This window comes from Rhinopithecus bieti, unplaced genomic scaffold (genome assembly GCF_001698545.2).
Source record: "Rhinopithecus bieti isolate Rb0 unplaced genomic scaffold, ASM169854v2 scaffold_62793, whole genome shotgun sequence".
Lineage (NCBI taxonomy): Eukaryota > Metazoa > Chordata > Mammalia > Primates > Cercopithecidae > Rhinopithecus > Rhinopithecus bieti.
Window position 1 is genome coordinate 800364 of NW_016824412.1, and position 124459 is coordinate 924822.

Genomic DNA, 124459 nt, shown 5'->3' on the forward strand with positions numbered 1-124459 from the left:
CTCTGCATCGGTAAGCTGACTTTCAAGTCATTGACTGGGTTTTGAGTGCCACTAATGCCTGCAATTGCTGTCTTGTGAAAGCAGTTTTTTCCACTTTGTTCATTGGTACTTTTTCCCATCTCTTTTTTTCATAGTCATGTTAAAATAACTTGCAATTTTATTTTTTTTCAGTAAAAAACAGGTTTGAAAGGGTGAAATCAGTATCCTAAGGCATAAAAGTCTCCTCATTGTCCTTGTCTTAAATGAGCCTCCTTACTTTATAATCATTAAGTGATCAGATTTGCTGGCATTCTCTTACTCTGCCAGTGAAGCAGCAGACTTGACTTAAGGAAAATAGCATCTGAGTTTGGGCAGACATGGTTTAAATTCCAGTAGCTTTAGGCAGGTTATTTAACTCCTCTGAGGTTCAGCTATCTTCATCTTCAAATGGGGCTAATCCTTTCAAGGGCAGCTTTGAGGATTTAATGAAGTAAAAGAATCTGTCACAGTGCGTAGTGTTGAGAGAAGAGCTAAGCAATGGTTTCTTACTTCATTATTTGCCTTGTCTCCAAAGGCTAAAGATGAACCAAGTGATCTAGCTTGCTTAAGCAGGATTTTAGAAAATGTATTGTTTCATGATATTCCATTTTATAGATAACAATTTGTGTGTCCCTCTGTCCCTCAGTTGATGGATAGCTGAGTTGTTTCTAGTGTTTGGCTTTTCGGAGTCAACCTGCTGTAAATATTTGCAAATAAGTCTTTGTAAGGACATATGTTTCCATTAATCTCAGGCATATATATACCCAAGAATGGGATTGCTGCTTTTGTAAAATTTAATTTTTAATTGACAAATAATTGTATATATTTATGGGGTACAGTGTGATGTTTTGATGCATGTATTAATTGCAGGATGATTAAATCAAACTAACAAATCTATCACCTTACATACATATTTGCTATGAAAACATTTACAATTTACTCTTTTGGGAACTTTGAAATATACACTGTATTATAGTCACCATTCTGTGCAGTAGATCACTAAAGCTTATTCCTCCTAACTGAAACTTTGTACTCTTTGATCAACATTGCCTATTTTCCTATCTGCTCCTTTCTTCCTTTAAGTTTCACGTTTTTCCCTCATGGTGTTTTGAACCTGCCGCTTGAGAAACTACCACATCTTACTCTTTTCTAGTTGGCATGCTAATTCAGAGGAATTATCTTCTGTGCTTGAATTTAGGTTTTCTAGATTCCCTAACTTACATTTGTTACACTGTTAAGTGTGTGCCCTTTGCTTTATTACTTTTTATATGTTTATATGGAATGCATTTTTTTTTTTTTTTTTTTTTTGCCTTTTGTGTGAATAAACTGCAGAGGAACAGAAAGATGTAATATACCTGTCTAAAGAATGTTTAAGAGGGAAGGGCAAATGGAAACAATTGAAATCTGATGATAGATACAAAGCTGCTGCTACTTTGGGATTGGTAAAGTGATCATTGAGTACCAGTAAAACATCTTTGGGTATTTAAGGCAATCTGAACATTTTGACATACCAAATTCATTTTGTATCTTCTCAATAGCTTCTGTTTTTGTGGGTGCCTTTGGCAGTTAATAACAATGTCAGCAACTAATAAATTATTCATTTTCAATCTACATTATTATTAGTAGCATTATGATAAGCACTTTATATCTGTTATTTAACAACCAAAGGGGTACTGTTTGAAACTGGTGAGACAGCTTCATGAGAACAAAATTTTTTTAAGTAATGAAGGCATTTTCAAATAAATTCATAAAAGCTAATTCTATTTGTATAAATGCAGCTTGATGTACTTTGATCATTAGATGGTAATCTTTTTGTGCTTTTTCTCCTTAAGGTACAAGCAGTGGTACCATGGCTTGTTGGGACATGAGGTTCCAGTTGCCAATTTCAAGTCACTGTCATCCTTCCAGGGCTCGAATCAGGCGCCTCTCAATGCACCCTCTGTATCAGTCCTGGGTGATTGCAGGTAAGATGGAGGGCTAGCTTTCATGTGTTGGGAGATTTTCTTGGAAAGTACATAATAACCTGCTGCCAAAACTCACGTTTTTAGTTTCATTTTACATATGAACTGAATGCTTGATTCTCTTCTGATTATGGAGGTTGCCACTACTGATACCTCACTGTCATCTAATATTTATTATGTTCAAAAATGATCTCATCAGTCACCATCATTACTCTCCTCTCCATTCTTAACTGTCCACCACCATCTCCTATCCTTTTTTTCTTCCTCCTGTGTCCCCTATTTTTGTTACAGCTGCCACCATCTTCCTAGAGAGCTAAGTTAGGAACCTTGACTCATCCTTCTCTGTTGCAGTTTCTTGTTGCTCTGCTTCCTTTGTGTTGCTTGAAAGCTTCCCTTCCCTTCCCTCATTAGGCACTCAAATTTTCTTGTATGGCTCCTGGGTGTGACACTTGGGCAATTCTTGAAACTGATTTTCCTCATCTTTAATATGTAGTTAAAAATACTTGCTTTGTAGAGTTATAGGGAATTGAGATAAAACATGCAAAGTACATACTCTACCACACAATTAATGCTTGGTAAATAATAGCTCTTAATATTCTTATGTTTTCCCCTCAGCCCTCTTGCCTCTAGGCTCTTTGTGGTCCTTTCTTGTACATATAGTCCATCGCATACACTGCTGCTATCAAAGTCACCATGTTGCCAAGTTCTGTGGTTATTGTGAGCCCTTTTCTTATTTGACTTACCATTTGAACAGTTGATTTCTATTGTTTTCAGATGCTTTCCTTACCTGGTTTCAAGGACATTTCTCTTGGTTCTACAACTTCTTGATCTGCTGGTTCCTTCTTATCTTCCTGGCATTTAATTTGTGGCCTGCCTTAGGACCCATTCTTTGGTCTCAACCACTTCCTCTACACTGGCTGTGTGTGTGATCTCATGCAATCTCATGCTTTAACTATCATTCAGACTCATATCTATTTTTCTTAAGATGTCTAATAGCCATTTTGTAAACTCAACATGTCTAACTAAACTGAATGCTTGATTTCCTCTCTACTAAGTGTCTCCACCACTGCCTCCTACCCCGCTCTTCCTATGGTATTCTCTCAGTAAATGGCAGCTAGGTGCTCAGAAGCCTGGAATTATCCTCACTTGTTCTTTTTCTCATTCCGCTTCCAGTCCATTAACCAGTCCTGTAAGTTTTATTTTAAAGTATATCCAGAATTTGATCACTCTTTACTACCTCCATCACTATCTCCCTAGTCCAAACCACTATAATCTCTTTTCCCTATTAATGTAATATCTTCACAGCCTGCTTCTGTCTGTACTTTTTAAGACCATTTTGTTTCTTCTGCTCAGTACCTTCCCATTGGCTTCTTGGTCCAAAAGACTTTATGGGACCTGCCTTCTTGCCACCTCCCTGACCTTTATCAGTCAGAATTCTAACAGGAAACAGTAGCACACTCAAGATAGGATAATTTAAGAATTTATTTTCAAATAAAATTGTTTACAAAGGTTTTGGTGTAGGGGTATTACAAAAGATAGCACAGTAATATGGGCTGGTAACAGCAGAGTAGCAGTAGAAGGCTTGAGGGGAGGAGGGCATGGTTACTGAATTTGGAAAGGAATAGAGAAGGCCGCCTTGAAAGGAGCAGTGACTTTGAGATGAGGGATATAACCAGCTTGATGTGAATGACTTGACTTTCTTCCCTCTCTCCCTTTGATCTCCTGCTGCGGTTTCCCATAGGCATGTATTAGTTTCCTATTACACCACAACTTATTTTTTTAATAATTCTAGAGGCCAGAAGTCTGAAATGGGTTTTGTGGACCAGAATCAAGGTAGCAGCAGACCTGTATTCCCTCTGGAGGCACTAGAGGAACATCTATTTCCTTGCCTTTTCCTGCTTCTAGAACTAAATTCCTTGGCTAATGGCTCCTTCTTTCATCTTCAGAGCCAGCAACATAGCATCTTCATTGTTACGTTGCTTTCTGTTCTTGCTGCCAAATCTGCCTCCCTCGTCTAAGATTTATGATTGCATGTGGGGCCCCCTGAGTAATCCAGAATAATCTGTCTCAAGGTCCTTAATTTCATCACATCTGCAAAGTCACTTTGCCATATAAGGTACCATTCACAGGTTCCAGGGGATAGGACTTGGATACTTTTGGGGCCATTATTTAGCCTATCACAGGCTGGCAAACCCAGCCAGAGGGGGTACAGGAGCTTGTTGATGTGGTTCATTCAGGTCAGATTTAGAGCAGCAAATGGAAAATGACCAGCACTACTGCCCTTTCTCCTACTTATCTCCCATTCTCAGTTCCTGCCACACTGACTTGTTCTTTCAACTAAGCACACTCCTGCTTCAGAAAGGCCTTTGCATTTTTGTCTATTGTCCCCACTAGAATGAAGTTCCATGAAACTGGAAATTTTTCTGCTTTGCCATCTTTTCTTCAGTGCCTAGCGCAATGACCAGCCCATAGTAAAAATATTTACTGGCTCAATAAATATTAATAAATGAATAAAGCCTCTTATATTGTCTCTCCTCCTGAAAGAAAGAGATTTGTCTTTCTCTCAGGACTGCAGTTTGTTTTGTTGTAATCTTCCCCAACTCTTTTTGTCTGAGTCTAGATTCTGGCCTTTGTCTCTTTTAGCTGTTCAGGGCAACAATGAAGTGTCCATGTGGGACATGGAGACTGGTGACAGAAGATTTACTCTCTGGGCCAGCAGTGCACCACCACTTTCTGAATTACAGGTTTGACTTCAGTTTTACAGTTTTACTGTAAAGGATGATATTATTCCCTACATCCTAAGTACTTTCAGGCTTTTTAATCAAACCTAGTATCTGTTGGGCTTTTGGGTTATGTTTAAATTTGGGTTTTTAATAACATCAAGTATCATGTGGCCATTGCTACATGAGTGTTTCCTTGCTAGTGTTCTGCATTAGTGGGTAAATAAGTTGCTAGCCCATAAAGCTTGTGATGTCTCTTTGGAACCCCAATGAGATCTAGCTTAATTAGGAAAAGCCCAGATTGAGGTAGATAGGGCATACATAACTGGTCTCTCATTTCTTCAGGTAACCAGGTGCTTGTAAAGCTACTGACAGTTAACTTGCCTCTAGAAATAGCACCATCATTTATGGAATACACGGATGTCTTTTATTTGACTCCACATTTATTTCTTTTAAGCCTTCTCCTCATAGCGTCCATGGTATCTACTGTAGTCCTGCAGATGGAAATCCTATCCTGCTAACAGCTGGCTCAGATATGAAAATAAGGTACACGATCTCAACAAATACTTAAAGAATAAAATGGATACTTTTACAAGACGTTATTACAGATACTGATGGCACTGTAATGTTTAAAAATCATCTTATAAGGACAGCTGTTAATACTTTATTTGTAACCAATGGTATGCTGTTCTATAAAACCTCTTTTCTAATGCAAAAGAAAACAATGCATTGATGAAGATAAGCCAATGATTATTAGTTCCTCTCATTGTCCTATAAAGATTGTCATTTATTTCCTCTTCCCTAGGTTTTGGGACTTGGCTTACCCAGAAAGGTCCTATGTTGTTGCAGGAAGTACTAGTTCCCCATCTGTGTCCTACTACAGAAAAATAATTGAAGGCACTGAAGTTGTCCAGGTAATGTAGTCTTTTCATTCAACTTCTGTAAGCACAAACATGGCTTTTGTAAACAGAATTAAAATAAATGACCAAGCGAGGAGTACTCTGAATTTAGGAAATTTATTTTTTCTTGAATTTAAAAAAATTAACTTTTATTAAGGTAAAATAAGCATAAAGAAAGTACATATAAGTAATAGCTCAAATGACCAGTATGTACTTTATAACATCGTAAGGAGGCACTTTTATTATCCTCTTACAAATGAAAAAGGTACAGTGAAGTTAAGTAACTTGTTCAAGGTCACACAGCTAGTAAACAGAAAGCTGGGATTCAAACCTGGCTTTAGGACTGTAAAGTTTGTATTCTTGACTCAGGCAAAAACTTCAAGTGAGAGAATATACCCTTAGTACCTGGGCCAAAGTAGGTGTTCCATAAATAAAAGTGTGCTTCCTTCGTGACAAATATTAATGAGCTTTAGAAGTGCTAGAACATCTGCTATGTATTTTTTATATTCTGGTCATGTATACCTTTTTTTTTGAGACGGAGTCTCGCTCTGTTGCCAGGCTGGAGTGCAGTGGCACGATCTCTGCTCACTGCAACCTCTGCCTCCCAGGTTCAAGCGATTCTTCTGCCTCAGCCTCCTGAGGAGCTGGGACTACAGGTGTGTGCCACCACACCCGGCTAAGTTTTGTATTTTTAGTAGAGACGGGGGTTTCATCATGTTGGCCAGGATGGTCTCGATCTCCTGACCTTGTGACTTGGGAGACCTTGGCCTCCCAAAGTGCTGGGATTATAGGTATGACCCAGCATGCCTGGCTGTACCTCTTTTGATTATATTCTATCCCTTTTTTCTTTTGATGTTGGCAAAAGTTAATATGCACAGAATATTGACCTAAAATAAGTTTTCCGTATCTGTAAGTGGCTACTCATGAAATCCAATGACTAGGACCCTGTGAATGTCATTTTTGGCTCGTCTACTCCTTTTGCTCAGTGTATTTGTGAAAGCATGACTACTTTACAAAAGTTGTTAACTTAAATACAACAGTATCTCAGAAGCAAGACTATTGACGAGAGGAAGAATATGGTACAGACTTTTAACTTCTGGCTTGCTCCCTGACAGGAAATTCAGAATAAGCAGAAAGTAGGACCAAGTGATGACACCCCTCGAAGGGGCCCAGAGTCCCTGCCCGTGGGACATCATGACATCATCACTGATGTCGCCACATTCCAGACAACACAGGGCTTCATCGTAACTGCTTCTAGAGATGGGATTGTGAAGGTGTGGAAATAAAAACCTACTGATTTGTATAAATTGTAATAAAGTTATAAATATACTACTATAACTCAAGAGAAAAGGCCTTTCTAGAGAACAGATTCATTTGCTTAATTTTCAGAATTATGTCTGTATATTACTGTTTCATGACTGACTAAATGAAACCCAAAATGGTTAGGATGTACTTGACTAGTTTACTTACGCATCTCTTTGCAAGAATCAGCCAGCCAACAATGTCTGGGATTTTTATTGTATATGTTATAGAGGTGAGAAATATAAAATATGAAAATGAATGTTTATTTTGTATTGAAAAAGATGGTTGAAAAGATGGTTGTAAGCTATTATAAGTATAAACACATTTTGCTATTAAAATGCTATTCAAAGCAGTTAAACTGTATTCATGCATCCTAAGTGTTTGTTTTGGTGGTGGTTTTAAATGGTAAATTTAAGCAGAGGAATAATCTCTTCAGCAGCATTTGTTCTAAGGTGAAGAAATGGACTCGATGTCACAAGGAATCAGTGACAGAACCAGGCGTTAGGTCCAAATCTCTGGACTCTAGTGTGCTCTTTCTGCTCTAATATTTCTTGTGTGTTTTACAGTCTGCCTTATTAGTTATTTAACATTATAGAATTGATTTCCTGCATATTAGTTATACAAGTGTGCCTCCTCTTGGCCATCATTATTTTTTATGGGCTGTACCATAAATTCTGACACTTGACCCAACAGGTTGCTTTTATCCAGTATAGACTATTGAATGCATGAAAAGAAAATAAAGTTAAAAGTACACCAAAATAACATTTTTAAAGGGCCAAAATTGGTCTTTTCCACTAAGATAAAACCCTTCAAGGTTATGGATTACTATTTGCATACAGACTGTCTCCATATTTAGTTCTCATCCACTTGCAGAAGGTTTTATGGTATTCAGAATATTTTAGTTTAAAATGAGTTACATGAGTCTATAAAAATCTCAGCCAAGGGAAAAGCCTACTTGCTTAGAAATACGCTAAGAATTTTCTCTATTTTTATAATTATATAATTAAGTTACAGTACATGTAGTTTACAAAGCATACATCTAGTTTCATTGATTCAATACAATCATCCCTAGGTATCTCTGGGGCATTGGTTCCAGGATCTCCCAAGGATAACAAAAGCCACAGATGCTCTAGTCTCTTACATAAAATGAAGTTGTATTTGCAGATAATCTACACACATCTTCTCATATACTTTAAAATTTCTACATCACTTGTGATACAATACACTATAAATGCTATATAAACAGTTGTTATACTGTATTGTTTAGAGAATGAAAAGAAAAACGTCTGTACATGTTCAGTACAGACACAAACATCTTTCTTTTCTGAATACTTTTATCCATGGTTGAATTCATGGATGTGGAGCACTCACAGATACAGAGCCAGCTGCACTTAGTTTTTAGACAGGTAAACAACAAAACTGTCAGAAAATGCCAGTCATTCAGAAACATCAAAGTTAGGAATGATGGACTAACTAGGCCTGATAGCTTCAAATTTGGCATTGTCATGTTGCCTTGCCTTTGTTTCCCTTAATGTCTGCCAAGACCGTATTTACAGGGTTTCTAGCTACTAAGTCAGATTTAGAGTCTGCAGAGGGTTGGAGAAAATTTTTTTTTGATATAGAAACTGTAATCCTGAGATTGGACTTCAGCCTGGAGCCATTAGATAAGCTGTAAGACTGATAAATGTGGGAAATGCTAAGAAAAAAAAAATGGAGTGGGCTGACAGAGATATGATCCTTTTCTCCCCTTATCTCCTGCTACCACCCATTCTTCTCTGTCCCCTTGCCCCACAGAAAAGCCCCCGTTTTGGAAAAAAAGTTATTTGGTTGAATTCTAAGTATTACAATCTGATGCCATGTTAAGTTGCATCTCCTTTTGACCTCTACTTAAAAAAAAAAAAAGTTTGACTCATAGCTCAGTGCAGAGAAAATGGGAGGCAGTTCCTTTACAGTCGATTAATTCACATTTGTAAACCAAGAAGCATCCTGCTTGTGTGATTCTTGGGTTAAATATAGCTTTATTAAATTTATATTCAACTTAATTTTTGCTGTTTCCACTTTTAGGAGAAAGAGGTAAATCAGGGAAAATACTAATGTTAGGCATTTTTAAAAAGGAACTTCTATTTGCAGCATGCTTCAGAGCTCTCACCTATTAGTGATTCAAAAGATGGCCCAAAATGCTAAAAATAATCTGTCACCAAGGGAATATTTGTTTGGTGTTCTTTACTTGCCAATGCAGAAAAACAGACAAATACATCTTAATGGTATTTCCAACAGTTAACAAAAGAAAGGAGTTTGTGCTTAACTCAGAGTTAACTAGAAAAATCCCTTATATTAAAATACATCGTAAATATTGCTCATTAATTTCCTATACTTGAGACATTTTTCCTGAACCTCTAAGCACCACTTAGGATAGATGAAGCAAACCTGATGTGTTTTATTCTTCTCTGCTACCTGAGTATGAATGTGACATTTAACTCCTTGAACTTCCGTCTCTTCTGAAGACATTAGGTGCTATCTCTGGATTTACCTAAGTAAGAATGGCAGAAGTGGTTTTTAAAAAATACTGCAGATAGTTTTTCTTTCCAAGTTTTATGAAAATAGGTATAGGAAAGAAAATCTGAATGTCCTTGGTGTCAGTATCCATCTGCTCCATGCATCCAAGCAGGGCTTCTTTCCATTCCCAAAGAGGGGGACAGTCTGCCTAACAGGGCCATTGCTACCAGCTGTGGAGCCAGCTCTTAGACTGAGGTAAGGTCTGAACACTGTGTTTAAATTAAATAATGCTATAATACTTTGGGTGTTCAGTTGTTGAAAATATCAGCCCTATCATAAAAATAAAAATTAAATGCAGATGAGGACATAGCCATCAGAGCATGCTACTAGAGACTAGGTACTTCTACTAAAACCTTTCATACTTTTACTCAGATCTCTTTTGCATCTCTGCAACTGCATATGAATTTGTAGATTAAAACAATGGTTTTCTTACATTTTTCTAAACTCAGCATGATTTAAGGCTGTTTTTAAGAGCTCTGCCAGTCCTGTTTTGGTGCTGTTTATTATTGACTAAACAGCTACCTGATGGGTAAAAGTAACTGAGCTTCATCTATGACAAGTTGTGTCTTGACTCTCCTTGTCTAAAGCATATATGAATTAGTGAAAATTAATAAATGACCATAACAGGAAAGACAGACTAGAAGTCCATCAAAATGGCTTCAAGCTCCATCAAAATGGCAGTAAGCTTCCTAATGAAGAGAAGACTTCCAGCTCAAAAGCAGTAATTTATGTTCTGTGGGAATTAATGAATTTTTCAGTGAGTTTAGGAGGATTTAGATAGAGATGGAGAAAATTACCCTCTTCTCATCAGTCCAAGCAAACAACTCCCACAGTGGTGTGTTTAAATGGAATAGAAGGTCAAATTTTAAAAATATGACTATAAACAGCATCCATTTCTAGGGTAAATTCTGGAGTAGCTTAAAACATTTAAAAATAACTGATTAAATAGATGAGCGTTAGACATTACTAAATTAGGAAAGGAGGATAGGTTTGCAGGAAATGAACTGGACAGAGATAAAAGAATTAACATTGACTCATGTACACATATGCATACATCATATAAATTTTACCTTCAATTTATATCTCCATTAGACTTTTCAAAACACTTCTTTCATTCTTCTGTCTTCTAATGAAACAGTTCTTGGACGTATCAGTTGTAGAGTGCTGGAATTGTCAGGAGTGGTCAAATAAATGAACAAGATATATCTTAATACCAATGAATGCAGGGGGTCAAGTCTCCTGATAACCGACAAACTGTTGCTTGAGTTCTGGCAGCAGATTTAGTTACTATTTAAGTCCAGAGTCTTACTATGCTTCCTAAGGCTAAGTTGTTCAAGCATTTTTTTTTTTAACACGTCATTTGGGAGCACTTTTTGTCACCCTTCTTCCATTCATAAAGGTATGGGAGGTGTTTCTGATAAAATTTTGAATAGCATCATCTCTGCCACTTCTTGCTACTCTTGAAAGATATTTTTTATCTTGAAAGAATTTTGCCTTCTGTAATACATCTTCTTTGAGAGTAGCTTTATATGGTCCAGGAACAAAGCTATACAACAAAAGAGAACATCATAGAAGATAAATGCCATTTCAACTTTAATAGACTACATATTAATCTATCTTACTAAATTAATTGTTTCACCCATTTCCTTGTTGCAGCCTTCCTCCAGGGTAATTTTAAAATTATTAAACTGGGTACTTACATTGGCTCATATATCAGAAGCTGACAAATGATACATCTCATCAAAGTATGCAAAAGTATTATTTCAGCAGCAAAGTTTCCTCATGGAATATGTACCACTCAGATCTACCAAGGATGGCCCTTCTGATTATTTAGATTTGGGTTCATAATGTTACCTCATCACAGACCACCATATCTATAGTTTTCCTAGATCCACTCCTACTTCCAGTGCCTCAGCACATCATGCTATTTTCTTTATAACACTTGGCACTATCTGAACTTTTATTTACCTGTAAACTTCTTTGTGATCTGTTCCCCACTTTTCCACCCAACCAGACAGAAGGTTCATGAGATCTTGTCTGTTCACTATAGTAATCCCAGGAACCTAAAAGTGCTTAACACATAGCAGTCACTCAATAAGTATTTGTCTAATGAAAGCATGAATGTATGCCACTCCCTTCTTTCGTCTCTTCCTTTCTTCCATAGGTCCATCTATCCATCCATATGTTTACTATCTGCTTAATAGAAGGCATGGTGTTAGGTACAATGGGGGACATAGAAATAGAGCCCAGTCTGGCAGGCACATCAAGAGCCTGGCTAGGAGTCATGAGTAACCCAACAGTAAAGAGGAACTGGAGTCAGGTAGGACTCGCAGGACAGGTTGAGAAATCAGGGAATCATAGAAGCCAAGTGCTAACTAGAACTTAGAGCCTGTCTGAAAAAACCTGTGCTGACAGAAGTGTCTGAGAATCTGTACTGCCTATATGGCAGCCATGAGCCACATGGGGCTTTTGAGTACTTGAAATGTAGTTAGTGTGACTGAGGAACTGAGATTTAATTTTAATAACCACATATAGCTAGTGGCTACTGTATCAGCCAGTACAAAAAGGGAGCCATTTCAGACAATCCTATATACAGGGATGTTGTGGAAAGAGCTTTGGGTTCAGACACATTCTTAAATTCTTATATTCTGGCCCCTAGCTGAACAGCTCTGGGCAAATCATTTAACTAGAGTGACTCTTGTTTCTTCAAGTGTAAAATGGGAATGAAAAATGATTTCTGTTGTGAGCAACAACTGAAGTCCCCTAGACTAGTTACCATGGTCCTCTGTTGGTTACAGATGAGGAAACTGAAGTGCATTGAGGTGAAGGTCAATGGCAGAGCTGGAACTATAACCCAACTGTTCTGAGACCGAGTTCAATGTTACTGCCATTGAACTGGGTTTTTATTCAGGACACTATGGAAAACTATTAACATATTTGGAGTAAGAAAGTGAGATAAATTTCATACTACCAGAAACACCTGGAAATGGGAGTAGAACTATAGGAACACAGATGGCTTGGGGCAGGCTAGACAGCTAAGATATGAGAGCTTGCACAGCAGGCTCTTCATAAATATTTGTAGGATGAATTCGTGAAAACTGATGGTATGAAGAGAGTGAGAGAGGCTTCTTAATACTGATAAACTTCAGCAATTAGCTGAATTACAGTCAAGGGAGGTGATATGATTTGGATGTCCCCTCCAAATCTCATGTTGAAATGTGACTTCCAGTGTTAGAGGTGGGCCTAGTAGGAGGTGTTTGAGTCATGGGGGTGGATCCCTCATGAACAGCTTGGTGCTGTTTTTGTGGTAATGAGTGAATTCTCGCTCTTAGTTCATGTGAGAGCTGGTTGTTTAAAAAGAGCCTGGAACCTTCTCTCTCTTGCTTGCTCTCTTGCCATGTGATATGCCTGCTCTCCTTTCATCTTCCACCATGAGTAAAAGCTTCCTGAGGCCTCACTAGATGCTGAGCAGATGCTGGTGCCATGTTTGTATGGTCTGCAGAAACGTGAGCCAAATAAATGTCTTTTCTTTATAAATCACCCAGTCTCAGCTATTCCTTTATAGCAATGCAAAGACTAATACAGGAGGACTGAAGAGAACTTCAAAACATTGAAACCAAAACAGTGGTAATATTCATTGTGATCCGTTTCTTATTTTTCTGTTTTTACCAGCTATAAAATCTGACCTCTCAAAAAAATCAGTATTTAGAAAATGAGTATAGTGAAAGATACAGAACATTTAAAATTAAAGATATTTCACTTCTCTCACATAGAAACACACACTTTTTCTTCCACCTATAAACAGAGTTAAGCAGAAAGGAAACATTCAAACAACAAAAAACACCATGCCAATTCATGTTACATAGACCCCAAAGCCTCCATGCATTGTATACTACATGTCTAGGCTTCTGAAACTCAAATTCCAACGTGTATCTCAGTTCACTTCCATCAGTGTTATCAGAGATGTAATAAGTTGATCAACAAACATCTACCAAGAACAGCAGCCATGGCTAAATTTCACTGCAAATACAAATTTCTCACATCTCCCTTCATGTTGCTCTTCCCAGTATGTGTGTATATATATAATATATATTATATATAATATACAAATATAATGTATAATATACATAATATACAAATATATTATTAACATCTACCAAGAATAGCAGCCATGGCTAAATTTCACTGCAAATACAAATTTCTCACATCTCCCTTCATTTTGCTCTTCCCAGTGTGTGTGTATGTGTGTGTGTGTGTGTGTGTGTGTGTGTATATAATATATATAATATACAAATATAATGTATAATATACATAATATACAAATATATTATTAACATCTACCAAGAACAGCAGCCATGGCTAAATTTCACTGCAAATACAATTTTCTCACATCTCCCTTCATTTTTGCTCTTCCCAGTGTGTGTGTGTATATACATACATATTATATATAACATACAAATATAATGTTATATGTATTTATTTGAGGCAGGGTCTCACTCTGTCATCCAGGCTGGAGTGCAGTGTTGCCATCATAGCTCACTGCAGTCCAGATCTCCTAGGCTCAAGTGATCTTCCTGCCTCAGCCTCCCGAATGGCTGGGACTACAGGTGCGTGCCTCCACACCTGGCCAATTGTTTTATTTTTGGAGAGCTGAGGTCTCACTATGTTGCCCAGGCTGGTCTTGAACTCCTGGGGTCAAGCAGTCTTCTTGCCTTGGCCTCCCAAAGTGCTGGGATTACAGTAGTGAGCCACCCATGTGCTATCCCAGCATTTCCTTATTATCTTCCAGACTGAAAGTTATAAAATTCCCCAAAGTGACAATTGTATGCATAGAACATGGCTCCACTGATCATGGGAAGGGCATTATTTTGAGTCTGAAGCACATTGTTTTCATGGTCTTATCTTTACTGGACTCTTCCCCAGCCCCTTCATGCTGCCCCACCCCGGCCCCGCCCCTTTTCCATTAGGTCCTTTGTTTTCTTTTATGGCAGGTTTAGTTATGTTATCTTCCTCCCCATCTTTAAGAAAAAATTGTTAAATTAGTAAGTGCTTGTATAGCATGATATTGCTATCTTTTTTCCCCTCTCAAATATTTTTATTCTCAAAAGGTTGAACATTAATACCATATCTTTGAATTTCCATTTTTCACTGTGTTACATGTAGGAGTTAGTACTCGTTTTTTTTGTTGTTGTTGTTGTTTTTTTTTTTTGAGATGGAGTCTCACTCTGTCACCCAGGCTGGAGTGCAGTGGCGTGATCTCGGCTCACTGCAACCTCCACCTCCTGGGTTCAAGTGATTCTCCTGCCTCAGCCTCCTGAGTAGCTGGGATTACAGGTGCCTGCCACCATGCCTAATTTTTTTTTTAAATTATTTTATTTTATTTTATTTTTCTGGGGGACAGTCTCGCTCTGTTGCCAGGCTGGAGTGCAGTGGCGCAATCCTGGCTCACTGCAACCCTAGGCTCCCAGATTCAGGTAATTCTCCTGTCTCAGCCTCCTGAGTAGCCTCCTGAGTAGCTGGGACTACTCAGAAAAAGCTTCTGTGATCTCTCCATCTACCATGGAGGTTTCTATTTGTCATTCAAAAGGCTTTGCCCATCCCCTTTACTTGGTGTGTGGCCAGCTGTTGAGTTCCTTTTCCCAACAGCCAGAATTCGAGCCAGACATCTCGCCCCTTCCCTTGGCTGGCCATCCCAACCTGCGGCAGAGGGGTGATCCTCTACAGCAGGGGTGTCCAGTCTCTTGGCTTCCCTGGGCGACACTGGAAGAAGAACTGTCTTGGGTCACACATAAAATACACGAACGCTAACAATAGCTGATAAGCTTAAAAAAAAAGTCACAATCTCATGTTTTAAAAAAGTTTGCAAATTTGTGTTAGGCCACATTCAAAGCTGTCTGTGCAGCCTGTGGGCCACAGATTCGACAAGCTTGCTGTACAGTGTTGCAGCCTCTTTGCTGGGACGTGCTGGGTGCCTAAATATAAGTGGGCAAAAGACAAATGCAGTGTGGCACTGCCAGCTTGGGGTGGATGGCTGCTGCTTCCCTGTCCCAAGACTGTGGGAGCATAACTGACCCTAAGTCTCCCAGTCTAGGGGAGGGTGGGGCAGGGGAACCCCAGGGAGCTGGGAGATACACAGTGGGCTGTGAGAACCAGTTCTGGGGAAGTGGAGGGAGATGGACTGGCAAGTGAACCAAGGCTCCAGGTCCTGACTCCCCAGCACATGCTTTATTATCCCATTGGACTTCACTATAAAACTCAAATTCAAAAATAACATTAATAGTGACTGCAGAGCACTAAACCCCAAGTGCTGTGCCCTACTGAGCACCCAGGCCCTGTGCAAGCTAACCAGCTTGTAACACTTAGCCTGACTCGGTGAAAACACTGCTTTAGCACCAGCTTTAATGTACCCTCCATGCCAAAGACGCTGGCCTCGGCAAGAGTCACATGCACGGCATCTTGTCTATATCCCTTTTCCAAGCTGCCAGACACCTGCAGCATGGGGGAGCCCTGCTCTTCTCGGACTTACTTCACAGGCCTGTTTTAGGCTTGACTTCAGGAATTATTTGCTGCTGGACAGTTCCCCTGGACAGCTCATCTGTCAAGGTAAGCAAGAGATTCCAGGTGGTGGCTTCTCAGAGGTGACAGAGCTGGGGCTTCTGCATTAGGAGTGCCTCCCTGGCCTTGATCACCATGCAGAAATGCACACATCACACAATAAAAGTAGGCACGTCACCAAAGGTATTTGCCTAAGTGTGGGTCCAGGTGCTGGTACACATTTGATTGTGGTTGGTGGCTGAGTAATGTATATGTGTGTTTGTACAGAATAATTTACCACAGAAATAAAGACACTCCCATTTGATTTCACTTATTTCTAATTTTTAAAAAGTAATATTCATATGTGCTAAAGATACAATATATATGCACATTCTTATGTTTTGAAAGAACTGACTTGCCTTTGTTGACACTCTTTTATATGTTAATTTTAAAAAAAAGTCTACTCATTATATTCATTTTTTTGGATATAGTCTGTTTTTTCAAATATATAACATCTTCAGATCAATGCTTAGCTCATTAGCTTTTTGAATTTAAAAAACTTTCCTCACATGAGAATTAAAATTTCCTAAATCATGACTTTGATGGATCCTACAAAGTTTTTACATATAGCATTTTGATTGTTATACAGTTCTAAGTATTTTTAAGTTTTCACTATAATTTTTTGTCCCATTATTGAGAAAGGTGATTTAAAAATGTATAGGCTTTTAAAACATTATTATATATATATGTGTGTGTGTATATATATTTTTTTTATATTTATTTATTTATTTATTTTGAGACAGAGTCTCACTTTGTTGCCCAGGCTAGAGTGCGGTGATGTGATCTTGGCTCACTGCAACCTCTGCCTCCTGAGTTGGAGTAACCCTCCTTCTTCAGTCTCTCAAGTAGCTGGGATTACAGATGTGTGCCATCACACCCGGCTAATTTTTGTATTTTTCGTAGAGATGGGGTTTCGCCATGTTGGCCAGGTTGGCCTTGAACTCCTGACCTCAGGTGATTCACCCACCTCAGCCTCCCAGAGTGCTGGGATTAGAGGCGTGAACACCGCACCTGGCCTAAAATATTGTTATTAATTTCTAACTTAATTGCATTGTGGTCAGACAATGTGGACTGTATGACACCAGTTCTCAGAGATTTGTTGACACTTGCTTTATAAGTTAGAAGTTGCACAAGGAACACTTGTAAACACTCCACCTTGATTTAACAGTTGTTAATATCCATATGTTCTTTAGAAGAATGTCTAATTTTTCTGTTCAGGGTTCTGCATGTATCTGCTAAATGGTTTATTACTTATGTTTAAATCTTTTATATCATTACTAATTTTTGTCTACTTGACCTATCAATATTCAAACTAGTGTAATGAAATCTCAAATTTTGATGATGGTTCACTGACAATTTCTCCTTGTGGTTTTTCAGTTTCTCTTTTGTATATTTTAAGATTTTACGACCCTCTTATCGATTTAAAATTGTTTTATCTTCCTCATAAATTTAACACTTTGTCATCATGTAGTCATCCTCTTTATCCCTATGAAATGGTTTTATTTAAAAGTATATATTATCTGATATAAATATAGCTATTCTACCTTTATTTTTGATATATTTGCCCGGTATGTTTTTTCCATCATTTTACTTTCTGCCTCTCCATTTCCTTATATTGTGGATGTGTGTCTTGAAAGCAGTAGAAGCTGGATTTTATTTTATTATTTATTTATTTATTTTTTGAGACAGAGTTTTGCTCGTCCTCAAGATTGGAGTGCAATGGTGCAATCTTGGCTCACTGCAACCTCTGTTCCCCGGGTTCAAGTGATTCTCCTGCCTCAGCCTCGTGAGTAGCTGGGATTACACATGCCTGCCACTACGCCGGCTAATTTCTTGTATTTTTAGTAGAGATGAAGTTTCACCATGTTGGCCAGGCTGGTCTCGAACTGAAGACCTCAGGTGATCCACCTGCCTCAGCCTCCCAAAGTGCTGGGATTATAGGCATGAGCCACTGTGCCCGGGCAAAGCTGGATTTTATTTTGTTTTTAAAATCAAATCCATCAATCGCTGATTGTAACTGGCATGTTCATGTTTTTTTTCTTTTTTTTTTTTTGTGATTACTCACATATTTAAATGGACTTGATTCTGCTGTTATTGTGCCTTCTACTTGTCTTTTTTTTTTTTTGGCCTTTTTAAAGACACTTTTTTTTTCTTGGCTTTTATTTAAAAAAATATTTATTACATTCTTGTTTTCTATCCTATTTTCCCTCACTAGATTTTGTTAGTTAGCTAATTTCTATTTTCTTTTCATGTGTGCCCTTAAAATTTGTAATGCATTTTAAGCATCTCAAGTTTTTCAATAGCCTAACCCCCGGCCCAAATGATACAAGCTCCTAGAATCTTTTAACTCCATTTATCTCCCTGTGACTTACATTATTAATATCCTCTTTTTTTAGTATCACCTTTCTTTCCTTAAAGTCCAAGGCTTCATTTTTTAATAATACAAGATTATTTTTGTTTGATGTCTTTTCTCATATTTAAATAAATCAAAAATATTTATTAATAGTCTTAGAACTTTTTCTGTTCAAATCACCAGGTGAAATGTTTTATTTTCATAGTGTTAACAAGTACAGCTTTTTTGTAATCCCAAAAGTTAGATATATTACTTAAAAATACATTTGTTTAGGCCAGGTATGGTGTCTGACGCCTGTAATCCTAGCACTTTGGGAGGCTGAGGTGGGTGGATCACCTGAGGCCAGGAGTTCAAGACCAGCCTGGCCAACATGGTGAAATCCCATCTATCCTAAAAAATACAAAAAAAAAAAATTAGCCAGGCGTGGCTAAAATTAGCCAGGCATAGTGGTGCATGCCTATAATCCCAGCTACTCAGGAGGCTGAGGCAGGAGTATTGCTTGAACCTCGGAGGTGGAGTTTGCAGTGAGCTGAGATCATGCCACTGCACGCCAGCCTCGGCAACAGAGTGAAACTCTGTCTTACAAACAAAAACAAATTTGTTTAGATTTAAGTCAATACTGACAAATTTTATCACTTACTATTGCCTCTTGCATCTCATTCCCTTCTTCTGTGGTTATTTTTTATTTTTCTTGAAGTACCTACTTTAGAAGTTTTAGTAAAGACTTCTTTGTAGTAAACTATTTTTTTAAGTCTAAATTGTCTTGACAGTTTTTCTAAGTTGACAAAATTTTCTTCCACTAAAGTTATTCAATAGTTTGGTGGTTTCCACTGTTACAATTGATAAATCACCTACCAGCCTAATTATAATTTATTTGTAGATGATCTGACTTTTCTTTTTGGCTGCTTTTAAGTTTTGTCTTGGTGTCCTGCATTTCCCCATACTATGTCCAACTGTTGCTTTCTATTTATCTTGCCTGTTATATCTTGTTTTTTCTTCATCTGTGAATTCATGTCATTCATAAGTTCTAGAAAATGATCATCTCTTTATGTCTTTGAATATTGGCTCTCATTATTTCTATTTCATCTTTCTAGAATTCCAATTAGATATAGATTAGATCTTCCCATTTCATTTTGTCTCTAAAATTCTTGATCATCTCTGCATTCTATTTCAGCATTTTCTATAGTTCATTAAGCTTCTCTTCGGACACATTTATTACTGTTGACTCTTTCACTAAGTTTTACAAGTTTTTAATTGTGAAATTCACAGAAAATTAGAATGAACAGAATCATAAATAATCTGTATATCTTTCACCTATATTCTCCAACAGTTACTATCTTGCTACTCTCTATATGTATATATGTATATAATGTACACATATATTCATTCACACACACACCCTATCCTACTTCCCTTTAGGAAAACCATCTGAAGGTAGGCTGCAGCCATCATATATGTTAGATGAAGGAGAAAGAAAAGCAAGAAGAGGAGGAGGAGGAAACTAGAGAGAAGAAAGGCGGGGGGCATTCTCGTTTATCAAGTAACACCAAGCAGACAATACCTTCGGAAATGTCGCAGGGGCTGCCTTGGATCTGCAGAGTTAAGTCTATTGCACTTTATTTTTAAGTTTATTGGTGGATATTTGTTGATTGCACCTAGAAGAGAAAAGCCTGTGATGAGTCTTGTATTCATGACTGTTAACATTACTGCAATCTCCTCTATACACAAAGTGCCACTTTACTGTTTTAAATAGCCATCAAGAAAAATACCAACTAAGGTGGTCACATGAAATGAAAGCAGATTTCTCAGGGGAATCTTTAAAACTGACTTTAGAAAACACATCCCTTCTGAATTTATAGGTGAATTCAACTAACTTTTCAGTAAGATCCTCTTAGCTGCTAAAGCAGGTCAACCAGTAGAGGAGATACCATGAGCCAGTTCTAATGGTCTGGCTTTTAATTGATATAAACTAACAAGAGTATTTATTTATTTGCTTCTTAGAAATATCAAAATGCAAAGGGAAAACAACATTTTCTTTATGGTCTTTGAATCGGTAACAACAGCGACAACAGCACTAACATCTTGGGTTCAGTTCATTAGTGGCTCATTTCATTTGGAAGTGTATTAATTTTCATAACAATGAAGCATGCCTCTTTTATACCATGTAAAGATTTAAAAGCCATTTTTGATGGGAATTCTTAAAAATGTATTATATATTTCTTTGAAGCATTAAATCAAATAGATTTGCTAAACACAACTAGATCTCTTCCTGATCACCCAGGGTCATGATAAGTAGCAAGTTGGTCCTGGACTGTGATCCAACACTGTCTCCAGAGCTGCTGTTGTAGGTAGGATTGTGTGCTCTGGACTGAATGGCCTAAGACTGTGAGACTACTGTTACTGAGCACCTGAATTTTAATTTCTTTTTACCTGTGTTAAGTATCAGATGGTTTGTCAACAGTTTTGTTTCTCTTAGAAAATGTGTTGATTGATGTGGACTGCTTGACAGTCAACTCTACTATAACAGTATATTTAAGTAAGAGCCACAAAGCAAGGGAGCTAGACCAGAAGACCAGTCAGTAACCAGGACTGTTTTGGTCACTCCTTGATACCCAGCATCAGAACAGTGAGTGGCTCAGAGAAGTTCCCCAATAAATATATGTTAATGTTGAGTGCGTTAGTGCAAGTCTGTGGGCCTGCTATGGAATTAAGCATGTAGACTTGAACATGATTATGCAAAGTCTTTCTTGACTTGTACTTTTATAGTTACATTTTAAAGATTGCAAATTTATAGATCTAAGTTCCAGAAGAATGGTATATAATTTCATCATGGTTATAGTTTTCCCAAAGCACTTTATGTATCTTTCACGTACCCAAAGTACTTTTTTCTTAAAACATCTTTTTACCTTTCCTCAGCTGGGGGCAGGGGGTGGTGCTATTTATCTAATAAAATTTGGCTAATAACCCATAAAACACTACCAAGAATTTTGGGGGAGTGGGGAAGGAAATTTCATCATAAGACTTCTTTCAACTTCTTGGCAAACTCTTGATGAGAGTTTCTTTACAAGTTTATCAGTCTTGAGAGGTATACTTTTTTTACCCTTACAAGTGCCTTATGATTCTTTTCTTCAGAATGACCCCATCCCCATTTTTTTTCCTTTTATCCTTAGCTTTTCTTTCTGGCTTCTATTCCTGAATATATCCACATAAATTTCATTCTGGGAGCTTATTGTTCCTATCCAAGTGTTTCTCAAACCATAATATACGTATGAGTCACCTGGGGATCTTTATAATATGCAGATTCTGGTTCAGAATGACTGCATTGGGTCCTAAGATTCTATGTTTCTAATAGGCTCCCAAGTGACACTGGTACTACTGGTCCTAGAGTCAGTTTGAATCATAGAGGATATACTATCAGCCCCAACAAACAAAGGCTTCTTTAGACCTCACCCTACACTGATTGATAAGTCTATGTCTCTACAGCTTTAACTGGGCTTGCCATGTAATATCACAGGCACATTTGAGACACAATTAGGACTTCAGTTGAGCCACACTGGGTACTCTTTTGCCTGTGTGTTCATTTTTCTGCATCTGGACTGCAAGGGATCATTTACCATGAAAACATTTGCAAATCCTACCAAGTGCTTTTCACCCTTCAGAATCATATTAGGATACAGCTTATTTTTATCCATCCTGTTGCATTCAAAATGGATTGCATATTTTCAAGGCAAACTTACTCTAAGAAATGCAGCCCATGTTTCTTTTAATGGGCACCAGTTACACTAATTACTGGCATCATAAAAGAGCCATTAACAAGGCTAAGAAAGTTTTGCAAGCCTGTATTTTTCATTCTGACAGGTAAAATGGTATCTCCTAACACTTCAAACTCTGCCTCAGGAACTTGTGAAAGCAAAGCCAAGAACTGTTTAATTTTTCTTTGGCTCTCTTTTTTGGTGCCTTAACAGATAAAACTTTCCATCAAAGGGCAGTATGCTAAGGTTACATGGCAAGGATTTCTACTTTGTAGCTAAAGTCCAGGCTGTGACTTCACACCCCCGGACTGCACTGCTCCATGAAGACAGATGTTCACAGCTGCTTGTTATGCTTGCTTCTCCATAGGAACCAGAGACATAAAAAAAATGAGCCAGAAAACTAAATGTGTAGGAACCAGAGGTTTCCTCCCTTCTACCATCCGTCATTATATATTTTCCTTTCTGACCCTGAAGTGCCCTTGAAGACAGACAAGAGGTTTCCAAGTATCCATGTTAGCTCATCAACCTTTTTTTAGTGATACAATGTATATTCTTAATGTGCAAAGAAGAACAGATTTTATGACTTACGCCTGATTGAGTTTATAAAGGTCTTCACAAACTTCACACCATAACTGTGGTCAGGTTTATGAATTCGGCCAAGCTGGACCAGGTGGTGATCCAAAGGGTGGCTAGCGAGATCCTCCAGTTCCTTGTCATCCCAAGTAGGGCCAAGGGAAAACACAAATAGGGCATACCCTTGACATTTGGCTCGCAAAGATTCCTTCTTTAAGATTTCCCCATCTAAGTGGCTGGTTTCCCCAGCAGATATCACAAATATGACTTTGTTTCTTCTCAGATTGGGTGCAGTTAAAAAGATATTGTCCAGAGTCCACTGTAAGGCATGACCAATAAAAGCATCTCCATTTAGTTGTTTAACTGACTCATCCACATGCCTCTTCATGAGGCGCTTACTGCTATAGGTGGTAAGATTGAACTCAGCTCTAACTGGACTCTTCTGAGTGTTGGGTAGGAAGTCGGGGGGAGCATGGCTCAATAGGGCCACCCGGTCTCCAGTGACAGAAGTCTCCGGCTCTGGGGTGATTTCAAAGTGATCTAATAGTGCTCCCAGGAAAGCTCTTATGTCTTCAAATTCAGCACTTCCCACGTTCCGGGAGCCATCCAGAAGGAAAGCAGCATCCATGTAAGATTGCACAGGGGGTGGTCTGGCTTGGTCACAAGAAGCATCTGGCTTGCATACATCTGTGAACCAAAAGTCATTCTGTGTTACTAAGTAGAAATAGAAAAGGGAAGATAGCATGTCAAATATTTTGACATTTAGAAACTGCATAGTCTTTGATGTTAAAATAGTGACTAAATACTTTAATAGTAACAGGAAGATTTCCTAGTACATGGTTTGCATCTGTCTCCCAAAAGTACAGATTTTATATCCAGCCTGTGTCTTTGACTCCATTTACTAAAGCTATCAGACTTTTAAAGGTTAGGCTGTTTTCAACAGAAGTTTAATCTTGGCTGTGTTTCCAGTTTATGTCATTTGAAGTGGACAGTTTGTCTCATGCATGCAAGGGTATACTGTATCACAACATAACAGTGACTGATCGCTCCAGAATGACAGTATTATCGCTATGCTCATATTGTTCTACTATGAAGAAGTGCTTACAAAGTAAAAGTGAAAAAAGCAATGTATCTTTTATTTCAATTTAAATAAGTTTATAACTCAGTGTCTACCTATGAGTGATCCTTAAGGACAAAACTCATCTGTGCATTTCCATAGTGCTTATTAGCTGAAAACTGAATACATGTTTGTTAAATGAATATTGGATATTAATGGACTTTCCTAAATGAGGTCATTTTATAAATATGCATATCTCATTTAATAAAAGAATGCATAGTACTAAAAACAGACAGGATTTTACTGAATATGACCACAATGAATATTCAGAGGAATAAAAAAATGGAAATGGAAGGATCTTAGAGGTCATTTAATCTTGTAATTTTACAGAAGAGACTGTGGCCAGGATAGTAAAATAATTTTGCCAAAGGACACACCAGTATTTCTAGAAGTTTCTATATACGAAGTCAGCATTTTATTGTTAGAGATGAGGCCAGGTGGTATAGTAGTGGGGAGGTCCCTTGGCCTGAGAGCTGGGATGCTTGGGTTCTGGTCTCATTTCAGTAACAAGCTGTGTGCCCCTAGCCAGCTACCACTGGGCCTCAGTTCAGCATAGTTCTACAAAATTAGGTGGTAGGACCAGACCCACCTACAGACCCCTTTCAGGACTGACATTTCATAATCCAAGGTTATCAATACTAATTGATGGTTGAGAATGAAAATAGTCTCTTTAATAACCAAAGATAAGAAAGAAACATGGAGTAACATGAGTATGGACAGCTGGTACTAGATATATAGGCATGGGCCACAAATAAAAACTTAGATGAAAGATTAATAACCAGAGTGCTGATCCTAGGGGATGTAACAAAATTCTCACTACAGTCTTGTTCATAGGCTCAATAAAGATGTGACTTTGGATAAGTTATGGTTCCCTTACTGAAATTTGCTAAAATTTTATGGTCCTGTATAATGGTCAGATGATAGAACAGTCACCTGTGTGCAAAGCAGTTTCTAAAATCAGGGACAGTAGGCTGCCCATTTGCTCAGTTTTGTAGGATTTTTAATTGCAGGAAACGACAGCCAAAATCTTTTATTATACGCCTAAGAGACAAAACAAGGTTTTAAGCCAAGAAATGAAGCCAAAATCTATCCCCAGTCACACATGTGCAACTTCTGACTATGCAACATACCATCATACTGTTGTAACTGATATGTTTGAAAAAGCAACTGAGAATACATGGGGTGGAATATACCTCCCCACAGTATGTAAAGCACTTCAACTGTTTTGAGTAAGACTGCCAGTGCCTAAACCAATTCTGTGCAGTCAAGAGAAAGAGAGGGAAAGAGGGAAATTTACTATAGGGGAGCAGAGGGAAGACAGAAAGAAGAGGGGTTATTAGAAGACCAGAAACTCTACTTCTCCCTCAGAATTACTACCTTCTTCATTTAGGTCATTTATATGGCAGCCTTTTTCACCTCACTGATACATGTGAAGGAGAAAAATCAAGCATTTTCTACAGGCTCAAATGGAGAGATTTAGGGAGCAGAAGAATGAGACCTCTGTTTTTCATAAACTGCAAATGGTTTAGAGTTAGCCGCCTTGGGTTTGATATGGCTGTGAAGCCCTGAGCAAATTATTATCTCTAAGCTTCATTTTCCTCATCTGTAAAATGGAACTAATAGTAGTTCGAATGTTTTAGGGTGATTTTAAAGACCGAATGACATAATTCATTTAAAGGTATTAAAACAGTGCTTGGAATATAAACACAATAGTTTAACTGTCATTATCACCATCATTGATATTACATGAATTAGAACAGTGCATGGCCGATAGAAAATGCTTTATATCTCTTAGCTATTACAGCCACCAATGATTCCAGTGGCTCCACTTTGTAGTTATTAGAACACTCAAATGGAAGATTAGAGTCCAGTTTTCTAGTTAGACCTATACATTATGTATAAAACACTACAAATAAATCAACACTGAAAATCTTTCTGATGCTTAATATTCGGGAGACTTTTTTCAATGAGAAATGTATGAATTTTGCTATTTTCCACTTTGACTGTACTAAAAAATATTCCCAAGCAGGTAGGAGGGTGCTGAATTGCTTTCAAGCATTTCTTTCTGGCTGTGAACATTTGAGATTTAGAAAACACATAAATATACTTTATAGCATAAAAACTTGGCAATGAAGTAGGCTAAGTTGTTCTAAAAATCATTACTGTTTCCTGTAAGCTGCACTATGTAGAAAGGCCTGGAATGTAACTCTTTTGCTGGGATATATAGGAAGAGACCATGTTTGCTGAGCTGAGAGGATTCATCTGTGGAAGATGAAGTGTGACAGGGTGCATCCAGAACCCCAGAGAAGTCCTCCCAAGGCCATGAGTATCCCTGCTGCCAAGTTCCAGTTGCCCCTGCCAATGGTGACTCAACTTGCTTAATAGGCCTGATCAAATTATCTTCTCTCTGTGGGTCTTACCGTAGCAGAAAGTGCACTGCTGGAGTCTCTCTAATGCTGGTATGTAGTCGGCTCCAGAGGGAACCACTATTACTTGAAATGTGCCAGTGTCGTCAATCTAAAAGAAGCAGAAGCAACAGAAAGAAGAACTTAGTGGGTAGGGCTGCAAGAACCTCTTAAGACTACATACAGAACTGACATCTGGAGAGAGTAACACTGCTCCTAAGAAGGTACTGGGGAGGCACAGCATGTGAGCATGGCTAAGAGCTCTGCCTGGGTTTAAACCTTGACTCTCAATTTAGCTAAATGAAAACTTATTTTCCATGTTTCTTCATCTGTAAAATGAGTATACTACTACTACCTCCTAATAGGACTACTGTGAGCATTAAATGAGTTCGTATTTGTAAAGCACTTACTGACACAGAGTGGGTACAATGTGGGTAATGACCACAAAACATTTTCATATCTATTACTGCAGCAGTACAGTGAGTTCTTATGCTCATCATCCCAATTTTACAGATGGGGAAACTGAAGCTCAATGAAAGGTTAAAAGGATCGATCAAAAGACACTGAAGCCATTTAAGGAAGAGTATCAGAGACCTCCTCTCCCCCACCTGAGTCTCAGAGACCCATGCAAAATCATGGGATGCCCTTTATAAACAATCTTTAGGTTTCTACTATAAACTAGGCATTGAAGCTGTCTTTGAAATACACTCAGATGTATGTCCGTCCATGCAGCTCTCTGAACAACTCCCAACCCTTTCCCAACATGGCCCCATTGTTAGTAACCCATGTGGGGAGTTTGAGGGTAGAGAACAGGGGGAAGATAAGGAGGCTCCAAACAAGAATTATGAGCTTCGCTAATCGACCCAGAGATCATTGATAATTAAAGAAAAACTGTAGACATGACCCTAATGCCTAAGAGATGAGTCAGATGATATTTTAGTTTTTCCCTGTGATTCTCCTGTCCTAAGCTAATGACTACTCTCTTGCTCTGGGAAGATGCCCTGCCACCATAATTAATCCACAGAGGTAGAACTTCAGCAGTTGTTTATATGGAGTAACTCAGTCTTCAACCAGAGCTGACTGGACGAGATATGGTGTTAAAGTAAATTTGGTCTGAGGACACCTCTGTACTTCGAGTCCTCATGTAACCAACTGCAACCTTAGTACGTACTAACTGAAAACCTGTCTTAGGAGTTATTTTTTTTTTTTACAAATAGTGGAGTCTTAGCCAATCATAGCAGCTGTGCTTCAGTTAGTCACAAGTGGCCAACTGATTAGACGATGTTCAAATGAGGCAAAGGCCAAGCTGTAATCAGTCAAGCTGTTTCTGTACTTCCATTTTCATCTATAAACACTGCCTGCCACATTGTGAAGAGCAGCTCTCTGAAACTCCTCTGGTTCTGAGGGCTACTCAATTTGATGGCAGCGGCAGCCCATCTGGAGTGGCCACTGCCACGATGCTGGCTGCAGTCGGGCCCACTAGGCTTGTTCCACTCATTCAGCCTGGCAGACTGTGCTTGGCTCATGCTACCTGAGTGCAGTCGGGGCTGCACACTCCATGGAACCCTGGGAGCTGGGAACAGGTGGAAGCCTCACCCACTTCCGAGTTGGCAGGGTGAGAGCTCCTGCTCCTTGAACGCAGCTGCAGCCATCCAGCTGTGGCTCCAGACCCAGGCATCTTTGTGCTCTTGGGGGCTGGGAGTGGACAGGGGCCCTGCCCTCTTAGGAGCAGTTGCAGCTGCCTGGCCCTAGCTGTGGGCCCACACATTTCTGCACTCTTGGAGACCCAGGAAACCCTTGCCCCTACCAGCTCAGAAGTGCCTGCTCCCGCTACCTAGCTTCTCCCTGCTCCGGCACCTGCTCTGATCTTGGAGCAAAGTTGAGACTGAGCCCAGGCACTGTTGCAACCCGGCCAAGTGTGCACACACTAGGGGCACTGCTGACATGCCAGCTTCACTGCCTCAGCCCCCTCCCGAATTTGGGTGCTAATGAGCACGAGGGAGGCCAAGGGGGGTGCTCAGGGCAGCTTGGTGCTGGCCTGCAGGCACCCCTCAGTGCAAACCGCCTGGGCTCCAGTGGATGACAGAAGGAGACAAGCCGGCCTCTGCGTGGAAAGGGGTAGGTAGGTCCTCAGTGAAACCCCACCTTCAAGCCAGGGGTGGCCCAAAGCCTGGGGGCTGGGCTGACAGACAAAAATGGGAACTTACTGTGCTTTTTCTGGCCTGTCCATGGCCTCCCATGAATCAATCAGCACACACTTCCTCCCCTCTGAAACCCATAAAAACCCCGGACTCGGACAGACTCAAGGAGGCCACCAGATGACCAGCTGCAGAGAGGAGCTACCCACCCCAGGGCCTCCTCTCTGCTGAGAGACAGACACTCTTCAGGAGACCCTGCCTGCAGAGAGGAGCTACCCACTGCAGGTCTCCTCTGAGCTGCTCTGTCACTAAATAAAGCTCTTCACCTTGTTCAACCTCCACTTGTCTGCGTACCTCATTCTTCCAGGATGCAGGACAAGAACTCAGGACGCACTGAATGGTGGAGCTAAAAGAGCTGTAACACAGACAGGGCTGAAACATGCCCCTTGTTCACCATGTTGTGGGTGACAACAAGATGAAGAGAGGAGAGAAGAGCTGCAACCCTTTGGAGCCCAGACCTAGGAGCTTGCCAAGTCAGGGCTGTGACACCCTCTCTGGGACTCTGCAGTTCCTGGCATCTCCAAGCTTCCAGGTGCCACCATGTTCTCCGGTGCCATCTGTGGAAGCTGCTTGGGGTACACCTGGTCCAGCCACAGCCTCGCGGGGAGCTGCCCACCCTGCCACACCACACTCACTTGCTCACACACCCCTTGCTGCTCCACGCCTGGCTTGCCCTTGGTGGGTTTGAGATTCAGGCTGGTAGCGTGAGTCAAGCACAGCCTGCCAGGGTGAATGGGTGGAACGAGCCTAGTGGGCCTGAGTAAAAACTTGGGCAAAGGCACCACTGGCCACAGAGGTTTCCAGCTGACGAAGCAACACCCCAAGGATCCAATGATAGATTTACAAATTGCTTTTAGTGCAAATAAACTCTGCAAAATTTAACTTGCCTAAAGTTTTTAACACTTTGGTATCAAAAATGGGATCCAAAGTGGACTTCCAGTGACTCCCAGGAGCACCAAGTGACCAGGTAAATATACCTGCCTGGTCCATTGTGATCACTGATCTCTCACAGCAACTGGGGTCATGGGTGAGTTCTCTTTGATTCAAGCTCCACGAACTTGTGTTTTGAGCTCAAGTTTATTTGAGTAATTTTTATATTGGCTGGGTCCAAGATCAGACTGGATCCTATAATTAATAGGATTGCATCCAATTAGAGGCCTCAGATGTCTGACTGGGTCAGGCAGAAGCTGGACTGGGTCCAGTAGGTTGGTAAGATTAAGGAAGACAGAGAAGAGTGGGTCCATCTGGATTCAACGAGTCTTCTATCTTGGAACCTATTCTCTTCTAGAGAAATGGGTGAACCTTACCAAAAATAAGAGTTATAATGGCCGCCGTGGGAAAGATTTAACTCAAACAAAATTGCTTATCTATGAGGCACTTTGGAGGTTAAGAAGGGGATCCTGGACAACTCAGGACCAACGGGCTATATTATCCATTACTAGCCATTATTCTGGAGCTCGCAAGATATGCACTTTTCCCAATTACTCCTACAGAGAACATCACTACTGTAGAACAGAAGATTGGCTCTTTGAGATGTCTTTTCAGGTTGTTTTGCATTTCTAATAATAATGGCTCCACCTGAATCCACCAACCACTCTTGTGGCCCCACCCAGAATTGACTCAGAGTGTCTGAGGACCATTTTCCACACCCCTATGATTGCACTTCCAACCAATCAGCAGCAAGCACCATTGCCTAACCACTGCCCACTTCCCCCAAACTATCCGTGAAAAGCCCTATCCTCCGAATTCTCAGGGAGACTGATTTGAATAATAAAAAAACCCCAGTCTCTTGTTCAGCTGGCTCTGCATTAATTAAGCTCTTTCTCTACTGCAATTCCCCAGCATGCTAAATCAGCTCTATGTGGGCAGCAGGCAAAATGAACCTACTGGGAGGTTACACGAGCACAGGGCAAAAGCAAAGGCTAGTTATCTGGACTCAGGACCAGAGGACACCTTGGCTCCAGATACTTATAATAAATTCTACTTAGGATATGTGTATATGGGTATACCTAAGCTAGCTTAAATTGGTTTTTGTGATCTGTAAACAAAGTAGTCTTGACTACACACCAGGAGAAAGAGTCTGCATTATTATTATTATTATTATTTTTTTGAGACGGAGTCTCGCTCTGTTGCCCGGGCTGGAGTGCAGTGGCCGGTTCTCAGCTCACTGCAAGCTCCGCCTCCCGGGTTTACGCCATTCTCTTGCCTCAGCCTCCCGAGTAGCTGGGACTACAGGCGCCCGCCACCTCGCCCGGCTAGTTTTTTGTATTTTTTAGTAGAGACGGGATTTCACCGGGTTAGCCAGGATAGAGTCTGCATTATTAATAGCTACTAAGAGGTATCTCTATGCAATGTTTTAAGTGAATCATGCCTTCACTCCATCTGGATTGTGGTAAATGACTAGAAACAAAACCCAGTGTCAGTTCAGACAGCATAGCTCAGTCTAGCTGGGAAGGGCCAAGAGCTTTCTTATTGCCGACTATCAGGATCCAGGGGAAGAAAAACCAATCACAGAACATTTGATCCCGAAGAAATCAGGAATCATGTCACCTATTCTCACCATTTTAAAGATGAGCCAAGTGAGCCCCAGAAGGGGTGGATTATGGAAGGCTCCAATTTAAGTTTTGCTCTCCCCAAACAAGGGCTACCTTCCATCTTCTGTATGAGCTACCTTTATGATTAGAGTTTTGTATCAGTGGGTCTCTAACTTAATTTAGAGCAGTGTTTCTCAAGACATTGCCCAAACATTGCTGCTATTTGCTAACTAGTCTTGTGTTCTACACATTCTACATGACTACAGTGTGACCACTTCCATATTTCTGGTATTGGTCCTTGTTAGTTTAGGCTCACATTTAATCACATATCAACACATTGGTGTCAACTTAGAGTGACATCAACCTTCTCATTGATTCTAGTGAGCTGTTTTATGGTGAGAGTCCACAGAGGGTCTGCACTCTCACCCAATACCTCCCCACTTCCCCCAACCTTTTCCCCCTTAACCAAGTAATCTTTCAGTCAGTAAAGTCTGGAAGATGTAGTTTTAGAGTTCATTCATCCTACCACGTACCAATCGAGTAAGTATAGTAAGCATATTACAGAAAAATTCCTTAAAGTGAATGTGGGCTAGAGATTTAAAATAAAAGAGACCTATTATTTATGTCTCTTATTTCTCACTTCTTGTGGATTCAAAGAAGCACCAGCTTGAATGAAAGCACAGCTATTACACTCAAAGATGGGAGGTTTGGGGCATTTAGCAAATGGTTCTGAATGATACCCCACTCTTTCCTCTCTAAACATCATGTGGCATCTCTAAACATCTAAGAAAAAAATACAATGAATATTATGAATAATTTTCTTTTAGACAATTATATATAAACAAATAAAAATTATCTTCAAAATAAAAAGGTTGGGTGCCAAAATGCTTATTTTCCATTAGAAGTCTCCCCCCATTTCAACTCTGTCTCCAATCACGAGAATCATCTATAATGTTAAAGACTACACTTAGTTTTCCTCTTACCAGCAATGCCACACAGCAGTGTAAAATAAAAAGCCAGGCTAGCTAAAAGACATATTTCTTATAAAAATATTGGAAAGGGAGAGTCACCCTAGATTAGAAGCCTCAATGTGCAGCAAGTAAAATTTTATCAGAAGAGGCAATTGCTAAACAAATCTAAAGGCAAATTCCTAGGGACAAAACAAGCAAACAAACAAAAAACATGTTTTTCCATTAAAAAATGGTCCTCCATTTGTGAAGGGAGGCACAACTTGCCACTCAACTTCATACTATCATGAAAAACTTCCAAGATGGTGATCACAGTCCATTTGCTAAAACACAGGGAAATCAGTACATGCTGTCAGAGTGGGTGCTTCTGAGGCCCAACACACATGGCTGCACAGGTACCAAATTTCCCGCTGGACTACTTAACTCCCAGATGGATCAAGATTTAGAAAAGCCTTGGTAGGTATGAAACAAACTAGGGTTTTAAAATGTGGACCCACAATGAAAATGCATTGTGTCATGAGACTTTCAAGTTCTGTTCTTAAAAAATAATAGACAATAGGCCGGGCCGCGGTGGCTCAAGCCTGTAAATCCCAGCACTTTGGGAAGGCCGAGACGGCGCGGAATCACGAGGTCAGGAGATTGAGCACCCATCCCTGGCTAACACGGTGAAACCCCATCTCTACAAAAAATACAAAAACTAGCCTGGGTGAGGTGGCGGGCGCCTGTAGTCCCAGGCTAGCTGCCGGGAGGCTGAGGCCAGGAGAATGGCATAAATCCGGGAGGCAGTGCTTGCAGTGAGCCCCTGAGATCCGGGCCCACTGCAACTCCAGCCCTGGGGGCGACAGAGCGAGACTCCGTCTCCAAAAAAAAAAAAAAAAAATTAAAAAAAAAAAAAATAGACAACAGTTTGAACGTAGGTAAAGCACGATGGAAGAGAATGGATAAAATAAAGAAAAAGGTGGCAAACAGAGGTAGTAATGTAATTTCTCTTCTGTAATGTCAGACACTGGGTTCTAACCAAGTTGCATATATGGCTCTGTTTTGAACCCTTCCAGACAACCCTGCTTGGTTTCATCTTCCAATGTCAAGCTGGGCCTTTGGTTTTCCAGTTTGCTCCTGTATTCTCAGACCGTAGGACAGTACCTGGTATATAAAATGAGGCATTCACTAAACATCTGTTGGATGAAACTTGGGAGCAATTCTGACTTCATCTCTAACTCCATAGCAAGTCTGAGTTCCTGAGCTTGTTATAAAGCAACATGGTCCTTGTTGTGTTTATTATCACTGAATCTGACCTGCTGATACCCAAATGAAAAGAGGTACCTCTCCAAGAGAAACGCATCACTGGGGTTTTCTTTTACCAACCTACATCCCAGCATTAGGCATCTCACACATTATTAAACTTTTGTTCTTTCTATACCTGTTGCAAAGAACTGCTCTTTGTTGAGCTTTTTCATTCATTCAACATTGGTTCAATATCTGATATATGACAGGGACCAGTAACCTAGAAGATCAGCAGATACTGTTCCTATTGCCACACACCATACATTAGGAAAAATAAACATGAATCCGATAATCACACTTCAGTTGGGAGTGTTGGGGGCCAATGCGGCTTACATTAATGGGGTCATTATCAAGAACTTACACCTTCACTGGTGCTCTTTTGAGGTGAACTTCTTCAAAAAAGGAGTAAAGAGTTTCTAGAAGATTTAAGTAGAATCAAGAAACCAGATTCATCAATTTCTAGGTGAGACTGAGCAGTCAAAAGTTTAAAACACAAAGTACATTTTCAGAAGTTAAATGTTGTGCACACACCTTTGAGTGGGTGAGCGGAATTGTGTCAGTTTAAGCTTACATCACAATTTGCATCAGGAGAGAAAGTTATCTCCTTTTATGACTAAATAAAACCAAGGGATGAGGGAATTACAAGGACTGTGTAACCAAAATCACTTATAGAATTTTGTAGCTACTGCTACTTCTCATAGCAGCTATATTTGCATAGCCCAGCCCCACCCTTTTCTACTTTATTGCATTTCCGTATCTGAACCTGATCCATCAGCCTTTCATCTGCATCATTCTAAGATTAGTTCAACGATGCTACTATTAATAATAGCAGTTTCAACTCCTTTACAATCTAGATTTTATTATTATTAAACAAATTTTAGTTCAGGATCAAGCAACTGAATGCTAATTAGAGCAAAAGCTATCTTTTCTTTTTTTCTTTTTTTTTTTTGAGACCGAGTCACACTCTGTCACCCACGCTGGCATACAGTGGTGTGATCTCGGCTCACTGCAACCTCTGCCTGCTGGGTTCATGCCATTCTCCTGCCTTTGCCTCCCGAGTAGCTGGGACTACAGGCACACGCCACCACGCCTGGCTAATTTTAGTACTTTTAGGAGAGACAGGGTTTCATCATGTTGGCCAGGATGGTCTTGATATCTTGACCTCGTGATCTGCCCACCTCAGCCTCCCAAAGTGCTGGGATTACAGGCGTGAACCACCACGCCCAGCCAAAAGCTGTCATCCTTGAGTGACACTAGGCACTAATGCAGTGTTGCATCAATTAATCTTCACACCAACTCTAGGAACCAGGTACTTTCTGCTTCCGATATTTTACAGATGAGAAATGTATTCCAACTCTGTTATGCTTATTTCAACACTTTCACAGCAAATTTAGAGCAGTGGAAAGGGCCTCAAAAGGCCACCTTTAGCTTCTAATCTAGGAAAACCAGAAGTCACCCTCCACAGGTGAGTGACCGCCCCTATAAAAGACGTGCAGAAAAAGGTAACATCTTGTCTAGCAGCATTAATCCATGCCCAGTAAATCAACATTGCCTTTCAAAAGTTCTCTTTTAAAACCTAAAGTTTCCTACTGCTGTCACCCCTAGTATAAGAGATTTTGCAAATTTGGAATTCAGCTGGCTTATTTTCTCCAGTAATACTTTTTCATATGCTTGAAGACAGTGATTGTTTTCTTGTATGTCTTCTTTTCTCGAAATAAATTTTCAAATGGCTGGCCTTTTTTTTTTTTTTTTTTGAGAGACAGAGTCTCACTCTGTCACCCAGACTGGAGTGCAGTGGCACGATCTTGGCTCTGCTGCCCGGGTTCAAGAGATTCTCCTGTCTCAGCCTCCCGAGTAGCTGGGAGTACAGGTGCCTGCCATCGCGCCCGACTAATTTTTGTATTTTTAGTAGAAACGGGGTTTCACCGTGTTAGCCAGGATAGTCTCGATCTCCTGACCTCGTGATCCGCCCACCTCGACCTCCCAAAGTGTTGGCATTACAGGTGTGAGCCACCGCGCCCGGCCCTGTACTTTTTATTTAAGTTAAATTTTCCAGTGCCTCTTTGCTGCTCCCTGGGCCCCATTCATGGCCTCCACATGGAGAACAGAACATCGTGTGGTGCCAAGAGGCCAACTGGAATGACCCTTTGCTGGCCCAACAGGTCCCCAGTGATGAAGCCCTGCCACTGAGCCACTATTAACGGGATATTTTAAAGTTATCCTCAGTCGTCTTAATCCCAGGTGATTTATTTAGGAATGCAATACATTTCAGATTTTACTCCACAAGCTAAGAAGCTATAACTGGAATGGCTTTTCCTTTATAAATTGCAGGTCGTTACGTAATTAGCGAAGTTATAAAATCAGCCAATTGGCTTTCATCACACAGCAACAATTACTACCCTGACTAAGTGACATGTATGTTTACTGGCCTTCTGATTCAGTATCTTTAGATTCAGAGGCAACTCAAAGAGTAGCTCAGGGAAGCACTAGAACAGCAAACTTGAAGTGCTGACATTGCCATTTCTTAGCTGTGGGAACCGGGAAAAGTGGCTTAACTTCTGCATGCTCAGCTTCTCATCATCTATTTTATACACACTACTTGTGAAAATTAAACAGGTTAATGCAAAGACATTATCCCATTTAATAGAATGAGCTTAACATGTTCCCAGTACACAGTAAGAAATACTTATTCTACTCTGCCGATCCAGAATTTTTTAAACTTCCTAACAAATGACCCTGATTTTGAAGGCAAGGTAGTATAGGAGCTTCTGAACACAGGCAAGATAAATAAGAATTGTTGTGTGAAAGGTTTCACCCTCATACCGCAAATGCACGCCTGACCGAAGGCACGTTGCTGAAAGTGATCACCACGGGAATGATTTCAAGCGCGCTGAACTCCATGGCAGCCGTAGTGATGGACTGGGAATCCGCAGACTGACCGCTGCTGAAAAATGTGGCAATTCTTCTCGTGTGCACCCCCGGAAGCGTCCGCTTGAAGACATTCCTGGAAATAAACCGCATTGCTCTGCCAATCTCCCGGCTGGAAGAGGATCTCTCATAAGGAATAGCTTCAATTTCCCTGAGAAGTTGATTCTTCTTGTAGGCATCTGAGAAGCGCACGAGGTGCCTGGCGTGGGAGTTATAGGAGAGGATGGCTACGCGCGCTCCCACGGGGCAGCTGTTCTCCCGGACTTTAATGTCTTTCACCAGGAAAGCCATCATCTCCTTCATCCGCTCGAATTCCCGCTCAGTGACATCCCGGGACTGGTCCAGGGCAAACACTAACTCAGTTGGGTGCACTGGGCATTCGGTTTTTCCTAAAAGACCATATCCCTTATCACACATAGCATCCTTATTTATTTATTTATTTGAAAAAAAAAAGACACATAGAAGGCAAAGTAATTTTAAATGTTAACTATTCAAATACTTAAAGACAGTAAGTAATTTAAGTACTAAAACAAACGTGTAAAATATTATATATTTAAATCTTGAATAATTATAGATGTTATTCTAAAAGCTGAGTCTGCTCTTTTGAATCAGGCCCAAAAGGAAAACATCTGGAATTCAGTTTTATCTTATATGAAATGTTAAAGTTGATTATCAAATTCCTTCTAAACAATAGAGAGCTCCTGGAAATACCCTTCACCTACAGAGACTGGATTAAAAGTATCAAGTTTTATTGGTGAAAGTTTACTCAGTTAAACACATTTCTTCTTTTACTTAATAAGGAAATGTAATAAGAGTTAAAAAGGAATGGCTGTGAAAGCTCTGCTGATAATTTTAGAAAAATTGGAAGAAAACTGACATAGTTCACAGAGCAAAGCATGAGATGTAAAGAGAGTAGGCAATACAGGGTCGAGTTTGGTGCCCTTGGCCCAATCACTAACCAGCCATGTGACCCTGTCCGAATTACTCATCCTGTCTGTGCCTCAGTTTCTTCATCTGTAAAATGTGAGTCATAACATCGCCTGCTACATAGGTCTGAGGTGAGCATTAAATGAATCAGCACAGGTAAAGTACTCAGAATAACAGAACTTGGCACATAGAAGGTGCTCAATAAATGTCAACCATTGCTGTTATAATTATCATTCCAGACTTTTTCACTGTGAGAAATACATCACTAAAAGGAGACTGAGGAAAGCTTTAACAGATACTTTTTTGTTTAACAGTTACAAATGCAAGTATACTCAATAAATATGCCTTATTACTTAGAGAAACTGACTATGGTTGGTAAGCTCCCCTGTAAGTGTTAAATGCATATTTATGCATCTGTACTCATTGGTTCCAATTCATTCTAATCTCAGTACCTTGTCCTTGTCACAGCTGACAACTTATTTTTGATTATCTGATTAATGTTCATTTCTGCTAGTTTATGATGTATGGATAGGAACAGTATTTGCTGATCTTTTAAGTTATTAGTCCCTGCCATGTATCAGATATCTAACAAATGCTGAATGAATGAAAAAGAGCTCAGAAAAGAGCAGTTATTTGCAACAGGTATAGAAATAATGAAAGTTTAATAACATATGAGATGCCTAGTGCTGGAATTTGATTGGTAAAAGGACACCCCAGTGATGTGTTTCTCTTGGAGAGGTGCCTCCTCTCATTCAGATATCAGCAAGTCAGATTCAGAGATAATAAACACAGCAAAGACCATCTTGCTTTACAACAAGCTCAGGAACAGACTTGCTGGGGCTCACGTAGGCTGGCAAGGAGACATCCTTCTGCCATGGGCCAACTGGGCCTTGCCTACCTTAGTGCTAAACTATGACCTCCTCCTATCCTTGACTCCATGTCCTTCAAAGGCAAAAGAAGTACCAGTGAGAATAAATGTTCAAACCCAAATCAAACTGTTCATCTCGATGGAGACAGGAAATCATTTATTAGTCTCCAAGTCTAAATTACTGGGCTGAACAGATTTTTATAAACTGAGGTGTCGCTTTTAGAGTTTAAAAAAGTAAGTAGAATTAAACATGAAAGTGGTTCTGCTGACTTTTTTGGGGGTGGTTATTTGCATATGGAAACAAAACCAACAAAAATGCTTCAGATACAACTTAGAGATAAGGGTGGGGGAAGGTTCACAGCACTGGCAGAAGATATGAAAAAAAATTCAAGTTTTAGGGGAAAAATCTAAGGAATAATTCAGCTTCCAAAACACAAGCCCTAAAACCCAGCAAGCTGCCAGGAGTCCCAAGGATTCTGAAGAAGCCTAGGCTGGATTGCAGTGGTACCTAAGAGGCCCTCCTCAAGAAGGGAGGGCTACTGCCACATGCGGTTCCCCAACTAACATGGCTCTGTCACCACACACTATGTACTGAGGACTGCTACTTGCCACAGAGGAGGTGAAAGAAAGGACAGGGAGGCAAGGATCAGCCCAAACTACTGCCATGTAACCTAAACACAACACTGATGGTCCTTGTCCAGGTCACCATCCTATTTGCCTGAATACTACAACCCTGTCTAAACTAGGCCTTTGGCTTTGACATTTCCCACCCTTCACCCTTGCCACAATCCACTCTCCCCATAGCAGCCCAAGTAATATTTTAAAATCAGATCATGTTCCTCCCCTACGTACTTTCAACAAACTCTTTAATACCCTTCCCATCACCATTCAAATAAAATCCAGCCTCCTTATAATGTGCAAAGCTCAGCTTGCTCTGGCCTCTGCCTATTCCCCATGTTTTTATGTGCTACTCTCCCCCTCCCTGTATCTCAACCTTGTTGGGCTCCATCAGTTCCTAGGAAATGCCTACCTAGGTCTGCTCTGTTTCATGGCCTTTGCAAAGATGGCTCCTTTGGTTTTTTTTTTTTTTTTTTTGAGACAGAGTCTCACACTATCACCCAGGCTGGAGTGCAGTGGCACGATCTCGGCTCACTGCAACCTCTGCCTCCCAGGTTCAAGTGATTCTCCTGCCTCAGCCTCCCAAGTAGCTGGGGTTACAGGCGTGTGCCACCATGCCCAGCTAATTTTTTGTATTTTTAGTAGAGACAGGGTTTCACCATGTTGACCAGGCTGGTCTCCAACTCCTGACCTCGTGATCCACTGCCTTGGGCTCCCAAGTGGTGGGATTACAGGTGTGAGCCACTGCGCCCAGCTGAAAGATGGCTCCTTTGTGTTCTTCAGTCTAAACTTTAATTTCACTGCCCCCAGAAAGAGCCCTCTGTCCAAAAACATCTCCCCCCTTACATTATCCCAGGACACAGCATCCTATGCTTTATCTCTTTCAAACAGCACCTAATGTGCTGGGCTTCCCTTTATTTGCTTGTGATCTGGATCCTCCATAAGAATGGAAGTTTCTGAGCACAGGAAGCAGGTTCATTGTTCAACTCTGTATCCCTAATGCCTACTATAGATACTGGCACTTACTAGGCTTTCAACAAATATTCTTAAATGTGTGGATAAGCAATCAGAGGACAAGGGTCGGTGGGCTTATACAAAAGGTAAAAGTGTATAAATGTTTAAGAGGGTGACAAGTTTACCCAAAAACATCATGTAAGCATTTGTAAGATACCTGAAAACTAGCACTGAAAAATATGAAGCCGACTTGATAATTAACATCAGGCATGAGCTCCATGGATTTTGGCATTATCTGAGTTGCACATTCCACTTACTTGCTATCTGATCATCCCCACGTTTATTCTGCCTTCTGCATCTTAATACCTAATGAACCACTGGATGACAGAGATGATATGACAGAGCGAGAAAATGAAGGGAGTAAGAAATACTATTTTTGGCCAGGCACGGTGGCTCACACCTGTAATCCCAGCACTTTGAGACTCCAAAGCAGGTGGATCACTTGAGCCCAGGAGTTCAGGACCAGCCTGGGCAATGTGGCAAAACCCTGCCTTTACAAAAAATACAAAAATTAGTCAAGCATGATGGCATGTGCCTGTAGTCCCAGCTACTCGGGAGGTTGGAGTGAAAGGATCACTTGAGCCCAGAAGGTCAAGGCTGCAATGAACAGTGATCAGCCTGTGTGACAGAGCAAGACCCTGTCTAAAAAAAAAACCCAACATATTTCTAAAACCTTTAAAAGGTGAATGGTGATGTTAGTCATTCAGATATTAATATCTTAATGATTTTTTATTAATATTAATAAAAAACAAATTGCTTGGTTGAGAAATAGCTGTGAAGCTCAGCTAAAACTGAGTGATTTATTGGAGGCGAGACTCTGCTACCGGTATGAGGCAGTGGCAAAGAAAGCCCAGATAAAATTTGTATCATTTGGAAGCCAATACATTGCTCTAACTCATCTTTTCCAGATGTATGACATTTTAGAGCTTGATTAAAGCATGCTGTAAATAAAGATTACTCACCACGTCTGCCAGCTGGGGAAGAAGAACAAAGGAGATTGGATTATTATTTGGTAGGAGAAGAGAGTTCTGTATCGTGCAGAAAAGAAAGGTTCTATCCTGTCTGCTTTTTGTAGATGACTCAAAAATCAAGGCAACAGAGTTTGGAGAAAATGCAGAGTCTAACGTCTTGGTAAAAGCACTATTCCTTCCAAAGGGAAGAAGATGTGAGAAATGGGACAACATACAGCCATAAATCAGTGGCCTGCAGCCGGCTGTCAAGAGACAAAGAATCTTTGCCTGGGAGGGAACATGACATTGCAGGGAGGTGTGCTGAATTTGGAAAGCTGAAAGGTCCAACCTCTCTTTCCTCTAAATTTTCCCCATGTAGATATCTATAACTATCATTTATATATATATAGATAAATATATATACACATATACACAAATGTATCTATACCTATGTATAGTATATATGTATATACTATATATTATATGCATATTTATATGTTATATAAATATCAGAGGTGGATTTACTCTGAATTAAATGAACACTTGCCTTAGACCTGTACTGTTCAACATGGCAACCACAAGCCACATGCAGCTACTAAAATTAATTAAATAAAAATTCAGCTTCTCAGTTGCACTAGCCACATATGAAATGCTCAAAGTCACATGTGTCTTGTGGCTACTGAATTGGACATCACAGGGAACACTTCCATCACTGCAGAAACTTCTATTGGACAACACTGCTTTAGACTTCTCTCTTGCAGGGGCCCCTTGCAATGCCCTTCTTGGGAGGAACCCTAGCCATGTTGTTCACACAATCACGTACTCTTATAAAATAAAATATGCAAAAGTTAATGGTTATGATTTCTCTTTTTTGTTCTAAATAACACTTACTTTTGAAATACCTTTACCCCCACTTTTAGATTCGTGATTTTGTATTGAGTCCCTTAAATTTTAAAAGATCAGGTCTCAACATACTTGGATTTGCCCTTGAGTCATTATGATTTACATGGTTCCTATGTCATAAAACCTACTGCGCTAATTGAGCCCTAAAACAACCCATCTTCATGACTCAACGTATATGTGTTTTGGTTCCCATCATGGTTCTATTCTGCTACAAAAAGACAGAGTTCCAATAGACACTGCATTCAACGCTTTTAAATGTCTGTCTTTGAGACCAATATTCTCTACAGAAATAGGCTCTAATTTATTTTTCTTCCCCAAAATATCTAGAGGAAACTTTTGGCTCCTCCTTTCTGTCATATTGTTATTTGGAAAGTCATTATGCATTTGTAGATGAACACTGAAGAGTCAACTCTCTCCTAATCTTGCACATGAAATTTTTTTTGATGGTATCAACACATATTTTGATACAACAGGCTGCCAGAAGGGTTTAAAACAAATTCAGATGAGCATTTGCCAAACCAAAATATCATTTTGATTTTAAAATTTTGAGAAAGATAAAAAAATACTGGCAGAATGAGTATTACTATGAATTTTTAAAGCAAATCAATCAGTCCAACAAAAAATAATCAAACATCTCTTTCTGGGAAAGGAATAACAAACAACAAACCAAAGTCAGGACTCCCACCCACCAGGACACCCTATTATCACAGCTGCTTCTTTCACATCAGGTGAATTCAACTCTGTCAGTTACTGTCAGGCATTCATAATCATCTTTTAAAAAGTTCCATCTGACTCTCAAGTGACTGATTTCACTATTAGGTGAATTCAGACATCAAATCTCAATTTTCTTTAGATTAAAAGCACTCAATCGATTATTTCTTACTGCTTGACATGGGTTTCAATAGACATGATAGCAGCCAGAGAGGGAGTTAAAAGTCACCAGTCTATGCTGACTCAAAAATACATGCAGTGACATCTCTAATTTTAAAGAAATTGGCTGGTGAACTGTTTCAGTTCTGAGTGTAGAGTTCTCTGTTCTTCTTGTATGAATGCTGACAACTTGGGTGATCATTTTAAGCAGGGTACTTACGACTGCGGTCTCGCACATACTGAATGAGCTCACATGTCTGCAGTTCAAAAATAAAACAGAAACAATTAAACAACAAACTACTGGGCCCTGAAGTTTAAAAATAAGTAAATTTAACGGAGCACCCAGAGCACTCTGTTGTAGTCGGGAGATACGTACAGAAAATGAAGCCAAGCCTTTGGCTCCTTTCACACCCTAGGAAAACAAACGAAACACTGTTTTAATGACTCTAGATATACACATCAGTAGCCAGTGTGCACCAACATCGCCCTCAGAAAGTGAAAACTTTCAGAAGTTTTATTTTCATTAAATTGTTAAGAGGGAAAAAAGAATGCAGGTAGATACTCATTGCCTAATTAACAGTAACATTCTGGAAAGAACAAACTTTAAGCAGCAAGCTTGGTGCACACAAGCCTTGAGAGGCCACTTTCCTCCGGGTCCATCTCTGGATAACAAGGGTTGTCCAGAATTACAAGGATGGAGCTGACAACCTGAAACTTACCGCAGAGCTCTGGAGCACACCTACGCCTCAGGACTAGCTAAAGTGAGCCACACAGGTGCAGTTGCCCTCTTTCACAGAAGTTTCAAGGTCTTCAACCCCCTTTCTTTGAGCCACTGAACAACAGCCAGAGCTGAACCTTAATCTGTTCCCATCATTGATTAGCTGACAAAAGGATCGGACTCAATTTGAACATCTGGAAAGGTTATCTCAACTACCTTCCCAAAACTATACACACGCACACACACACACACACATATGTAACTCTGTCAGAGTTTGGGATAGAAAGAACAAATGAAACTGGTTTTAATTTCATGTGTTCAATCCCATCTTCAGAAGAGGAAGAGTCTGGCTTCTTTCAAAGAGAGACACCCAAGGAAAAAAATGCAACAGAGTCCCACCCGAACTCCTGAAGCAAGTTAAGTTCCATGTGAATGCAGCACTGATCACAGTCACTATTTATTTCCTTTCACTTCCATTCATTCAATGATCATTTATTACTTGTAGAAAGACTGCACAGATACAGAATATAATTGAGAACTACCATTTTAGTCTAAATACTTTTGATTTCCTCCTTCAATTTCCCCTCTCTCTCAAGAGATGTATTTAATCAGTATGTTTTCTCCTCTAAATATTTAATCAGTATTTTCTCACCCATAAAGGTGGGAAAATAGTGGCCAAGAAGCAGAGACAGAAGGCATGCACATTTGGACAATGAAGATTTCATGCACTGACTTTTTTTTAGTGGAAAAGGACCTGATGTGGTTTATAGTTTTTCTACTTACCTTACGTCCAGGAGGTCCTGGTTCCCCAGGGGATCCCATCTCTCCTGGAAGCCCAGCAGATATCTCAAAGGAGAATTTAATTATTTAAAAATTATATTTATACGTGTGTGTATGTGTGTGTGTAAATTCAAATGTAAAAAAAATTAAAATTCAAAGGTGAAAATTTGAAAGTGAAAATTTCACTTTTTAGAAAATTGAGAGTTTTCCAAAAAACATAAAGAAGGAAAAAATATTCCCAGCAATCCCTTCTTCCCCAAATGATCCGCATTAACGTTTTGAGGTCTTTTCTTGTTTTTTGATGGTATTAAGACATATATTCCTTTTTAAAACTCATTTGAATCATACTTTTCTCTGTTACCTTTTAAACCAAATTTATCTCTGGACATTTTCAGTTACTAAATATTATTTGGCAAAATCATTTTTCACAGCTGCATACTATCCCATCACATGGTTGTACCATAATTTAGTTAGTCCCTTACTGTTTGTTGTTGTAATAGGCAATGCTATTACAAAGTTATATGCATCACTCTGATTATTTCCTTAGGGAAGATTGCTAGGACTAGAATTGCCGGTCAGAGGAAAACTTTTTATCTAAATGGAGTGGTAGGTAACTAAACTGAAAAAACAAACAAAAGCAAAATGTCTAGAAAAACAAAATTGAAATACAAAAACTTTTAAAAGAACAGAAACACAACCATTAGTTGGAAATATTGTAATGAAATGGGGAATAACAGCAATAAAAACAACAGTTGTTATCTGCTTACTAGATGCCAGAAATATTTTCACGTACTTTCAACAATACGTTTATCATAAGGCTAGGATTTAGTTTAAAAACTGGAATATTTCTTTCTTCATTCAAAATGCCACGAGATTTACAACTTTTACAGGAATAAAAAATGAAGTTTAAAATCAACTTAATTTGTAAAAGCATTACCTGTAAAACAGTAAATAATGATTGATATCCTTTGGGCATTCCAATGATATTGACAGTGTGCTTGGTTGAGTGAAAAATGAAGTATTTTTATTTAGAAGATAAAGGTTAACCTCCAAGGAGAAAACAGCAGATTGAGCACACGTATTTACTTTCATTCCTTTCCAGTATCTTACTAAAATGACAGTAAGTAGATTATTTTAAAGGCAAAAAACAATGGTGGGGAGAAGGAGAAAGGAGATGACAGCCATAAAATGTGAGGCTGGAAAGCAAATGTGTAAGTGTTAAATGACTGAATAGACCTGAGAAAGTTGAATCCTAAGCCAGCAGCAGGGAAAGCCAAGAACCAATGTGTTTTATATCATACGTCCCAGAAGGCCGAGGATTTGGCCGCACCGGGAACCTCCAGAAGTGGAGGTGAGGGAGAGAGGTGAAGTAAAGGTGTTTAGGTGAAAATCATTTTAGGAATCCCCAAATCTCCTCTCTATTCTCAAGGATTGGGTGAATATCCCTTTTCACACCCTAGCAACAAACAGAGGTAAAACCGAGGTGGGACTCCAGGCTGAGTTGAGAACATACAGTATCCGAAACAAGGAGAGTAAATGAGGGTATGTATAGTAAATGTGAGAGTCTCCAGCTCTCTTTTTCTATATGGCTCCTAGAAAGCTGGCAGCCAGACCTTTACTCTCCAGGTAGGAAATTTTAAGAAGTTTTTTCAGGAGAACTTCACTAGACAAAGAAGAAAGACCAAAAGGTATTGATTTCAGAGGTTTGCTAAAGAAAGATTTTAGCTAGATCACTCTCTTTGGAAAACTGGTAGTTGACAAGCCCCACTCATGCTCTCAGAGCTTCCAATCAGTGGCTTTTTTTTTTTTTTTTTTTTTGAGACAGGGTCTCAGTCTCACACAGGCTCGAATGCAGTGGTACAATCTCAGCTCAATGCAGCCAAGACTTCCTGGGCTCAGGTGATCCTCACGCCTCAGCTTCCCTGGTAGCTGGGGCTACAGGCACATGCCACCACACCTCGCTAATTCTTGTATTTTTTGTAGAGACGGGGTTTCACCATGTTGCCCAGGCTGGTCTCAAACTGCTGGGCTGAAGCAATCTGCCTGCTTAGGCCTCCCAGATTACAGGGATGACAGGCGTGAGCCACCGTGCCTGACCCCAGTCAGTCTTTTTGTCTTCAATTCTTAACTATGAAGAAATAGCTCATTCCTGAAACATCTGAGTAATAGAGATCAAAACAGAAAGGAAAATAAAATGCAGGAAACGACTATGTTGGGTAAAAAAGACAAAAATATTTATATTCTCGGAAAGGTAAGAGAAGATATTTTAATCATGAAACAAAAAAAGTACGCTATAAAAAGGAACATTCAGAGAACACACACAAGCTCTTGAAAATTCAAGTGTGAAACACTGTAAGGAAACTCAACAAACTCTCCCAGAAAGTAGAGCAAAAAGACAAAAAAACTGGAAGATAGAACAGAAAAAATAAGAAAATTAAAGGACTATACGAATACACCAAATAACAGATATTTTATAAATAGGGAATAGAGAATATAGAGGGCAAGACATCATCAAAATAATTGACCAACACTTCTTTGGAGGACACATATTTCCAGGCTCCTAGTGCCTATGAAGGACCCACCTAATGCCCAGGAAAATGGATAAAAATGGACATCAACTCACAAAACCCAGGAAATAGCAAAACACTGCAGAGAAATTACGCAATAAGGTGCCAGAGAGAGAACACTGGCCACATAAGGAATCAGAATGGCTTTGGACTTCCCCAAGCAACAAAAGAAGCTAGAAATAATGGAGGAATGACTGCCTTCCAAATTCCAAGAAATTAATTCCATCCCAGAACTATATACCAGCCAAAATATCCAATCACATCCTAAGGTAGTACAAATTCCTTTCCGATGGTGGCTGTTTCCAAAACTACACCTTTCATTCACCCCTTCTTAGCAGGCTACTGGATGAGTTTTCCATGAAACAAGGGAGAAATCCAACAGGAGGAGTCTGAGAATAAGAATGAGAAGCAGAGATCCAGTGCAGAAGAGAGACAAAGGGAAGGGTAAAGGTGAAGGATGATTGCAGTATGGCAGCTGGGCACCAGCCACAGACGAATCTCCATCAGGTGGGTCAGGTTGGAAGGCTCTGGGTCGGGACTAAGTTGGAGAGAATACTTGCCTCATCTAAATGTTTTCAGACAGGATTTAGATAAAGTGAAAATCAAGAAAGGTACATCAGCAACTTTTATAGCAGGAGGAAATCAGTTCATAATGCTTAAAATTTATAAATCAAAAAAGTAAGAATGTAAGTATGACATTTAGAGACATATTGTCAATTCTGAGACAAATCAGTTCAGAAGTGAAAGCTGTTGTTTCTGGGCAGAAGGAAATGGGAGTGAGTGAGGGGGTGAAGGATTTTTTTTTTTTTTTAATATAATAAACTTTGTTATTTGACTCTTTAAACCAGTGGTTCTTAGCAAAGGAGAATTTTGCCTCCTTTTCTTTCCCCTGGGACATATGGCAATGTCTGAAGGTGGTTTTGATTGTCATAACCTGGGGTGTGGGGAGGACAGACGGTAGTTGATGCTGGAATCTAGTGGGTAGGTGCCAAGGATGTGGAGAAACATTCTACAATGCGTAAGACAGCCCCTCAACAGAGCCTTATCCAGCCCAAAATGTCAATAGCGCTGAGATGGAGAAACCCTGCTTTAAACTATGTGCATGCTTTTAAAGGTGGTAAAAAGAAAAACAAAATGCATACAAACATACATGTATACACAAAATAAAACAGGTTAAAAATCATGGCAAAATTTAAAAAATGTTTTTTGAGGAAAAAAAAACCCAAAGTGAAGATTTAGAGAATTTAAACGAGGAGTATCATCATTCAAAGAGAACTGAAGAAGCATTCAGAATTTAAGCTGAAGTTTTACCAAAATCTTCCAATAGAAACTTCAGCTCTTTCAGAGAGAAAACCTGGATTTTTTCAGTGTCTAAACTTCAACTTCAAATCCAAAAACATTAATGTAAATGTGGAAAAAGTAGCTGGGTGGGTGGAAAGAGCAAGTTACAAACAGTGATAAATTGTTCAATGTGGAGAACAAAAAAAAAATTTTCAAATATTTTCAAAGGCCAGCAGAAAAAGTTTGTTTCCCATTCGTTTATTGTCTTTAAAAATGATTAATGTGCCTTTGTGGGGAGGAATCCAACCATGAACTTCTTAGCATGCTTCTGATGTTCAAGGTTAAACTTGTTCATTAATAAGCCAAGGGAAATAAATGATCCAGAGATACTTCAATGCAGATGACATCTGGATTAATTTGAAAGTCTTTTCCAATTATTTTTCTAATTATATCTGTCTTCATCTTTTTTTAGAGCATAATGTTAATGGATAGCCGTCCAAAAACATGTATGAGGACAAGCATTATAGCTGGGAAGCAGTTCTCGTGGGGGGAGGAGGAAGAAGAGTAGGGGGAGGAGGAGGAGGAAGAAGAGTAGGAGAGGAGGAAGAGGAAGGGGAGGAGGAAGGGGAGGAGGAAGGGGAGGGGAGGGGAGGAGGAGGAAGAAGAAGAGTTTCCTGATTTTGTACCCCTAAAGCCTACACAAGTAATATCTATACATAAAGATCGTATAGTTTGTAGAAACAAAAATAGATCAGAGCAAAATGAGCTATGAAGACAAAACTGGAAAACCATTTCAAGTATACATTTTTATCAGACTTTTAAAATTCTTGCTAATTGACATGATGAATTAAGACCAGGCTGCCTGATCAGTGCTGTTCTGAAGAAAAAAGATAATTGCTGTATCAAGAGACAATTATCTTAGGATTGTCTTTTAAAAAACTAAAACAGCATTCTCACTTATACACAGTCTAATATATATAGAGAGTCAGCAAATGCAAGAAACCCATTCTTAATCCACAGGAACCCAAGGCAAGCCTACGAGATGAACTGTACTGGAGACCTTTGTTTATTCCAAGTGACTCAAACCACTAGACAATATCTAAGCCCCTCTACAGAATATAGACCTACTCAGTTACATAGCAAACAAACTTTCTCACAAAGCTCAAGAGATAACCTCCTTGAGCTAAATGGGAAGATGATCTTTCTGCATATATCTCTATGCAGAATTTATATCTAAAAGTAGATTAACAAAACCTGAATAGTGAAGACAAGATGCCAGTGGGCATTAGGTTGCAGTAAACCTGCCAGTGAGACAGGATTAAATTAACTACATTTTGGCAGTGCAAAAACTGTTTTGAATCACGAGGATTTCTTTTAAAAAATCGTATCACCAGTGTTAAGTATGGTACCCTGGCAGCTAGAACAGGTGAACTTGCTCACTAAAAGCAAACAGTTCATGGTTTTTGCACTGGCATTGAGAGATGAATGTCCATTCCCCCTTCCCCAAGTTTGCCTTAATAGAAAAACATGCATTTTGCAAGTCACTGGTAACAAAAGACAACTCAAATTACTGTAAATGCATGAAGGAGGACTTCCCAATGTAGTGAGGTTGTCAGCAATTGGAATCTAAGGAGCTTACCGTTTTGCCTCTAGCTCCCTTCAGCCCAGTCTCTCCTGGACCACCAGGGTCCCCAGTCTCACCCTAAATACATTCATTAAAGTAAAATAGTTATTAAAATCAAACATATACATACTTAATATATGTGCATCTTTAAACTGATTCTAACATGAAGACATTTTTCATATGCATTTTTAACAGTCTTCTTTGAAGTGTGTGAGTGTGTGTGTTTCCATTTGTGTAACCCTCTACATAGCACACCGCATCAGCATTGTTTCACTTTGCTGTCTGCCCAACGAGAACACTGGTTCTTTGGAGAAATGAACTTTGTTCTTTATTTTATCCTCCGACTCTATTACAGGACCTGACATTTTCTGAGTTCAGTAAGGGTTTCTAGAAAAAGTGGTATCTCCAAGGTAGAAGATGTCATTGCTAACTAGTTATTTAAGATGATTTATAAACATAGTGGGAAAATTGAGACAGGTGAAATCAAGTAACTTTTTCTTTACATTATACTTTTATTTTTTTGGAGACAGAGTCTTGCTCTGTCACTCAAGCTGGAGTGCAGTGGAGCGATCTCTGCTTACTACAACCTCTAATTTTGGAATGCTTCTGTCTCCTGGGTTCAAGTGATCCTCCCACTTCAGGTTCCTGAGTAGCTAGGACTACAGGCATGCACCACCATGCCCAGCTAATTTTTGTATTTTAGTAGAGATGGGGTTTTGCCATGTTGGCCAGGCTGGTCTTGAACCCCTGACCTCAAGTGATCCACCTGCCTCGGCCTCCCAAAGTGTGGGATTACAGGCATAAGCCACCGTCCCCGGCCTTACATTATACTTTTCTTTGAGTAAATAAGAAAATATATATGATATATATGATAGAGGGAAGGAGTAAATTTAAGGAAAAAAAGGATAAGTTTTCTATCTTCTCATATTAATTAAAAAACTAGAAATACTTTTTAAGTCTTATACTCCTAAACAAATGCATAATCTTAAAAATTGAAAAAATATTGGTCTATTTCCTTCTTCCCTCCTTCTCCCCACAAAGGCAGGAAATTTATTTGTCATTAGCTGTTCTTCTACTGGCCTAGGATACATTACATAACCTCCAGAAGTATTTCTGACTGATCTCTAGTTACTAGGAAGCATACGGTACCTTAGGTCCACTTTCTCCAGGGAATCCTCCTTGTCCCTGTAATGGACAGGAGGGAAGATTAATACAGGCACACATCACCCAATGAAGTTTACACTGACTTTCATTTTCCCTGCGGCCCTCTGTAGTTTTGGTACCTCTGAATTAAGGAAGGGCCAAAACAGTTGAAATCTGGAAGTGAAATAGCAGTATTTGAGAAACAAACTCTGATTTATAAGTTAAAGTATTTAAGGGTTTCATCAATATATCATAACTACCTAGCTGGTTAAAAGTATACATCTGAAAAGTTACAACTCGGCTTTCCTTCTTTTGTAACGGCACAGGTGGTCACTTGGCCATGTGTCTCTGAGAAGACCTTAAAACGGATTTCCATGGAGAAATTTGGAAAACCTATGGAGAGTCTAAACTTGATCATTCATTTTAGGGTCCTCTGCTTACCTTACTTCATTCAAAGACTATAATTGAAGAGATTTAATAATCCCTATTGGATAAAAAAAACCTATACAATTAATTTAAAATAAAGTTCATTTCCTGATTATAATAAATCCTCAAACATGTATAAAATCAAAAAAATAGAAAGAAGAAAAATCACCAAAATCTTACTGCCCAGAGTGATTATATACATTTTGTTGTCATTTCCTTTTAACTTTTAAAATACAATGTAACACAATTGGGATGAATGTTTTTTCTGAGTATATTCTAAATTTTTACTTGAAATTGTCACAAAAATTTCTTCACATAATTATAAATTTCATATACATTCATTTTATAGGGTGGCTAATGTTCCAATGCCACAGGCTACTTAATATTTCCCTTCCTGTAAGATATTAAGGGATTATACTATGGAATATTAACTGTTCTCTGTTCTAATGAACATTTCACTGGAAATCTCTCATTCATTAGTTTTATTTTTCAAATTGTTCTAGTTTTTGGTTCTTTATTCTTCCAGATGGCCTCTTGCATTATTCCCATTGGGATTTCACTTGGAATTATGTTCATCCTTCAATATTTGAAACTTTCCAACAAGATCTTGGAATGCCTTTTCATTTATCGAATTCTTTTTTCTGTCTCAGCAATTCACTGTCATAGGTCTCAAACATTTTGCAGACATGATATCCTTAACTGTATTATGTTTTCTGTATTTTGTAATTATGGTGGGATCTTTTTCATTCTGACTTCTTAGTGGTAATTCTTAGTATACAGAAATCACTGGTCTTGGTAAACTTCTCTCTCACTTCCAGCCACCTAAATATTCAGTGACAATATCAACTTACTATTCTGATGTACAGTTTTATTTTTAAGTTATTGCTTGGCCCAGTACATTTAGAAAACTCCTGCACAACCTCTCACTACTGGCTAAATCAAACATCATAAGAAGAGGACTAATTTTGGAATGCTTCCCTGAGTAAACTTGAGTCTAGAGCAGCTAAGATTACATGCACTGTTCAGGCTGGAACAAGTCAGACCAGGGCCACACATCACCGCAAAAAAACAGAAAATTTATTTTCAAGTTTCAATTGTTGCCTGCACCTTAAACCATCACATTCTTTTCTACCACATTCCTCACGGAATATCAGCAAATAAATTATCAAAATATATTTCTAACTGTCCAAGATTGCCTTATTCCCTGCTTCCCTTTTTCTCTTAAATGTGGCAAACAAAACCAGCAACAAAAAATAAATGGAAACATCCAGCTTCCAGCAGATGTGACTTACCTTTGCTCCTTTGCGTCCAACACTACCATAACCTGGACTGCCATCATCGCCCTGTAAACAGAGCAACTGATTACCAACATCCCAGACTACAGATAGAGACAGGCTTATTCCTCAACAGGACAAGATTGCCAGCTTTTTGGTTTGATAAAGGAAAACCAGGACACAGGATTCTACTTCTGGGGCTGACCACCAACATTTTATGATAGTAGTACTAACGGCAATTGTTAGTGACAGATACAGACAATGCACTGTCCCTAGGTATTCCCATCTGTAAGCTGGGAATAATAATTATACCTACTCATATGTTGTTATGAGGATTACATGAACAAAAAATCAGGCATATAATAATCTTTCAGTAAGGGGAGATAGTAGTATTACCTCTCCCCAATACCACTTGGATTTTAATACCATTTTCGCTTTGCTAGACAAAAACAAGAAGTAAATGCCCCGGTATTGGCTACTGTCTGACCCTTGTAGAAACCCTGAGCAATGGGGGAAGGATGGAATGGATTTCTGATGAAGAGGCTCTGATAAAAGGAAAGGCAGGGAAAAGGGTTATGGGATTGCTGAAGACAAGTTTTGTTCATTTTACTATTTGGCTTCAAGAGCATTCTGGCCATGATGTTTGGCACCTGGGGAATTGCCACGTTGGGAAAGCTGGCCAAGGAACTAAGATGAGGACAATATCCCTCTTAATTTCTAGAAAACTATAAAACTTCATCAGGATGGTATCCTTAAAACTCTCTTCAGAGAACCACGCCAGATATCTACTGAACTAAAAGATTCCAAGAACCAGATGAAAACTAGTGACAAAATACAAACCTGCAAGCCACGAGGACCAGGAAAGCCAATAGCTCCTTTTTCTCCCAGATCTCCAGGTTCACCCTGTTAAACAGAGATTGTTTTTAGGTTGGAAATTAGAATAGAAATGATAGCACTAATTCAGTTCACCTGTGTGGATCACGCACAATGGGTTTGTGCCCAGAACTGTGTGTTGTGCAAGTGATACAAGAGGAAATGCTGTTGGCCAGGGAGGTGTCCTCCATTGATTAGTGAAGCCTCAGCAAGCATGATTTATTGTTTAGTGCAAGTTGCCATCTTAGCAGCTCAATGCCATGAAGATGAGTCAAGAGAAAAGCTCTGTACTGTTTTTAAAAAAATAACAAAATCGTTTCCAGGATGATTCATGCAAATCATCTGGCCCCTGCAAAGATGGCAGATTGATTAATCTAGTTTTAATATTCTGAGGGAGAATCAAGTTAACCAAGGGACCATGATATCCTGGCAATAGTTGCTAACTTCTGACTAGTAGAACATTTACTGTGGGTTATTAATCAATCTCAGTATTATGTTGAGGGAAGTTCAGCTACATGGGAAATCAACACAGGTTTACAGAGGAAGGTTAACTCCTTTTTATTAAAAGGTAACAATTTTAATTTTGGAATAGTTTTAAATTTACAGAAATGTTGTGAACATAATAAAGTTCCTATATATCCACATCAATTTGCCCCTGTTTTTAACATTACATTACACTAGTTGTATTTGTAGGGTACATTTGTCACCACTGAATCAATACTGATTTATTATTATTAACTAAAGCCCATACTTTATTCAGATTTTTTCTTTTTTTTTCTTTTTTAACCTGATATTCCTTTCCTATTCCAGGATCCCATCCAGGATCCGCATGGTATGTCTCCTTCGGCTCCTTTAAACTGGGACTGTTTCTCCACCCTTTTTGATAACCTCGACCATTTTGAGAAGTATTGGCCAGGCATTCTGTAGAATGTTCCCCATTGCTGTTTTTCTGATTAGACTGGGCTTATGGGTTTGGGGGAGGAAGATTACACAGGTAAAAGGCCATTCTCATCACATTATATTAAGGGTATATATAATCAACATGACATCACTGTTGATGTTAACCTTGATCTTCTGGTTGAGATAATGGCAGTCAAGTTTCCCTAATGCCAAGCTACTCTCCGTCTCCCTCCCCTTCTATACTGTACTCTTTGGAAGACAGAGTGTGCAAGTGTGTGCAACCTACACTTAAAAGATGCGGAATTAATAAATCTTTTTTAGGGACAGAAAAGCAACATAAGGGAAAATGGACAAGTGACCACCAGCACTGCTCTGGGGGCGACGAAGAATAGGATTCTATGAAAGGGAAGCAGGAGATCATCTGCCTTGATGCCTTTTAGTACAGTGGTTCTCAAAGTGAGATGTGGGGACCACCTGCTGCATCCAGGGTTCATGTGTCAAGAAAATTCTCGGATCCCATTGGATTAGACTCTGGTAAGTGGAACCCAAAATATGTGCTTTTACATAAGCTTCTCAGCTGATTCACATGCACACTAAAATTTCAGAACATCTGCCTTACGATAAGGAAACAAGGAAAGTCATATGGTTTGTCTAGGGCCACATGGTTGGTTATTGGTAGAGACAAGTGTTGAGCCCAGGATTAACTGCCAGGTTACTTGCCTCCTGGAAATCTGAACTTACTGGAGTAAGGTAGGGGTAAGTGTTTGAGGTTTATCTCAGTGAATCATGAGTCCAGAGTGCCCAGTCCACCCTAGGGCAGTACAGAGGATTTGGGTTTTCTTTGGGGCACTTGCCATCTAAATTCTTGACTACCCGCCCCCCGGACCCCCCCACCAAGTCTTTTGTATTAATAATGATCTTCTAAGGCACAACTTCCCTCCTCCTGTTTATCTACTTCCCCATGGTCACCTCCATCCTACTCTAGGGTCCCTTTATCTATGTCTACCCCTGGTAAGAGAAACTTTATTTTTACCGGTGACACCACTTCCCCTAGAGCCTTCTTCAGGGGCAAGAAGGCAGCATTGTCTTTGTTCCAAACTTTGATTTCCTGATTACACACCATATATTGCTACACTACATGCCATAGAAGTCCCTTCCTTTTGCAGTTGATTGTTCTTGTCATCCACTTATCTTGTTACATCCTCCAATTAACTGTCTCTGCAACACTCAACTGCTGGACTCCATCATATCAGCCTTGAACAATTCTTCAGTACAAAGTTAACCCCTTTTCTTATGCCCTCAAGCTCGTCCTCTTTGCCAAATTTCTCTGTTAATCATCTACTCTGTCTACTCTTTCTTACATTTTCAATCTCCTCTTTTCTCCCTGGCTTTCTCCTCTGATTATAAACATGCTGGTCTCTCCTGTCATTAAAAACAAACCAATATCCCACATCAACCTTTCCTAGACCTTGCCAGTATAAGTAGTCTTCCTCTTCCCCTTAAAGTCCTAAGTTTTCCAAAGAGTAGTTTACAGATTTTAATCCATTTTCTCCTCGCACATTTCTTGGTCCTTTGCAGTCTGTCTCCCTTTCTCTCCTCTCAACTGCTACACTTTTGAAACTGTTCTTTAGAATATCTTAGCCACCAGATATCATGGCCTCTCCACTCCTCCCCTCCTTAACTTTTCTTTACCAGTTGATACTCTTCACCTCCCTTCTTGAACTCTACTCAAAATCCAGTGTGCTTTTTTGTTGATTTTCCTTCCTTCCTAATAATTGTCTTCTTTCCTCTTGGACTTCTTACAAAGAGGCATCACCAAGAGTTATTTTTAATCCAAATGACTCTGAAATTTACATATCCAACTATACCTAAAAACCCTTTCCTCTATCCCCTCAAGTGATTTTCTTTCCTCTTAAACTCACTCTTCCTAATGACTTTCCTATGTCTGTGATAGGGTTACCCCTCATATACAAAGCATCCAAGTCATCTAGCCCACTCCTCTCTGCCTCAGTCCCCTATTGGAAGAGTTCTAAGGAATCATCACAAGTTAAGTCCTCACCCTGTTAAGTCACCTAATCACTATTTGCCTTGGAGACTATAAGAGTGTACCAACTGTTCTCCTAACTTTCAATCTCTCAGGCTTCATAATATTTATTTGAGATGGAGTCTCGCTCTGTCACCCAGGCTGGAATGCAGTGGCAGGATCTTGACTCATTACAACCTCCACCTCCTGGGTTCAAGCAATTCTCCCTGCCTTAGCCTCCTGAGTAGCTGGGATTACAGGCATGTACCACCACACTTGGCTAATTTTTGTATTTTTAGTAGAGACGGGGTTTCACCATGTTGGTTAGGCTGGTCTGGAACTCCTGACCTCAAGTGATCTGCCTGGCTCAGCTTCCTAAAGTGCTGGGATTACAGGGGTGAGCCACCATGCACGGCCTAGGCTTCATAATATTTCTACACTGAATTGACTATTTAAAATCTTCCAAAAGTCTGGCTGTGTTCATCCACTCCATTCAAAAGTTTTAGATAATACTGTGCTGGCCACTGAATAAATTCACCACAGTCTCTCTTGTTGTTTTTGTCCTGCCAGACAGGATCATTTTTCATGCCTAGGTACCTCCTGTTTCAGGATTTTCAGGCACAACCTTGTGCCTTCCTTCACACGCTTTTTTCTCATTACAGTCCCCCCATTCCCTTCTCTGCTTGCCAAAATTTTTATAATCTAAGTTCTACTCAAAGTCTGTATTTTCTATGATGCCTCCTTTCCCATCCCAGAAATACTTCTAATAATGCTATTTAAACCTCCATTTTAGCCCCTTATCTCTATTTCACGTCATAGATTGTTATGAAAATATTCTTTGGGGTTGGTTTCATGTCATATATATTATGCCACCCACGAATTCATTTATTCAATATTTACTAAGCACATATTACATGCCAAGCACTGTTCTAAGCATGGAGGGTGCAATCAATGACCAAAACAAAGATGTCTCTCCTGGAGCTGATTCTTCAGCCCAACTGAATGCTCAGTATAGTGCCTTGGTCTTAAAGGCCTTTGGTCTTACCAAAAGTTTGTGCAAATAGAGGAAAGAAAGGAAGTAAAAAAAAAAGAGGTGGCGGGAGGAAATTAAGAGAGACTGGAAGAGAAAAACGAAGGCCTGCCCCAGAATATCCCTTGTTCCCTGAGATCCCTCAGCTCCAATAGGGTGTATCCCTCCCCTCTGAAATTACACTGAGCTGGAATCCCTGATCTCATCCAGGTCCACACCCATGTCCTTAGAGGTTGCTGGCTGTCTAAGAATCAAGCCAGGGTTTAGGGACCAGAAAATGTGTCCTCGTCTGTGTTGAAAGGGCTCTGGCTAATATAAGAGTTCTCTTGAGCAGAAAACCTCAACTTTGGTGAGTATAAAGAATGTGACCTACTTTATTTCCTTGGCTTCCCAAATGGCCTTGATTCCCTGCCTCTCCTCCGGGTCCTGGAGGTCCCTGAAACAAAACAGGGGGATTGCAAATATAGCAAAACATAAAGCAACTTTCCTTCAGACCCTTTCTTTGTCTTATAAGAGGAAAATGAACCACAGATGAGAGAAGAGTTATGGTTGCATCGATTCTTGCTCTGAAAAAAGCATTGCCACCATCAAATAAAGACTAGTAAATACAAGAAAATTAATAAAGTAATTCATGCCAGATGTTGTCTAAAGAATTGTGCTTCCTTGTGAGTTTTCTCTTCCAAAGTGATTTCAGGTTGTTTTGCTCTAAGAACAGATGTTGTTAAAATGCTTAACACTTAAAGAAGCCATTCCAAATGACATTTGCCTTGAACAATAACCCTTCTTGTCCTTTGGTAGAAAGGACTGGCTTTGGTAGAAAACATTTTTTGAAGACAAAATGATCTTTACTAGAAAATCATATGATATGTATATTAGAAAGCTCAAGAAACTTTACTAAAAGAGTGTTCATAAGATATGTTTAGGTAGTATAAGATAAATATTCTGAAATAATTTTCTCTTTCCTAGTGATAAGTTAGAAAAATAAATGTAAACAAATTCCCACTTACCAAAAGAAGAAAAAACCTGTAAAATGCTTAGAATAAATTTAACAAGAAAGACGCAAAACCTAAAGAAAGCAAGTCTTAAGATCTTATTGAAGAACATAGCAAAACTTAAACAGATGATAAATATAACACCAATCTATATGGAAAAGCTATTAGATATAATGGAAGTAAGTCCTTCCAACATTCTAGAAAGCATATTTCATTGGAACAACTTTAGACTTAACATTTTAAAATACCAATTCAGAGATGACACAACTGCCTTCCCCTGTTATTAACACTTAGAATCAGATTTTTCCTTTGGGATATCTAAACATATGGTAAGAGAAATCTCTTTTGGTAAAACTGTTTACAGGTATTTGTAAATAATCCCAACCCCAGTGAGCTGAAATCATTTGCACAGTTTTTTTTGTCATGGTTGTTGTAATTTAAAAGTAAATAAACCAACCTCTGTGTAATGAACATGATACTTGCAAATTTATTTCGTTCAGAACAAAAATACAGTAACATTAACATTTTCATCTTTTAAAAAATGTAAAAAGCAATACATTGGACATAAAAAACTTCCTAATAGGAAGGATTGTTGAACAATAAACTGGTTACTAACAAAGATAATAATCTTTCCATAATACCCTATCTCTCCCCCTTCCTTCATCTTTAAAGAACATTTCATTATTGTCATCCTCCATAGATAGCTCTCCACCCAGTCCCTTCTAACTTTCACTGCCACCACTACATGGAGCTAACTCCTTTGACTTTCATGTTCCGTCCAGTTGACATTTTTTTGCTCTCACCTTTTTTGAGTTTGATCATGTGTTCTTTGAAACTTTTCCCTTAACTTCTGTCACACCAACTTACCATGGTCTTCCTGGTACCTCTCTAGGCTCCTCTCATTAACCTTTGAAGGTTTCCCTTATTCTATTTGCCTTTTAAATTCTGCGTGCCCCAGGACTCCATCCTCTGACCTTATTTTTCTAACTTTACCCCCTCTTCCTGAATGGCACCCCTATGAATTCACATACCACTTCTACACAATGACTCCTAAATACATGCTCTCCTGTCCCAACCACTCAACTGAACACCAGAGCCATGTATTAAAAGGCTGAGTAACATAGCAAGACTCTATGCCAAAAACCAAAACAAAGCCCAAGAATTAGCCAGGCATGGCAGCACACACCTGTAATGCTAACTACTTGGGAGGCTGAGGCAGGAGGATCACTTGATCCCAGAAGTTCAAGGCTGCAGTTAGCTATAATTGTGTCACTGCACTCCAGTCTGGGTGATAGAGTGAGACTCTGTCTAAAAAAAAAAATACAATTCCCATTTGACATCCTATTGAATAGAAATGGATTCTCAAAACCATCATATTTACCCTAAATCATGCTTCCAGTCTCATTTTCTTTTCATAAAGGAATAGTATCACCCTTTACTACCATTGACACCCATGCCAGAAACCTGAGAATCATCCTAGACCCTTCCACTGCCTCACTTCTCAAAACCCCTCAGCTACAACCCACAGTAGACTCTGTCTACTTTCTGTACCCCTCCCTCTTCCATTCCCATTACTTGCCTTCAGGCCCATTTTGCATCCTGCCTAAATTCTTGGCTCTCCTAGCTGTAGCCAGGTCTTCCTCTAATCCATTCTCCACCGTTTTTAGAGAGAGATTTAAAATGTCAGGCTCATGTTACCACTTTGTCTGAAATTCTGAATATCTTTCAGAATAAAGTTTAAGGTCTTCTTAATATGCAAAATCCCTCAAAATGTTGGAATTGTATGCCTCTGGAGCCTCATTTTCTGTGACTACTTCCGTTGCTTTATGTTCAGGCACATCAAAGCAAGTGATTCATCAAATGTTTGTCTTACGTCTCCATAGTCATGCAAATTTTTCCCTTAGCTGGTCCATTTTTTTTCCCTCCAAGGAGTGGTACAATCTCCCTCCTCTGAAAAATCCTACTTTTGGCATCACTGTTTCAGGAAGAATACCCAAACTTCCTGGCTGTGTTGGGTCTCATGCTTGTCCCCCAGATTCCTCTACTCTGTATGTAATTGTTAGTGTATTTCTCTCTCATTCCTTAGAGACTAGACTGTATACTTCTTTAATGGGCATATCCTATTAATTCATATCTCTGGAGCATCATAGGCTACCTAGGACCCATCAACCCATCCATTTATCTACCCAGGAAAGATTCTCAAGAGAGATGAACTAATGTGTTTAATTAGCTGGTTTTCCATATGAAATTTTCATGCACTGTACAAAGAAGTAGAGAGATTCTAATTGTCCTGAAAAGCAAGGTATAAATTGGTAGATTTGTCTGGAAGTCTACTCTTCATTCTTCATCCCGACATAAATTCGGAGACAGAGGATGATTTGGGGAGATTATTTCATGTGTAGTTACTTCAAGCATACACAAGCGCAATGAGAGATATCCTGTTTTAAGAACTTTCAAAATAAAAAAATGTCTTGGATGAGTAGATGGTTGGATGCATACAGGACTTTGCCATCAGAGAATCAGAAAACCTAATTCTGTTTCCTATGCAGGATCTTGCAAAGTACCAAAGTGAGGTTTGTGACTTAGGTGAAAAGGGCTCAAGCCTCAGTGAATGGTTACCCAGATAAATCACCTGCTCAAATACTGCTGGTTAGACAAGGAATCACACTGGTGGATTCTAAAATAAAGACAAAAAAGTTATCGCCCCCAGAAAGATATCAGAGTGAAAGAGCTTACTTGACTTGAGATCAAGAATAACTATGGAGGGTTAAGAGAAGTTTAGGGCATTTAAAGGGGAAGGGCATTAGCTAGAGATCAAATCTTCATTGGCTTTGTTGTAATGGCTGCCTTTTCTTGAGCATTCACATTTTGTGCAAGGCACTGTGCTGAGTGGAAAATAAATACAGTCTTCAATTCTTACAACAACACAGTGAGATGCCTGTTATTAACCCCATTTACTGATCAAAAACAGTTTCTCAAGGCATTCACATCCAAATTGCTCAGTTAATAAGAGGATTAGATGGGAATTGAACCTAATTGTATCTGACTCTAAAGACTAAAATCCCAGTCACTATGCCTGCTGCTCTGAGGCCCTTGTATGGGACAGGATTCCCAAACTCTTACCATCCATGCATTAGTCCAGATTGGAGTTCTAAAAAATGTGGCTCTCCAAACTTGATGCATAAGGCTGGGGCCACATCAAACCTCCAAAAGTGGGACTTGATTGTCCCACTTTTTTTCTCATGTTGAGTTAGTTACAGAGCCCTTGGTAACCACAACTGCTTTAGTGTTAAGCAAGTATAGGAAAGAAGTGTTTAGAGGTTAATGATTTTTTGAAAATTGTGCTTGGCACCTTATCAGAAGAGACTGCACTTGGGAGTTCAGGTTTAATGGTTGGGGCACTGCCAAGGACACGCTGACTTTGGATTAGATAAGGCAGGGCAGGTAGAAGAGGTGCAGGGTTTCCCACACTTAAAAGGAATCCTTGTCACTTCTTTTTATTTGTGTGGGGGAAATGTATGAAAACTCACAATGAACAGATATCAAGGTGGAAAGAAATAAGGAGATCAAATGCGCAGCTTTTTTAAAAGTTAGATATCAGCTAAGTCTGAGAAAACAAAAATCAAGAGGCCATTAAAAAATGGTGAGCTAATGCAAGAAAAAACCCCAAAACATCTGAGATGTCAATCTTGACAGTACTAGTCCTTAACCTTAACTTCTAATACTTCTCCGAGCACTCTACACTCCAACCATATTGAGCCATTTGTAGTTCCCAAAACTCACCTTGATATCTCTGTGTAACTTGGTTGTCCTCCTTCTGAATGCCTGCCTTTACCTTGGTTACCCGGAAAACACCTGCTCATTCAGCAAAACCAAATACACTCATCTCGTTTAACTCCATCCTTTACCACATCACTCTACTTTGAGTATAATTCTCTTTTAACATTCAGCACATCACATGGCAATTGTTTGTTTGTGTGAGCCTCCTTTATGAGATTGGGTATACGTGAGGCTAGAGTCTATACCTGATTCATTCTTGTATCCTAGAATAGGGCCCAACACACAAGCAGCACTTAGTAAATGTTTGTTAAATGAGTAAAAGGAATGGTTAATGGACCACCAAACTTAGCTTATACAGAATGATGAAACTTGTTGACTACTACAGGTTACATATTGTTATATTACTATCATGGTCTTTCCTGGAATGGTGACCTGCATTCTTTGAGCCCTAAAATACCCCCATTAAATTGGGTATATTGATACAATATAGTAGTAATAACAAACACATAGAGCTTATGACTGCATGCAATTTTCTAAGCACCTACATATATTAAATCCTTTAATTTTCACAACAATCCAATGAGGTAGCTACTGTTACCATCCTTATTATCACAGCAAAAAACTGAAGCACAAAGTGGTTACATAAATTCCTCAAGGTCACAGAGCTAGTAAGGTACAAAGTTAGGAATCAATCCTAGGCAGTCTGGCTCCAGACTGTATACCATTTAGCACTATGCTATGCTTTGTAAAGACAAAAAGAGAAATTCTACTCTGGACTCCCAATTGCATTGAACATCCCAAACTTTCTTGATATTGTACAAGCCACTAGTGATTCATTCACCAAGAAAGCATAAGTATTCAAAAAATAATTACAGCTTCAATTGAAATTTGTACTTCTGTGTCTGATTTTCCATTCTTTTTTTTTTTTTTTTTTTCAGGTATTGATTAAATTAGAATAGGACCTTAAGGTAAACCAAAAGGGGAATGAAGGAAGGTACAGAAGAATACCCCATTCCTTTCAAAGCTCTTTCTTCCTTTTCATTGTGCCATGGACTGTATTCTTTTGCATCATAGTCACATACTTGGCTGGATTAGCACACATGTGATTTATACAGAATGCCAGTTAATAAGCCTTCAGAATATTGTCAACAGAAATCACATCTTTTCCTAAATGTATATCCTAAGAGAAACTTCAAATCCTGAAATTAGAAAGCACTCATGTTATTCTACTCCAGTGGCTGGTCCTTGTGTGCTATAAAACAATATGAAACTTACGGCAGGGGATTTATAGAACCAGTAAAGAAAAATACTCTCTTGTACATCTGATTGTGTTAGTCTCTGTGGCTTTCTTTTGGACACAACGACATTGTGACCCCATTCATCCATGTCCTGAACATAAAAAATTGTAAACATCTTTGAAATAGCATTTTCACTGTATTGACAAACGTATTTCAAGAAAACCAAGCATAGAAAGAAAAACCATGTTTGCCAGCCAGAAAACTGGAAGACGTAGACTAGAGAGAAGTAGTACCTTCTGACTAACTCTGACAATGCTAAGAGGCTGAATGATTTATGGCCTTGACCAATCTTGCCAAAGCAAGATTAAAGGGTACTCATCCACAGACGTGCTCTGCACAGCCATGTGGATGCAATTTGGATTCTAGAACAAGAGAAATACCAAGACTTTTGGATTTCCACCCACTCACATCTCCATATTTTATATAAACAGATGAGATAATCACGATATATGTTTTTCTTGGCATTTCCATCTTTTAAAAATTTCAGTTTGTCATACCAGCAAGCTTTTATTGATTCAAGGATATGAGTGCAAAATAGTTATTTTCATCAAGTTATTTATACCATGACATTTTAAAGTTTTTATGCTTTTTGAAGAAGCAACTTTACAAGTAATTATTAACATGCTTTAAAACAGTGTCATGACAGCATTAGGCAGGTCATCTAGGCAGAAGATTAAGAAAGATATTTAGAACCTGAACTCAACACTTGATTTAACAAACATATACAGAACTCTCCACCCCAAAACAACAGAATATTCATTCTTCTCATCGCCACATGGTATATATCATAAAATTGACCACACAATTACACATAAAACAATCCTCAGTAAATTAAAAAAAAAATCATGTCAACCACAATCTTGGACCACACTGAAATAAAAATAAAAATCAATGCTAAGAAAATCACCCAAAATCATACAATTACATGGAAATTAAACAACCTGCTCCTGAATAATTTTGGGTAAATAATGAAATTAAGGCAGACACCAAGAAATTCTTTGAAACTAGTAAGAACAAAGATACAACATACCAGGATCTCTGGGATGCAGATAAGACAGTGTTAACAGGGAAGTTTATAGCAATAAATGCCCAATCAAAAAATTAGATCTCAAATTAACAACCTATCTTCACAACTAGAGGAACTAGAGAACCAACCCCAAAGCTAGAAGAAGATAAGAAATAACCAAAATCAGAGCTGAACTGAAGGAAATTGAGATACAGAAAACCATACAGAAGAACAACAAATCAAGGAATTTGTTCTTTGCCAAAATAAGATAGACTAGTTAGCTAGACTAATACAAAAAAAGGAAAGAAGATCCAAATAAACACAATGAGAAATGAAAAAGGGGGCATTACCACTGACCCCACAGAAAAAAAAAAAAAGCCCTCAGAGATTATTATGAACACCTCTATGTACAAAAACTAGAAGATCCAGAAGAAATAGATAAATTTCTGGATACAAACAACCTCCCAAGAATGAACCACAAAGAAACTGAATCCCTGAAAAGACCAATAACAAGCTCCAACACTGACTCAATAATAAAAAGCCTACCAACGAAAAAACATCCAGGACCAGATAGATTTAAAGCCAAATTCTATCAGATGTATAAAGAAGAGCTGATACCATTCCTACTGAAACTATTCCTAAAAGTTAAGGTGGAGGGACTTCTCCCTAACTCATTCTATGAGGCCAGCATCATCCTGATACCAAAACCTGGCAGAGACACAACGAAAAAAGAAAACTTCAGGCTGATACTCTTGCTGAACATAAATGTAAAAATCATCAACAAAATACTAGCAAAGCGAATCCAGTAGCACATCAAAAAGCTAATTCACCATAATCAAGTAGGCCTTATCTCTGGGATGCAAGGTTGGTTCAATATATACAAATCAATAAATGTGATTCATCATGTAAATAGAACGAAAACAAAACTACCTGATTATCTCAATAAATGGAAAAAAGGCTTTTGATACCATTCAATATCCCTTCATGTTAAAAACTCTCAACAAACCAGGGATTGAGGGAATGTACATCAAAATAGTAACAGCCATCTATGACCCACAGCTAACATCATACTGAATGGACAAAAGCTGGAAGCCTTCCCCTTGAAAACCAGAACAATACAGAGATGCCTTCTAGCACCACTCCCATTCAACATAGTACTGGAAGTCCTGACCAGAGCAACCAGGCAAGAGAAGGAAATATAAGGCATCCAAATATGAAGAGAGGAAGTCAAACTATCCTTGTCTGCAAATGACAAGATTTTATATCTAAAAAACCCAATAGTCTCTACCCAAAAGCTACTTGATCTGATAAACAACTTGAGCAAAGTTCCAGGATACAAAATTGAAATACAAAAATCAGTAGCATTCCTATACACCAACAACATACAAGCCAAGAGCCAAATCAGGAATGCAATCCCATTCACAATTGCCACAAAAATGTACAAATAAAAATACCAAGAAATACAGCTAACCAGGAAGGTGAAAGATCTCTAAAATGAGCATTACAAAACACTGCTCAAAGAAAACAGAGATGACACAAATGGGAAAACATTCTGTGCTCATGGACAGGAAGAATCAATGCTGTTAAAATGACCATGCTGCCCAAAGCAGTTTACAGATTGAATGCTATTCTCAAACTACCAATGACATTCTTCACAGAAATAGAAAAAACTATTTTAAAATTATATAGAACCAAAGAAGAGTGTGAATAGCCAAGGCGATCCTAAGCAAAAAGAACAAAGCTTGAGGCATCACCTTATGTGACTTCAAACTATATTACAAGGCTACAGTAACCAAAACAGCATGGTACTAGTATAAAAACAGACTCTAGACCAATGGAACAGTATAGAAAGTCCAGAAATAGAGCCACACACCTACAACCATCTGATCTTTGACAAAACCAACAAAAACAAGCAATGAGAAAAAGACTCCCTATTCAATAAATGGTACTGGGAGAACTGGCTAGCCATATGCAAAAGATTGAAACCAGGCCCCTTCCTCATACCATATACAAAAATCAACTCAATATGGATTAAAGACTTAAATGTAAAATCTAGAGGCATAAAAACCCTGGAGGATAACCTAGGAAACACCATTCTGGACATAGGACTTGGCAAGGATTTCATGAGAAAATTGACAAAAGCGATTGCAACACAAACAAAAATTGACAGACCCAATTAAGCTAAAGAGCTTCTGCACAGCAAAAGAAATTATGAACAGAGTAAACAGACAACATATAGAATGGGAGAAAATATTTGCAAACTACATATCCAACAAATGTCTGATACCTAGAATCTTAAGGAACTTAAGCAAATTCACAAGCCAAAAACAAACAACCACATTGAAAAGTGTGCAAAGGATATGAACAATTTTCAAAAGAAGACATACACATGGCCAGTAGGTATATGAAAATATGCTCAATCCCACTCCATACAACCTTCCCCTTTCTGATGCCCCCATGCCTGTAACCCACCTCTCACCCTCATGGACACAGACCTCACCAGAGGGGCCTCATTCTCATTTTTTAATCCAGCGGCATCCCCTACCCCCAGGCTGTCAACCCTTTCTGTGTTGCACTACAGTTCAGAGGAGCCCTGCAGTCCTCCCATGAAACCCAGGTAGAGAAGCACAACAAACACTTATATTTTTGTAGTATTAAACACAGTTCTGTATTATTAAAAAATGCTCAAAATCACTGATCATTAGAGAAATTCAAATCAAAGCCACAGTGAGATACAGTCAGAATGGTTATTATTAAAAAGTCAAGAAATAACAGATGCTAGTGAGGTTGTAGAAAAAAATAGAACACTTACACACTCCTGGTGGGACTGTACATTAGTTCAGTCATTGTGGAAAGCAGTGTGGTGATACCTCAAGGAACTTGAAACAGAATCACCATTCAACCCAGCAATCTCATTATTGGGTATTTACCCAAAAGAATATAAATCATTCTACCATAAAGACACATGCATGTGTACATTCATTGCAGCACTATTCACAATAGCAAAGACATGGAATCAACTTAAATGCCCAACAACAGTAGAATGGATAAAGAAAATGTAGTAAATATACACCATGGAATACTGTACAGTCATAAAAAAGAATGAGATCATGTCCTTTGCAGCAACACGGATGAAGCTGGAGGCCATTATCCTAAGCAAACTACCACAGGAACAGAAAAACAAATACCACATGTTCTCACTTACAAGTGGGAGCTAAACAACAAGAACACATGGACACAAAGAGGGGAACAACAGGCACTGCAGCCTACTTGAAAGTAAAGGATGGGAAAGGATCAGAAAAAAATACTTATTTGGTACTATGCTTATTATCTGGGTGGCAAAATAATATGTATGCCAAACCCCCATGACATGCAGTTTGCCTTCATAACAAACCTGCACGTGTACCCCTAGATGTAAAATAAAAGTTATAGTTAAAAAATAGTGTCATGAGATACAAGTTTATGCAAATAGCCTCTTAAATTTTCTTAAACTTTCTGGTGATAAACACAACCACTTACATATTGGACTGCCTGGTTAAACTAATCCACACAAGTAATGGACTCCTTTTACCCTAGTGTTAGTGGAGAACACAATTCCCAAGTGTGTCTCATTCATTCATTTATTGTTTGATTCAATATTCAAATATGTGTTGAGCTCTGCTATGTGCCAGGTACTGATATTCTGGACTCCAGGAATAGAGTGTAATAAAACAAAGTCCTATCCTTTATGGAACTTGCAGTCTAGAAGGAGAGACAGGCAAACAGCTAAACAAATAATATTGATAGCAGGTAGCTGAGGGCCAGATCACATAGGGCCGTTCTATTAAAAATGTGGTCTGGACCAGAAGCATCGGCATCATCTGGGAGTGCCCTAGAAGTGCAGAGTCTAAGGCCCTGCCCTAGACCTGCTGACTCAGAATCTGCACTTTAATAAGTTCTCTACTTAACAATCCCCTCTAGGGGGTTCTTCTGCACTGTGAAGCCGGAGCAGTGCTAATGCAGAGCAGTCATTCCTAACCCTAGGTCTATATTAAGATCTCCTAGGGAGAAGTTAAATTACTGCTACCCTGGCCTCATGGCCAGAGCTTCTGATTTAAGTGTCCTGGGAAGGTTTCTAGGTGGTGGAATGTTTTATAATTCCCCCCAGGAGATTCTCATATTTAGCCAGTTTGAAGACTACTAAAGTAGGCTGTATTCTGGAGGTGGGGTGGGGATGGGAAACCCCACAAGGATTGAGATCAGGGGAGTGCTGTGACCTGATTTGCACAGCTGAGCAGCTGAGGCAAAGAGGGCTTGATTTTCTACCTCTGTGTCTGATAGTGATAGCCTGCTCTGCAAGATGGGGACCATGATGTGATGTGGCCACCACATTGAGCTGAAGTCAAACCTAATACACTTCCCTGGTTCCCAAGCAGTAAATAACTCCACCTGCATGAAAGAAACCACAAAGACATATCAAGCCAAGATCAAAGTCAGATGCAATCATTTATCTCATTACTTACCTGGGGACCTTTACTTCCCACACCTCCTTTTTCTCCTTTCGCACCAGCCTCTCCTCTTGGGCCCTAAGTACATAGAATTAAAGCATTATTTTTTGCCTAAAAGAGAATATTGAATATTAAATTGAATATTGCAAGTAGAAATACTAAGTCAGTAACATGGACAGAAATGGGAAAGAGAGCTCCAATCACGCCTTTCCTTCCATCCTGGCCTGTGGAGCTCATTCTCATTTGTGCAGGAATATGAATGTCCAATCTGAAATTTAGGCAGTTGAGGATTTGCAGTCAAACTGACTGGGGCTTGGAAAAAATACTGAATGGTTGAGCTTTTCCATATTGCTTTCTACATTTCCCTACATTTCTTCTGTTAAAAAGAAAAATATTCCTTACAAATATAAATCTGAAACCAGAACATTTAAATAAGTTTTCTATTCAATAACCACACTGAAGACTGGTCATAAACAAGATATGGTATGTGGTAAGATGAAATCTGACTATTTCTATTTTTGGAATATTATACTGCGTATTAGCTGTGGCTTTCATATGTTATGCAGAGAAACTTTCATGCTGTGCTTGGTTTTTGCCTCTGCTTTTAAATTATACCATTAAAAAAAAGTAAGTTCCTATAAAATGGAAGAAGGGATGCTGTAGTATCACTTCCTTAGCATGAAATAAAGCTAGTCAATCTATTGAAATGCCTCCCCACAACCCCAGTGGCAACTATTTCTCGCTTGAAGGTAAAAAAAAAATAAAACAGTGAGCTTTCCTCAGCTGGAAAGCAACAACAAAGAAAAGTAATCAAGCTAGGAAGAGATAAAGGTCCAAGGGGAAGACTGTTCACTGCTCTGAATCTTGGCAAAATGTGAACACACTTTCCCTTCTGATGTTTAAGGATATTTTGACCAACTTCCATGTAACAAGTTGCCAACATATAATAGTTACTTTTTTAAACTATGTGGATTAAAACTTTGAAAAATAGCAGAACCATTGATCGTCCTGCCTATGCCAAATAGTACACTTATTCCTCAAGCTTTCAAAACTAAGTTTGGAGAGGAAAAAAAAAAGTTCTAACTTTTTTGTGGTCTGGCCTTTCTTTCACCTCAATATTTGCTAGGACCTCCTTTCTTTTATTATAACATTTTAGCTAAATGTTGCTCTCTCTGGCCCCTCATGTGACCCCTCACGCACCCCGTCATGTGATCAGTGTAAAGAGCCAAGTATGGCTTGTTCCTTGCAAAGGAAAAAGTGCTGGAGGTAGCTCCCTGGAGAAGTGAGCTGGCAAGGGGAGGCTGAGTGTTGCACTGCAGATCACCCCGCTGATGTCTCCAGCTGTCTTTCGAGCAATTCTTTCCTAAGAATAAAGCCAATTTTTCTACATCATGAGCACCAAGATATGTAACACTGAACTATTACTGTGCTAAATTGACCACAATTCCCAGATCTGAGGTTCAACATTTTCCTTGGCTCAAGATCTCCCTGGAATATCCTACTTACCCTGAACCCAGTACACAGGGACCACTGCCTAGCCTGTTCATTCACTTTTCACTTCTTGACTGGGACAAAACTTAAAGCAGACCAAGTGCTGCATGAGTCCAAACTGTATTGTTTCCTTACTTTATTACCATGAAAACTTTAAACATCTGGAATTCTGCAAGAGGGATTTGAGGGTTTCTATCAGGTCCTCAGATTTTTCCATTCCCAGATTCTTCTTTATGTTCTCACACCCTGATTGGTCTTGATATATACCTGAGGGCCCTTAAGTCCCAGGGAGCCTTCAAGTCCATCTGGTCCTGGGATGCCTGCTGTTCCCTGTGGTGAGAAAGTATCAATCTGTTAACACTGTTTCCTGAAAATTTTGTCTCCTTTACCTGCAAGCTTATAAATATTTTTTTAGTCACAATGTCAATGCAGGATCTTTCAAAAAAAAAAAAAAAAAAAAAGTGAAAATAAATGCAAATACAAAGAAAATAAAAATCTATAATCTCATCAAGCAGAGATAACCACAGCTAGCATGCTGGTGTATTTCCTTTCCATCTTTATATATATACATGCATGCACACATGCAGCCCCCACCCCTTTCCTATACAATTTGTATTATATCTAACTTAGCTATGTGACCTTAAAAACACCCAAAATTTAGTTCACATTTTCTGCAAACATCTTCAAGCATCTTACATGATTATATTAATATTTATATTCAAATCAGTTAAATATCTAGGGAACAAAAGTTGAGTATTCTCTCCATATTGCTCTTGAATTCTGTCACAGACAAGAATTATAAAAAGCATAAAGAATTCAAGAAGTTTATAATTTAGGCAACTATTAGGAGAGCCTAAGTTTATATTTCAGTTGTTATATAGTTGGATGTGATTAAATGGCACTTACAGATAACTTTTCCTAGAAATCAGAAAAAAAATTTAACACCTTCTGTCTCCAATTTCATTTCATTTATATCATTCTATTTTTCTGGGTAGGTTCTCCTTTTTGCTGAAGTCTAACCTTGAAATGTGCTGTGGTCTGAATGTGTGTATTTCTTCAAAATGCATATGTTGAAAAGTAATCCTCCATGTAATAGTATTAAGAGGTGGGGCCTTTAGGAGGTGTTTAGGTCATGAGGGCTCCATCCTCTTGAATGAGATTAGTGCCTTTATAAAGAGGCTCAAGGTAGCTGTCAGCCCCTTCCGCCATGTGTGGATGCAACAAGAAGGCACCATTTCTGGAGTGAACAGCAAGCCCTCACTAGACACTGAATCTGCTCATGTCTTGATCTTGGACTTCCTAGCCTCTAGAACTATAAGAAATAAAATTCTGTTGTTTATAAATTACCAGTTTAAGGTATTTTGTTACAGAAGCAGAAACAGATAAAGTATGTGGGAGGGAGGGATAATGTCTGGATGGTAAGCTCTCTTTGTCTAAAAGTGTCTATTTTACATTACTCATAGTTTAGGTATGAAATTCTTTTTTTTTTTTTTTTTTTTTTTTTTTTTTTTTTTTTTTTTTTTTTTGAGACATTAGTCGTCACTCTGCGCCCAGGCTTGGAGTGCAGTTGGGCCGGGATCTCAGGCTCACTGCCAAGGCTCCACCTCACCGAGGTTTTTTAAGGCGCATTCTCTGCCTCAGCCTCCGCGAGTAGCTGGGGACTACAGGCGCCGCCAACCGTCGCCTGGCTCAGTTTTTTGTATGTTTTCTTTAGTAGAGACGGGGTTTCACCGTGTTAGCCAGGATGGTCTCGATCTCCTGACCTCGCTGACCGCGCCGCTCTCGCAAAGTGCTGGGATTACAGGCTTGAGCCACAGCGCCAAGCCTAAAAGTGTCTATTTTACATTACTCATAGTTTAGGTATAAAATTCTAAGTTAACAATTATTTTTCCACTGTACCTTCAGGATATTACTCTGTTATTTTCTGGCATGTATTATTGCTGAACAGAAGTTGCTGCAATCTAATTTGTCATTCTTTTCATGAGTAAAGCTATCTTTTCTCTCTGGTAATTTTAAGATGCTTTTATCTTTAACATTCTGGAGTCTCACCATGTTGCCATTAAGAGTGGATTATTTATCCTCATTGTATTTTTAATCTGAGGATGTGTGTTTTACAAAATTGTAAGTCACAACCACTCTTTCATAAATATTACAGCTTCATGAAACACATATAATGTATCACCAACATGCGCAATGAGAATGGGATATGGTTTTTGATTTAACTGACTTTGTGAACAAAATAGACTATCCAATTTGTACAAAAGTTTCATTGTATTATTTTGGCTTATATGGGTTTTTTTTTATAATTGTAAGATTCCGAAGTTAAATGAAAACGTAAAAGAAGAGTCATCTACTAAGTTATTCAAGTTTGTACTTAAAATCCAAGCAAAGTTAAATTTAACAATAATTGTGCTAAATATATCTCTGGCCATTATTTTTTATGGTTTTTGACCAAAGTGCCCACATATTTAAAGAGTTAAAATATGAACTCTTAAAATCTTATCCTAAAATTTTTCCAGCATTCTATTCTATAACCAATATCATCAAAAGGGGAAGTTTAGAGACTTTATTCCAGCTCCTTGAGTGGATGCAATATTTGTCATTTGGAGTTAAGGGGAAAAATCGTTGTACCTGTGGACCTGTATGTCCCCTTCTGCCATGAGCTGCCTAAAATAGAAGAAAAAGGTAGATATCTTTAATTCAGAAAGAATGCTTTTTTATATATGATTTAAATTAATAATGGACACTTTAAGGCACCAGCATACATAACAATTCCCGCAAAGTGCTTACAACATTCAATTTTCCACTGTACCATGAAAGCAAAACACTGCTAAATCTACATTTCTATCCTAGGGCAATAGAATATTTGTCTCTCTGAAATAACTGACAATAGAAATAATAGACAATTGAAATCTACAGATACTTATGAGAACAGACTGTGGTCAATAATTTGTTCTCTATTAAACTTTTACTAGAGCTGTTCACAAGCTGCAAATTGACTTGTTTGAATTTTATTTCTTTTATTTTTCCTGAAGCACTACTAAAGAAGTCAGAAATCAGGGTAAACTAGCCAAAAGGCAGGAGGCCAGAGGAAAAACTGGAATAATTGACTCCATGTACTTTATAATAAAGTTCAGACATAAAGATGGCCAAACTAATTTTAATTTTAAAAGCCAATGTTTACCTGAGAAAATGAAAGAATTTTCTCAAACATTCAAAAGCTACTCAATCCAGTATATTAATATCCAATCAAAATGATGCTACATAATCAAGTGGGTTTTCCTGCCACTGTCATATGTAAGTGTAGGGTCTAGATATATTCTAGATCAATATTTCATAGACCTGGAAATCAAGAGACAATGGCATTTTGTTGTCTAACTTAGGATCATTGAGTAATGTTATAGTAAAAGTAAAACCCAGCATTTGCAAAATTCAATAAAATCAGACATTGTCTTGATTGAAATTTGAGATGTTCTCTGAGAGGCCAGTATTTCAAACTTGAAATTCTGCTAATCCTATTTCAGTCAAAATCTATTTGATATGGTTTGGCTCTGTCCCCACCCAAATCTCACCTTGAATTGTAGCTCCCATAATTCCCACATGTTGTGGGAGGGACCCAGTGGGAGACAAGTGAATCATGGGGGCAGTTTCCCTCATACTGTTCTCATGGTAGTGAATAAGTCTCATGAGATCTGATAATTGTATAAGGGGTTTCCCCTTACACTTGGCTCTCATTCTCTCTTGCCTGCCACCATGTAAGACATGCCTTTCACCTTTACCATGATTGTGGGGCCTCCTCAGCCACATGGAACTGTGACTCCATTTAACATTTTTTTATAAATTACCCAGTCTCAGGTATGTCTTTCACAGCAGCGTGAAAATGGACCAATACACTATTGTTACATAAGAAACAGACTGTATTTCAGGGAAACGCTTAGAGGTCTTTATTTTTTACAAAACTGATGAATCATCTTGAGATGAAACCCTAAATTGTCTATCAGAGGGAGGAAAATAAGCTGTTTCCCTTCCTTCAGCACATGGGTTTGTCTGTTCTGATTCAATTCACTTCTCTTTTATTCAGAAAAATATCAGTAGATATTTCCATTTGACAAATAGCAATAGATATTTTCATCTGAAAAATATACTACCCACAAAACACACTAGATGGGAAATATGGGAGCATAAAGATCACACACACACACATACACACATTTCTGACCTCAGGGGACCCTCATTCTTTGGGTTTGGGAGGAGGAGATACATATTACAAATATTTACAAGGCAAAGTATTGCAAATGCCATAAAAAAGGGGAAAAGATAGAAACACAAGTTTTAAAGAAAGCAATCATATCCAGTTGGTCAAATCAGGAAAAGCTTCCTGGAAGAAGAGATTTTTGAGATGGGTGTTTCAGAGGATAGGTAGCAGTCCTACAGGCAGAGAATGTGTCAGGTCTTTCCAGAAGAGGTACAGCCTAAGCTATGAAGTAGACAGAAAAACAGGAAGCATACTTGGTAGCAGCAGTAAGGCCATCTGTGTCAAAAGTGTGAAAAGAAAGGGAAGTAGCAGGGTTACTAGGCTGAAAGGTTCCTACTACATTTAGCAGAAGCCACTAGGGTTTTTTGAGTTGGAAAGGTACATGGTCAGACCCCAGCTGCAGTTGGATACATCTGGTTGTGGCAAGAGGAACTGAATGGAACTTTATATTTGAGCAAAATAAAGAGTTTCCAGTATGTTTAAGGGAAGTGGAACAGACCTCCATGTTCAAAAATCTACCTCTGGCTTGCTGTCGCAAGTTTCAAACATCATCAATAAACATTTTTTTTCCCCCTTGTGTCTTTAAGGTTTGATTTTGAAAGGGCTTGCTGAAAATAAATTATTGTGACACATATTTATTGAGTTCCTGTTCCCTTCTAGGAACTGGGCTGGGTGGTGGTGAACAAAATCTGACTCCTGACCCTAGTTAGTTTATAAGCCTAATGGATGGGAAAGACTTTAATCCGCTATTCACGCAAATAATGAAAATATCTTCAGAAATGATCATATAGCACCTTTGTTAATGGTTACTTGGGATTTAAGCTCCAAATGAAAGTCATAGGGAGAGATACATTGGGTTGCTGTGAGAGACAGAAAACAAGGAAATATGGAAGATGATTTTGCAATTTTGCCTAAAAATTTCAAGTGTTTTATATGAGAAAGACGATTTTCCAAAATATCTTAATGGTTTACCCAAGAACTTGCAGATGTCTGATAACACATCTAGACAACCTGACATATCTTTAAATAGACTGTGAATGGGCACATCAGAAGAGAAAATCTCCCCAAAGGGACCTGAGAAGAAGATGGGCAAGAACAGGGTACTCAGTCCTTCGTTCCCCAAAGCCTGGCTTCCTGGTTGTTTATAGGACCCAATTTCCTGGATATAAACCATCGGGATGGAGAATTATCAGGTAAAAAGCAGGACATTCTGAATGCTAAAACATCACATTAATACTGAGTCTTAATGGCAAGCATTTACAATGGTGAACAATTGTCCAACACCACTTCAGGATGCCTCTAACTAGTGCCAAGAGGGATGAAAAGGGCAAGTCATAACTAACAGCCCTCCAGACTAACTAGGAATGAAGGATATGCATTAATTTCAGGCTATAGTTGCTTCTCATTATCCTTGGCACAAGAATCTGTTTTAATTCTCAGGTTTGGCTCAGAAAGAGACGACCCCCCACTTTCTTCCTCATCTTCCCCACAGAATTACCACATTCTAACCCAGATTCTTCCTTCTTGTCCCTCCTTCCTGCCTTTCCCCCCCAATTCACTATAGTCTGCTAGCATAGCACTGGTAACAGCTCATTAATTCTACAGGTCCATCCCCTCCTACAAAGTGATTCTCAACAGGAAGTGGGGGATTTAGCACCCTCCCTTTCCCCAGAAAACACTTAGCAATATCTGGAGACATTTTTCATTGTTACAGGTCAGGGGTGTTACTGGCAGCTAGTGGGCAGAGGCCAGGGATGATGTTAACATCATCATAACATGCATGATACATAACATGCATCTTCTATAATGCACAAGACAGCCCCCTACAGCAGAGAATTGTTTAACCCAAATGCCAATAGTGCTGAGGCTGAGAAACCATACTCTATAACATGATTCTAAGTTCCTTGACAGGAAACATGGTCTTAGTTAAGGTTGTAGTTGAGTTTATTTCTAGTATTTAGTAGTGCTGCTGGTAGATTGTAGGTGTTCAAATGAGTAAAGGTCAGATTTGCTGTTTATTTCCCAGCATGCCACTCCTACCACTGGCCATCATCCAATCACTTACCAGCTTAGCAGAACATAAGTGCACTGATAAGTCCTCCATGCTCATTGTAACATTCATTTTAGAGTTCTGCAGTGAACATTAGATTTTTCTACTTTCTCAAAAAATGACTTTACTATTATGAGAATGATATATGCTGATTTAAAAAATATTTGAATACAGAGAATATAGAAAAAAAAATTTAAATCACCCAACTCCTCCATCTAGAAATATGCTAATCATGATTCCTGACATCTTCTATACTCATTCATAGATAAAATTCTAAATAGTGTTTCATTAAAGAGAGACACTAAACTATTTTAAAATTAAAATATTACATCTAATTTTACTTGAACAGAAGCAAAAACAAAGAATAGAAATGTCAGGTGTTAACATATCTTACATCTCTACTGTTTCCCTTCCATTGCTCCTCAAGCACTGCCAACTTGCTTTCTTCACTTTATGTTGTCTGTGCTTCAAATTTTAAGAGCAATAATGTTATTTTCACTTCTTTGAGACTCTGAAGAACTATTTGCCGGAATTCAAATTTTTCCTTGAATAATTCCTCTTCTAATGAGGCTTTATCTGCCCTTTGGCCATAGTTTTCTTTTTCTTGCAGCTTTATGTTCTGATTAATCATCTAATTAATAAAGATTATTAATGTTCCTGACCATTCACCATCTTTGAATAGGACCACTTGTTTATTGAAGAAATTATGGGGATGTGTGGCTGGAACAGGGCTGGTAGCTTTGACACAGATATGTTGCCTCAAACACTTTCTCATCAAACGAATGATTTCTTTTACCTTAGAGCTACATCTTCCTTCTACTATTCATGTTTAAGGGATTCATGGCACTCACATGAAGCCCCTTAAGTCAGTTTCTCTGTGTTGTGACAGACACTGTTGCCTCTCTCCTCATCGTTTGCCTCCATGGCCCTGGTTGCTAGTTGTACATAATAAAAGTGGAATATTTTCCAATTTCTCATTTTGCCTCTGCTGTTGAACTATGGCCCTATGTGTATATTCCCTGCTTCTCTCAAAATCTACCATGTCCCTGGATTTTGTTCACCAGTTTCTTCAGGACTACGGCAGTCAGTTTTGAAGAAATCTCATCCCTGCATGAGGTCACACTTGATGTGTCAGCTTTCTAAATCCTCACTCATTAGGGTTGAGATTTAAAAACAGTTGGCCGGTATTTATCATTATTTGCAGCTTGAAGCTGTGGTTATTCTTTGTTTCACCATTTTTAATTTCTTTTGTTGTTTTGGTGAGATGCACATAAGAGAAATAGTGTGAAAACATCTTTATTCTGCCATTTCAATTGGAAGTCCCACTTTTACTCCTGAATGACATGTCTGAATCTATAACCCAAGATGAAGGTCATATTTCATGGGAGCGGTGTGGTTTAAATAATACATAGCAATATTGCATTAGCCCCTGGAGGCTATAAAACAGTGAAAGTACATCCTTACATGCCAAGATTTCCTGGATGATATTCTTTAAGTCGAAAATATTTTCCAGGGGTATATAAGCTGACTACACCCTTTCAGAAAGTGAAATGAATATCAAATGCATTTCTTTATATGCATTGAAACTGCATTAGTAAAGCACTTTTCCAGCAATCAAATTCTGCATATTTTAAACGTAATCTCTTTTCTTTCCATTTTCTCTGCCTTGCAAAGAACATGGGTATGCTCCAAGATAAACACATATTTTTTGATGGAGTATAATACCTGGTTCTATAAACTTCTGCTCAGAAAAGACAATATGTAATAAATGCAATATACTAAAGTAGTTTCTACTTGTGCTTAATTTTAAAACATTTCGTATTTGGGAGGGGGTGGGGGAAATTGAAGGCTGGATAACTACATAAAGAATGGAAAGAAAACCTAGCAAAATGAAACGAGAAAGCCTAATTTAGAAGTTGATGTAGGCATCTAAGTATATTTTATTAAAGTTATCTCTTCTTATTGAATATTTTCTTTCATCATCTCTGTGCTTTTCTGCACACAGAAATTTTTTAAAGTACTTAATGAAAAAAATGACAAAACAAATAAAAAACAAACCAAAACTGCACCCCCAACAAGCAAGTGACCGAATTTCAGTCTCAGATATGCCTATACCAGGACTGATTTCTTTTCTTTCTCCTGACTTTTTTTTTCTTTTTTCTTTTTATTTTTATTTTACTTTAAGTTCTGGGATGCAAGTGCAGAATGTGTAGGTTACCTAAGTGTATGTGTGCCATGTTTGCTGCACCTATCAACTGTTCATCTAGGTTTTATGCCCTGTAAGCATTAGCTATTTATCCTAATGCTCTCACTTCCCTGGCCCCCCTAACCCCCAAGTGGCCCGGGTGCATGTTGTTCCCCTCCCTGTGTCCATGTGTTCTCAGTGTTCAACTCCCACTTATGGTGAGAACATGCAGTGTTTGGTTTTCTGTTCCTGTGTTAGTTTCCTGAGGATGATGGCTCCAGCTTCATCCATGTCCCTGCAAAGGACATGATGTCATTCCTTTTTATGGCTGCATAGTATTCCATGGTGTATATGTACCACATTTTCTTTATCCAGTCTATCATTGATGGGCATTTGGGTTGGTTCCATGTCTTTGCTATTATAAATAGTGCTGCAATAAACATATGTGTGCATATGTTTTTATAGTAGAATGATTTATATTCCTTTTGGTATAGCCTAGTAATGGGATTGCTGGGTAAAATGGTATTTCTGGTTCTAGATCCTTGAGGAATTGTCATACTGTCTTCCACAATGGTTGAGCTAATTTACATTCCCACCAACAGTGTAAAAGCACTCCTATTTCTCCACATCCTCACCAGCATCTATTGTTTCTTCACTTTTTAATTATCTCCATTCTTACTTTTCTTAATAGTCATATAGTTTGGCAGAAAAAGAGTAGAATAATTTGGATTTAAAACGCTATCACAGGTGATCTCAACCTAGCTAGTAGGCCACACTTTGACCGCTTTTCCCCTAGTTGGAGGCTTTTTTGGTTTTCTTTGCCCAGCTCTCTCTCCTGACTGGTGAACTCTTCTGTAGTCAGCACTTTCCTACCTCAGCTTCCAGGGCTTTCCCAAGTCCTTTGCCAGCCCTAGTCCGCGAGATGCCCTAAGTTAGATTCCCCAAGATAGTGAGCTCCAGCAGAACCATCCCGCCCACTCCCCCAAGTCAGCCATTTTCACCACAAAATAAGCCACCAGTACAGTGAGTTTCCTTGTCTAGAAGGGCTCTTACTGTCCTTCTTCTGGAGCCTGGTGTCCCGGGGGGGCCTGGCCAGCCTCTTCTACCCTGTCAAAGGAACAGATAGATGTGTGATGGTAATTATGCAGCATTGACAGAGTTCATCTTTAACACCAATTTTTACTCCAGGGAGGACAGATAGGTTTACACACCAATGAGAAAGTTACCTTTCCTTTGGAAAATGGCACGAACTCTACTGAAAATAAGTCACATTTCCATGTGAGTCATGAAGAATTGCAGGAAAAAAATGCTATATGACATGGCTTCATCTGTTCATCATTCATCACTACTGTCTAAGTTGTATTTGGGGTACATGTCTCAGATAATTCGAACTATCCCTACTACGTTGCCACGGTGTGGATAACTTAAGCATACTATGTGTCAGGTACAGCTACTATTGGTTTGAATTTCTACTTTTGAATCGCTTGATCTGTTTGGCTAATCAAATGGATTATTATCTTACTGTAAATAAAGTCTCATAATACAAAGACTTGTACGATCACTAGAGAGGATCACTAGACACAAAAGTATGCAATAATTTATGAGTCTCCTATGAGACTTACATTTACCACTTACTAATAATGGCAGATAATATTTACTAAAGGTTATGTCATTAAATTAAATATCATTAATTCCCATCATGACCTTCTAAAGTAGGCTATTCACCCTATTTTGCAGATGAGAAAATTGGGGTTTACAGAAAGTAGCCCAAGGCCCAGAGCCGGTAAGTGATGGAGCATGAGATAGAACCTAGGGCTGTCTCCACACTTCTTTCCACTATATTATACTTCTTCCGTAGGTACAGTCAAGGGAACGTTATCCAAAAAAATCCAGTGACACACATTTTTTAGATAACTATTTTTAAATACTGAAAGCAGGTTTTGATGAACACATTGTGACTTATGAGATTAATCCCAAGAACTTTTCTTGATTGTGTGGACCACATCTATCTACCAGATCTTGTTCTTTTTACCATGTACTACTAATATGTGTTTTTAGGGTATGTTACCTCCAGATACTGGAAAGGCCAACAACTCTTTTGCTAGCACAGTTCTATCAGCTAACCCTACATTTTAAGTTAGAGTTCCAATGTTGATATTCATGAATGAAGACCTCGAGGATATGTCTTGGTGAATCAAGTCACCCCAAATTTAGAGGAGGAAGACAAGAATGCTTCTCAAATCCCATAGTACATAGGCAGAAGATCATTTTGCTAATAATAGTTTTTCTGTACCAAGTATATCCACTTTGATTACAATTTTTTTGTTAAGCATTTCATATTCTACCACTAAGAACCTGAGCCCCACAGTTGTTGCATCATCATTTTACAAGCCCACATAATTACTTCTCTTCCACGTTCTCCTTTCAAGCCTGTGGGTCCTTCTATGTTATTATCAACTCCAGGAGCCCCTAAAATAGAAAATAAAGAGAAAATTAATATATTTGAACATTTCTCCTTAAAAATATAACTTATGTATAACATTTAGCTATCTCTCGAGAAGTTGACAAGTCTAAGCCATTTGAAAGCAGAAATAGGTTAAAATTACAGATGGCTTACAAGTATTTTCTTTTCCTCCTGTGATGTTATCAGAGACAGAATGGAGACCTAAAGTGTGTGTCGGGGGAGAAAGAGCTCTCCATAGAAGGCACAGCCAAGGCAAGCCAGGGTGATGTGACTCATGTGCATGGCAACTCTTAACCTGGGTCTGGAGGAACCCCTCTTGTTACTGTCACTCCTTCTCTTAACTTTTCCTCTTTTTTCTTGGAGGCTAGGCAAAGTTACACTTGAGAGTTGGTAAGTTGGTAGATTTTATTCTACCATACCCTTGGGAAAAGACAAACATTTGTAATGGGTTCCACCCTGATAATGTAATAAGCACGCTGAGTGACACTGAGAATTCTACCTGCCACCGGCTCCCTCTTTCTCTTCCTGGACACCTGGGCACTCCCATATGCTACCCCCATATGTTCACTCCTACTTTTCTGGTTTTCAAAAAATCCTGAAATGTGGATTTTTTCCCACTATTCATGCAAATATTTCCCGGGAACTCACTGAAAACAAGCATACATTGTGGGATATTCTCTTTAGCAGGCCAAACCAAAGTCTTTCTTGCTTGAGTCATATGAACCACAAACAGAGCTATGTCTCTATGCTGCTGAGAAAATCAATTGATCTGGTCAATTCAGTCAATCCTCCAATAAACTGAGAGAGGACAACAATTATCCAGTCCTGCTGAGTGCCAGCTATGGGGCTGCCAGGCTGATAGCAGCTCAGATTTCCTTCATCAATCAACAAGTAATTTGTGGTCACCAGCAGGAACATATCATTGTTCCAGATGCTTAGTGAGCTTTTTAAACAAGTGGTTTTGTACTTACAGAGCTTATAAGTTAATAGGGTAAAAAAGAAGGGTTTGGAATTTACTTTGTAACACTGATATTACTAAAATGTAGGTGAAAAATTGCTTCTTTCCTCCACCTACCAAAGCCAAATATCATTTTCTGCATCTTCTTTTTCTCCCTTAAGTTTAAATATTTGTCTCTTAAATATGTTTTCAAAAATCTGCGCCATTTGCATGCATTCTCCAAGCAGGGTATACCTCAATTACAATATCAGAAAATTGTATTTTGGTGGAAAAAGCAAGGAAGGAAAAGGGAGGTCATGTAAAGTCCAGAATTTTATTCCACTGGACATAAAAGCCCCTTATTGTAGCTCAATTCTAAACTACTTGAAGAGGTAACATATAAAGAATCATATACCAGCACATTTTACAGAATAGGACAACCCAAATTGCATATAGACAGTTGGTCAATGTGAATATGAACCGATTTAGTCTTTCTACATGTATACAACTGGGCAAAAAAGCATTATCTTCCACAAATTTACAATGAAACACGGGCTTATAATAACATGTTGTCAAAATGATTTAGCTGCTTACCCCCAATAAGATTTTAAGATTGAAAAAACACTCCCAGTGTGGGAAATTCCAAACAGCTCGTCAAGATGGGAAATTCTGAACAACCAAATGCGCTTCCATGTGATCATAAAGCCTATCTAAATAAGCTTAGGGCTTCAAAAATTTGTGCCATTTGCATGTTTTCCTAAGAATAAACTGATCATGTTCTATTTATTTATCTGAAATTTTTCCTCGAATAGCAACACACTGAAGCCACATGTAAGTAAGCATAGAGTTGTTTTACAGTTGGAAGTCACAGAACATTTCTTTTAAAATAAAAGGTCTTTATGTTATTCAGACTCTTTTAAATATGCTACATAATCACACTATCTTTAGCAGACAATTTAGGAGAAATTCTGATCAAAATCAGTGGAAGTTATATAGCCATACCCCAAATGAATTTTTGGTCATCATAGATGGATGACTAAAATGTCTTTGTATTTGAACCAATATTTCTAAGTTATGCTTATACGTAGTTCTTTGGTTCTAAATTAGATTCTTTGAAGTTTGAAAATTCTCAGGACACTGTTATCAGAAGTTGTCACTTAGTCAACAGTGTTTTCTTCATGCGTGAATTCCTCTGTTTTTTAAATACAGTTGTCTAACATTTACATGTTCATATATATTGCATCGAATTCCTTCTTTGGTCAACCCATTGTATACAAGAGGATATATTAAATGAAAAAAAAATTTCATGAGATTCCCAGGTGTCCCAAATCCTTATCATCACTTGGTACTGTTTTTTTATAAATTGTAACCATTCTGATGAGTGTGTAGTACGCTGTTCTCATACATTGCTAGTGGGAGTATAAGTGAGTACAAACTTTTGAAAACCATTTGACTGTAAAGACAATCTGAGTATGGCCATACACATTATAATCCAGAAATTCTACTCTTAAAATATAGACCCAATATAAATATGTACAAAAGTGCATCAAAAGACATATATAAGAATATGCATAGCAGCACTATTTATAAAAGCAAAAACTGGGAACAACCCACATATCATTAGTATAAGTAATAAATCATGGCATATTCACACAATGAAATACTATGCAATGCAGCCATGAGATTATACACAACATCAATTCATCTTACAAGCACAAAGCAAAAGAAGCCAGAAAAAAAAGAGCAGACACTTATATGATTCCATTTATATCAAGTTCTAGAACACATAAAACTGATTGATAGTGATAGGATAATGATTACCTTGGGGAAGGGGAGTAGTGGCTGCAGTGGGCATGAGGGGGCTTCTGCGATGCTGGTAATGTTCTATTTCTTTACCTGGTGGTGACTACACAGGTGTATTCACATTCATTATTCACATTCATTAAGCCATGTATTTATAATTCAGGGACTTTTCTGATGTATGTTACAGTTCAATAAACATTTAAAAACAAAGCTAAGTCTTAATTCATTAAGGTTTTGGAGACTTACTTAAGTGTGGGTATGGTGATGAAAATCCTATAGTACTGATGTTCTATTGGACTTGGCATATTCCCTATATGTTGGCTTGTATCCTTTTTTTTTCTTTAACGTGGGTCATGCCTACTCAACTGGGTTGTGCCCCTGTGAGAGCAGTGTCTTTATTTCATAAGTTTTGCCTACTCAGCTTGGCTTACAGGAAATGAGGCTGATATTTTTGATTGATAAAACTCTTGGAGAACTGATAGTGGTTTGGCTGTGTCTCCTCCCAAATCTCATCTTGAATTGTAGTAATCCCCACATGTCAAGGGTGGCACCAGGTGGAAATAATTGAATCATGGGGGTGGTTTCCCCCATACTGTTCCTGTGGTAGTAAGTCTCACGAGATCTGATGGTTTTATAAATGGAAGTTCCCCTACACAAGCTCTCTTGCTGCCTCCATATAAGACGTCCCTTTGCTCTTTCTTCATGATTGTGAGGGCCCCCCAGCCATGTGGAACTATGAGTCAGTTAAACCTCCTACCTTTATACATTACCCAGACTTAGGTATGTCTTTATTAGCAATATGAGAACAGACTAACACAAGAATAGAAAGAAAAGAGATGGCTTTGTTTCTCTCATTCTGTATTTTGAGGTGCTTGGAAGATAACAAAGTGGACCAGAATTTCTTCATTGTTTTGAAGCACAAGAACAATTCTGAGTATGTATTTATAAAACTGCATTTGCAAAAGACACGCAAGGGCTTTTCACTGCTCACACTCATTCAGTATATGAAGAGGATCTAGCACAGGTACCTGAATTTAAAATTTTACAATCACGCCTGTGGTGTTTTAAACTCAGGGTTACTATTGCAGTACCCTGAAATCGAGACTCCCTATCAGAAGTACTGATGGGAATCAAGCCCTCACTCCAGTTCGCAGCCCATGCAGCCCAGGCACTTACGGGGTCCCCTCGCAGGCCCTTTGCTCCATGGTCACCAGGAATCCCTCTCTTCCCTGGGCTTCCCTAAAGTTAATACAAATCAGAAGAAGAACAAGACAAGAAGTTTTAATAAAATTAATAAAAACCCAGAGCTTTTCTTCTCCCTTGTGTGAATAATTGAACATTTTTCTATCAAGGCTATTTTAAGTTGGAAGGATGAACAACCGAAAAAATTAGTTTCAAGCACCATATAATTTAATAGTGAACTCAATTATTTGCCACAGTGGTGAAGTCTGTGTTCCAGACATATTTGTCATCTTGTTGTTTTTTACAAATATTCTATGAACCAGGTATTCCTTATTATCTTTCTTTTATAAGGCAACTGAGATTCAGAAAGAATATGCACTTTGCCCAAGACGGTTGTTTCTGACTCAATTGTTCACACTCTAAAGACAAAGTAGAGGATGAAAATATGGCTGCTGTTGGTATTCATTCTAGGTGGGAATGAATGACATTCACTCTTCAATGTGCTGCCTGGCACCACTGACCCTTGTCAACATCCACTTCTATTCTTACTATGGTAGCTGCTTGTCATTGATGGCCCTAGTTCTTTACCTCTCCCTATTCCTGTGTCCTTTGCCATGTAACTCTACAGTGACTTCCAACTTTGGTGGGCAAGATTCCCTTCCTCTGAGTTTGGCAATATGCGTTGATTTGGCCAACAGAAAGAGATGCAAGTGTGGAAAGAGTTCTGAGCCTAGGTCTGAAGAAGGCCTGAGAGTTCTAGTGTTTCCACTTGCTTTCTTGTGCTTTTGCTATGGGCATAAAAAGGTCATGGCTAGCATGGTTAGGCTAGCTCCTGGTCCCAGGACGGTAAGTGACATATGGAGTAAAGGCCCCGGCCACCTTACAGACATGAGCCATGTCCAGCCTCAATCAGTTGAACCCCTCAGAAACATAAGAAATAAATGTTCATCGTTGTATGCGATTGACGTTTTATGACTGTCACAAAACAGTTTTGTAGCAATAGCTGACTGATACACCCAGGGTAGTTATTCTACTCTGTTAATCACACCCTTAATCCCCAGTACAATTTTTATGTTCTTCCTTTTTAAATCCCTACCTGGGATCCCTCATCACCCTTTTCTCCTTTTCTTCCAGGAAGACCATAATCACCCTAAAAAACAAGAAGGGAAAGCTATTAATAGAATTCTCATTTTCATAACGGTAAATAGCTCAGAAGGGTCTCTATGGTACAAGAAGGCTCTACCTGTTCTCCGTTTAGTCCATCAATTCCACTTTCCCCAGCTTCTCCCTGAAAAGACAGATATGATTAGAACAGAGTACATCACATGCATGTGGAAAGAAGTCAGATGCCAAACAAAAACTCTATCTTTGTGTTTCACACACAGCCTCTTTGTTAGGCTGGGCCTAGGGAATATTAAAGGTTACTCAGTAATAGAAACTATCAACAAATGATATATATTGCCTGCACTGAAAGAGAGGAAGAAACAAAATGAAATGGCTGGCAATAAAAAAGGAAAGTCAATGACAACTTTATTTGTATAACTTACTGATCAATTTAATCTCAAAAATAAAAGTATTTCTAGATAACATATAGGTAGGTAAATGGATGTGCCTGGTATACCATACCTCCTGTCCGTTTAGTCCCCTGTTTCCCTGAAAATAAAAGGACAGTAATAGTTAGTGTAGGAAAATGGAATTAATGTTGAGAAAACTCCATACTCTAATGCAATCCTTACCTTAGGACCTTTGGTGCCATAGCATCCCTTAGTACCTTGCTCTCCCACTGGTCCAGGAGCTCCTCTTTCTCCCTGAGAAAGGGCACATATCCAAATGAGCTTTTTCTCTTGTAATCTGGGATCTGTCTTGAAAACTTGCCAAGTTTTTTGTTACCAAAAAAAGTGTGAATGCTCATGGTTCACAATCCAGAGTTCTTGCTTATAAAAACTAAGAGTGGAAATAAATCAGAGATACCCTGATGACAGACAGCCATTTGCTTTGGATCCCACTTGCATATTGCCTCTGTGAGGCTTCTCTCTCACCAAGTGGTCACCAAGTTACATCCTTCCAACCTTCTTAACATATCTAGTCATACTGTCCCAAGCACAAATTAAGACCTGTCTTGCACCTATGACTGCAAGACTTACCTATAACCTTCACCTTATCATCATCTGTAATGTTGCTTGGGCATGCTTTCCAAACACTCCCACAATTTTGACCCCTGTGCTTCCCACCATTCAGTGACTGCCCATCAACTAGAAGACTCAATCCAAATCTTCAGCAGGGGATTCAAGACTCATAATAACCTGAGTTTTACCTTCCACATATATTTTCCTCCTGCACTGTCCCGGGTTCCATCCATGTTGACCATGTGCCATCTTATGAACATGATCTTCTCTGACTCAGACACATGCCCTTGAACACACTGTTCCCCCAAACTTTGCCTGTAGAAATTCCTACTCATCCTTCAAATGTCTGCCCAAGTACTTCTCCTTGTTTGCAGCCTTCCCCTCTCAAGCCTCAACTTTAGCCAAGGCTGTTAGGTAACTGAGTTGTTCTGCCACACTCCTTTGCATGTCTCTATACTTCTAGTCTAGCCCTTGTGTATAACAACCAGAATCACTATTGTCTCATTTGCATTTCTACTAGTTTGAAAGTTTCCTGGAGGTAGAAACCATATTTTCCTTTTATTTATTTTCTTATTTCTGAAGCCTACAAATATATGTTAAGTATTTGATCATGTGCCAGGCACACATATATATAACATATATTTGTTGAATGAACCAGTGAATGAATATGTTAAAGTGTGAGGTCTTTGATAAATAATGTAGTAAATGGTAAGATGTTTAATCTATAATTGGTAAACAAATGTTTGGATGGATTGATGGGAGAATGGAAGGATGAGTGAATGCAAGAAAGAGTGAGGTCCTTGATACGCAATGTGGTGAGTTGGTTTCCTTTGCAGAATGCTCCGGAATGGGGGATATAGCAGTGATTCAACTCCCCTAGTGAAGAAGGTAACTTCTGCATTGAATTCATTGTGCAATGTTGGTGGGTAGTCAAAGAAGAGACAATAGGTCAATAAGCCACTAATGACCACCAGAAGCAAAGCACAGTGAGAACAAAAGAAGATCTCAGATTCTGTACACGAATCCTTAGAATCTCACCTTTCTTGCTTCCCCAATTCGGAATTGACTCAAGGAAGTTCATATTGTAGATATGTTTTTAGGGATAAATGGAGGTAAAAAGAGCCTTGACTTACAGCGATTCCCTCCTCTCCCAGGTAGCCTTCACTGCCTTTAAAACCTGGAGGTCCCTGGAAATAAGAAAAGGAAGAAAACATTTGCATCTACGAACCAAAAATCAGAGGTGACCAAACCAAATTCAACTTTACAGTTTTACTTCATGTGGAATAGTAAGGGTTTGGGGAGCGGGGGGGCGGGGGGAGCGGAAAGTCCCTGCTTCCCAGTGTAGGTTACATTTACACACATAAAAAGACATGGAATTTTGAGACAAGTATCCAGTTAACCCAAGAGGGTGTGTGAGTGTGTGACAATCATAATATTGTAACTCTGGGTTTATATATTGTTCCAGAGCTTCTTTCTAAACAAACATTCAAGTCAACACAGCTATATTTGCCACTGGTAAATTAGAATTATTCTCCCTTTATTAAAAAATCTTTTAGGATTTATGCTACACATAGAAAAATAGACCACACACCTTTCTTTCCATTCTTTCTGAGACTTGTTTTTTAAAAAATCTATCACTCTCTTTACATGAAGCTGAAACATTCAGGAAATAATTAGTCCAAAAACTTTCAGAGACATATTCAGACACATAGCCCTGGTGATTTGGGAGTTATAGTGCTATTCATAAATTACTCAAAAATCAAACACATGTAAACAAACTGTATTGAAATCATTATAACATATCCATAGTGTTTATATGTATTTAAACATTTCTTAAAGTTCAAAATAATATTTTACACAAGGGTACATATACTTTTCTGGTTATGAAATATATGAATCATCATTGTTGGTTTCTGTTTTTAAATAATGAGCCTGTTTTTGTTTATGTATCTGTGATAACATTTTGACCTGACTTAAGCTGAATGAGACATCTTAACATCTTCTGCTATAAGAGAGTGATCTGATCTAGCCTGGTTTTCAGCAGAGTACACAAAGTATCTCCTGCTTGATTTTAATAACTCTGCCATCATTAGAAATGAATGCTGAAATGGGTTATTCACATGGAGGAGGCTTTCATTATTCAACATGAGGGATTACAGCTGATTTTTCTGCATCATTGTCATCAGTACTAGAATACTGGATAATCAAGGATCTTGACAGTTGTTTCTCCTGAGTCTTCCACAAAAACTTTTTTAAAAGACTCCAATTTAGAATGCCAAGGAAAATCCATGACTAACTTAACATATAAAAAGAGGAGTATAATAAACTCTTATATAAGAGGCTCTATTTAGAAGTTAAAAATCACCCCTTATTTCTACTTAAACCCATGTCTGAAGGACATTCTACAACTCAAAGTAACCCATAAATCTGAACTAAAATCACCCTTTTCCCTGGTGGTCCAGGATCCCCCATTGAGCCATCTCCTCCAATGCACTTGCAGAACAAACAGCAGCATGTCCTTTCAGCAACGTTGACCTTGGGAGAGGGTAAGAAATACATTACATTTGGTGATATTGCTTCCCAAATCTCGTATGCAAGTTCAACCATGCGATCCAGACTTCAACCACAGTTTCAGAAGCCTGGTCACCATTCAAATGACTGTCCTTTAGAAAGAATGCATGAAACAGTGTCTTTTTTTTTGCTTCCATCTTTCCTTCTATCATCTACACTCTCCACCATTTGAGGTATTCCAAATCAACTCAAAAATGTTCCTGTGTTTCAAATTGGTATCAGTTTAGCTGTGGCAAACTGCATGCCAACTGATGTGGTTGTCTGTCCCTGCCCTATCTCACCCTAGCACTGACCATGATATCGTTAATTTCCCTATATAATTCTGCCCCAAATATTTTGTTCAATAAAATGAATGTATGCTATTTTCCTCATCTTGTGAAATCTTGGTATGCTAGACAATTTAGACAGTGCCCAGTGTAACATTTCTTGGAACTAAGTCCAATGGTAAACTCTTCCAAAACAATTTTGATAGGATTTCCAAAACACAGATTACATGTGCAACATTTTGGAAGCACTTGCTGTAGGGGATGGGGGCACAGGAGAATATTCCTCTTTATACTCTGGTCAAAAAATCCATATTATGTATTTTAAAACATGAATAAATGTTATCCTGGACTTACCTAGTCATCCCCTGAATAGATGACATATTGCTTTACGTTTTCACAATTAACTCACCAGATTTACTTTTAGAAAAATTCTATTTTCAAATAAATGTTATACTTCACTTAATGGGGTAGAACCAATCTTTGTATTGAGAAGTTTCCCAATAAATCTCTAGTGAAATGAAAAATGAAAATCTTTTGTTATAGCCATTTAGCAATTTTCTCCCTTTGATTGTTTCCTACTATATAACGTTTCTTTTCTGACGTTATGAAATTCTTTTCCTGACAATTTCAGAAAAGCAATCAAACTGGAAATGTGTGAAAGCAAACAATAACAAAATGGATACTATGATTTTATATTAGATAACATCAATTTTCTTTGGATCACCAAAATTCTACAGCATCAAATCTATTACTATTAAAACTGACCTATGATTAAGTTTTCTTGTAGAGTGTGTTCCATTTATATGATATACAAAACTGACAGGTTTGTTTGAAGAATAATTTTCTTCCTCTATGAATTACCAAAGAGATTTCACAGAGTAGTCGACAGGAAAAAAAAATACATTTTGTAAAACACTGTCTTCTCATGTAGAAAGGAATTCCAACGAAACTTTCATATTCTTTATGTAATTATTTTTACATAATTACAACACTGAACAAGTTGCTTAAATACCTATGTGTATATAAATTTTATAGGTGGAAAATAGCAGGAGCTAGCACTTCCTTGGAAAGTGTTCTCATATACCAATTAAAGATTCTGTAAGTTATAAGCAAATTACAAAATTACTAGCAATTCATTAAAGTAAAAGTAGAGCCACACAGAGCTTGCTGACGCTTTACCACTCGAGTTTGAATTCTCGTATGTTTTTGAAAGAAATACGATTGAGATGCATCTTATAGAGGCATCAGGTTTAAAAATAGAACATAAGGTGAGGTCAGGAGTTTGAGATCAGCCTGGCCAACATGGCAAAACTCCATTTCTATTAAATATACAAAAATGAGCCAGGCATGGTGGCAGGCGCTGGTAATCCCAGCTACTCGGAAGAATTGCTTGAACCTGGGAGGCAGAGATACAGTGAGCTGAGATCATACCACTGCACTTCATCCTGGGCGATAGAGCGAGACTATCTCAAACAAACAAACAGAATATAAGGTAGAAATCTCAAGGAGTCACAACCCTTAATCTTTCAATTGCTCATAAAGTACATGTGAGGTTTACTGTCACTAGGCTTTTCCTCCAGCTTTAGAGCAGATTACGCTTTCTCTAGTTGAACTCCAAATGTAATTTGCTTTCATTTACAGGTCTTGTCCCGGGAAAAATACACATCTTAAATACTAGAATTACACTCAGTGCAGAAAGCTGTTATGCCTAGGATCTGCAAGGGGTGTGAAAACTGGCTGGTGGAGGTAACAGCCGATTCATGCTCGCATCTCAGATTCTTTTTGTCACTTACGTTCTTTGGCTATAATTTGGACATGATTGTGGGTACTATTTAAATTTTCTTCTTTTTCCCTGTTTCCTCCTCCTCCTATTTTTGCCAAGCATATACATTAAACATGCTTTGACATCTCTTTACTGTACTACATTTCTTCCAAATAAACCCTCTTACGCTGTTTACTAATTCATAAAAACCTTTCTTCACTCCCAAATAAACAGAATAAGTTCAAATTCTTAAGCATAAGTATTAAACCTACATACAAAATAATTGAAAATTTAAGCTTACCAGCCTTTTCAGAATAACTTACTAGCTGCTTTGACAGACGGCTCCCAAGATCTCTCATGCCAATAGAGAGCTGCGTCCTGTACTCAAATCCTCTCCCAAATTCAATGTAGGGAAGATCAGCCAAGTCACTTGAATCAGCAGGTCCATCCAGAGCAACAGTTATGAGTGCATTCAGGCCTATCCAACACAGTTTACAATGTTCCAGATGAGGTGGGTTTGGTTACTTCATTTTTTTGCAAGCATATTTAAATTGTTATTCTCAGCGAACAGTTGCAAGAGGAACAGTCAGTTTACTTTATTTTGAGGTATTTCCCCCAAACACGTGATGTAAACTTGACAAGTGAGAAGACTATAATAAGAGCACAAAAGGAATTACGTTTTCCAAAACTAATTAAATTGGAGATAGCGAAAATTGTAACAGAACTTCCAGTTCCCTGATTTGAAGGAGACAGTTCTCAAAGATCTACAGAGCGTGCTAAAGTACAGAGAAATTCACATACCAAGAAAGTCCAGCCTGGGCAACATGGCAAAACTCCACCTCTACAAAAAATTTACAAAATTTTACAAAATTAGCCAGGCATGGTGGCACATGCCTGTGGTCCCAGCTACATGGGAGGCTAAGGTGGGAGGATTGCTTAAGCCTGGGAGGTTGAGCCTGCAGTGAGCTGTGATTGTGCCCCGGCACCCCTACCTGGGCAACAGAGCAAAACCCTGTCTCAAAAATAGAAAATACGTGTTGTACATTTTGCCATTCAGTGGGGATCCTTGAAGCAGCAGCACTGGCATCACCTGGGGGCTCATCAGAAATACAGAATCTCAGGCCCCACCCCACACTTACTGAATCAGAATTTGTATTTTAACTAAATCCCCAGGTGATTTGTATACACATTAAAGTTTGAAAAGCACAGTTCTGTATGATCTGATAAAACATCAATAACCCAGTTGGAACTATAGGTAGTAAAAGAGTAACAGGCCTACTGTCAGGCAATTAGGAACAGATGACAGACAATCATCCAGGAGCTGTGGCTCAGAGGCTTTGGGGTTTTATGAATACAATTATTTCAAAGAAAACTGTTGGTTAAGGACCAACATAGGGTTGCCAATGACTTATTTTGCTAGGTAAGAACATTAAATAATGGTGGCAGTCATCATGGTGGAGGAGGTAATTCAGCAACAACAGTGCTATCACTTGTTGATAGAAACTGTGTGCCTGGAAAATGGTTAAGGGCTTCACATGCATTATCTTATTTGTAAGATTCAAATATAACTCTATTGGTATGTATTATTATAGTCCTATTTTACAGACAAGCAAACAGGCTTGGAGAGGTTAAATGACACCCTGTAAGTGGTATTTTTAGGTTTTTCACCCAGATAGCCTAATTCCATAGCTCACATTCAAAGGATATTTTGACAATAAAAATGTGCTAACGATAGAATCTTGGAATAAAGGGCAGTCTCAAAATCAAATACGTTTAGCTTCACGTAAACCTGACTCCACTGGCAACATTTTTCTCATTATTATTGATGGGTAAAGAATTATTTGATGAGAATTGGAACCAACGAACCAGAATAGATAAATGTTCAAGGACTTGGCTGAGAGTCAAGAAAACCTTCTTAAATAAGTTTATATGATATGATTTCATATGAAACGAGTAGATGAAGAGAGAAATCAAGAGAATGAAGTTTCAGGGACATATTGGAGAGGTTCAAGTTCCAAGAGAGGCAAACAGAATGGTTATCTGCAGTGGAAGAAAGAGGCTGAGCGCAGTGGCTTACGCCTGTAATCCCAGCACTTTGGGAGGCCGAGGTGGGCAGATCATGAAGTCAGGAGATAGAGACCATCCTGGCTAACAGAGTGAAACTCCATTTCTACTAAAAATACACAAAATTAGCCGGGTGTGGTGGCACGTGCCTGTAGTCTCAGCTACTTGGGAGGCTGATGCACAAGAATCACTTGAACCTGGGAGGCGGAGGTTGCCGTGAGCTGAGATGGCGCCACTGCACTCCAACCTGGGCAACAAGGCAAGACTCTGTCGAAAAGACAAGACAAGACAAGACAGGAAAAGAAAAAGGAAAAGAAAAAGGGAAAGAAAAGAAAAAAGAAAAGAAAAAAGGAAAGAAAAGAACCACCACCACCAAAGAAGAATAGGGTCACCAATTTGTCCTCATTTCCTGGGACTTTCCTGGTTCTAGTGCTGAAAGTTCCCATCTTGTTCCAAACAAACCAGGACAGTTGGTCATTCTTCTAGAATGAGAGTGAGGAGGGGGAGAAAAGAGGTTGTAGAGTCGTCTGGGATATGAAATGCTTGTACATCAATTGGTGTTTAGTGATCAAGAGAAGCATACTAATGGATCTACTTGTAAGAGAAAAAAAACCTTCTCTCATCTGATTTTTCTTACAATATCCAGGAAATGTAAAATTTTAAGAATGTAAAATGATAAAATAAGAACCATGGGATTGTTGACTTGCAAGAAATACGTATATAACTATTATTTATAACTGCTTTTCTTAGGATCAAGGGACTCCAGTCTTCTTTCAGACTCATCCAATAAATGAGTCATATGATTCTAAATACAATGTTTTCAATTTTCTAACAATGAATTAAGAAAGAAAAGATTTTCAAACTTGGAAGAATAAAGAATCACTGAGTAGATTCTAGGGTATTCAATTCTAAAAAAAATAATTAATTTAAGCCCCAATCCACGTGCATAAGTTTTAAAGCCATGTCCACCATCAAGGATTGTTTTTTCCTTGTCTCCTCTTGTTCAGTGATGATTGCACAGTTTACACATATTGATGTTTGGCCTGAAATTAAGAAAGCTTTCCTAGGTGAATAGATCATAGGGCCCAGCACCAAGTGAAGTCCTGTGTGTGTAAGTATGGGAAGCCAGTGAGAGAGATACTTCTTGTCCATACAGAAAGCCACTTTCTTTTCTTTATTAAAGAAAAAAACAAAATTAAAAAATTCAGATCCTTTGAGATCTTGTTTGGTGTAAGCCTGACAGGTGAAGAAACTGGTAACCAAATTCACACTCGACCAAGTCAAAGATGGTCCATTTCAAAGAACTAGACACTTTTCAAAGAATGTTATTGCCATGATTTCTATCTTCCATTTGAAGAATCTAAATATCTGAGGATATTATTCAAAATATAGCTTCTGAAGTTGATACCCATTTACTAGTTTTTCAGTAGGCATTGGAAGAAAGATGTTTGGTCTTAGAATTCTGGGTGTTCCAAAGCACTTCCTGGAAGAAACTCTACTGTCGTTTGCAAGAGAAACATCTTTTCCCCACAAAGGAAAAGCTGAAATAAAACAAAACAACAGCAACCACCAAAACAACATTACCCATCCCAACTAAGCACTCTGGTATCTTTTTTCAGTCTTAATTAAAACCTTAATCATAGCTCATGAACAAAGGCCAAGACCAGAGAGAATAAAAACAAGGCAGATTTAGTAAATAAGGGATAAAATAAAAACCCTTACTCCCTTGTTGTGGGAAGTCAGGGATCCCAAATGGAGGGACCAGCTGAAGTCACAGCAGAAGAACATAAATTGTGAAGATTTCATGGACATTTATTAGTTTCCCAAATTAATACTTTTATAATTTCTTACATGTCTTTGCTGCAATCTCTGAACATAAATTGTGAAGATTTCACACACATTTATCACTTCCCCAATCAATACTCTTATAAAATTTCCTATGCCTGTCTTCAATCGCTTAATCCCATCATCTTCGTAAGTTGAAGATGTATGTGGCCTCAGGACACTGTGATGATTGCGTTATCTGCACAAATTGTTTGTAAAGCATGTGTGTTTGAACAATATGAAATCTGGGCACCTTGAAAAGAACAGGATAACAGCAATTTTCAGGGAACAAGGGAGATAACCATAAGGTCTGACTGTCTGCGGGGCTGGGCAGAACAGAGTCATATTTCTCTTCTTACAGAAAGCGAATAGGAGAAATATCGCAGAATTCTTTTTATCAGCAAGGAATAGTCCTGGGAAAAGACTGCATTCCCGGTGGAAGGGGTCTCTAAAATGGCCGCTCTAGGAGTGTCTGTCATATGCAGTTGTAGATAAGGGATGAAATATGCCCTGGTCTCCTGCAGTGCCCTCAGGCTTGCTAGAATTAGGAAATTCCAGCCTGGCGAATTCTAGTCAGACCAGTTGTCTGCCCTCAAACCCTGTTTCCTGTTAAGATGTTTATCAATGACAATGTGTGCCCAGTGGGACATGGACCTTCATCAGTAATTCTAGTTTTGCCGTGGCCTTGTGATCCCACTCTACCTCCCTGCCCTTGTGATCTTTTATTGCCCTTAAAGCATATGATCTCTGTGACCCACTCCCTATTCGTACCCTCCTCCCCTTTTGAAATCCCTAATAAGAACTTGCTGGTTTTGCAGTTCAGGGGGCATCACAGAACCTGCCAGCATGCAATGTCACCCCGGAGGCCTAGTTGTAAAATTTCTCTCTTTTGTACTCTTTCTCTTTATTTCTCAGACCAGCCAGCACTTGGGGAAAATAGAAAAGAACCTACGTTGAAATACTGGGGGCTAGTTCCCCCAATACTCCCTAGTAGTAAACTCAGAGAATTTTGCAATTTGTTTAAGATGGGAGAGAGAGAACAAAATAGAAAACACAAAGTCCTGTCAACCTCTATTAGCTAACCTGACAGGTAATGCCTTAGGTCAGGTTCCCTAGAAACAGAGTTTGAGATAAGGATTTGGAGGTGCACAAATTGTTGAGGAAGCACTTTCAGAAGAAAGGGAGTGAGGAAAACAGGATAGGGCAGGGGAAGTTACTGAGCAAGACAATGTTGCAGCTGGAGTCTAGTTTTATTTAGCCTGATCCCACGAAGCTCTGGAGCATAAATTGCACCACACCACTGGTGTCATTTAGAGGCAAAGGTCCAACTCTGCAACCTAATCTGCTGCCCAAGGATGGGGTGGAGAGCAACCTTCCAGGTGACGTGGCTCTACTGGCCAAGGGCACTTCTTCAGAGAAGGAGTAAGCTGTGAGTTGTTAGCAGCTAGAGGATAAATGAATCTCCCAGTAAAGGAGATCTGGGTAGGGCAGAAATTGCACCCACTTACAGAAGAGGATTTCTATTCTGAGTCAAACAAGAACTTCTTTGTTTGACTAAACAAGAACATCCACATGTTCTTGTCTGACTCAGAATAGAAGCTTTTGGTTCAAAAGCTAAAAGCCTGGTGCCAGAGCTTAAAAATCTCAAACACCATGGTTGGCCCATCTGTGGTCTGAAGGAAGGAACTGATTAGAAAGCCCCAAAACATGAGTAAACTTATCCAACAATGCTTGCAACTCTGGGAACTTTACAACTGTTAGAAGAAAACTGACTCTCATTCTCTGGTCAAAGAGAAACATACTATTCCCTTCTGGTGACACTAAAGAAGTAGCAATATTAGACAATATGCGGCAAGAGAGGAACATTCTCCAGGAAAGGAAGAAGAAATACAGTAATATGATACAAAGAATAGGACTTTGTATTCAGTGCTGTTTCATACATATAAGGCATGAGGAAAAAAGTGCATGTCAAAATATTCTGAGAGCTCATTTGTTCTGCCTAGTACATACAGAATATGGAGATTGTCAAAATCAGGGTTATTCAAAATTTAAGAGCCTGGAAATTTAAGAGCCAGAAGTTAGTTCTGAGATTATAAAGTTAATAAGCACTCCCTTCCCACTCCTCCTCCATACTCAGTACCTTCTTTTCTAAGTTCATCAGATTTTTGTTCAAGTTTCTCAGTATCATCATCCAATCCATCTGAAAATAAAAGGACCACCTAAGAAGTATTCCAAAAAAGAAAAATGAGTTAAAAGGGGTTCACTGCAATCACAGACCAACAAATAAGATAAATCCATGTTACCTTTCCTCGAGCAGCCGATTTATTCTGAAATGTATCCCATAGAGAATCCAAGAGGTTTGCATTGAGAAACGATGGTCCTTTAACTGTTATATCCTTCAAGCTATTCAGTATGTTTTCACTGTAGATCTCAAACTTGGGAGAATATTTTTCCATGGCATTTGTCACTTGAAAAGCCACACTGACCTGAGTCTCTGTACCCACCTCACAGCTTACTCCATTGAGGGAGCTGATGGCACGTAAGATGTCTTGAAGATAGGTTTCCATCCAAGGCTGACCTTCAAGCAAAGTCTGCCCTTTCTCCTGAGTTGAGACATCAAATCCCACCACAACATCCATGAAACAGTCTAGGATTCAAAGGAAAAGCATGTCTTAATAAATCAACAAATACCTTTATTTAACTCAGACACCATGTCTGAATCAAGGGACTTGGAATTCTATTTCAGTTATAAAGTTAGAACACAATGAAAGGCATAAATGAATAAAGGAAGAGGCTAAGCATCAACTCTTTTCTAATCTGTAAAAGTGTAAGGGTACATTATTATTTTTTCAGGTCATAAAAAATCCGTTGATTCTATAATGAAGTTCTGAAAGATTTTATTTTAGATATTGAAAAAGTCATGCAGAATCATTTAAATATCCCCAAAGTACACTGTGGAAATGTTAATAGTCTAAAACATTCATAGAATGCTACTTATCAATTGAGGTAATTTGACAAATATTAAATTTTAATAATTATAAGGGAAATTTAAGAACATTTGAATAAAGTCATTTAGAAAAAAATAAATCACTAAGGACTCATCTAAGGAATGGTTTTGATGATTTATCATTCTAAAAAGGGCCTCTGATTCCTCTTGTCATCTTCTAACATCCACTCAGAAAAGAAAAAAACAAAACTAAAAAATTCAGGAGATCCTTTGAAATCTTAATTGGTGTAAGTCTGACAAGTGAAGAAACTGGTAACCAAATCATTCACATTCGACCATGTCAAAGATGGTGCCGCTTTCAGGAGCTCAGCCATTCCAGAAGCCAAGGACGGACACTGCCATTTTGAGGTTAAATACTTAGAGGGGTGTTGCACTAAAGTGCTTTGCTCTTATTCTTATTAATTCTAGGGAAACTTAAGAGTTGGATAAACTAGAAAGGGCTTGATATTTTAAGCTGAGTGTCCTAAAAGACAGAGAATAAAGTCATGTGACTCACTCTTCTTTCAATAGTTTTAACTTGGCTAAAACTCTAATTTTTTTCAGCAAACTCAACACATACAGCTTGCTTGATAAAATGAGTGGTTGTTTTTAATTTGGTTTGCTTAGATCAGCAATGTTTAAGATATTCCTTGTAAAGGCAAATGCCTACTTCCCAGACACACTGGTCAGCTGGACATTTACAAGTGTTTAAAACCAAAATCGTTAATTTCAACTTTTAAAACAACTGTTGGAAACTTCATTTTAATGAGTTGACTGAGGGAACACAAAAATCTTATTTGATAATCAATTTTCATCATGAGATTCAAGGTAAATCAAAGTGTTATCAAAAATCTGGAAGACTGGACATCTTATTTTACTGTATTTTACTTTATTGGAAATCTTAGATAATCAGAAAATTAGACAATCAGAAAATAAGATAAACTATTTAGAAAAAAAGCAGAATATATCCTTTCCAAAATTCCTCTTGCATCAACGTCTTCTCACATCTGTCTTGAGCTCGAAAGTTTCATCTTTGATGACAACTGTTTAAACCTGGGCAGAAAACCAGGTAGTAAATAAGATATGATAATGTCTTTGAGAAAAACAGACTTGTGTGGGAAAAAAAAACAACCAGCAGAAATACCAAAATGACATCAAGTGACCTTGGGAACTGTTGCCTATAAACATTGTGTATTTTAAATTTTTGTGTACATTGCTGAAAGTACAAACTTATTTAGGTAAACAAGTTTCTTGTGTTTAATTTAAATTGACAAATGATTCCATAATAATGTGAGAGAAGGAATGGAATTTGGTGGGCAAGTCCAGAATTAATAACCATGTGTCTAAGTACAGTGAGAGAGACCAAACCATACTGAGCAAGAGGCTCTCATGCAACAGCCTAAAAACTCCACTGAGACATCTGCCCTTAAATCAGGAGCCCTGTCTTGAAGTCTTCCATGACACAGGTTGTGCTTTAAAGTGAATCTGCCACTGGTGACTCCAAAGGACTGGAGGCAGGGAGTTTTGGAAGTGAGCTAGGGAGAAGGCTGAAATTGGATTTCCAAAGAAATAATAAAGAATTAAAGTAGGATAACAGCAGTGGGAATAAGAAAGGGGCAATAAAAGCAAAATATTTAAGAAGGTAATTGGCAGGAATGGCTCCAGAGGGTGACAAAAGAAGTAAGAGTAGCAGGCTGAGCCCTTGACTAGTCCTCCAAATAGCAATGTGGAATCCTGGGGGGCAGGTCTGTGAGTGGGAAGACAGAAGTTCAGTTTCAGTCATATGCTGGTCACTACTCTGTTACTGCCAAACTACTTTTGGCAACTCTTATCCTCTCTGGGCATTAATTTTCTTATCTATACAAATAAGGGGGTTATATACCTCAAAGTAAAAATACAAAAGCACAGAAAAGAGTGAATTGGACCAGACAGTTACAAATCTCATTGCTTCCTGCCAAGCCCAAAAGCTGATTCTAATTATTACTTTATAAAGACAGTTCTTAATTGGAGCTGATGATGGCAGATTCTTGGTATTAAGAAATACTGTCAAGAGGCTAGAGTACATTTGTAAGACTAGAAGACAGATTCTTGAGAAAATACTTTAAAGGGGAAAGTGGCAGTTATTAGCTGGGATAGGAGATAAACCTGTTTGGGACTTTGAAAGATATGGTATTTTAGATTAAAAAAAGAAAGGATGATTATAAAGTATAGCTAGGGACTGTTAGAGACTCAGTTTATACACCTCCCAGATTTGCTTCCTCCCTTCCCCAAGGCATAGACATTTGTCCACTGAAGAGCCCTAGCTGCCACCATCCTTAGTCTGCTAACCGCGGAGGTGACAGCCTGGCTTTGACACGGCCTCCACCATGCTCACTGCAGAATGGCCACACTGACTCTGGGGCCTGTGTGCAACCCATGTGAACTTAGGGAGGCCCTGGCCCCTTCACCATTTCCCGCCCTAGATGTTGTGCACTGTGGGACCTGTTTCTGGTTTCCCCAGCAGTTTCCATAAGGGGCTGGATAACACAACCCAGTAGTGTAGGGAAGTTAGCTCTCTGACTTATGAGAGGCAGTAGATGGAAAAGAATTGGCAGGTAAATCCTCTCCTTTATTCCCCCTGCTGGGCTCGTCTACACAGTGGTTCTGTAGGGCTTCTCTAGTGATGTTCTGCATGACCAATGCACCAGTTATGTTTCTTAAGCTGTGGCTAACTTGGTAACATACTACCTTGTATTTACTTTCTCCGCCTTTCCCGCATCACTTCCCTTCCATTCACTCTTGCTTCCCTGGGACTGCACTCCCAATAAAGTATTGGCACGTAAACTCAAGAGCTTCAAAGGTCTGTTTTCTAGAGAACCCAGATCCAGTTAAGGCAGGAACATAAAAATAGCTCCTTATTAAAAGTTGGAAATGAACATCTATTTTTTCCTTATATTTTTCACATCTCTTGAATCAAATCCTGAGGTTGTCTCTTACCCTAATCAGACTAGTCTTTTGCGCAGTCTCCCTTTCGATTCATCTATCCATAATGACAGATATATCAGATGAGAGATGCTCCTGATTCTTTGCTACCTAATCATGGCTCCATGCTAAAAAATAGACAGAACCTCCACTTTCTAAAAATTGCTCCAAGTCTCCTCTACTGGACAGAATAGCCAGTCTCAAAGAAAAATCAAGACAATAAGTATGGATAAAAGTGAGAAAATACCGTGTAGATTTATTAAATTTGAATATAGCTCTGAAATGTGGCTAAAATATTTAAGTCCCTAAACTAAGGAATTCTTGGTAAGTTGTCCTTCTGTGAACTAACCCCATTACTCCACAAATTTTCATTCAAGAGATCAATTCATGGTACTCTCAGCAACATGCTATATTAGCTAACTCTCAATGAACACTTACCATGTACTTCCAATTCACTGTCTCACTTCTCCTCATAAGACACAGAATAAGTAGAAGCTCTTTTTCATTTTGCAGATGAGGAAGCTGTGACAGAGAAGCTTGCCCAAGATCTCACAGTTAACACTGTGTCTCGTTTCTCACACTTGGGATTCAGATCCAGACTTCTCTGGAGTCCACATGCTGAACTACCTTATTCTACCACTTCCTGGTTAGCCAGTGATGACAAGTCATGCAGATTGCTAGATCTATGACTAGATTATGCTATTGGAAGTGACAGCAGGAAGTGGTTTCCTTAGGGAATATCAGCTTGTGGAAACAATTTTAAAGATACAAACCTATGATGTCTTAATAAGCTCCAGCTATTAATTGGTGAAGCACAACACTTAGATATTAGTTCTTTATAATGTCAACATCGGATAACCTAGACAACTAATATCAAGAAGACAGCTTAATATAACAAAAAACTCAGGGATGGGGGTGGTGGGAGGAACAGATGGGGGTCAAACAAGCCTAGGTTTCAAAATGTGCTTAGTCTTACTTCCTGTATGATCTAGACCAGGCTACAAATATTCCCTTGAAGTCCAGCTTCCACATTTATAAATGAAAACAAAAATACAAACCACATAAGATGCTGGGAGAATTGAGTGAGATAGTACATTTAAAGTGCTTAGAGCACCAGGTTTGACCCTTCGTAGATGCTCAAAAAATAGATTCTTAGTCACCTCCCTCATACCTCCATGCGGCTGACCTCCCTTTCACATACGTTAATCACAGTATGCAACTAGAGGAACTTTTACAAACCAGAAAACTGAGACTCAGAAACGGTAGTGACATCTCCAAAGTTATGCATATTTTAATAAGAAGCAGAGCAAGTGTTCAGGCCTTAAGTCCAGTTTGCTTTGAGCCGTACTCAGCTATTGTCTGATTTCCTTGTTTTGGGATTTACAGTTTAAAAAGAACTGGCATCCCCTAATATATTTGTACATGCCTTTGAAGCTTTATCGGTGTTCATTCCAGCCTCATCAGTCCTCAGCTCACAGCCTGCCTCACATTCTTCCTTGTTGGAGTAATAACCTCAAGTTTATCTTAATACAGAGTATTTTTCTTATTTTTTGCATTCATGACTATTTCCTTAAAAATAACTCATTAACTACTTGGAGTTCATACTCCTGTTTTTCACTTTCCACATGGTTTTCTTTCATCGCACTCAGATAGAAACTAGATGGTTCAGAGATAATTTTCTGCCTAATACTTGGACTTGAGTAATTCATATGAAACAAAAAATTAATGTGGAAGGTTTGGCTGAGGTAATCAGATACATTCCAAAGTATGTGAAGCAGGACTTAGAGAGTCAGTAGTCCCAAATCGACTACAGAACTCTTAACCTTTAACCCGCACATCAGGTCTTATTAAATGTTTCGGACTGCAGTTTGGAAAAGTGTGTTTGGAGAGAGCTGTTGATGTGCTGTGGGCTCTCTCATCAGGCACACACACAAGGAGAGTGGGTGACTTCCTTTTCAAGCTGAGAGAGGGGATTTCAGAGATAATCTGGAGATAACCTAATCCTGGAAATTCTAAAGCATGAGACACAGGATGGCATATTGCCCTCCCTACAAAGAAGAGGCAATCACACTGGGGGGCTGTGATTCCCAGTTTTTATTAGGGCAATTGATATGTTATTGTTGACCATGGAGCTGATGTGGCTGAGTGGAAGAGCAAGTTGTTGTGGGCTCCTCTGATCTCCCATCTAAGAAGCCCCTGGCGGGGGCACAGAAATCTCAGCAGAACAAAGCTGGAGGTGTCACCAGATGCCCAGAGGCTGAAAAAGGCGTAAGAGACACTCTGGAATAGAGACATACCCTAAAAAAAACTGTGATGGAGAGATCTTTAGACAAAGGTGGCTTGGTGGGGGAAGCGATGATGTGGGGCAGGAGGTGAAATCTTTGAAGGACCTATGAATGGACCCAGCTTTAGACATGGGCTATTGTCAGAGAAAACCAATTCCTGATAAGGGACAAATTAAAAACTTTCCTGTACCCTTTTAGTTGTTCCCCCTTTCCTAGTACCTTCTCCTTCTGGAGAGTCTAGAAATTATGGTTAGTAAGATGGAGCAGCACCTGGAAGATGGGGAGTGCAGTGAAAGGCTGGGGACATTGGGTGAAATGTCAACCACTTCTCTCACAGCAAGGCAGCCTATAGCAAGCTGGAAATGTGGGGTAACCTTGAATAAAATGTCAAGTTTTAATATTACACTGGGATGGACATATTAATGACCAAAAGGAGGTTATTTCCTGAAAGTGATGAGAGGCAAGGGAAGAGCTGGCTCCCATTCATAAATTTAACGGTTACTGGTAGATAAAAATGAAGGCACTTTATAATTATATTCCAGGTGTCATGCTTATTAAAGTTTAAATATGCATTTTCTCATTTAGTCCTCCCAATGTTCTTTTGAACTAGGTGCTGCTATCATTCACATTTCATAGGTGAGAAAATTAAACTTAGAGAAGTTAGGCAACTTGTCTCAGAAAAAATGGCCATAGAGCAGGGATCTGCTGTCAGGCTGTCTGTCTTCAGAGCTGCCTCTTAATGACCTTGCAACTTTTTTGTTTTTTTTTTGAGTGGAAATCTGGGATTAATGTCTACCATGGGTAGTTACACAGAATCATAGCCAACCCATAAGGTGCCTTTATAACAGAAAAAGTGACTTCTCCTTTAAGACACTTCACTTCCATCTGTTGAAAAAAGTGTCAAAATGCACTCATTGTAAAGAAGATATTTACTAACTTCTGTGGTAAAGTTTCATAATAAAGATATAAAGGAGGTTTCCTACCTACCTGTACCACAGCTCTTGGCAGCCCTATAGGCCCTCTTGCCAAGCAACCAAAAAATCAGTCAAATATTTGCTTTCTTTGAGGCATGCTCTTCAACATCTGAAACCAGCCAGATTGCAAACAATGGCCTTTTCCTCACACCGGAAGGCAGGCATTCCCACTCACAAAGGAGGCATGCTCACCCAGGAGACAGGGAGAAAAAAGGGCACAGGAGTTCAGACACCCTGTTTCTCAATCCGCAGGTCAAGATAAATATTTAATAACTGTGAAAAGCTCACTTTGAAATCCAGAGGCACACTTCTAAATGCTCCCACTAGCCCCAGGGGATGACAATGGAGCTTGAAGAAAATGTCAGAGAAGATGGTGTGGGGAATCGATATGAACTTGCTAAATACTTACTGCTTTCACCCCCTGTGGTACAGATGTTGCGAACGATCCTTTTATTGACCTTCTTCAGTTCATCGAAGTTGTGCACTGTCAGTTTTTTCTCTGCAGTCCCGGTGATCTGAATGAGCTGCTGGTCATCCACATCCCCAATGCCCACAGAGTAGATGTCGATACCTCTGTGTCTCAGGGCTTCCGCGGCCTGGGCCACCTCGTCTTGGGACTGGCCATCTGTAAGGATCAGCAACACCTGCGGGGTACCTGTATTTATCCTGCTGCCCATGTCTGGCCTGAAGTAATGTTCCACCTTCCTGAGTGCGGCACCGATGTGCGTGTTTCCAAAGATCTGTGTGATGTTTTCAATCTGAAATGATATCTCTTTTGCACCTATGAAAGTTCCCAGTGGAAACTCTGGGCGATAGGCATCGCTAAACTGGGCCGCTCCTATATGCACTCTGTTGGGGCTGACATCAAAGTCTTGAACAACGGATACCAGAAATTCCTTCATTTTCTTGAAGTCAGTTTGCTGAATGCTAGTTGAACCATCCATAAGGAAAACAAGATCTACTTTGTCAATTTCACAATCTACAAAGAAGAGAAGGAACAACAGCAAACCCAGATTGTTATTCTTTCCTTAATCCACCAAGAGTAAATTAAATGTTTGCAGCTATAGGCCGGGCGTGGTGGCTCATGCCTATAATCCCAGCACTTTGGGAGGCCAAGGCGGGTGGATCACAAGGTCAGGAGATCGAGACCATCCTAACTAACATGGTGAAACCCAGTCTCAACCAAAACAAAAAATACAAAAAATTAGCTGGGCATGCTGGTGGGTGCCTGTGGTCCCAGCTACTAGGGAGGCTGAGGCAGGAGAATGGCGTGAACCTGGGAGGCGAAGCTTGCAGTGAGCTGAGATCATACCACTGCATTCCAGCCTGGGAGACAGAGAGAGACTCCATCTCCAAAAAAAAAAAAAAAGTTTGCAGCTATATAGAAATGATATTTCTGAAAGTGGTTTCTTAACTTATGCTAGCATGTGGTCACATTAATTGGAGAGGAAATAAAGGCAAATGATCAGTTCATAAAGTCAGTACAAGGCATGAATCACACATCTTTTTATGCTTCTCTTGGCTTGTTGATTTGGTCTTAGGCCATTTTATTTTCTGAGATGCCAGAGAACTGGGGCCAGTGCTACGGAAAACTTGTTCTCATCTACAATCTAGCCTAAGCTCTTCCAGAAAGCCCGGTGACAGTAGCAGCACATCAAGAGAAAACAAAACACACATACATTTAGGGATTCGAACAAAAAGGCAGATGGTTTGTATTATTGACTTAGCCTCCCTGGTCATTTGAGCCAAGAATTATTTTTCTAGTTCATTAGGGCATATTGAGAAGAGGTTTTAAAAGGATGCCTTTTGGTCTGTATCTAGTCAGTTTTCCTTGTTATCAGTCCCTTTCTGCTGTATGTAGGCAAAATATCTACTTGAGAAAATATTTTGAACAAGCAATGCAATATAGAGATGCTTCCCCCATATTAACACAGCAAATATAAAACAAGAAGAACATGAGAGACCATTGCCAATGAATGAGTTATGCTTGGCACATGCATGTTCCTTAGCTTTCTGGTAAGCATGATCGTTTCCATGAATTCCCCAGTGATCTCACCACTGTCCGAACTTAGTTGTCATCACAGCCTTAGAAATATTAAAGGTGTCTGAGATTCCTTAAGTCCAGGTAAGCAAGGAAGAGATAAGAAGAAATATGGTAAATCGATCCTTTAGGAATTGGTTAACTTATTCAATTACTTTGTTTCAGATTTGGAAATCTAGTACTGTTTTTCTGTCCGAAGGAGAATTTTCAATATGAAAATGCAATGTCAATTTCTACAGTGAACTGGTGAAGGATAGATCCAATTTTAGGCAATGGCTACAAGGAAGGAAGAAATTTGTCCCAGTTTTCAGTAAGACCCAGAAAGATTTTGTTAGTTTTGTGAAAGAAAAAGATAGTAGCTGCATTCTAAGGAGGCAAGGTTTAGGAAAACCAGAGAAGTTAGATGAGTTTTAAAAAGAACTACTATATCTAGATGTTGGAATCATGAATTAATAGCAATTCATCTAGTAAAAACATTTTGTATATTTAGTAAAATAAATCTTAGGAAAAATAGGAAACTAAGTAGAGAACAATCTTTCTCTGAACCAAACTTATAAACTGAAAGTAAAATGATGAAGGAAGGAATACATACACACATGCAACAATGCAATCTCCAGCTGTCAGAACACAAGCCCAGCATCCAGTGCAAAGGAAGTCCCACTATGCTCTGTCCTGGAAACCTCTGAGGCTGGAACAGAGGTTTTAATACTGGGCTTCACATTTTAAATGACCTTGCGCCATAACTGAAATAAGCAAAGAAACTGGTGACTTCTGGCCTGAAGGAAAGAAGACTTCAGGCAATTATAGATGGTTCTTAGGAGGAGAATTTGATTTCTTGCATAAAGAGGAAAAAGAACTAGTAAGTGGAAAAATGTGTAAGCACATTTGTGTTCTCATGAAGCCTGTTCAAAACTGGTGAATTCAGCTAGGTGTAGTGGCCCACACTTGTAATCCCAGCACTTTGGGAGGCCAAGCGGGGCAGATGGCTTGAATCCAGGAGTTTGAGACCAGCCTGGGCAACATAGTGAAATCCTGTCTTTACAAAAAAAAAATTAGCCATGCCTCATGGCACACATCTGTAGTCCCATCTCCTTGGGGAGGCAGAGGCAGGAGGATCACCTGAGTCCTGGAAGTTGAGGCTGCAGTGAGCTGTGATCATGCTACTGCACTCCAGCCTGGACGACAGAGCAACACCCTGTCTAAAAAAAAAAAAAAAAAAAAAAACAAAACAACTTATGAATTCCCCATCATTAGAAGAGTTTAGGAAGAAGTGATTAGGAATGCTGCAGAAAGTATCTTCCTTGGGGGAGTAGTCTGAATGAAATATCCCTGAGGTCTTTCCAACCCTGAGATTTGATAATATAGAAAGTCCTAGCAAAGTCTTGGAATCAACCCAAATGTCCATCAGTGACAGACTGGATTAAGAAAATGTGGCACATATACACCATGGAATACTATGCAGCCATAAGAAAGAATGACTTTGTGTCCTTTGTAGGGACATGGATGCAGATGGAAACCATCATTCTCAGCAAACTATCGCAAGAACAGAAAACTAAATACCGCATGTTCTCACTCATAGGTGGGAATTGAACAATGAGATCACTTGGACACAGGAAGGGGAGCATCACACACCGGGTCCTATTGTGGGGAGGGGGGTGGGGGGAGGGATAGCATTAGGAGATATACCTAATGTAAATGATGAGTTAATGGGTGCAGCACACCAACAAGGCACATGTATACATATGTAACAAACCTGCACATTGTGCACATGTACCCTAGAACCTAAAGTATAATTAAAAAAAAAAAAAAAGAAAAGAAAATGAAACAATTAGAAATCCTTCTCTCCTCTCTGGAAAACTCATTCCTGAGAGCCATTGTTTTGCTTTCTCTCTCGTTTGTCACTCTGCTAATAATTAGGAAAAACTTCCTTGGCAAACCTTACCTACTTTTGAAGAGTTGCAGACACTGGCTGTCACATCTGAAGTTATTCCCTTCAGACCTCCAAAAGTCTCCACAAAGAAGTACTTGTCGCTTGATCCTGCCATAGCTAACAGTTCCACGGGATTGGCATCAGCAATACCCACAGCCAGGACAAGAATGCCTTTGTCTCGCAAGGCCTTTGCTGTGGCATTGAGTTTATCAGCATCATGGGAATCCCCATCGGTGATCACAATGAGGACTTGGGGGACCCCCTTGTTCAGGCGACTGCCCCGGGCTTCAGTGAACATGTGGTCCGAGAAGCCCAGTGCCTCAGCAGTATAAGTACTGCCACCCATGGCTTGGTCATTCTGGAGCACTGAAATTACCTCCGGTTTTGTGCCAAAGTTATCCAGATAAAACAGCACCTCTGGGTCATCAGCATACTTCAGAGCCCCAAACTGGACCCGATTCTTGCCCACATCAGCTTTTTTCACTATGTCAATCATAAAATTCTTCATGATATTATACTCATCATAGTCAATGCTGCCAGAGCTATCAATGACAAACACAACATCTAAAACTTCAATCCGCTTGCATTCTGAAAGAGGAAGAGAAAGGTAAACCATATGAGATTAGCTTGGGACAGCATGGGAGACACCCCAATCTTTTTATAAATTGCTAGTGTTTTCTCTCCATGAGGATCATGCTATGCATTAGAATGTCAATTCTAATAGCCTCAGAAATATTAAAGGTGTCTGAGACTCCTTAAGTCCACATAAGCAAAGAAGTGATGAGTAGAAATACGGTAAATCAATCCTTTAGGAATTGGTTAACTTATTAAATTACTTTGTTTCAGATTTGGAAATCTAGTACTTTTTTTCTTTCCCAAGGAGAATTTTCAATACGAAAGATAAGAGAGACAATACACATACATTGGTGCTGGAAGTATATAGTTAACACTCACTTAGGTGAGCTTGAAAGATAAAGGAGTCAGTGGGGTCCCACTGCAGGGAGTGGGATAGGGTGAAGTGACAATCACAGGATTGTCAGGAATAAAATATTTTGAAACCTTTGGACTAAAAAAGTCAATTCTGTGTAAATTTTCCTGTATAAGTGGTTTCTCCAACATGTGCTTTCATTTATACAAATTTGTTTCTTTTTTTTTTTACCCATGATCTTGAGATTTGTATTCTTAATATAAACCTTGGGAAAATGACCAAATGAAAATGAATTTGGCAATACTGTATTTTTTTCATGATTCTCTGATGGGTGACTTTTCAAAGTTACTTTTCCTCACTTTTGACTTTTTTGAAACATCTATTTTCATTTTTTGGTCTCATCACAGAAATAAGCCTACTTCACACTTGGTCCAACTAAGCTGTTTTAGCATGATGCTCCTATTAACTTTTTAAATCTGAGGTGAGCACCATGGAACAGAAAAGCAGGAAAGACCCAATTAATTCTTAATCCATGTGTAGCAAGTTCCCTCCAAAGGTGCAGTGTTCCAAAACTAACTCATCCATTCTGGAGAAGGGGAATTGTAAGATGGTTTGTTATTTAGTCCTTATGTAGCACATTCTCTCTACAGGCCATAGAAAGGTATGTTCCAAACATTAACTCATCCATTCTTGAGAAACGGAATTGTGAGAAAGCACCCACCCCCCAGAGGCTTGCCACATTTTCTTCTTTTGCCAGCCACTTGCTGGCTATGTAAGGGCTGTTGAAAACCTTAGAGCCAATGTACTTGTCCCCACTAATTGCAGGCCACGTGTACAGGGCCATCAACCAAATTCCCAAGAAAAGTTGGCTCTACTTGCGAATTTACGTAGAAGAACTATGTCCCCGTGGTCTTGACTGCCTGGATTACCCAGAGGAGTGCGGGTAAATTACACTGCATCAAAATGCTTCAGAAAGTTCCTATTTGTTCTGGGTGAAATTAACAGGAAATAGAAACCAGGTGTACTCTTTTTCTACAAAATACAGATCATGAGTACCAAACCTTCCAGTGGGAGTTGAACAGAACTGTTATTTGAATAAGCAAACAATGTTCCTCTCCTTCCCTTTAAACTCCATGAAAATCCATGTCCTTCGTGTTCAGAATGCCTCTGTCACCAAGCCCTATGGGTCACAGTATAAATCAGCCCCTTATATTTGCTGAGGTTTTATTTGATCATTTCCATTACTCTATATTTCCATTACTTTTGATCATTTCCATTACTCTGCAGTTTCATGGGAAGACAGTGGGGACTAGGTTCCTTACTTCCTTTGAAGCAACCATTGCTCAAGTCCTCTTACTATATTCCTTCGTTATAAAATCTAATAACTATCAAAGTGTTTTCACAAACATTATCTCATTTGATGCAAGTATTGGTCTTTAGAAATTGTAAAAATAAACACCATATATAGTAGATGTGTAGGTCAAAGAGGAGACACCTTGCCCAGAAGGATAAATGCCAGTCCTGCCTCAGCAACCCACACGTAGCCCAGTGACACAGGGCACACAAGGCTGAGCCCCTCGCCTCAAAGTAGGACCAGCTCTGTAATTCATGGTCTGGAGCTCCCCATGGGATCAGGTCAAACTAGACTCCAGCTAAGGTGACTTCCTTGTTCAGTTCCTACCCATGCCCTGACCTGTTTCCTACACCCCTTCTGAAAATACCTCCTAAATAAATCACTTCCAAAGAGCCCTGACTTAGCTTCTGCTTCTAGGGAACCTGATCTAAGATCTGCTATGATACCGTTTTTCTTAAATGGAGATTCATCTCTCTAGTGCTATTTACCTATAAATGGGAATGGATCTAGGTAAACCAAAATTCTTCCTCACTGTCTGTTTACTTCAACAGGTCAAAGCCACTAGGAGAAACATTTCAATTAAACCAAAAGTTTACAATATGCAAATAGAATGAAATTCAAGAAATAGAGGCTAAAAAAGACATCTGTTATTTGGATAGTTCTGCTAGTGAGTATACCCATGCCTACCTTCACGGGGGCTGCATATTCCAAAAACAAGATCATCTTCAATGCGCTGCAGAATGTCAAAATTCTCAACATAAAAAACCATCTCGGGCCTCCCACTGATCTCCTCAAGCTGAGTGACATTGGAGCCAAACACTCCCACAGAGTAGATGATCACACCTTCTTGCCGAAGCGCTACCGCTGGTTCCTTTACTATGTCCTGAGCTTCACCATCCGTGATAAGGATGAGAAACTTTCTGACGTTGGGCCGGGCGCCCTTGGTGGGGCTGAAGTACTGAGACACAAAGCTCAGGGCACTACCAGTCAGGGTGGTTTGTCCAATGTGAGCCATTTGGTCTATTGCATTTGAAATGTCGCTTTGGGACATGAATCTGTTGAGCTGAAACTCCTCCTTATTGATGTCACTGAACTGGACTACACCAATTTGCACCCGATCTGGTCCAATCTGAGACTTGCTCACCAGGTTTTTCATAAATGTTTTCATTTTGCTGAAGTTTTCAGGTCCTATACTTCCAGAACTGTCCACCAGAAACATGATGTCAGCTTTCATCTCTTTGCAAGCTGCAAAAGAAAAACTGGGATGTTTATTCAAGTCAGCTACATGTAAAAAGTTCAGAGTAAACAGGAAAATCTAAAACACAAATAATTTTATATTGAAATATGTACTTAGTAATAATTAGTAGTAAATAAAGCATAGAAGACAATAAAAGTGAGAATATTCTATTTGTTATTTACTAATTTGCTTAAATACATAACTCAGGGTTAGTCAACCTCAGCACCACTGACATCTTGGGCATCATTTTACTGTGGGAAGTCTGTGTGTTGTAGGATCCTGTAAAATACTTCTTTGAAGTATCCCTGACCTCCTACTCTTAGATGACAGGAGCACCCTCCAGTTATGACCATCAGAAATGTCTCTAGACATTGACAAATAACCCCTAAGGGCGCAAAATCACTCCTGGGTGAAAACAGGAGCTCTAAATGATATAACTCTAAAAAAATGTCATAAGAGCTGTATAAAAAGACATTCAAATAAATCTGAAGTATTCCTAACAATCTGAAATCATTTTATCATATTACACATGTGGTATACACTCATACCTACCGTGGCAAGAAATTGTGAGAGGAAGCTAATTATTACTTACTAGGGAAATTCCTCCAAATATTTTTCTTATGCTTCAGATATTATTTAAAACAACACTATAGTGGGCTCTTAGCTTTGTTCTGGAGAACAAACACAGTTACACAAGTCAACAAATCTCAACTTAGTAATTTTGTTGTTTTTCTAAACCAGCAATGTCAATTATTGCCAGGATGGCAATTTGCGAGTGAAGGTCAGTAGGTAGAGCAACGGTTTCTCTTACCTTCTTCAGCACAGATTTCTTGAACAACTTGGTTTCTTATGTCTTTCAATGCGTCAAAGTCATGCACGTAATACACTCTCTTTTCCTCTCCTGCAATTTCTCGCAGCTGTGTTTGGTTGGCCTCCTTAACCCCGATAGCATAAACTCGGATGTGCTCTTCTCTCAGTCTGTTTGCAGGCTCCAAGATGCTATCCTTGGACATGCCATTTGTCAGGACAACAAGGTGACATGGAACTTTGTTTCCTCGCTGTTTCTTTGCTTTTTGCAACAGACTCAGTGTGAAATTCAGTGCTGCACCTGTATTTGTATTCCCACCTATCTGCCTGATATTCTCAATGGCCTTTCCCAAATCCTGCTTGTTGGAGTATTTATTGATCTCGAATTCCAAGTCCCAGCTGTCAGCATACTGAACGGCCCCAACCCGCACCTTATGGGGGGCAATGTTGAACATCCCTACCACCTCTGACAGGAAGGTCTTCATTTCATGGAAATCTGTGGCCTGGGTGCTCCCTGAGCCATCGATGAGCAGATAGATGTCTGCTTCCTCAGTGTCCACACAACCTAAAATGGAATCAGTAAGTTGCATGTGGCATTTGAGCAGGCATGAAGAAAAAATGAGAGCAGGTGGAAAGAAGAACAAATATGAACCTCTTCAGACAGAAAAACGGGAAACAGCTTCTAGGCTTAAAATCCATGCTTTGTTAGCTTACAATGGGGGAATCTCAGCATCCCTTCAGCCAAATGAATCACTTCTGACACTTTAAGACTATTGTCCTAATTCTCTGCCATGAATCAGGATAAATCTGAATATAGTAGGAGATTTAAAAAATTGGAAGCTGCTTTTTACAAGACACTTCACCCATTAGTAAATAACTGCTTAGCAAAAAGTCAAGTAGTGTGTTGGGAAATGGAGAAGGTATTTAACTGGACATTGTGGGCACATGAACTCTCTTGAGCAAATTATTTACTCCTTACCCACTCCTAGTCAACTAACTACGGATACTATTCATGAGTGAGACAATGACATTTGTAGTAAATATGCTATATTTATGGAAGAATATATACATCTATATGTATACCAATACATAAACATATTTATATAGTATAAGTGTATATATGAATGTAAGATGCATCGCCCTCTGTCTCTGTCCCTGCACTAGTGGGTGCTAGAATGGTACCCCACAACAAATTACATAATTACTTTGTTCTTCATTCAAATCATACTCCTGTTTATTCTCTACATTGGAATTTGAAAATGAGGGAAGAAGATTTGGGCGAGAAAAGTACAAAAAGAATAAAGAAATAAAGGGAAGAGCAGGAGAACATGAGAGGCAAAAGAGAGAAAGACAAATGAAGAGAGAAAAATAGCAAAGGAAGGTATTCTGCAGTATGGATGAGTAACAAACCTAATTAAAGCTGCACAAAAGAGGAACTAGAAGAAGAAATCTCTTCTCCCCATGCCAACACCTCAATGGCTTTTATTGTCCCCAAATTAGGATTCATATTTTCAAGCTCAAGTAAAAAAATTACGAACTTATCCCCTTCCCCATCCACATCTTACCAAGCCAATCCACTTTGTATACAGAATATTTGAAAGAGAAGAAAAAAAGAATCCAAACAACCCTTCTTTCAGCAGAAGACCTTACCAGATTTGAGCGTTTCGGTCCTCTCTGAAAAGACAGAGACTGTGTGTGTTATTTGGTTCCGCAGCTTCTTCAGAAACGTCTGGTTGTGAGCAGCCAGGTCAGCGAAGGTCTTCAGTTTGGAGACATACTGCTCAGCAGGGTGGGATGCTATCTTTTCCAACTGGGTGTCGCTGGCCCCCTCTATGCCCAGGGTGAAGATGGTCACACCCTCCCGTCGGAGGTTAACAGCTGCTTTTGTCACGTTGTCTTCCGAATCTCGGTGGGTCACCAGCACGGCAATCTGGGGCACCCCCTGATTCTTCCGACTGCCATTCCGTGCACTAAAGACTTCCTTCCTGAGCTTTTTGATGGCAGCTCCAGTATAGGCCTTCCCAGTCTGGGGAGAAAGGTTCTGTATATGCTGGAGAACCTCTGACTTATTTATGCCCATGCTCAGTGAATTTATCACTTTTGTCTCATTGCTATAGGCCACAAGGCCAATCCTCATGCAATTTTCCTTTATGTCAAGGGCAGATACACTTTCTTCCAAGAATCCTTTAAGATAGTCAAAGTTCTCGTCACTTCCATTGATTGACATATCCAATAGGAACACAACATCGGCCATAGAAGGGCCTTGGCAAGCTGTACGGGCAAGAAATAAACGAGCACAATTTTAGCTGGTGGTTCAGCATCTTTGGTGAGCATCAGAAGGCATGAAGACCATACAGCAGAGCTCAGTTATGCACTTAGAGCAGGAGGTAGACAAATAATTATGAAGTTGAGGTTAAAGAGACCTGGGTTCAAATACTACATTTTAGCTAAACTCCCAGCTTCAATTTCCTCATCAGTAAAAGGGAGATAATACTAATCTCATAGAATTGTTATGGGGATTTAATGAGATAATATTCTTAGCATGGGGCCTGGTACGTAAAATTCATTCAATGAACCATAGCCATTACTATCATCTTAAAATCATTTAAGCATCATCTACCCTATAGTCAGCAGTTACAGATGAAAGCATTCTCTGTTATCAATAGGTAAGTACATATATCAGCTCATTCAGACTGATTTAATCAGGGATAATGTGAGTTTCCTATATACATATTTGGACATGTACACTTTGAACACATTGTTTTTTACTGGCTATCCCCTGCCCCTCACTTGAATGATGATCATAAACTCTTGATCATTCTAGAGTCGTACATACTGGAGTAGTACAAGAGGATAGACCAGGAGAGCAGTTTGGCCCCAGAGCAGAACACAGGGAAAACTAATTCAGAATAGGGTAGCAGGGAGCAAGGCAGTCTGGAGCTGAAACTACATGGCTGGGAAATGGGAGACCTGGCCTACTAGCTCTGACTAAAGTCACAGCCTGGCCTGGGCCAAGGCACATCACTTCTAAGGATATATATAAGTTCCTATTTCCAAAAAAAAAGAGGGGGGGATATGGACTTCTGGAAGTTGTTTTTAGGTCTAACATTCTACGATTATATTATGTGGTTTTAAGAGTCAAGAATTTCTTTAGAAGCAAATTTACCTTTTAAATGAACCAGTACTAAAACTACATAGCAACTAAAGCAAAGGGAAATAGCTCAGAGATCAGCTGGGTGGCAGGGAGAAAGCATCCCTAAATGTTAGGAAGTCTGTGAATGTCGGGCAACACAGATAAGTGAAACATGAAAAACCAAGACTTGTGGGGTTCACTGAATTGAAAATAGTCATAATCACTGGACTCTCTTAAATGTATGGGTATATAACATCTGAAAATGTGGCCCATTTTGGGGATAGAAATATTCATAGAATTTCAATCCTCTCCCCATTTTAATGTTTCAAAAGCATTTCATCATCATTCCTATACATATATCCTAGGCCCACCTTCTACAAAGACGTCATCAACTGCTCCCTCCTTGTACTTTGTTACATCCTTGATGATGTGCGTCATGTTTTGGGAAAACATGCTGAGGTCTCTGACTGTCCGAAGGTTGAAATGAAACTGAGACGTGGCCATGGCCTTCAGGTTTTCCTCAGAAGCTTTCTGCACCCCTACGGAGATGATTTTCACTCCGTCTTTCTGCAGGGCCTTCGAAGCCTCTTCCACATCATCCTCAGACTCAGATGAAGCCAGGACCACTAGAATTGGGGGAAACTGTTTCTTGTCTCTCCCATTTGTGGGTGCAGAGAAATAAGTCCTGTGAGCCTCCTGAAGAGCCTTTCCTATCTGCAGGGACCCACCAATGAATCCAAAGTTCTTCTTGAGGTGGTTCAGCATGGGGCTCCTGCCTTTGAAGGTGCTCAGGTGGAATTCACTGTGAAGTTTATCACTGTACTGGGCGAGGGCCACGCGGTATTTGTCAGCCTCTATAGGGAGACTGCTGATCATTTTGGTGATGAACATTTTCACAAATGGGAAGGACCTGGATCCCAGGCGATCGGAGCTGTCCACCAGAAACACGACATCTGCATACTCAGGGCCTGCAAAACCACAAACATATAAACGAACTAAAAACTTTAAAAATGTACTGCCATATTTAATGCCAACTCTATGGGAGAGAGATGTACTTTCCTTTTATTTTAAAATACCTTCCCAATAAACTGAAAATAGCAGTCTGCAACTGCATATTCTCTCAAGAAAAAGAGATAGCTGTATCTTGGGCTGATTCTTTTAAACAACTTCTCATTTGAACTGATCACAAAATTAAGCATAACTTCTGCAAGGAATTGGTTAATTAGAAATAGTGATTAACAACAGCGACTGGAAAAATAAAACAGAGATAAACAGAGAAATAAAATCATGGGTTTTATACCTTTTGTGGATAATTTCCTCTTGTAATTTTTTTGGCTTTTGGAATTTGACTTCAACTATGTCAACTAGATAAAAATTTTAACTGAAACTCAAACTCCATCAAATTCACTTTAATGGTAGAATCTGAAAGATGGCCTTTCTCATTTAAGCAACACAACAGCTATCTGAGCAACTTAAAAACATGTAAGTTTTATATTCCAGTCACATTAAGCTTTAAAGAAGTCTATAAATCATAAAAATATGAAATAGTCAATCTATTTCAAGGTTATTTTAAATATCTTAATATTTTTGATGAATCACATGAATGAACATTGTATTATATAATTGGTGAATTTTATCCCCACGTGTGTAAAATGTGATGGCACCAATGTATCTCAGGCTAGAAAAGGGATTATAGTTTTAGTTTCCATTAAAAATATAAGTTTTATATAGGAATGTAATACTTTGCTTGACTTTTAAAGCTTCATTCAATGTTAGATTCAACACTAGTTATCTGGTACTATATTTTTATGTGATACAGAATCATTGGTTCAAACACACTGTTGTTTACTAGTGGTCTGCTGGTTTGAACTCAGAGCTCATTCTGCCTTAGCATAAGATCCATTTCTTGTCTGGGGTAGGGAGGGAAGTATGTGTGTGGTGTGTGTTCAAGAAAATACAGTGTAATGGAACAAGTAATGAACACCCTGACTTTGCCTTCAGCTAACTCTACGAGCTTTATTAAGACATTCAACATACTTGGGCCCTAGTTTTTTCTTCTTTAAAATAAGTAGATTCAACTAGAAAATATCTAAGGTACCGCCTCACTCTGAGATTCCAATTATCTAAAATGGTTACTAGGTAAGTTCTAATCAAATCAGAATAACTTCGATCTTTTCCTTTCTACACTGGCTGGGAAACCAGCTTTGGCAGCCCTGTGTGTTATTTCATTCTTTTTATGGCCATATGATCGAGGCATAGTGGATAAAATAATTTCTTGTCTTTTAAATAACCCAGATTCAACCACGCTGAGATTCTTTTCGTGATTATACAGCCAGCAGCATCTCAGTGGAAGAAATAAGTGAGGGTGTATCAACACCTTCCTCCAAAAGAAGCCTGAAACCCTGTGAAGACTGCCAAGGGGAGTCCTGCTGTGGGTGGCTTGATTTGTGACCACCTGTGACTTTCTATTCATAAATGAAGCCCTATGTCTTTTGTGGAGAAAGGAAATGTAGATGAGTGGCACATAAGGTGGACTCAGGTTCTGATAAAGTCCATCACTACATCTGAACCATGAAACAATGGAGGACAAAACATGGCTTCTACTTGAGAAGCTCAAGGCCTAGAGATACATCAAAGGAAGATGTTTGGAGGGCAAAGTCTAGTTTATGTCTTCACAAAACTTGCTTCCAAGGTCAGTGTCCTCGAGGAAGCTGTAAAAGCCAACGTAAGTTGCTCTGGACAAGAACCAATTATTTAGGAGATGGTGAAGTGGTTAAGGGTGTGCCAGGGTCTTAAGTCCACAGGACAGAGATTGTCACCAGACAGAAGGCAGTGCTATGAGGCTTTCTCTCCAGGGAAAAAGTACTTTCTTCACAATAAGCAGTCAAATAGCTTAATTTGGAGCAAATCTGGACACTAAACCAAGACACCCTTTTGACACAAATGAATTAGGATAAGACATTCCAAGTTTTCCAGGCCTGAGCCTAAGATTAACAGAATTTTTATGCAACTTCCCAGAAGACCTAAAAGGGGTTGAAGCAGGACAAAATGACAGCTCTCATATATTTCTATTATTAACAAGGAATAAGATCCAGAAACAAATTATCTTCAAAGGAACACGGAGTGACCTCACAAAGAATTTGACCTACCGCCCTTACCCTTCACTACCATCAAAATCAAAACAAAGTGATACAAAACTCACAACTTTTAAATAGGTCAAATTCATGTATTATCTATTTTCTATAATACAAATTAAGAATTCTTTCCAGTTTCTCCTTACCAGAATCTTGGTTCACAGAAATATGGGAAGAAATTATCATGAGGAACAAAATTAGCAACATTTTCATGTTATGACCTGAAAAATCTTCAACTTGAAATCTGAAAAGGCAAAAATGTAAACATATAAAATTGTTGTGGATATTATTTGGGAATTAAGACTCACATACAAGAGCATACAAAATTATATAATAAATTGGGTGCAACAGGGGACAAGGAATGTCAGAGGTTCACTGACCTTCTAATATGTGAAGTGCCTTAGAGAAAACAATCCATCAATATTTACAAAGTCATAAGAGTTTTTCTTGGTCCCCAGACCTAGTAGAAACATGAAATTTTGGACAGTTGGTAGAAGGAGTCAGATGCATTTTAGTGCTAACAATATTAGATGTTCCTAGTATTTATTTTCCTGTACCCTAGTGTCATCCTCTATCTATTCATTGCTAAGACAATTCAGAGTTCACAGTTGGGACACACCCTGAGACCTATTTTGTAATCTCACCATCATGAACATGTAGGTGTACTTTACCTTTGAAGACTAATTATTTTTAGATATGATAAAAATTCCATGTTTTTTCCTTTTCCTCGCTAATTGAAACAGTAGCTACTTCAGAACAAGCAGTGATTTTCCATATTCCATATAATGTCTTGCTTCTCAGAACGAGGAGCTCAGCTTACACCCTTTTATGTCCAACTTCCTAGAACTGCATGAGGCAAGGGTTTTCCAATCTCATTTTGGCCTAAAGCATTTTCAGCCACCTTGAAATGTTCATTTTATGGAATAAAACAAGATATTAAATGTATTAAAAATAAATATTTAATGAAGCAGGTTGGGCTCATTTATTCGCTTGTTTATTCATTGAACAAAAAAATGAATTGATTCATTAATAAACTAGTGTCTCCATGTCCTGCTTAAATGCTACCCAAAAATGTACTTGCAACACTATATATGTTTATCTCACCCTATACCAATCAGGCTCCAAGTTTCTAATATTCAATCTCTTCAGAAAAAGGACATTTGTCATGAGAAGTTCCATCCCTGTTTCCTCACCTATGTCATTGTTCTTCTGACATTCTGCAACTTGAGACTCTCTTCTAGTCCTTCACAAGTCTAGATGATGTAAAGTTTTCAGTCTGTATATAAATTTATTAGTTCTATTCAAGTTGTAACCAGTGAGCTAGAAAAAGATGTTAGCAGGTAATATTTAGTACAAACCTTTTCATTTTAGAGAAACTAAGTCCCAAAGTGGATTTCCAAAAGTGAAAGCCAAGTCATACCATCTGTATAATTTTTATTAATGTGTATAACAATAAATAATAAATTCTACCATTTGTTGAGCTTTTACTATGAGCCCTGCCCTGTGCTAACAGCTTTACATCTGTTCTTCTGTTTGATATTGGTAACAACTCTAGCAGCAGGTATTACTACTACTATTGTTCTTAGTTTGCAGATGAGGAAACAGATTTTTAAGGAGAAGTAACTGATGCAAGGTCCTACTGGTAAAGTGAGCCACAATTTAGACTAGAACCCATGTGTCTGACTCCAGAACCTTTAAAACTCAGTTACCCTGCAGACCAAACTCGATGTTATGAACACAAAATGACTTCTAGTTTTTTCATTCTACATCTTTTTTCTAAGAACTAAGAGATTTTGGTACTTGTTTTCATACCTTTTTATTTTTGTTTTTCAAAACCAGCGTTTTACACTATTTTCTTCTTTTCTGTTTATATTATAAGCTTTATAAATTATTATAGTCTTTTGGAGTTATGAGAGAGAAAATGCTTTGGGAAGAGTCCATAGGACCAATGTCAAAAGTTTGCAAGCAGTTACAATCGGAAGAAAATGGCATTGAGTGAAGGATGAACATCGGAACAGAGAAGCAAGGATTTGGAAAGGCTGCAACAGTCCCAAAGCAACATGCAGCATCTGGAAATTTCCATATACAAACGTCAACCTATACCTCTAGTATTTACTCAAAAGTTAAGTTCTCTGGTTTAGCATCTTGTGTAACAATTTTCTTGCAGTCTTTCAATGGAATCCAAAGTCTAGTGTGCTGTAAGGCTATACAATGATGAAGCCCAGTGAAATGTTCTTGAGGTGTGTGCGCCTGACTTTATGTGTGCGCCGGGTGGGTAGTATATGTTAAAACAAGCTGTAGGACCAAACATCCAAGGTCATGCTTGGGAGGTAGGGAGAATGGGCTCATTTACACTGTATCAAAACACAAATGAAGTGCCTGCAATCTGTATGTTGTTCTATTACCAGTTATGACCAGGATTTTCATACTTAAATTATAAAAATAACCAATCACCTGAAGACATGTGAGGGGAGAATGAAGGAGACATTTAAAGCAATCAGTATAAAACTTAAATTTGCAGTAAGCTCTATCTTAACAGTGAGATTAATTGCCTTTCATTATAAACACTCTCAAAGGTACATGTCTCTTTAATCTGAAATTTTTTTGCATTCAATTCAGTCTGAATCAAGTAAGCTGAGGCTAATACCTTCTCTTTATATGCTATAAAGGTCTTTTTTTAAAAAAAAAGAAATCTGGATATCTGTAAACTAGAATGTTTCTGATTTAAACTACAGCTGCAAAGCAACACAGCCACCCAAGACTTGGCTTCAAACCCAGAATGTTTAGAACTTGTATAACACCTCTCGGGGCTATTAAGAACCAGAAGTCTCAGAGGGACTTCTGCTGCATACAAACCAATTCATAATCCAAGCCATACCTTTGAAAAAAAAAAAGTAGTAAGAGCCCATAAGGGAAACAAGAGAGACTTCAGCAAAATTAAGATAAATATTTGTTCCTTTAAAATAAGGTATGAAGGATACATCACTTCTAAGTACTGATTTTATTTTTCTTCAGAAACAAGATCATTGTTTTACTGTAAGAAACAACATTGGGTCTCTGCCACAGTGTTAAAGATAAATGACTGTTTGCTTATTGAACCCCTGATGTCTTCATTATTTCCTTTCTGCAAGCCATTCTACTCTGAAGTCAAAAAGTAAAAAAATATATATTCAGAGTGAGCCTAAGTTCATGTTAAAATGTTGCAGGATAAAATCCTTGGCACGCAACAGGCACAGACAAATACTGAATAAATGCTGGTGAGAAAAACAAAACAAAAGCATTTGTGGTACAAGCAAGTTGCACAGTTTTTACTTTCCCCCAATTGCATTTTCTGGAATTACAAAAAGGAGTTTTGCATGTTAATCATATTTGAACAGGGTCATGCAGGTGAACTTGTCATTTTATAAAATGATACTCTCTTGTGTAGAGGAGGTGTTTGGCTGAGTGAAAAGTGCATAGGCTATAAGGTGTCATGGCCTGGGTCCACTCCATTCCTAAACTGCCGTGTGACCTTAAACACCACCACCTAGGTTCCTAATCTCAAGCATAAGGGATTACAGTCTCTCTCAGTCTAAGCAGTTCCACACCTTAACAGTTTTCTGACCTAACAAATACAAGTAAAAGAAAGAAAAATATGAATAATTAAGCCAAGAACACATTTGAACACTGAGCGCCTGTTTTGAAACCATTCCCTGGAGAAAACTGCCCCTCAGATGACCACCCACGGCAGGTCCTCTGGCGGAGGGGCAGGCAGCAGCAAGGGAGGGAGCATGTCTTCAGCTGATCCTTTCTGGGTCAAAACTTGTTGGAATTCTTCAGGATTCACCAATCTACATGAACTTCAGGGGACTGAAATTTTAATAGTGCAAATAATCCACTAGAAATTATGTGTCCAACACAGAAATTAGAAAAAAAGAATAAATCTAAGAGAAATAGAAACAACACTAAAAATTAAAGCAGAAATCAAACTCAAAAAGAAAATTAATCTCTGAAAAGACAAATCTCGGAACAGACTGATCAATAATAAAAGAAAATGCAAGTAGATAATCATTGATCAATAATAAAAGAGAAAATGCAAATAGATAATCGTATAAATGAAAAAGGAGATATAACTAAAGATAAGGAAAGTATTTTAAAGAAATTGTAGCTAAACATATTCACAGAAGGTAAACACCAGGCCTTTGGAAAGTTCCACCAAAACTTACAAGAAACAGATTATCTGGACCTTTTACAAAGTATTCCAGAGAGCAGATAAAAAAGGAATATTAGCCATCTTATTTGTATAGGGCCAGTATAATCCTGACATATAAATCAAACAAGGACAATATGAGAAAGGAAAATTAAAGGTCCATTTCACTCATGAAGATAAATATTTAAAAAATCCTAAACAAAACATTAGCAAGTTAACTCCCATCGTATATAAAAATCATACCTTTTGAAGCAACATGGATAGAACCGTAGGCCATTATCTTAAATGAAACAACTCAGAATCAGAAAGCTAACCACCGTATGTTCTCACTTGCAAGTAGGAGCTAATAGAGTGTACACACGGACACAGAGTGTGGAATAATAGTCCCTGAAGATTGAGAAGGGCAGCGGGGTTGCAGGTGAGTGAGGGATGAGAAATTGCTTAATGGGTACAATGTTCACTACTCGGGTGATGGTCACACTAAAAGCCCAGATGTCACCACTACACAGTATATCCACTTAAACAAAAAACTGCATTTGTATCCCTTAAACTTATAACAAAAAGTTAATATACCACTATCAAGTTGAGTTTCTCAGAAATGTACAGATGTTCTAAAATTAATACATAAATATGATGCAACACATTAATAGCTTTAAGGAAATAATAAACTATAAATATTTTTTAAATCCCACAACAAAACCCAAAAAAGCACCCATCATTCAATTCATTATTTTAAAAAAAACTTAGCAAATTAGGAGTAGAAAGAAACTTAACCTAACAGAAGGTATATTTTGAAAATCTGGAATACATATAATCCTAATGGGGAAATGTTAAAAGTATTCTCTTTAAAATTAGGAAAAGGATTTTTGCACATTGATTTTGTATCCTGAGACTTTGCTGAAGTTGCTTATCAGCTTAAGGAGATTTTGGGCTGAGACAATGGGGTTTTCTAAATATACAATCATGTCATCTGCAAACAGGGACAATTTGACTTCTTCTTTTCCAG

The 124459-nt window shown here is 38.9% G+C and overlaps 2 protein-coding genes and 1 long non-coding RNA gene across 3 annotated transcripts in view; 2 read left to right on the top strand and 1 right to left on the bottom strand.

Moving 5' to 3' along the window:
- Nucleotides 1-7263, top strand: part of PIK3R4 (phosphoinositide-3-kinase regulatory subunit 4) — a 75012-nt gene extending 67749 nt beyond the window's left edge. The window contains exons 15-20 of the mRNA XM_017862331.1: nt 1-10; nt 1851-1982; nt 4623-4723; nt 5157-5245; nt 5505-5613; nt 6714-7263. The exon at nt 1-10 is cut by the window's left edge and continues 202 nt beyond it. Coding sequence (XP_017717820.1) covers nt 1-10; nt 1851-1982; nt 4623-4723; nt 5157-5245; nt 5505-5613; nt 6714-6884 — 612 coding nt within the window. The 3' untranslated portion in view covers nt 6885-7263. The remainder of the gene's footprint in view (nt 11-1850; nt 1983-4622; nt 4724-5156; nt 5246-5504; nt 5614-6713) is intronic.
- Nucleotides 7264-9104: 1841 nt separating this feature from the next.
- COL6A6 (collagen type VI alpha 6 chain) lies at nt 9105-119723 on the bottom strand. Its single transcript, XM_017862330.1, has 38 exons — nt 119645-119723; nt 119411-119508; nt 116502-117098; nt 114648-115268; nt 113002-113562; nt 111641-112198; nt 108684-109259; nt 105110-105679; nt 97798-98141; nt 97635-97713; nt 91930-92084; nt 89450-89542; nt 88141-88194; nt 86618-86689; nt 86508-86534; nt 86125-86169; nt 85978-86031; nt 84876-84938; nt 84791; nt 80900-80964; nt 79549-79602; nt 72637-72672; nt 70273-70335; nt 68530-68592; nt 57325-57387; nt 52966-53028; nt 52144-52194; nt 50432-50467; nt 49298-49360; nt 43814-43876; nt 42689-42724; nt 42533-42569; nt 40552-40563; nt 36058-36551; nt 26266-26362; nt 22744-23415; nt 19965-20058; nt 9105-11002 (listed from the first exon to the last, which is right to left on the bottom strand). Exons 2-38 carry the CDS (start codon nt 119475-119477, stop codon nt 10813-10815), a joined length of 6789 nt encoding a protein of 2262 aa, XP_017717819.1. The 5' UTR covers nt 119478-119508; nt 119645-119723; the 3' UTR covers nt 9105-10812.
- Nucleotides 46638-63015, top strand: LOC108522249 (uncharacterized). Its single transcript, XR_001883413.1, has 3 exons — nt 46638-46884; nt 54220-54432; nt 62662-63015. It is a non-coding gene; the product is annotated as an uncharacterized LOC108522249 (long non-coding RNA).
- Nucleotides 119724-124459: the final 4736 nt, after the last annotated feature.

What these genes read in the sequence shown, in the direction of transcription:
- COL6A6 (XM_017862330.1), bottom strand. Translation starts at nt 119,477, where the DNA reads ATGAAAATGTTGCTAATTTTGTTCCTCATGATAATTTCTTCCCATATT. An exon ending in TGATGACGTCTTTGTAGAAG is followed by an intron (nt 115,269 to 116,501) that starts GTGGGCCTAGGA and finishes TTGCCCGTACAG; the next exon opens with CTTGCCAAGGCCCTTCTATG. An exon ending in ATGGCACCAAAGGTCCTAAG is followed by an intron (nt 86,535 to 86,617) that starts GTAAGGATTGCA and finishes TTTTATTTTCAG; the next exon opens with GGAAACAGGGGACTAAACGG.